Raw genomic sequence first — 144,179 nt, 5'->3', positions numbered from 1 at the left:
AGTCCTTCCCCAAGAACACCATAAACATAACCATGAAACTCTTTCTTTCCAATCACTGAAGATACGATGTACAGTTTGTGTGCTGCAATTACCTGTTTGGGGACCAGCAAAGCCTAAAATTACAAAACAATCACTAAGTGTGACAGGGGAAAATAAAGAGAGGAACAGATATATGAATCAGAGAGCACTGACTCTGCTAGAGCAGTTTCTGGTTGTTCCTAAGGATCAAGCACATTCACATCCTTGGATTCCTTGACAGATTCTGCGATCCTGGCAATACATTTCTCTTTTGCTTAACATTACTTAAACTGTGTTTCTGTCACTTGCAGTCAAGAATATTCTAATTTCATGCGGTTTTCAAACAAACTATTTGGGAGAAAAAAATACTATGGAAAAGTGTAATGTAATGAATAAATAAAAAGCAAAGCCAAGCATTTTGACCAAAAGAAGAAGAAAAAAATAGACAATGAAGTGTGATTCAAAGTCTACCCTATGAATTCAGATATAACTGCTTTAAACCACATCAGCAGTGTAGACTTCCATTTATTAACTGAAACATTTAATTGGGTACCTCTGATGCATCAAGCACCATCCTTGGCATGTTAGGAGTACTCAATCCTACTCACGCGGAGCTCAAAGGCCGATAAATATTTCATATTTATGATTCTCAAAATCCTACATGGAGACTAAGACTGATATTAAGTGCCTTACATAATTACAGTCAGTAATTATGCCATCTTCATAGACATAGTAAGAACATGAAATAAGATATTGCAAACCAAGTCCATGCAAGTCTTAGCAACATTACCTGTCCCATAAGTTAGTATTTATTAAATGGTAACAAGTAAATGACCTCATTTATAATATTAAGTAGTTAGTTGAAGTTATCTCTAAAGTCATTTTCAGCTTAGACAATCATGATTATGTTGGGGACTAGGTGCTGCCAACACTATTTTTCATTGTTCTTTTCCTTCTTGATCAAAGATTTCTAATTTTATTCAGTGTGGCAATATGCCCATTAAAAAGATGACGTTTTTCAAGTTCCCTTTGCAGGTTGGTATGGTATAATGGTAAACTTAATTCTGGTCAAAGACTCTATGCAAAATGTTGAGTGGTTCTGTTGAGAAAGTTCCTTAATAAAACGTGGAACAGGAATTCTGTACCTCTTTTGCCTTTCCTCCCTTCCTCTCCTTTCCTTTCTAGAAATTCTATGTTACAGATGAAGCTGCAGCAGCCATCTTGTAAACTTTCAGGTGGAAATGACTCATTATGGATGATGGAGCGAAAAGACGGAAGAAACCTTGGAGTGAATTGATTGCACACAGCTACCAAGTCAACTATCAACTGCTTACCTTTGCAGTTCTTTCATGTGAAAGAATAAACCATACAGTGTCTAATTTTTGTCCCGTGGTGTCTATTATAGAGCAAAATGTAATTTATAACTGACAAAGTAATTTTTAGGTAATAACAAGTGAAAGCTAGCATAAGTAAAGATGTCAAAAGTCAGACGGGAATAAGGACCAACTTCAGTTACACACGGGCTTCCCTAGTGGTTCAGGCAGTAAAGAATCCACCTGCAATGCGGGAGATCCAGGTTTAATCCCTGGGTTGGGAAAGATCTTCTGGAGAAGGGAATGGAAACCCACTCTAGTATTCTTGCGTGGAGGATTCCATGGACAGAGGAGCCTGGCAGGTGGGCTACAGTCCATGGAGTCACAAAGAGTCAGACAGGACTGAGGGACTAACTTCTGAGATACAAATAGTTATCGGCATGGGCATGGCCATTCTCCTCAGTGATTTCCTCTATGTAAGTCTAGCTCCAACTTGAAAAAGGAATTTGAATTAACAAGGGGACAGGCACTAAGATATTATCATGTAAACTTTAAGGGACAAATATAAAATGCTTACTAAAAAACTGGTAGAAGTCAACAAGACTAAAGAACACACGTCAATCAAGAGATAAAGAGCTACTCGCATCTAAAGGTTAAAGCATTTAAACCCTAAGATCTGGAAATACCCTGCCGGTACTGGTAAACTTCCTTGGCATTTATCTTGTCATTTAAAATCTTCACAGCATGCAATGTATTGGCTTTATTCTTCTTGCTCTACAGGAGATTAGAAGATGGTAAAAGGAGTAGAGAGAGAGAAGGGAAAAGAGAGGCGGCAGGGAGATAAGACCTCTGATGGTGGCATACAACATGAAGACTCATGGGGCACAAGTGTAGACATTTTTTAAAAGGGGTAAGTATTGACTTCCCAGGTGGCTCAGTGGTTAAAGAAACTGCGTGCAGTGCAGGAGACACAGGACACCCGGGATTCAATCCCTGGGTCAGGAAGACCCCCTGGAGGAGGGCATGGCAATCTATTCCAGTATTCTTGCCTGGAGAATCTCATGGAGAGAGGAACCTGCTGGGCTAGAGTCCATAGGGTTGCAGACAGTTGGACACAACTGAGCATGCATGCATGCACATGTATGTATGTATATACATATACATGTCAATATTCTATGTTTTTAAAAATAGAGACAGAACCAGCTTCACTTTAAGCAGATAATGTGTATCCTTTCCTTTGAGAACTATTTCTGATATTGAAATGGGAGAATGAGTCCCCCTCCCCCTCCTGTTACTTCATTTCTTCTTCTCCTCCTTTCTCCTCGCTTCTTTCTTTCCCCACCACCCCACCTCATGCTTCCTCTGGTGGGTTAGCATACATTTGAAAATTCTGCAGCCTCCTGGCATTAAATGCCCTTTTACAAAAATTGACATCTGGAAAAGAAATGAACCCATAAAACGCTATCAGCATAACTTACCTAAGTAAAATTTTACAGCCAGATAAAACCTTCTCTGATTTTGAAAGTCAAAATTAAAAAATTAATTAAAGTTAAGGAATATAAGGCTAATTATATACATGAAAGGACAAGCATCCTGTATTACAAAAACCTAACTGGGCTTTTAAAGGAGTGATTGCCTTTTGATATTCTTTTCCACCTGCTCTGCATTTTTTGATTGTTTTGACTTTGGCACTACTACTATGCTTCTGAGATGGCTTTGTCTCTCCTTTATATCTTGGTTCATCAGCCCATCTCCTCCATGAATTTTCCCCTCAGGACCCAACAATAAGATGTCTTTCCCTTTTCTAAAGGGTAATTGCAGTTAGTGCCTGATACCACAGACTCCGCAGAGACAATTAGTATCTAATGATTAAGAAGACAAGCCAGACTGTCTGGGTTTATTTCTCAGTCTGGGAATCTTAGTCAAATTATATAAACTCTAACATTAAGTTGTTTTTTGTTTTTTTCCCCCTTTTGCCCAATAAACACAATAATATTACTATCCCCCTATATTTGTAGCAAGGATTAAAAGCAGAAATACATAAAATATGCCTAGCACAGTGCCCAGCACATAGCAAATTCAGTAAAAGCCAATTCTTATTTAGATCATGCTAATAGTCATGTGCTTAATCTCTTTAACTTAGACTTCAAACTCCTATAAGACAGGGGCATGTCTTCTCTCAGTATATATCATCTTTACAATTTAGCATATTGCCTGACATACAGAGAATATTCAATTTATAATTGTGGAATCGTCCATGGTGAACATTATCTTTTGAAAAACATAATGATAATGACACTAGTATGTTATTATTTTTTTAAAAAAAATGTTTAGTGAACATCTACGTGGTACCAGTCATTAGTCTAAGAACAGGAAATATATTAGCATATAATACAGGAAGGGAAAAAGCCCCTTCAGTTATACAGATTATCAAAACCAAAATTTCCTTATCTTTGGATTCAGATTTATCATGCTTGCTTCAATAACACTTCTCTACAAAATTATAGCTGGAAATCTGCAGTTCAATTCAATTGCTCAGTCATGTCCGACTCTTTGTGACCCCATGAACCGCAGCACACCAGGCCTTCCTGTCCATCACCAACTCCCAGAGTTTACCCAAACTCATGTCCATTGAGTGGGTGATGCCATCCAACCATCTCATCCTCTGTCCTCTCCTTCTCCTCCTGCCCTCAATCTTTCCCAGCATCAAGGTCTTTTCAAATGAGTCAGCTCTTCGCATCAGGTGGACAAAGTATTGGAGTTTGAGCTTCAAAATCAGTCCTTCCAGTGAACACCCAGGACTGTTCTCCTTTAGGATGGACTGGTCCAAGGGACTCTCAAGAGTCTTCTCCAACACCACAGTTCAAAAGCATCAATTCTTTGGCGCTCAGCTTTCTTTATAGTCCAATTCTCACATCCATACATGACTACTGGAAAAACCATAGCCTTGACTAGATGGACCTTTGTTGACAAAGCGATGTCTCTGCTTTTTAATATGCTGTCTAGGTTGGTCATAACTTTCCTTCCAAAGAGTAAGCGTCTTTTCATTTCATGGCTGCAATCACCATCTGCAGTGATTTTGGAGCCCCAAAAAATAAAGTCTGACACTGTTTCCACTGTTTCCCCATCTATTTCCCATAAAGTGATGGGACCGGATGCCATGATCTTAGTTTTCTGAATGTTGAGCTTTAAGCTAACCTTTTCACTCTCCTCTTTCACTTTCATCAAGAGGCTCTTTAGTTCTTCTTCACTTTCTGCCATAACGGTGGTGTCATCTGCATGTCTGAGGTTATTGATATTTCTCCCAGCAATCTTGATTCCAGCTTGTGCTTCTTCCAGCCCAGCGTTTCTCATGATGTACTCTGCATATAAGTTAAATAATCAGGGTGACAGTATAGAGCCTTGATGTACTCCTTTTCCTATTTGGAATCAGTCTGTTTTTCCATGTCCAGTTCTAACTGTTGCTTCCTGACCTGCATACAGGTTTCTCCAGAGACAGGTCAGATGGTCTGGTATTCCCTTCTCTTTCAGAATTTTCCAGTTTATTGTGATCCACACAGTCAAAGGCTTTGGCATAGTCAATAAAGCAGAAATAGATGTTTTTCTGGAACTCTCTTGATTTTTTGATGATCCAGCAGATGTTGCCAATTTGATCTCTGGTTCCTCTGCCTTTTCTAAAACCAGCCTGAACATCTGGAAGTTCACGGTTCACGTATTGCTGAAGCCTGGCTTGGAGAATTTTAAGCATTACTTTACTAGTGTGTGAGATGAGTGCAATTGTGCAGTAGTTTGAACATTCTTTGACATTGCCTTTCTTTGGGATTGGAATGAAAACTGACCTTTTCCAGTCCTGTGGCCACTGCTGAGTTTTCCAAATTTGCTGACATATTGAGTGAAACATGTTCAGAGCATCATCTTTGAGGATTTGAAATAGCTCAACTGGAATTCCATCACCTCCACTAGCTTTGTTTGTAGTGATGCTTCCTAAGGCCCACTTGAGAAATCTTCTGCAGTATCACAAGATAGATAACCTATCTTGTTAGAATTGCAAAGAGGCTCTGGACTAAACTACACCTATCTTTTCTGAGATTAAAGTCCTCAAATATCAGTGCCTCTTTAATGCCAGTATGTGTCACAGTTGATGCTTTGTCCACATAGCATACAGTGATAGAATGACAGTACACAGGGTTCCTTGGGAGCCATAGGGGAGCTGTTGATCTAGGGCCAAGAGAGTCCACTCAGCCACATGAGCATGGAGGGTTATGTACCCTTCACCACATTATAGCCAGAAGGATACCTTTAAAACACACCATGTTTGACCACTTCCCTTCTCAAAACTGCTAATGACTTTCCATTGCAATCCCAATGAAATCCAAATTTTTACCATGACCCTTTGCTATTTCTTCATTTTCCTTCCCTACCAAGTCTTCTCTTTTTCCACTCAGGATATAAACCCCATCAGGGAAAGGATTACTTGATTGATTGCTTCATCCTCAATTCTCAAAACAATGCCTGGCTGAATATATGTAGAAGTTGTTAATTTGTATCTCTTAAATAATGAATTGACGATGATCAAAAATACCCCTATTTTAGTTCTTTTCTGTAAATGAGGGTGATTCCTCAGGGCAACCTACACACATAGCATTGGTTGACATTAATTAGCTTCATAGTTTCAGGAACACTATGCACAGTGAATTTAATAGCAGTGGACTTCAAAGAGGTACATTCACCAGATGAGATACAAGGAGCCCTTACAGAGTTTTACATAACCTCTAAAGTGCGGACACTTTGTCTTCCATTTAAAATTGCATCCAGGGGAAACAGAGTTTTCTGGAGCTGAGACTCAGCTGCCAATATATCAGGAGGGGGAGTCTGGCAGACAAATTCTATGAATGCATTATGGCTGGCTTTTCGCAGGATTTGGGCTTCGCCTGTGGCTCAATGGTAAAGAATCTGCCTGCAGTGCAGGAGACCTGGGTTCAATCCCTGGGTCAGGAAGATCCCCTGGAGAAAGGAATGGCAACCTACTCTAAAATTCTTGCCTGGAGAATTCCATGGACAGAGAAGCCTAGCAGGCTGCAGTCCACGGGGTTGCAAAGAGTTGGACACAACTTAGCAAATAACACTAACACAGCCTAAATTTGGTAATACTTGAGGCTATAAGGCTACTGGGGCTTCCCTCATAGCTCAGTCGGTAAAGAATCTGCCTGCAATGCAGGAGATCTGGGTTCGATTCCTGGGTTGGGAAGATCCCCTGGAGAAGGAAATGGCAATCCACTCCAGTATTCTTGCCTGGAAAATTCCATGGACAGAGGAGCCTGGCAGGCTACAGTCTATGGGGTCGCAAGAGTCGGACATGACTTGTGACTAAACCACCACCACCATAAGGCTATTGAGTGTATTTTCTTCAATCACAGAAAGATAGATTCTACTGCACTTGCAAAAAAGAAGTGTAACACATAGGAAGATCTGTGTTTTCATGTGTATGTTCACAGTGATAGGTGGTTTAGAGGCTAGATTCTGAAATGGAAATACCTAGGTTTAAATAACAATGGTCCCACTCTGTTGATATGTGATTTTGCAGGACCCAATCATTAAAACGGGAGTGGTATGTAACTCCTTGTTTTGTTGTTGCTGTTGTTTTGTTCATTTTAAGGAAACTAAAAATTACCTAATCATTGTGCTCCACAACAGACCTGGCAGGTAAAAGCCTCTCAATAGATGTTAGCTAGTAATATTTCCCTATATGTTCTTACATATTCTTTGGAAGAGTCTAGGCCATTTGCATTCATGACTTTTACTAGTCTACATAACTTTAGAGTTCTTTTTCCTATTGCCTTTTTCATTTTTAATAGCAATTACCTTCTTTAAAAAGTGCCTGCTAAGTTGCTTCAGTCGTGCCCATGGACACGATCCTATGGACTGCAGCCCACCAGGCTCCTCTGTCCATGAGATTTCTCAGGCAAGAATACTGGAGTGGGTTGCCATTTCCTTCTCCAGGGGATCTTCTCAGCCCAGGGACTAGTCTCTTACATCTCCTGCATTGGCAGGTGGGTTCTTTACCATTAGCGCTACCTGGGAAGTCCCTTAAAAAGAGAGGCAGCTTTTTTTTTTTTTTTAATTTTTGCCTTACCAAGAAAATTGCTAAATTAATTTTCAAATCTAGAATTATGGAAGTATTGGTTGAAAATCATTTTATGGTTAAGTTACTGACTGTCATCAAATTAAGTTAATGTCTAAAATTCAAAAAAGCATTGACACATATTTTCCACCTGCAATACTAGGAAACATATTTACAGAGAAATCATATTTGATATGTCAGGTCTATCTTAAATGAGAGGAAAGCACAGACACATAAATTTGGAAAGCGAGGTTTATGCAATACAATAGGTTCTCAACTATTTTCCCTGAATCATAATCTAACATCCTATATTCCTCTTCACCTAAACTAGCTAAAACACTCACTTGTGACAGAATCTGCTTTATTTCAGCAGCAATGATTAACCTGCCTGTTTGGACAGCTGCTGCAATAAATTCAGGAGACTGACAGGGATGAAGACACTAGCACAGCCACAGATGAAACTTTAGTTAGTTAATCAAGGTTTATTAACTGTCATGTGCAATAAACCAGTTGGGATGTTGTCCAAGAAAAATGCAGACAATAAAAAATTCTTGTTTCCTCTTATTAAATAATTATATTGGGGAAATATATCATAGCAATAAGGGTTTTACATATATAGGAATATATTAAGTTTTTAAAAATCTCAAGAATTCAATTCTCAAAAAATTAAGAACATAAAAATATTAAAAATAATTCAATTAACATATCTATAATTTGTTCTCCCTCAATAAATGAGGAATATATGTTTGATCAGATATTAAATATATTGATTAAATATTATATATTTTGTTGTAATTTGTTTAGTCATAAGTCATGTCTGACTGTTTCACAGCTCCATGTACTGTGGCCCTCCATGTTCCTCTGTCCATTGGATTTCCCAGGCAAGAATGCCAGAATGGGTTGCCATTTCCTTCTCCAGGGAATGTTATATATTAGGAATATTGATATATACATATATATATAGTTACTTATTGTGTTAAATGATATACAACTACTTATATTTTATACATATTATTATATATCCTTATATTATCACAAATAGTAATATATAATAATAATACCATATTTATATATAGAAATATTGAGGAGTAAGTATGCTGAAGGAAATGATGAACTAACATTTGAAGAGGTAATGGATATAAATTATTAGGGATATATTTTCCCAAAGGTCATCACATGAAAAGCATTTTTTTCTATTTTTTTAAATTAATTCTTACTGGAGCAACAGTTATAGTTGCATTACAAATTACAATGTGTTAGTTTCTGCTGTACAGCAAAGTGAATCAGCTATATGCGTGTATATGTATGCATGTATGTATGTGTGTGTGTATGTGTATATATATATATATATATATATATATATATATTTCCTCCTATTTTGGATTTCTTTCCCATTTGTGTCACCAAAGAGCATTTAGTAGAGTTTCCTTTGTTACACAGTAGGTTCTCAGTTATCTATTTCATACATAGTAGTATATATATGCCAATCTCAATCTCCCAATTCATCCCACTTCTCTTGTCCCCTTGGTATCCATAAATTTGTTCTCTATGTCTGTGTCTCTATTTCTGCTTTGCAAATAAGTTCATCTGTATCATTTTTCTAGATTTCACATATAAGTGATATTATATGATTTCTGTTTTTCTGACTTACTTCACTCTATATGACAGTCTGTCGGTCCATCCACATCTCTTCAAATGGCACAATTTTGTTTCTTTTTATGACTGAGAAATATCTGGATATTAATAGCTTATTTTGAAGGTAAAGAGAAAGTAAAGTCCAGTGCTGTAAAGAACAATATTGTATAGGAACCTAGAATGTTAGGTCCATGAATCAAGGTAAATTGGAAGTGGTCAAACAAGAGATGGCAAGAGTGAACATCAACATTTTAGGAGTCAGTGAACTAAAATGGACCAGAATTATCATCTTAATTTAATTAAGATGACCATTATATCTATTAACGTGGGCAAGAATCCATTAGAAGAAATTGAGTAGCCCTCATAGTCAACAAAAGAGTCTGAAATGCAGTACTCAGGTGCAATTTCAAAAACAGAATGATCTCGGTTCATTTCCAAGGCAAAACCATTCAGTACCAGAGTAATTCAAGCCTATCCCCCAACCACTGATGCCCAAGAAGCTTAAGTTGACCATTTCTATGAAGACTTACAAGACCTTCTAGAACTAATACCAAAAAAATATGTCCTTTTCATCATAGGAGATTGGAATGCAAAGTAGGAAGTCAAGAGATACCTGGAATTACAGGCAAGTCTGACCCTGGAGTACAAAGGCAAAGGCTAATAGTTTTGAAGCAAGGCAAAGGCTAACAGTTTTGTCAAGAGAACACATTAGTCATAACAAACATCCTTTTCCAACAACACAACAGATGACTTCACATAGACGTCACCAGATGTTCAATACCAAAATCAGATTAATTATATTCTTTGCACCAAAGATGGAGAAGCTCTATACAGTCAGTGAAAACAAGACTGGAAGCTGACTGTGGCTCAGATCTTGAGCTCCTTATTGCAAAATTCAGACTTAAATTGAAGAGTCAGTAAAACCACTAGGTCATTCAGGTATCAGTTCAGTTCAGTCTCTCAGTTGTGTCCAACTCTTTGTCACCCCATGAATCACATGACTTAAATCAAATCCCTTACAGTTATACAGTGGAAGTGACAAATAGGCTCAAGGGATTAGATCTGATAGACAGAGTGCCTGAAGAACTATGGACAGAGGCTCGTGACATTGTACAGGAGGCAATGATCAAGACCATCCCCCCAAAAAACAAATGCAAAATGGCAAAATGGTTGTCTGAGGATGCCTTACAAATAGCTGTGAAAAGAAGAGAAGCAAAAGGCAAAGAAGAAAAGGAAAGATATACCCATTTGAATGCAGAGTTCCATAGAATAGCAAGGAGAGATAAGAAAGACTTTTTAAGTGAACAGTGCAATGAGGTAGAGGGAAAAAAAAATAGAATAGGAAAGACTAGATATCTCTTCAAGAAAATTAAGAGATACCAAGAGAATATTTCATGCAAATATGGGCACAATAAAGGACCGAAATTATAAGGACCTAGCAGAGGCAGAAGAGGTTAAGAAGAGCTAGCAAGAATACACAGAAGAACTATACAAAAAAGGTGTTAATGACCAAGATAACCACGGTGGTATGTATGCTCACTCCCCTAGAGCCAGACATCCTGGAGCGTAAAGTCAAATGGGCCTTAGGAAGCATTGCAACAAACAAAGCCAGTGGAGGTGATGGAATTCCAGCTAAGCTATTTCAAATCCTAAAAGATGATGCTGCACTCAATATGCCAACAAATTTGGAAAAGTCAGCAGTGGCCACCGGACTGGAAAAAGTCAACTTTCATTCCAATCCCAAAGAAGGGCAATGCCAAAGAATGTACAAACTACCTCACAATTTTGCTTATTTCACATGATGTCAAGGTAATGTTCAAAATTCTTCAACTTAGGCTTCAACTATATGTGTACCAAGAAATTCCAGATGTACAAGCTGGATTTAGAAAAGACAGAGGAACCAAAGACCAAATTGCCAACATTTTTTGGGTCATAGAAAAAGCAAGGGAATTCTGAAAAAAATCTACTTTGGCTTGAAAGACTATGCTAAAGCCTTTGATTGTGTGGATCACAACAAACCGTGGAAAATTCTTGAGATGGGAATACCAGACCACCTTATCTGTCTCCTAAGAAACCTGTATGTGGGCCAAGAAGCAACAGTTAGAACCTTAGATGGAAAAAATGACTGGTTCAAAATTGGAAAAAGACTATGTCAAGGCTATATATTGTCACCCTGTTTAACTTATTGCAAATATATCATGCAAAATGCTGGGCTGGATGAATCACAAGCCAGAATCAAGATTTCTAGGAGAAATATCAACAACCTCATATATGCAGATAATACCACTCTAATGGCATAAAGTAAAGAGAAACTAAAGAGCTTCTTGCTGAGGGTATAAGAGGGGAAGGAAAAAGCTAGCTTAAAACTCAACTCAAAAAACTTAGATGATGGCATCTAGTCCCATCACTTCACGGCAAATAGAAGGGGAAAAAGTGGAAACAGTGACAGATTTTATTTGGGGGGGGCTCCAAAATCACTGCTGATGGTGACTGTAGCTATGAAATTAAAAGAAGCTTACTCCTTGGTAAGAAAGCTATGACAAAACTAGACAACACATTAAAAAGCAAAGACATCATTTTATTGACAAAGGTCTATATAGTCAAAGCTACGGTTTTTCCACTAGTCATGTACAAGTGTGAGAGTTGGACCATAAAGAAGGCTAAATGCCAAAGAATTGATGCTTTCAAGCTGTGGTGTTGGAGAAGCCTCTTGAAGTCCCTTGGGCAGCAAGAAGATCAAACCAGTCAATCTTAAAGGAAATCAACCCTGAATATTCATTGGAAGGATTGAGGCTGAAGCTGAAAATCCAATACTTTGGCTACCTGATGTGAAGTGCTGATTCACTGGTAAAGACCCTGATGATGGGAAAGATTGAAGGCAAAAGAAGGGGTCGGCAGAGGATGAGATGGTTAGATAGCCTCACTGACTCAATGGACATGAATTTGAGCAAACTCCCAGAGATACTGGCGTACTGCAGTCCATGGAGCCGCAAATAGTAGGATGTGACTTAGTGACTGAACAACAATAGAGGTGTAAAGAAGTGAAACCAAATAAGACAAAGTACAAAGTGAACAGTCAATTGGCTCTTTGACCTTTCTTTGATAGGGGAATTTAGGAGCCCAGTCTATGACACCTGATTCCAAACTGTCCCTCCTGAATGGCAAGGAAGTGGGACATTCTACTTCCATCCTCTCCCACAGTCACAGAATTCTCATCGATTCAGAGCTGTTCCTAGGTGTTTTTAAGTTCTTAGCATTCCCAATGTACCATAATGGTGGCAAAGTGGACTCAGAGTGTCAAAAGCAGTCTCAGCAATAAAATGCTCATTATGGGAGTTGGAGGTTAGACCTGCAGATTCTGAAGATGCAAGGTGAGAGGATAAGGACCTGCTACACAGCAAGGATTCACGTGTGCCAGTACATCCTGGCATTGATTCTTCCAGAATGGTAACTTCTCACAGTTCTTCATTTAAAAAAAAAAAAGGAAATAGAGAAAAAGGCAAGGGATGAGAGGATTAATGCAGGTAGCAGTTATATTATGGCTAGCTGAAATCTTGTTGAATCTTCTGGTGGAAGTATCCACCTTGGGAATACGGGACTGTAGCCTAGTAAACCTAATGTTGCTGATGGGAATTACAAATTGACCAGTTGGGTCACTAGGGGGTAGGGTGGTAGGGGGCCACTGCTAGATACATGCTTCATGTCCTGGACGATTGTTATACATACATGGACCTACATGGGGTACAGCACCATGAAATAATGAACTTGAAATTCCTCAGTTCAAAGTTCAGGGTGCCTGGGCATGTGCTCAGTTGCTCAGTCCTGTCCGTTTGTGACACCATGGACTGTAGCCCACCTGGCTCCTCTAACCATGGGATTTCCCAAGCAAGAATACTGGAATCAATTGCTATTTCCTATTCCAGGAGATCTTCCCAATTCAGGGAGTAAAGCTCCGCCTCCTGAGACTCCTGCATTGGCAGGCAGATTCCTTACCACTGAGCCACCTGGAGAGCCCTCAACTGCAAGCTGTCTCCCCTCAGCTGGCACATTCTGTGATGCTAAGAGCTACTAGAATATGACCGTGTTAATTTGCCAACTGTCCGCCTCCCTGTCAGTGAAGGTTCTTTTTCTAATTTTTTTTTCTGTGTGTAAAGGACAATATTATACGAGATCATAATAGGATGATAAATAAGGCAGTCTATAAACTCTTGGATGTTGGCGCTATACTTAGGGACTCTAGTCAAGAAAGGCAAAACCAAACCGAGAAACTGTTAATATAAGTCAAAATGAATTCTCAACTCCAGTAAGGAATGGATTTAATGCCGTTAACTTGTCACCAAGGATTTGAAAGTCAAACGAAGTAAAAGCTAGAGAAGTCTCACTGAGAAAGCTTTTTCCACTGAGGTGTCCAAAATAACCATCCCTGATCACAATGGCTAGAGCATTATTGATCCATTTTTCAGGTACTTGGAGAGCTGAACACAGGCTGGATGACTTCTCCTGGATAGTTTTTAGGGTCTCCTCAGTGAGCAGTCCTCCCTGACATGAGATGATGCATCTCTGTGCTCTATTCCATAGGACCAGCCACATGTTTCCCAGCCAGGCTGTGTAATCTCTGATTTCCAGGAGTCTTCCTGGCCTCTGAACAGTATGCCAAGATGATCAGAACTCTTTAGGAGTTCTCTCAGGCTGCTCTCCCTCCAAAGTCGATGTCTGGGTGCACTGCTCATAGCTCTATCTACTGGGAAGTTTACTCCTCATCACAGATTTGGAGGGCTATCTCTATGTGATACTCAGAGCATTCATGCACCATTTTTTTCTTGTACCTTAGGATTGAACAATGCCATTCATGAACCAGGAAATTTTTTCCCTACTTTTCCATCATCTGGTCATACATAAAACATTTAAGGGCCATAGTATGATCTAAAAAGTAGATGCAACAGAGGCTAGTGATATAGGTACATGAGTCACCTAACCTAACTTGGGTCCACTGGACCTTCTCAGGACCAAATATGTATGCACTATTTCACTTGTGTAATGAGTTGATGCTCTGTCAGTCAAGCCGCATGACTTGACAAGTCTTTCATATTCAGCTAAAGATGGGAGACTTCAAATGCAGAGTTATTTTTTTGCCTCATACTTGTGCTTTTAGTCTCTACTAAGATTCCAGTAGCATTTCAGGATCTACTTTTTACATGAGGAATAGTTTTTGCTGCTGCAGCATGGTCTTCCTTCAAGAACATGGGATAATTCATATTACCTACAGTTCAGTTCTTTTGAAGGGTGTAGGATTTCAAAACCTCCAACAATGCATTCCTGTCTACCATGATCACCAATAACAACTTGAGATCTCCTGGGTCATAAGGTCTAATTGATCTGCGGCAAAACCCTTCTCCTCCTGTACTCATTCAGAGCACACAACTTTTCAAGGCACTAATACATAGTTTAAAGCTATCTTCTCAAGTGTGGTATATGCAGTCCTCAGAATTCAAAGAAATTTGCAAGTGCTAGACCTTTTTGCAACAGATGCAAGCTTGTTCTTTATTTTGGAAATAAATACTTGTTCTTTATTTTGTAAACTGGGATATGATGGAGACCCTTAATACTGAATGGTGTAAATCTACCAAGATGGCATTAATCTTTGCCATCTGCCTGGATGTAATATCACTTCTAATTTGTTACCATGACCTAGGTGGAGTAATATAATACTAGGACCATCACTTGGATCTTCTGTTTTGTTCTTATTTAACACATCTTGGGATAAATGAGAAGATTCTTACAACTCTAAGTCTCTCCATCCCAATTACAGACTAAGGTACCAGAGAACTGAACTTAGGGTTGATGGCCCAATGGTCTCTTTGAGAGATGAACTTGAACCAGACAGGCACATATCTCAGGCTCCATAAACTCCCACAGTACAAAGGAAGATGATATTGTTTTAAAAAGCGTATAAAGGGATTCATTGAAAATTATTAGTGTAGAGATTTATACTTCCAACTTGATTTGTTTCTGACTTGTGGCCATGAGAATATAATATATTATATAAAATATCTATCAATGCTTCAAAGCTAACTGGATGTAAATCAAGACAGGAAAGGGAATTCACAGTAACACACTTGACTAATACCTCTAAATGGGCTATTATACCCAAAATCACTGGGGAATTTTCTGTACACATACACACAAACTACAATCACTATTCTAGATGATTGGCTGGGACTCATTTATAATCATCAATAACAATTACATTGTAAGAACTGGAATAATAGTATATTTACTAGTGGTAATATATAATAGTGGGGATTTCCAGGTGGCTCAGTGGTAAAAAAAAATCGCCCTCCCAATGCAGGAGATACAGGAGAAATGGGTTCAATACCTGGGTCAGGAAGATTCCCTGGAGGAGGAAATGGCAACCCACTCCAGTATTCTTACCAGGAATAAACTCACATTTAGAGGAGCCTGGTGGGCTATACTCCATAGGGCCGCAAAGAGTTGGTCACAACTGAGCACACACACGTGTATGTAATAGTATAATATATTCAGGTTAATACACACATGAAAGTGAAAGTCGCTCAGTTGTGTCCAACTCTTTGCAACCCCATGGACTGTAGCATGCCAGACTCCTCTGTTCATGGAATTTTCCAGGCCAGAATACTCGATTGAGTAGCCATTCACTTCTCCAGGGCATCTTCCCAACCCAGAGATTGAACCCAGGTCTCCCGCATTGTAGGCAGATTCTTTACCATCTGGGCCACCAAGGAAACCCACAGTAGAAGTTATATTTTGAATGGTTACAGAACAAAAAATTACATATTTTAATATAGTCATAAAAATCTGTTTATCTGTAAATGAGAACAGTATCTAAAATATTACAATCCCTCAACTTGGACTCCTCCCTGATTTTACCCAGAGATCAGAATTTATATTCCTTAGAGAATTCTGCTGTGGAGCTACCAACTGTACATAGTACTAGCCCTCACAGAATCAGAATAAAAGGAAAAATGCAATGTGAAAGGAAATGTCTCCTATTAACATTAAAAAATTGGTGCATGCCTGGATAACTAGGCCTTACAGAAAAATAATATAGCCAGAGAATTCACACACACACACACACACACACACATGGAAAGTAACTTCCTTGTCTGAAAATGTGTAACCCACTCCTTCTACACAAGAAAACAAAAAACTGAAAAAATTCACCCAGTTAAGTCATAAGAGTAATAAGAGCAACAACAAAAACAACCTAGCAGCTAAAGAACTAATTTAGAGATTTACCAGTATTACTGAGTTATGAGCTTCTGGCATCTGTAAGCTACCTCACTTTAGAAAATTAATTTCATGCTTGCCTACTCCCGTAAAACTCCTGACTGATGGGTCTCATCGAGGTTTGGAATGGTCAAGGGAATATCAGAACTGTGATTGAAGAAAGCCAAGAAAAAAGCAGTCAACATCCCAGCAGTCAGTGATCTCTATTTTTTAAAAATAAACTGTATATGCTAAATTAGGGACATTACAGTAGGGATGTTAGGTGTAAACCGGTTTATTAAGAGATAAAAACAGAGAACTTGTTTTATCAGGGAAACAGGCCTTCATTTTAGGCAATACACTCTTCAGATATTATTTAGAGAAATGTTTATTAAAATATGAAATGTAACATAAAGAATTGTTTGAAGTTTACTTACTTTAAGTTTAGATTTCAAGTCTAAAACACTTCTTAGGATTTTCTGGGCCAGTATTATCTATCATAATTCTATAGAGTATATTCTGTTATTTTTCAAACATATTTAAAAAATGCCATAGAGAGCATTACCTTTCTTACTTTTACTGCAAAATCTCTACATAATAAAAGGAAATAAATAAGGAACTGTAAAGACAATAAACAGGATGATATTAGAGAAATGAATATGCTGCCATGTCTGTCTAAATTTGGGTGGGAAATATGGGTAGAATATACCTGGTAGATACTAAGAAGCCTACATACTTTAGATTGATGCTATAGGATCTTTGTTGAGCTTACAAAAGAAAATAAATGAGGTTTCCATGGGAGTGGAGAATTGATAACACCCAAGATTTACACAAGGACAGCATTTGGCTGAGTTTTTGTCTATCAGCTCCACAGTAGAACACTCATCTAAGAGAGATGAGCGTGAATCTGCACCACTCAGACTGCCCATCAGCGGAAGACATGTCTGGCTGAAGAAATGTTGCCAATAGATGGTCTCCTATTTTCAGTTGCTTCTGGGTTAGCTCAGCCACAGAAAGCTGCTTTGCCTGAGGCCTTGCCCTTGAGTGCAGGGCAATAGCAGAGAAAGGCAGCTTTCATCCCATGACTGAGCAAAGTGGGCTAAGCAAAGCAAAGGCCTGGACACTGCAGACCAACTTGGCACAACTCCAAAGGACAGGTCTCACTGCCGGATTCCCTAGCGGCTGGCTAAGGCTTAATCAGAGCTCCATCATTATTCAGTTCCCCTCTCTGCTCAAACTCCCTCCCATTTCCTTTCCTTCACAGGTGCTGCTCATTAATAAAAGATTTTATACCCAAATCCATCTCAGTGTCTGCTTCTAGAAATCTAAGCCATCACACAAATATTCCTGCATGTCTAATCCTACAGGCTTCCCTGGAACCACATTGGGCTGTGACTGAACATTTCTCTCTGGCTTCTAGCCCTTCTCTGATGGTCCATGAAAAGAAATGGTTTTGAGAAATTAGGAGAGAAAAGTGCACAGTATTACAAACACTAAAAGCAAAACAAGCCAACTCTGGAAAGATGTACTTGTATATATACAGTAGTCACATTCAAGCTATGCCTCATCCAGTTTCTCTTTCCCAATTTCCACATCTGCTCTCATTCAGCTCTTCTCCCTCAAGAACTTCTGTGGGTATTTTGGGATTAAAATGTTGTTTGCTAGATACATTTCTACATCTTCTCCTGGGTGCTGAAATTTCAGAGCGACTCATGTAACATCACAATTAAATGATTCCACTCGAGGTAAGCCCCCGTACCTTTCTATCACTCCTTCTTGCTGGTATCTTTTCAGTACCTTATTATTTCACACACAGGAAGAGTTATAAAATTCAGTTTGGGTAAATTCACCAGAGTTGAATTTTATAGTTTCTCACAAGGCAGTTTCTGAGATTTTTCTTAAGTGTGCATCCTCACCTGGATTTCACACAGTTTATCATTTTCTGGGAAGTGCTCTGGAGAAAGCATTGAAAAACTCTTATTTTTTGCCTAAAGAAAGCAGAGGACTCTGCCCATGTTTATAACAGCTGACTCTACAAGATGCACCCATGTAGAGAGTGCTAACACCCCCAACCCATGGTTTGTCACTGTTGAATTCTATCTCTCTGCTCTCCAAGCAGTTCTGGCCATTTGGGCCAATGTTCTGAACTTCCATGAATTTGTATCTAAGAGTTACCATTACATGTACATCACCTGCTAGGCACTCTGCTAAGTCCTCTATCTATCTAGTATCATTTTAAAATTAATTATATACTATATATATGCACATAATAAAATCTATCCCTCAGTCCCTCAGTTAGCTGGCCCAGTATCTTTCAATTCATTGTCCATTTTTACCAATGTATGCTAAGTTTTCAAGAGCAATTTAATGTTTTAACCCAAGAAGATTTTATTATCCTTGCCCATTCTTCCACGTGAGGAAACCAAATTTCTGAGGTTAAATATTAATATTTCTCCCAATGTCACATATCCAGGAGGTGAAAAAAAATTCAAGATTTGAGTCAGGTCTTTCTGAAAAGAGCATTCTCATAACCACTTTGTTTGTCTACCAAAAGGTATTTGAGTGAATAGAATCTCCAGGTTCCTTGTAATAGCAGGTAGGCTCAATGCTAAGTCATACAGTCCTTTGTTCACATTTTAAAAAGGTGTCTCTTCCTTAAGGATGTCATATTTCAGAATATTGTCAGAATGTATTAATCCTGTTCCATCAAAACACATTCCTATCATCTCTCAAAAACTGTCCCCAAAAACATCCACATCACTGAGGTTTATGTTATGAATAGCTTCCTCTGGCGTTACATAGTACACAACTGGCCCAACTGTACGTGGCAGCCCTAATACTGCACATGAGCTTTTAATTTCAAGCTGCAGCAAATGGTAAGTTTGATAGTTTCCCCAAGGGTCATGGTGAACACATTTCAGCAAAAGGGTGAGAAATAAGTTCAACACAGTTGCTATTCCTTATAAAAGGAGAAGAGTTTAAGCCCGTTCCTTGCACCAAAAGGCATGTAGAACATGGAGCTAGCAGCAGAGAAAATTCAGAGATGCTCGAGAAGCTTCAGGACTATGTGAAGAAGGAATCTGGTTGTATTAATGAATGGCCAGAGGCAGGGATTTTACAGCACATACTAGAGGGAAGCTTATCCTAAGAGAGTGATTCCTGAATATATAACATTCAAAGTGAATTTTAATTAATTGTAGATGTAGAAATCTAGAATTTTAATAAAAGGATAATAAGAATATTCATATAGGGAAGGGGCATCTCAGATCCCATTATTGTTGTACAATAATACAAGACCAACAAAACTGAAACAAAGCAACAGAAATGTAAATGGACCAAAACAAAAGAAGAAGGAAAAGTAAAAGGCATCCCTTAGCTAAAAGGTTTTTAATTAATGTTGGTAAGATATAATTGAATGTTCATGTCAAATTCCACCAAAACTTATATAAATATATGTTTAGTCCTCAATTCCCTGTTAAGGGTCTGTGCAGGTCTATAAAACTAATATTTATACTTCACAAAATCTGGAGTTAAACAAATCTGAGTTATTATTATAGGAGAGAAGTATAATAAGCTGGATGGACTCCACCTGACTACTATAGCTGCCTTGATCCTGGAACCCAAAGTGGGCAGTTCAGGTAAGGTGAGCATTATCCCACGATGAATTACCCTTTATTACAGAACACACTCAACTTTGAACAGGCTAAACATTGCACATCATTCAAAAATACAAGTCACCATCCTTGTTCTGAAGTAGGAGGACTCGTTTTAGAGCAGGTGGTGGTTAGCAAAGACTCATGAGCATCCAGCAACTTCCAACTAGCCTGCTGTGAAAACACAGGAAAAGGAACATGCATGCAACATCAAAAAAGTATGGCTATGAAACCAGAATGGAAACCACCACCAATGGCTCATCTCTAAAAGGCAAAAGCCCTTGTTCAGTATTGGACCATCATTCCCTGACTGTGTATATATTGTTTTAAATATTTTCTCTGATGACAATGAATTTCATGCTTATTATAGAAGACAGGGATAAATATCAATAAGGAAACTATATTTTCCCCATATTCTACAGCCAGGAACCATAACACAGCCCACTTGGTCTAATAGTTCATAGTATTGTTTTAGTTGAATTTGATTTGATTCCACTGTAATATTAGAAAGAATGTAATGTCCCTATTATCATGAAAACCTCCCATCAACACTTCACTTTTCAATACATTCAGTTAATGCCCGATCCTAGGACTTTACACATTAAAGTTATAAGTACAATATGGAATGCACTATTCATGCCCCTCTCTTATCCTAGGTTCTTATTGCCAGATACTATATATTCTTTGAATTTTTTTAAGAAATATCACTTTGGAGAATATAAATGTCCACGTACATACTCAGATGTGTCATAACTGCTTAGGTATGTTTTTACACATGGTGCAGAGGAGAGAGGTGAAGGGGATCTGATATCTACATTCTAGAAGATTATTCCAGGTAAAGACAAACTTCTCATGGGAATGTAAATTATTGCAAAATTTCTGGAGGACAGTTTTATTATAAGCAGGGAGAAGCCCTTTTGGATAAATTACTTTGAAAAATGATATAGGTACATGTTAAAATTCAAATAATATAAAGTAATTAGAGTAAGAAGTCAGCCTCCCTCTCAGCCCAGACTTCCCAATACAGTGACACCCTCCCCAGAAATATTCAACTTGGATGGTTTTTACATATGGATTTAGAAAATTTCTATGCACTATAATATATTACACGTGGCCTTATACAAATGTGACCATAACATAGCACTCTTCAGCACCTTGATTACTTTTACTCAAAAATGCATCCTGGAAGCTATTTCATGCTAAAGCATTCTGCACCCAATTCCAACATGTGTGTGTTGGGCATGGAGGGTGTTTCCACAGCTACCAAACAATGTATCAATACCAGCTGGGTGTCCTACAATTCAACTCAACTCTTTACACCCTCCACCCAAAGACTCCATCACATCTCACAGATTAAGGACTCAACCCTATAAGACTTCTATTGCTCTAGCCTCATATTTCTCTTATGAAATGCTAGAAGACTGAAAAAATAATACTTTTCTATATTTTCAGTGAGAAATAATTATAACCATGAATTACACATCAATAATTAATTTTTATGTGTAAAATCAGCATAAATATATTCATATATGCTGAAGAAATATCTTAGAAATATCTTCAAAAATATCTTAAAAATCCATGAGACAAAATTATGAACTCAAGAATTGGGAAATTTGTCATAGGTAAGTAATACATAATACATGCAATTTCCTACTATTTAGGTACATAAAACCTCAGTGTTCATAAAAGTATTATTATTTCCTCGATAAACTAAGTAAGAATATCAGTGTTAATAACATATTCAGAGATAAGATCCTGGCAGCATAAGGTACTGGGACATTGTTCTAAAATATGATATTAGACATTGTGGTAGGCAATATAGTCGCCCGCCAACTCCTCCCTTGCCCCCGAGATGTTTATGTCCTAAGCACTAGAACCTGTGCTTAGGTTACATGGAAAAGAGAATGAAGTGTGCAGATGGAAATAAGGTGTCTAATCTGCTGGCCCTAAAATAGGAAGGTTATTCTGGATTACTGATGTTTACACAAGTGTTCTGAAAAGTACAAGAGGGAGGCAGAGACGTATATCAGGGTGATGTAATGTGGGAAGGGCTTAACCCACTGCCGCTAGAGTTGAAAATGAAGCATAGCCATGAGGCAGGGATCACAGACAGCCTCTGCAAGATGGAAAAGGCAGGGAAAAGAAATCTGGAGCATCCAGGAAAAAAATAAAGTGTAGCCCTGCCACTTTTTTTTATTCCCATAACACCAGTGTTGAACTTCTGACTCTCAGAACCAGAAGATAATAGAGTTGTATTATTTTAAGCCACAAAGTATATGGCAATTTGTTACAACAGCAATAGAGAACTCAAATAGGCATCAATTAAAGTACACTTAAGATTTTTAATGATGTGGAAAATATTTGTTTATATTAAGCTAAAATTGCAGAATTCAAGTTCATATAATTATATACAGCCTAAAAAAATGATACTGTTCAAACTGACTTTAATAACTCTTGCTGTCTAAAAATATTAAGATTTCATTGCAGTTAAGAGCATGGTATTTACATTAGACTTTTATTTGAATCCTATCTCTTATTTATTAGCACTGTGTGACCATTGGAAACTATCAACATACTGATCTTTGGCTTAACCATCTGTGAAATGGGGACAATTATTTCTACTCCACTTTGGTGTTTTATTAATTTTCAGGGTACATTTAAGTGAAGTTTTGGTAACTCAAATGCACATCTAATTGATATAATGTCAATGAGATAGATGACCAGAGAAGAATGAAAATTATCAGACAGAGTAAAGTATTTATCAGGTAAATATCACCATCATGCAGGGGATATAGTGCTCTGGCTTCCTAGAATCCATTTACTTAAGTTTAATCAATTTATCACTACTACTTTTTCTTAATTGGAGGATAAGTGCTTTACAATGTTGTACTGGTTTCTGCTGTGCAACACAAATCAGCTATATGTGTATATCTATCCTCTCTCTCTCACTACCTCCCATCCCATCCTTCTAAGGTGTCACAGAGCACAGAGCTGAGCTCCCTGTGTTCTTTATTTTGACAACTTCTACCCTCTGATTCTGTAACTGTATCATTCCATGCTTCTTCCAATGTCTTTAATGGCATAGAAAATAAAAATTAAAGGAAAAGTAACAGAATTATAATTTGGGTAAGTGAGAATAAAGCAGCCCAGAATAATCACCCACAAGCTAATAACTGCCCATATGTAAAAGCATAGGCTAAGGTAATTGGATGGAACACTATATATCACCCAGTCTGTCTTCTTTTATGTGTAAAGATAAGTCCCCATAGTATAAATAACTAGCTGAAGGTTACAGTGCTTCAGACACTAAGAATAAATAAATCCTAGCTATGCCTAGTAACACACTCTGTATGTTTCAATGTTTATTTATCATTTTGTAAAAAAACTCCTTCCTTATGTTTGTCCTCCCACTGTTGAGCTTTTCACTGAAAGCTAAAATCACTCAAAATTCTCCTTAGAGTAGAACTGCTCACTGTTGTTTTGCCTGTAAGGAAGAATCCTAACCCCCAGGGCAGCAGGAGGCATGTTGCTGAGGTCCATGGAAAGGGCATTGGGGCAGCAAGTGAAAAGACTCAGCAATATATAAAAATCCTTCATAGCAAATGTCTCCCAAGTGTTTCTCTCACATTCCAATCCCCTCCAGCCCACATCTCCTTAAGAACAGGTGTGACCTCAAGCACAGAGAATCAGCAGGGATAAGTGAAAGGTTATACAGAGTTGAAAAACAGCAGAAAATTTGAAAAATAAGCAAATTTAATAGACAGCATCTGTTTTCAGTATGAGTTTCTACTATTTAAACTTAACCTATCTTTAGCTCTGAAAGGAAAAATGACTAAGACAGAGAAATCTGTGACATAAATAAGCAGAGATTATGAAAAATAGTAATTCCAAAGGTCATAGATATTATGATAAATGAGCTAGTTTAAAATTTGTATATGTTATTTCTTAAAATGGTAAAGTCATGGGGGTATAATATATCAGTCTGTCACATGGACCAGTTTCATTTATTCTAATCATTTTGTTCTCAATTTTGGGGGGATATTCGCATTAGGAATTATCATGAAAAGTTCATAAACTATTCTTGACAGTGAGTAATGAGCAAATTGTCAGATTTAGCCCATGATGACATTTCTGTTCTGTTTGATGGTTGTTGACCTCATTAGACACACTTATAAAACAGGGCTTAAAATCAAAGAAGGGTTGGAGACTTGACAGCAAACTATTGTATTACCTGCTATTATTCCAGCCTTAAGAAAGTTGATTTTGATGCAGTAGCTTTCCCTAAGATATTAAGAAAAAACATGAATTGGTGAAATGTTAATATAATTACAGACTCTAATTTTAACTACCTGTACCAAAGCATTGGCAAGTTTATTAACTTTAAGCAGATCATGTGCAGTACATACAGGAAAAAATACTATAGTTGCTTATTATATGGTGTTAGAAATAAATGCAAGGGATGAAAGCCTATTTCTTTTAAAGGATAGTATATTGTACATCTTAAAATTTTATTTACTAGCTGGGTTCTAAACGTACTCAAATGCTTTTTTCTTCATTTGAACAAAGTAGGCAAATATTTTATTTGGTATTAAAATCAGATAACTGTAGTTATCTGGAAAAGCAATAATTTTAAAGAGAACTTCTCTGACATACCTATGTCAATGACTTTCACATGTCAAGGTCAGCTTTCTTGGCTGTTTTGAGGACAATTAAGGTAAACTATATCAAGGTACTGTTTATGAGTGTATTTTCTGTAAAAGTAATCTACCCCCTTATATTTTCCTAAGGGAAATCTCTGGTGGTCGGGTTCTGAGATTTCCTTACCTCTTGAATTATGTAGCTTCATAGTATATTTGCTAACTTATCAATATATAACTTTGGGCAAAATAAATGGGGACAAAGTAAAAAACTGGAGAAGTAGAAGTTAAAGCATAAAGCAAAATTAGTAGTGTTAAGGAGACCCTGGTTTGGTTCCTGAGTTAGGAACATCCCCTGGAGAAGGGGTATTGTTGGGCTTCTGGTGGCTCAGATGGCAAAGAATCCACCTGCAATGCAGGAGACCTAGGTTTGATACCTGGGTTGGGAAGGTCCCCTGGAAGAGGGCATGGCAACCCACTTCAGTGTTCTTGCCTAGAGAATCCCCATGAACAGAGGAGCCTGGCCGGCTACAGTCCACGGGGTCCCAAGGAGTCGGACCTGACTGAACGTCTAAGCATAGCACAGTACTGAGCATCTAAGCACAGCACAGTACAAAGGATTGTAGTAAAAATATTAATTATGGAAACATAAAGGATACTCTTCCAATAAAAATAGACCAACAATGTAAATCTTCTGACATTTCTCTTCCTATCTATGGTGTAAGAAAAGTAGGTAGGAAATAAACAGAAGTACATATGATGCAGATGTATGTAAGCACATAAACAAGTGTACAAATTAGAGAGACTGTGTCCACAAAGTAAACAATGTTGAATAATTTCAGGTTTTTTATTTATTTGCAACGAATAAGCCAAATCCTAAGATTAATGATTAACTTTCTTCACTATTCAGTGAACATTCAGTTACAAAATAAAGAAAATCTGCATGCCTTATGTTTAAATATCAAGAAGGAATCATATAGCTGTTATGCATCAAATTGTGTCCCCTAACATTTCTTATGATACAGTTATAGTCTTCAGTACCTCAGAAGGTGACCTTATTTGAAAATAAGATTGTTGCGGATCTAAGTTGAGGTCATATTGGAGCAGCCTTAGTCTGGGACGACTGATAGCCTTACAAAAATAGGAAATGTGAAGAAACAGATATATACAGAAGGAGAATGCCATATGAACATTAAGGCAGGGATTGGGCTGATGTATCCACAAGCCAAGTAATGCCAACTACATCCAGCAAACTACCAGAAGGTAAGAGAGTAGCATGGAACAGATTTTCCTTTACTTCCCTCAGAAGGAATCAACCATGACAACACCTTGATCTTGGACTCATAGCCTCTGGAATTGTGAAACAATAAGTGCATGCTTTTTAAACTACCGAGTTTACGGTACCTTTTAAAGCAGCCTTAGCAAACAATTAATATAGACTTTCCTGGTGGCTCAGATGGTAAAGAATCTGCCTGCAATGCAGGAGACCTGGGTTTGATTCCTAGGTTGGGAACCAGGGGATCCTGTTCCAACCATTTAACCATCTCCAGTATTCTGGCCTGGAGACTTCCATGGACAGAGGAGCCTGGAGGGCTACAGAGCATGGGGCCACAAAGAGTCAGACACAACTGAGCAACTGACACTTTTGCTTCAGCAAACAAATCTAGTATATCTACATCACTGTTCCCTTACATTAGCATGAATGTCTGACAAGGTGGCATGTTTACAAATATACATGAAGATAATTGAGGATAATCCCCATTTGGGGACTACCATGCACTTAGTGATAATAATTAGATGTACACATTTCATCTTGAGCAGAAACAGATAAGAGAAAGAAAGCCACAGATGTATGCTGAAGGATAATATTCTTCCCTGGTGAAAGACTTAGAACACCATGACAACAAATAGAACATACTACTTTTGGGGGGCACAGAAATCATGTCCAGTTATATATGCATTATTTAACCATCATTTACTAAAAGGTATGTAATTAAACACTGAGTTATGATAGTCAACTATTCAATGGAAAGTGGCAGCATCAGTCGAGCTTTTGTGAAAGTAATAAAAGATGTCAAAAGAATTCAGTGTCATAGCAAGCCTATTATCTATATTCTCTATCAAATAAGTGTAATTTTTGTATGTAATTTTCATTCTTCCAGATAAAAATACCTGACCCTATTCTCTACTATATGTAAATCATTTTGAGTTCTAGGTTACTTGGAAGTTGGGAAGTCAATTAGCATAGGTCAGCAGCACTGAAACAGTGCTGGGGGAAAGAAAGAAGGGAGAGAGAAATAGTTCAGGCTTATATGAAAATGCTGAATATAGGTGAAGGTTTTCCGGAGCAAACAACCAAAACCAAACATCGCAATATAATAATAATCATGACTAGCTGACATAATTCATTCATTCAGTACATATTTGTTGAATATGTATCAGGTATTAACCTGACACTATGGGGTATAAAGATACAAAACAAAGCATTAACTACTTAGTGGAAAAGGCAGAAAACAAGTTAGGGGTGAAATGCACATGGTAACTTCATGTAGCTACACACACCTTAAAGAAAGTCAAGGGGTTATAGCTGTTTTAGTTGAGGTCACAAGGAAGATCCTTTTGAAGAGATTTTTAAACTGAGGCATAAAGGAAGGTAAGGGGTGATCCAAAGATAAGGGAGTAGCGCTCCTGACTGAGAAAGAAAGAACAGTAACACCACCTCATGCTACACAAGAGGAGTCTGTTTTGCTGGGATTGCTGTAGTTAAAACTGAACTGCTTTTCCTGAATTAAGAGGATGTATACACAAGTATGAAAAATACAATATTCTCCTATAACATAAAAAATATAATTTGTAAATGTTGGGCAGTAGATCATACACATTTAATTAGCTCCCCTCTTTGTCCTAGAACACCTGGTATATTCTATATCATGTAGGTTCACATGGATACGTGTTTTAATTATAATTAATGAAAATCTACCTTGGATTGAATGAATATAACTCAATAAGGCATATATAACATACCCTTAAGATGTTATGCAGATCATTCTTTCTAGAGTTATAGCTTACTAAATTGTGCTTGAGGTTTACCATACACTAGGGTTTCCCATTTGGCTCAGTGGTAACGATTATACCTGCAATGTAGGAGCCACAGGATCCCTGGGTCAGGAAGATCCCCTGGAGAAGAAAATGGCAACCGACTTCTGTATTCTTGCCTGGAAAATCCCATGGACAGAGAAGTCTGGTGAGCTACAGTCCATGGAGTCACAAAGTGTTGGACATGACTGAAGCAACTTGAGCACAAATTTATACTGTAGATATATTATTTCTATGCTGCATAGCAGGAAACTAAGCAGAAGGAGGTTATGAAAATTATCCAAGGGCATAGAGCTGGTAAGTGGGGAAGGCACAGCTTAAACCCAAGTGTTCTGACTTCAGAGTCCATGTATGTAATACTTCTTTCTGCTGCACTGCCTGAACTTTTTGTTTACTTTATTTCATATTTAACCAAATACATAAAAGCTTATAAAGAAGATTTTCCTTACATATTATATTTTAAGAATATTCCTCAATAGCAAGAACAAAAATAAAATGTGAACAGCCATGTTTTCAACCAGCTCATGTTCCCATCTCCCAATCCAAATGGAGTAGTTCTTTTTATTTGTCCAAATGGAGTAATTCTTTTTATGTCATTTCATAAATATTATTTTTTAATATTTATTTTAATTGAAGGATAATACTTTACAATATTGTGATGGCTTTTGCCATACATCTACATGAATTGGCCATAGGTATATGTGTGTCCCCCTCATCCTGAAACCCCTTCCCCCTTGCCTCCCCAACTCACCCCTCTAGGTTCTCACAGAGCATTGGCCCTGTGGGCCCTGATTCATGCATCAAACTCTCACTGGTCCTGCATTCGACATATGGTAATGAACATGTTTCAATGCTATTCTCTCAAATCAAATCATCCCACCCTTTCCTTCTCCCACTGAGTCCAAAAGTCTGTTCTTTACGTCTGTATCTCCTTTGCTGTATGTAGGATCGCCGGTACCACCCTTCTAGATTCCATATATAGGAGTAATTCTTACATTGCACAAGCTTAAGTGGGGGCAAGTTTTGTCAGACAAGCAGGCTATAAATATGTTTCACATGCAAAGAAGACATGAATTGGCTTCTGATCCTCTGGAGAAGATACTGAAGGAAAACCATTCTAAGCAGGCAATGTAAGGTTTAGAAAGGGGATTTTATTATACACTGCTAGAGATGAGGAACATGGCAATAGCATCTGGGTATGTTTTCAACATTCACTTCACTTCCCTGTATTACACAGCATAAATCTGATTCACTTTTCAAGACAAAATTCCTATATGTATTCTATAATCCTTCCCTTATGACATTAATTACATAGAAAAGAGACTTATGTGGGGATAGTAACGTCATGAATTCCTTAGATACTTATAAAACTTTTAAACTGAGCAAGACTTGAAGAAAGACATTGAGAAGGATACTATGCCTTAAAAAGCTTAGATGATTGTTGAAAAGCCATACAAAGGACTATAATAGAAGATAGAAATGAACTCTGCATTGTAGACTTTGCATTATGTAGACTATGCCAAATAAAGCTTAACATTATTGGAAACATAGATGTCCTTTACAATATTTTTTCACTGAATATTAGAATACCATGTTTCACAGTAATTTTTGTGATCCCCTTATTGAAGGAGGAAGTTGTTACTTTAAATACATCCAAAATAACTTCTGAGTAGAAAGTTTACCCATACTGTACATCTACCTATGTGCACATACATACACACACACAAAAGCACACACTTGCCTCTACACACACTACATAAATATCTTACCTCCATGGTAACATTTCTGTTTTTTCACTATTTTTTCTTTATGAAACTATGAACATATGAAGTCTAAATACCCCAAGGCTGTGGCTTATTCTTTTTTGAAATTTCATTAACTGCTTTGTATTTTCTACACCTAGCTACAATTTTTTATTATTATTCTGCCTACATCTATAAATAAAATTTGAAGACTTATCTACTTTTAGTTTACAGGAAAGAAAATAGAACTTTATTGAATTTTACTGTTGGCAGTAGGAAAAGTCAACAAGGTGAACTGATTACACCTTTGAGAAGCTAAGGATTTATTGGTGTTATTATAAGATTCTCTAAATTTAAATGGCTTTATCATTGGTGATGTTTATATGTGGAAAAGCTGAATGCTACAGGGTCTTAGTTATGTCTACTCAGAACTATATTGCTTAGTTTGTTCAAAATATAACAATAGATAGCCAAATTACTGCAGCATAAGTAGGAGCATAAATTTAAACTCCTAAATAAAATATAAACCATGAATTTTAAGATTCTGATTATAATTTGACCACATTTACCAAGACTGAATCCTGGAGAAGGAAATGACAACCCACTCCAGTATTCTTGCCTGGAAAATCCCATGAACGAAGGAGCCTGGCAGGCTACAGTCCATGGAGTCGCAAAGAGTCAGACACAACTGAAGCGACTTCACTTCATTAGGAGTGAATAGAAATACTTAAAATATTACATTAAAATAAACATTTATGTCCACATACAATAGAAACATCATCAAAAATATTTAATCTTATAAAAGCCTAAAGCTCTTTTATTTGAGCAATTTCTACTTCAAGCTATTCTTTGATGTGTCAATCTAAGCTTCAGAGGGTTTTTCCCTTATGTGAATGACTTTGCGTTGGCACATGCTCTTTGAATAGAGATTTATGCTAGACTCATTCTAACAGCATTCTGCTACTTACAGAGAAAAGCAACCATTATAATACATTTAATTGCATTAATGCTGAGAAGGAAAAAAAGGTCAATGAAAAAAGTCACGTCTGAAATTTACTTTTTATAGCCATTGCCTCATTTTATAAGCTTTCCGTCTGCAGACTTGTAAACATGGATGCAGATGTCTCAGATTCTAGTTTTCTTTCCGCTACTAACTCATACAGCTGTCCTAGGTATGGGATACACTCTGAAATACAAAATATAGTTAATTACACATGGATCTATATCATTGGGTCAGGGGGTAAAGAACCTGCCTGCAATGCAGGAGACACTGGGGGCATGGGTTGGGTCAGGAAGATCCCCTCCCTGGAGGGGAAAATGGCAACCCACTCCAGTATTCTTGCCTGAAAAAATCCCATGGACCAAGGAACCTGGCTAGCTATCATCTGTGGGGGTCTCAAAGAGTCAGACACAACTGAGTGACTAAGAACGCAAGCACTATGAAAAAAAGCAATATTTTATAAACACTTTAACACATGTGTGGATCAGAATTTTGGAATATTACCAAGGTAAAGGTATTATTTTTCCTTTAGCTATGGGTCAGCTGATTAGAAAAACAAAGCTGAGTATAATAAACATTTACAGAAATGTTTCTCTGAAGTCTCTATGTTGGGAACACATGCATAAATACAGCATTCTCTTTTGGAAAATGTAACTTTTGGGTCAATTACCATGATATTCTTCAAGTTCTCTGTGGACCCCAACATGTATCTGTATACAGACTCTCTCCAGACCACACAGCACAACTATGTTACTGCAGTTCATCAGCTGCAGCATAATCAGCATTGCCTTATAGAGCAAAGACAGCCAGGAAAACCTATATGTTGCTCAGGTAATGACAAAAGAAATGATGCAAGAAGACCTCACTTTTTTATTACCACAGGTCAGACACACAACAAAGCATCCCATAAATAACAAAGGGAATTAAACAAGGCTAGGCTAGATTCCTGTATTACAAGGAGAAGGAAAGAATTTAACATTTGATTCATACAGTTATTGTTATTATTATCATCATAATTATTATTTTTTAGACTCTGACTTAAATGTTTCTCCAAGAGTGAGACTTTAGTTGCAAAAGAAGCATAAGGGAATGTTAGCAAAGAGAATATTGAAGATAATCTAACACCGTGATTAATTGATCTAACTGAAAAAAAAAAAAAAGAGGAGGACTGCTTTTCCAATACATTGTAATCACTTAACTCTTTCCTTTTACCATATTTGTTGACTATTTACCTTCCCAAGGTATGCAAAGCCAGAAACACAAAAGAAAAACAACAGACTCATCCTAAATGGAAGCTGTTTCTCTATTTACACAAAGAATCACACACATCCCACTTTGTGCTTTATGGTCACCAGGCAGGAAAAGTGTAGATGGCTGTTACCTCCAATATAGTCATGTTATCAGTCAGACACACTATGGTGAACATAAAATTGAAATGAGGTAACAATAGTGAATCCTCTGCTGGTGTGCAGGTGTATAACTAGTGATCACACAAACCCAAAAGAAAACAGAATTCATTTTCTAGACGTCTAATCTTCTTTTTCCTAAATTTTCTGCTCTCTTTATATTCTCATTGCCAAAAGTCATTGTTAGTTACAAATTCACGTTAAAGACTGAATTATTGCCGGGGGAGTTTGTAATTTCCTCAGTCTGTCTCACTGCAGCAAAAATTTGAAGGAAAGGACAAACCAATGTTACAGCTCAGTTTTATTTGGCAAGCAAATGAAAATACATCTCTGAGGCATGAGGATGGGCCGAATCAAAAGCAGCAAAGAGAAAAGAAGCCCCCGGTTCAATTTTGGCTACTCTTTCTATGTTTTTTCTCTCCCCCCGGGACTGTCTATGTAAATTGGGCTAGCCAGGAGAGCTGTTTCTTTCACCCGAGGTTCTCACTCCGGTCCTCGGACCTTCCTTTGTTCTATTTTCATGGGCTTTTCCCTTCTTTGCCTTTTAGCCACCACCATTTTGGACTCCTTTTTCCTATTCTAACTACCTAACATTATCAACTGAAGATTTTTAAATTAAAAATTATAAAAATAACAAATATTCAAGAAATTGGTAAATTTGCTCCAAGGACACTACTTTTATACTGGTAATACAGGGTGAGGTGCAAAAATGAGCGGAGGGTAATAAGGAAACTATGCCATCTACTCTAGTGAATCTCTGCATTCTAATGCCTAAAAGTTATTTCTTCCTCTTATCAAAGTCCAATGTGGCTATTTCTGGTCAAGAGGAAGTTGAGAAGAGAGACACTGCTACAAAAAATTCAGGGACCCAGCTGAAAGAAGCATTAGGAATCAACATCCAGTTTACGAAGGAGAGAGATACTGGATCATCTGTGTGGGAAGTGTTCAAGCAATACCTGAAGGTTGCATAGAATACTTCTACCAAAATTTCATTGGCTGTAAACCTACAATAGGACCGCCCCTAATTGCAAGGGATTCTGGGAGATGTAATCTAGCTATGTTCTCAAGAAAGAGAGAAGATGGGTTTAGGAGGAATAAGTAGTCACATCTTCCACAGTCTGTCCTCTTGGTCAATAAGGATTCATTTTCAGTCTTATTCAAACTCACATATTATATTCTCTCCCTAGCTCAAAGGAGAAAACCAAATGTTCATTTGAGGGATTGCTTGTCTCAAGGTTCACTACCTCTGTTGGAGCATATTACTCAGGTTTAATAAGATTATATCCTCCTCAGGAGATGGCTGCTTCCTTCTCTTGCAAAGTTATAAAGCCATAGGGTTGTGTCAGAATTAAAAGATAATCAAATAGGGCTTAAAAAAAAAAAAACCTTAGTAATATTCTTCTTAAAAAACTTAGTAGACTTCTAATTCATTTGCTACTAGTCAGTAAACACACAAAAACCCTTTCCCAGTTATCATTTTTAAGTCTGGATGTTTTTTCTTATCATCATGCCTCTGAAATAATTAGATGAGAAGGAGGTTCCCCTACCATAATTTTGGTAGGAAGGCTGAAACTCTTTCTTTAACAAAAAAACCTTAGTTAATCCTTGTCATGCAAATCCTTTTTCTAGTATTATCTCTTACTATTTATAATATAGAAGCCTTTGCCTTTCTCAAATAGATGTGGCACCAAATTTCTCACTGCTATTTCTTTCTACCTCTACTCTGAGATTAGTCAGTTCTTCCCTTTTCTTTTTCTTTAACCCCTTCCTCAGACATCAAATAAAAGTTAGCAAACGTGTAACCTCTCTAATTTTTTCAATCACTTCTTTAAGGCATGGTCTGCCTTCTGAGTTACTGCAGATAGTAATCATTTTCTTGAACATTTGGCCACTGCATAATACAGGTCTTCAATTTTTAAACCAGTAGTTACTAACTATCTAATCACCTGCAGCATGATTGAAATGCCAACGGCAGCAGTCAACTTCTACTACCTATTTATGAATTAACTGTCTTAAAGCTATACGAAATTAAATGTCAACAGTTTAGAGGCATAATAGACTAAAAAACTATCTCATAGATATATAAAATTTCAACGCTTGTCTAACTGGTATAGAGGCACTAAGTTTTCTTCATGCAATGAGTAATTTACTCCAGCACTTTCTATCTTGTAGCTCTAAATCCTCTAGGTTGGAGTCTCTTCGTTCAAATTATACAGATAGCAGAAAAAGGAAGAGAGCACAAAGAAGCCACAGATAATTCTTGAAAACCATGGGCATGAGCAACACTCATCACTTCTGGTTATAATTCCTTTGCAAAAAAGCTTGCTATAAGATCACATATAGGGTCAGCAGGTGATGGGCTAGATAATAAAGTGGTTGACTGGGTCTTTGCTATAGAAATGGATATGACTGTGGGGAACAAATATTGTCTCCATTTGTTATGACCTAAATTCTGTCTCAAAACTCATATATTGGCTCTTAACTCCCAGTACCTCATAAGGTGACTGCAGTTGGAGATAGGGTCTTTTAAAGAGACAGCTGAGGTAAAAGGAGGTCACTAGGGCAGTGCTTAATCCAGTTTGACTGGTGTCCTTTTAAAAAGAGGAGACTTGGATACAGACAAAAACACATGTGGAAGATGAAGTGACGACACAGGGAGAAAACAGCCATCTGCATCAAGCCAAGGAGAGTGGCCTAGAACAGATTCTTCCCTTAGAGTCTCAAAAAGAGCCAACCCCACTGAAACCTTGATCTCAGACATCTAGCCTGTAGAATTGTGAGAAAATAAATTTATTGTTTGCCACCCAGTCTGTAGTAGTCAACACTTTGCTATGACAACTCTAGCCAGCTAATAAGCCATTGAATACAGAATCAAAATAAGTATACACATCAATTACAATGAAAGCAAGTCACATCCCTATTTTAAAGGAAAAAAGGAAATTTTGGAAATATCTCAAATAAGCATATTTCAAAATAGATATTATGCCATAAGTTCTCTTAAGATAAATTATCTATATAATGCTACATATATCCATATATATATTATTCCCATATTCCAATTTTATAAAGATTCAATTTTGAATAGTAAAGCATGATATATTAAAACCATATCCTGGCCAGATATATTACATGAACTCCTCAAATAACCATCACCTGAATGAAAGCTCTAATCATACGCAGTAGCTTGAAGAAGCCTACACCATGAAGACAATGATACCCCAGCCCCTCTGACAGTTTCTCTCTCTCTCTGCATAGGTTAGCCTCTGCTTGTCTGAAAATCCTGTATTGATCCCACATAAGCTGTTGTTTTGCAATGAGATGGCAATTCTCAAGATTTCTACCAGCCATGATCTAGCTAGGAAAAAAGAATTCTCTTTAAAAATGTTGAATACAGGGAACAAATTGCTGCTTTAAATAGTGAAAAATCTGAAAACTGAAAAATCTGAAACTACAAATGGATTCTGAGATCATACAGAATTAAAAAACAGCTAGAGGCTTATGATCTTTGTCTTTTCACAAGAGAAAACAGGGGAAATGGTATTCCTGCATTCATGAGTCTTGGTTAATAGAAAACAGCAAAACCCCTGTCTTCCTGGTGATTGTGGAAATTGAAGACATACTGCCGCCATACTGCTGAAAACTGCTGCCAAGAGAACTTACCTGATGTAGAAAAGGCATATGGAGGTACTTCAGCTTCCACAGTCTTGCTGATACTTCCCAGTAAGAATCTGGTTGATACTGGAGCCTGGAATATAAAATAAAGCAATAGTTACTCCCCTTATTCATCCAAGCTCCTGCCAAGATACAAAGCAGGCTGGGGCGGGGCGGGGGGGGGGGGAGTCTAACAATAGAATACTTCTCTTTTATTCATTGGCATCCATTTTCACATCTTACCCATATTTAACAACATGGTTTCACCTGATGTAAGCTAGCTATCTGTCCTATAAAAGATGCTCTCCTTCTCTCTCTTTCCCTTCCCTCCCTTTTTATCTCTCTTTCAGTGAGACCCACAAAGCTCCGTTAGTCTTTGCAACAAACCCAAGTTTAAGATCTCCATGTAACAGGCAGTCCTCCCTATGAGGTCCAGATGTGGCTCCTTTTCTTTTCATAATCTCTGAATTTATAAATTCACTTATAAGTTAATCACTTCCAACACGCCTCATCCAAATTAGTGGAGTAAAAGGGTGAAAATACCCCCAAATTGGGGTGTGTGTGTGTGTGTACACATACACTCTATAGTCTTTATTTTTTTAACCGCTGATGAAACCATCTTCAATACTAGTTATTCTTGGTAATAGATATCAATCACCCAAACTAGCAAAGAAAGCACCTTCTCTCTATATTTTTTTGACTGACACATAAGTGCCCCAGATAGATTTTCTATCTATTTCAATTTCCAGTTTATTAGGACCATTGTGAGAAAGATTGAGAACCAATAAATCTCGAAGAGCACAGTCCACATTGACTGGATTACTAGATACAAAGAGAGAGAGACAGAGAGGGGGGCGGACCATTGCTTTTTCTACCCCTTGGTCCCTTGACTTACATATTCTGCTTTTCAGATAACAGCATCATATATTGATCACTGGTTCATACACATATTATACCTTGAAATCATGGGGTGTTTTCTGCCTTGCAGCACCATAACTGAGGGTTTTGTTGGCCATTCCACCATTATTTCAGGCCATTAGCTTCTCAAAAGAAGAATGGCTATCTACAGGAAAAGACATGGCTTTCTATAGGCATCTATTCTGTGGTTCTCCTTTGGAGCTGTTCAAAGACCCCATATATCATTCTTATCAGTGACACTTTGAGCAATACTGTATTTGCAATCCTAAGAGGACAAAAATGGTACATTTTCTTATAGTGTAACTACTGTAGAGCATTCTTTAGTGCAAGGCCTCAGGAAAACTTGTTGGTTTGCTAACAATTTACTAAGATTTCTAATACAAGTTATACAATAAATGGGTTACAGCAGCATACTGGAATATAGTAAATGTGGCTTCCAAAATACACACACACACACACACTCGCACAACTCATAAAGAATTGAAACTCTTTCTGAGTGGTATGAGGCACAAGGTAAAGCATCTCAGCTTCAATTCAGAAAGAATATTCAACATTCTCCACCATTAAAATCCTAACAACTTCACTGCAGTAACTTTTGTAGATATTTGTCATGATTTTTCTCTGCACTTCAGGGCTAGCACATGTATCTTTCTTAGGCTTCCATGGCACCTGATATCTCCTGCTCACCAGATTCTATTATGTGAGTGTCAAGATGTCATTAATATAGTAGGCTAGTGTGATTTAATATGGGACATCTAAATAAGGCCCTTGAAGACTATATAAGACACAGCCACAAAACTGAACTAGCATTAGGGAACTAGAATTAAGTTGGACATCTGTTCCCTGCCACAGCTTGTGATATTTTTTGTCTATCATGAAAAGAATGACTTTGCCAGAGCCAATAGTTACAAGGTGCCAGAGACTGTGTTGATTTACTTCAACAAAAATGCGAGATACTGAACTCAACTGTGGTTAGTCACTTGAGTGTGCTTAGTCATGTCTGACTTTTTGTGACCCCACAGACTGTAACCTACCAGGCTCCTCTGTCCATAGAATTTTTCAGGCAAGAATACTGGAGTGGGTTGCTATTTCCTCTTTCAGGGGGTCTTCTCAATCCAGGGATCAAACCCGACCTAGGGATCAAACCCGGGTCTCCTGCATTGGTAGCTGGATTCTTTACCACTGTGCCACCTGGGAAGCCCTGATTACAGTCCCTACCTGACCGCAAGATTCATTTGGTTTTATATCAAACAGATGATAGAAAAGGATGTATTATAAGAATCAGTTCTTAACCTCTCAAGTCTTGGAGGGCATTTGAAAATGAGGGGTTTCAACTTGATTCTTTCTGCAGACATCTCCAAAATATGTGTGTATCCACTTCCTAGTACCCAGTCACCTGATAAATGTGCAGTTCTCTTTGGGGCAGGTTAGGTAAATCATGCAAGAATTGTACTCCCCCCCCCTCCCCCGCTAAGAACAGCGGTTCTCAAACTACAGAATGAATCAGGATCACCTGAGAGCTTTTTTAAAAGAACCGATTTCTACTTGAGTTTCTGTGATATGCCTTCAAAGAATTTGCATTCTTAACAAGTCCCTAGGTGATGCTGATGTTGCTGAACAAGGGATTGCTGTTTTATAACTACCTATCAACAAATCATACCTTGGGTTTTTGTCAGTGGAGTACTGGGTATATGAATGACTTTAAATCTGAAAACTGAGGGAAAGTTCCTGGCTTTCAGTATGAAGTTTCCAAGAAGAGAATACATTAAATGTGTTCTTCATTATCAGGACTTGAGCTTTTTCAATTACAGATAAAATATATTTCAATAGAGTTCAGTTGCTCAGTTGTGTCCTACTCTTTGCGACCCCATGAATCGCAGCATGCCAGGTCTCCCTGTCCATCACCAACTCCCAGAGTCCACCCAAACTCATGTCCATCAAGTCAGTGATGCCATCCAACCATCTCATCCTCTGTTGTCCCCTTCTCCTCCTGCCCTCAATCTTTCCCAGCATCAGGGTATTTTCCAATGAGTCAGCTCTTCACATCAGGTGGCCAAAGTATTGGAGTTTCATCTTCAACATCAGTCCTTCCAATGAACATAGGCCTGATCTCCTTTAGGATGGACTGGCTGAATCTCCCTGAAGTCCAAGGGACTCTCAAGAGTCTTCTCCAACACCACAATTCAAAAGCATCAATTCTTCGGCGCTCAGCTTTCTTTATAGTCCAACTCTCACATCCATACATGACTACTGGAAAAACCATAGCCTTGACGTGATGGACCTTTGTTGGCAAAGTAATGTCTCTGCTTTTTAATATGCTGTCTAGGTTGGTCATAACTTTCCTTCCAAGGAGTAAGCGTCTTTTTACTTCAGTACACTGTCCATCTATTTTATTCCTGAGGACCCATTGTTCAGCTGGCCACATCCACAATTCCTATAATTCAAAGTATAATGCTGATGACTTCATGGATGGTGTACCGAATTGATATACTTATGAAAGAGAGGCTTTGATTCTAAGCCAATTGTTTCTGTATGTCCATAACTATTGGTCGCTCAGTCATGTCTGACTCTTTCCGACCCCATGGACTGTAGCCCACCAGGCTCCTCTGTCCATGGAATTCTACAGGCAAGGTGGGTTGCCATTTCCTTCTCCAGAGGATCTTCCCAACCCAGGGATCAAACCCAGGTCTCCTGTATTGTAGGCAGATTCTTAACTGTCTGAGCCACCAGTGATTCTGTATGTCCATAAAAACAGCACTAAATAAAATATGCTTCTACAGCAAACATACATTCCTTCACAATGTTAACAAAGCAAAGAAAGTTCACACTCTCTTCATTTGTTCTTACTACAGAGGTATCAATTTAGCACTTAAATTCATCAAAATGCTCTAGGATTTAAATTTGAATTAAGCATTGAGATTAAAACATATGCTGTCTTTTAAAAAGACCCCCAGATATATTAAGGTTCTCCATAGTGCAATTATATTATTAAATTTGTGTTGATTATAGAACATGCTAAGTTTTTCAAGTTGATATTGTTTTAATTTTTTTAAAAAATTATGAATTATGAATTATTAATTTTACAACATAAAAGTTAAATAATGTAAAAACTATTTCATGGATTTATGAGGGTTAATTGAAAGTTATAAGTCAAAATTTAAATAAAGTATTATAAATAAAAAAGAAATATATTTCTTAAAATGAACAGAATGAATATATATTAATTGGTGATAAACTGTGCTGAAATATGATATTTGCTTTTACAGGATAATCCTATGTAAATACATTTGAAATTTCTAAAGCGTTTTTTAATATCTGGAGTAGTAAGCATTTTCAGAATTTTTCAAAAGAAACTGCAGTTTATCATGTTTTTATGATGCTGTTAAGAAACTAATTATTCTATAGAAAGTTTTATGTAAATATTCACTGTCAGTACAGGGAACTTTTGTAATTCTCTTTGTGGTTCAAGGTAATGTAAGTTTAGAATGAACTGCTAAATAAACTTAAAAAGAAACCTTAAAAATCTACTAAGAAAGATTGTCTTCTGTACCTATCTTCAAGATAAACCTTCAAACACTGAAAAGGCATAACACCCTAGAGGCTACTTGACAGATAAAGTAGAACAGCTGCCAAGTGGGGGGATTATCACTTCAAAATAAGATCTTGGAAAAACAAAGCTTTCGAATGCACAAGTCTATTCTTCTTAGAAGACCCCAATCATGAACAGTTCGCACAATAAAAAATAAAGATAAAACTGAAGGTTACAAATACAAATCTAGTGAAATTCATTTTGGTAAATAAATGGAATGAAGCACATTAGCTCTCTAAATTTCATTTGCTGTTCTGCAATCATTCCTGTATCAGATGGCACTAAACCTAGGTAACCTAATGTTTCCAAAAAGCCAGCTACTCATTACAGGCAGCACTTTAAAACACAAAACCATAATAGCCTACAGCTCAAAATGTTAAAACTTGACTTTCCAATTACCTCCATTTCCTCCAACACTTAAATCAATTTTTGAAGACAATTGGAGTGTCTGAAACTAGTGTGTGTGTGTATATATATATATATATATATATATGATTTTTTTTTCTTATTTCTAGTGGTTTATATAATCACTTGTTTCTTTCTACTGTTGCTACAATTTGGATAGCAGTATTGATCTGGTTTTCATTTGGTATATAGAAGATTCATGAAACTCTGTTGGAAATTCTAACTTTACTGCCTGCACTATTTCTTGTGTTATAACATTTCCCGTTGTTATAATAAACATTTAGGAACTAACCCACTGGATCCTTATTCTTCTACTGAAGGCCTTAAAAATGATTGCTCACATTACCATACTAGTGAATTGAACAAGGAGCATATGGGCTATTTGGGTTTTTATCTGGATTTTCTTATCTCCAGTTGGGGATTCTGTCTGGAGTTGAAGCTATTTATGCCTGGTATCTGCCTGTAGCCACATTTATAGGTATGGAGAAGGTGGCTTCCTGAGATAGGACAACAGATGGCAGTAAGCATTCAGATGAACAAAGAAACTCAATGGTGGTGTTTGAATCCATGATTCCAGTCATCCCTTAGGCCCGAGAAAACATCTTTCTGAGGTTTCACCTGTGGTAGTTTTTTATTTTACCTGCCACTAAAATGACAACCAGAAAGATACAACAGTGGTTTTTATTTTGTATTAGATTCCTATTTCTGCCATTACAAGGTAACACAAAAGAAGCGGCTTAACACAAATCAATTCTCTTACAGTTCTAAGTCAAAAGTTAACAATTTGGTCTCAAGGAGCTAAAAAAAAAAAAAAAAAGTATGGGCAACCCTGCATTCCTTTCTGAAGGCTTTAGTGGAGATTTATTTTCTTGCTTTTTCAGCCTCTAGAGGCTGCTCACATTCCTCTATCAGATGGTGCCCTATTTCATCCTCAAGCCACTGTTGGTTGGTTGAGTCTCACACTGCAGCACTCTCTTGCCTTCCTTTTCCATATCTAAGGACCCTTGTGATTATGTGGTGTGGCCCAGATAACCCAGGATAATCTCTTCATCTCAGGCTTACCTGATTATCAACCTTAACTTCATCTGTTGCCTTAATTCCCCTTTGAATGTACTACAGGTTCCAAAGATTAGGACACTAAACTCTTTTGCAGATCATTATCCCGCTTACCACAAGCAGGTAACCTCAAAACAGTGAGAAAGTAATATTAAAAAAGTGATAAGCTTAGTTTTCCTTACTATTAATACTCTATGAAAATCATAAAAATTATAATTCTTATAAATAATTATGTAAATTCACATTAACTACTAATTTTATAAAATAAAAAGCTTAGGTACTATTTTTCCCCCTGTATCCCTATGCATTTTTTGCAAGTGATATTTGCTTTCCTTATGTAATATTGAAAGTAGCATAAACTGTTGATTTAAAATGTCAGGCATGGAAGAAATGCTAGAGATTTTCTTGTCATTCATGCAATGCTTGATTCCCTTCTAAGACATCCCTCCATACTATATGTATAGGAATACTTCCAGGTACAGAGAACTCAGTGGGTTTAGTGGATAGCCAAACCTACAGGCATCTAAGAATGCCCTCATGGCTCAGCTTCTGTGGCTTTTCATGGTTTGTGATCTTGGCTGATAAAGAGAGAAAGAAACTTCTGTACCTTCTATGGTGGTATTCAATTTCCCTCAGACCCATGGCACCAGTGAAAAACATGGGCTCTCTGAGAGGCTGTGGGATCACCAGCTCTAGTCCTGTAAATCTTTGCTGTGGTTCCAGAGGAGACTGCAGAGAAGTTTAGGGGTGGAAGTCCTCTTCCTGGAGTAAAAGCAGCTTGAATTATTAAGACTACGTCTCACAGTTAAGTGCAGGCTCTCTCTTACCCTATTGTACTACGTGAAACATACTTTACAAATGTGGATTTAAAGAAGAAAAAAAAAAAGGTCGTTTGTATTTCTTCTAGTGATTAATTTTGCTTCAGAGTTAGAAGTGACAGTTAATAAAGAAAATACCTGCTTTCCTTCAGAGTGATAATTGTAGTCAATATGTAAGATCTAAAGAGTTATCACAGAATCTTTCACTATATTATTTCATTACATAATCTTTCATGATATTATTTCCTGGTGGTTTAGCTGGTAAAGAACATGCCTGAAATGCAAATTCCTGGTTCAATCCTGGGTTGGAAAGATCCCATGGAGAAGAGAATGGCAACCCACTCCAGTATTCTTGCCTTGAGAATTTCAGGGACAGAGGAGCCTGGTGGGCAACAGTTCATGGGGTCACAGAGTAGAACACGACTGAGCAACTTTCACTTTTCTTTTTATCATGTCAGTAGGAAGGACATAAAGAGGTTTTGTTATGTTTAAAATGATATATTCCATCATTTATCTTATAAATCCAAAAGTGGCTAGATCCTGGAATATTCATTAATGTATTTCTATCTCATCAGGAATCCTGAAGTCTATAAAAACATATGCAATGAAATAGGAACAACTGCTTTTAATATGCTACAACATAAAAAATATAACCACCATTTTAGACAAGATTTTTATTGGGGGTTTACCATAGCCCCAATGAAACAAAAATAGCCAATTCTGATACCAATATTTGAAAGATGATCCCAAGGAATATCTATTTATTTCATGTCTTTATTTTTGCACATGAACATACACACCACAGTAACACTTATCCCATTTTCTTGGATTAGAAGAATATTGTTAAAATGTATATACTACCCAAAGCAGTCCATAGGTTTAATGCAATCCCTATACCCATGACATTTTTTAATAGAATAATCCTAAAACGTATATGGAGCTACAAAGGATCCCAAATTGCCAAAGCAATTCTGAGAAAAAGGAACAAAGCTGCAAGTATCCTGACTTCTACAAAGCTACAGTAATCAAAACAATACGGTTTTGGCACAAAAACTGACACATAGATCAATGAAACAGAGTCCAGAAATAAACCTATGCACTTATGGTCAATTAGTCTATGAAAAAGGAGGTAAGAATATACATGGAGAAAAGACAATCTCTTCAATAAGTGATGCTGAGAGAACTGGACAACTGCATGTAAAAGAATGCGATTAGAACATTTTCTCACACATTACACAAAAATAAACATAAAGGCATTAAAGACTTAAGTGTAAGACCTGAAATTATAAAACTCCTAAAGGAAGATATAGATCACTCTAACATAAATCGTAGCAATATTTGTTTTGAGTTGTCTCTTAAGGCAAAAGCAATATTAACAAGTGTAATCTAATCAAACTTAAAGCTTTAGCATAGCAAAGGAGATCATAGACAACATGAAAAGAAAATTTAATGAATGGGAGAAAATATATGCAAATGATATGACCAATAAGGGTCATTTTTAAATGAATTCATCTCTATTACAGATTTCTTTTTAAAAACTAAATAAATAACAGTTTTTCTTAGTTACTGTAACAGTCTTGCACCTAAAGACTAAATGTTTCCAACCACTAAGCTAATAAGATGCAAAACATAAGTAAGTCTAAAATTATAAATGACCTTACTCTGGGGTATTAGCTTAAAAAAAAAAAAAACCAGAAAACTTTAAAAATACCTAGCAAAGAGAGAAAAGTGGCTACTTACACTGCACCAGTCTAAAAAGTAGTTTTTGTTTTTTTTTTCTACAATAATAGTACATGAACTAGTACATGGAACCTGTACACAGCTTTCAGGAAATGAAACCAAAAATGGAAAGGTCAAAGGTCATCCCACCAGGATGACCATATCAAAATGGGGATGATAAAACAGGCCAAGAGGGATGTGTTGTACAAACTTACTCCTTTATGTGTACCATCCAAGATCTATCAACAGCTCATACGAACTCAGTATCAAAACCCCCAAAATACACAATTAAATATGGACAGAAGAACTGAACATTTTCCCAAAGATATACAGATGGCCAATAGGCACATAAAAAAATGCTCAACATCACTAATCAAAGAAATGCATAACAAAACAGAGGTACACCTCACACATCAAAATGGCCATCTTCAAAAAGTCTACAAATAATAAAAGTTGGGAAGGATGTTGAGAAAGTGAATGTGTTAGTCGATCAATCATGTCCGACCCTTTGTGACCCCGAGGACTGTAGCCCTCCAGGCTCCTCTGCTCAGGGAATTCTCCAGGAGAGAATACTGGAGTAGGTCACCATTCTCTTCTCCTGAGGATCATCCTGACCCAGGGATCAAACCTGGGTCTCCAGCATTTGCAGGTGGATTCTTTACTATCTGAGCCACCAGGAAAAGGGAACCTTGGAATACTGTTGGTGGGATAAATTGGTGCAGCCACTATGGAAAACAGTGTGGAGGTTTCTCAAAAAATAGAACTAGCATATAATCCATCAATTCCACTCCTGGGTATATATCTGAACAAAATGAAAACACAAACTTGAAAAGATATGCACACAGTACAGCACTATTTACGATATCCAATTATGGAAGCAACCCAAATGAATGGATAAGATGTGATGTGTGTGTGTGTGTGTGTGTGTATATATATGCACATTTATATATGAAATGGGAAATAATTCAGTCATAAAAAAGGTGAAATTTTGCCACTGGCAACAACATGGATAGACCTAGAGGATGCTATGCTTAGTGAAATAAATCAAACAGAGAAAACCAAATATTGTCTGTTATCACTTGTATGTGAAATCACTAAAATAAAACAATGGAATGTATATAACAAAACTAACTCACAGAGAACATTTTAGTTGTTACCAGTTGGGAGAGAGGAAGGGGGAACAAGATAGAGGCGGAGGATCAAGCAACAATAACCGCTATGTATAAAATAGATAGGCAACAAGAATATATTGTACAGCACAGGGAAATATAATTATTTTGTAATAACTTCACAAGGATTATAATCTATAAAAATGTGCTCATTTGCTCCCTTGTGTCAGACTTCTTGCAACCCTGTGAATTGTAGCCTGCCAGGCTCCTCTGTCCATGGGATTTTCCAAGCAAGAATACTGGAGTGGATTGCCATTTCCTCTTCCAGGGGATCTTCCTGACCCAGGGATCAAACCCATATCTTACTGCATTGGCAGGAGCATTCTTTACCACTGAGCCACCTAGGAAGCCTCAATCTATAAAAATATTGAATCATTATATTGTGCACCTGAAACTAATACTGTAAATCAACAATATTTCAATATTTTAAAAACTAAATAGAAACAAACTGAACCACTTTAAGATGAGAATCTCAAACTTGGCACTATTGATATTTGAAGCCAGATGATTCTCTGCTGAAGAAGACAAAGAAGAGGGCAGCAGAGGAGACTGTTAGATGGCATCACTAACTCAACTGACAGGAGTTTGAGCATCCTCTGGGAGATGGTGAAGGAAAAGAGAAGCCTGGCATGCTGTAGCTCATGGAGTCATGAAGAGTCAGACAGGACTTAGCAACTGAACAACAACAAATTCTCTGCTGGGGCTGTGGGGAGGCTGTCCTGGTCACAGAAGGATGTTTAGCAGTTATCTCTGGCTTCTACCCACAAATACAAGTGGCAATCCCTCACTGTATGCGATAACCAAAAATTCTCTAGATATTGCCAATTGTCACCTGGGGAGCAAGATTGATGCCTGATTTAAGACTAGTGTCTGTAAACTAGTTTGCTCTAAGAAGAAAAATTAGTCATATTCTGATGCAGGTAAAAATATTTTATAAGCATTATAACACCCTGTATTGTAAGTACACTAAATTTTAAAAGTATTCTCTGAAAAACCTTATTGTACTTTTTATTTCTGGCTATGTATTTTTTCTTTAACTGAACTAAGCAATATGACCAAATCATAGATTGTTTCATTACTTTTAAAAATACCAAAGTATTAATTATTCTCTCACTTCTGATACCCAAATAGCTATCCTTCTTCAGACATACGTGTGTGGACTCAGTCACTCAATTGTGTCCAATTCTTTGCAACCCCATGGACTGTAGCCTGCTAGGCTCCTCTGCCCATGGGATTCTCCAGGCAAGAGTGGGTTGCCATTTCCTCCTCCAGGGTATCTTCGTGACCTAGGAATCAAACCTGCGTCTCTTACCTCTCCTGCCTTAGCAGGTGGATTCTTTACCACTGAGCCACCTGGGAAGCCCCCTTCTTAATATATAATTCTAGAGAAATATGCATATTTTTATGATTTTTTTCACTTAAAATACATAACATTTACTGCATATTTATTATGGGTTAGGAAGTATGCTAAGCAGTTTACATGTTGTTACATTTAAGCTTCTCCATATTCCTGTTTGTTAGATCATATTTTCTCTAGTAGGGAATGCAGCTAAACCCCTGAAATGAATTATCTCTGACACGGTCTCCCAGCTTCTTGATGCCAGAACCACTTAAGAGTTGGCTACACATCTGCTTTGGGTTTTAGTGATTGTACGCATGTGTTCCTCCCCAAGCCCGAGCTCTGAGAGCACAGTATGATGGATCTTCTTAATCAGCTCTCTCTTCTCTTGCCACATCCAGCGTCTTGCACACAGGCCCCACTGAACTCAGCTAATTTCCTCTAGCTAGGAACTGCTTTGCCTCTTGGTCTCCAGACCCCGAAATAATATTTTTCACCTCAGCCTCCTCACGTTTCCACAGCGGAGTTAAGAGACAGAGCTCAGTGGATTCTGACAGCACAGCTTGGTTAAGCTGTAATTTTAATTTTGAGGTGCTCCCTACTGGTGGCCTTTCGAATCTTCCTTGCTCCAGTGCTAGCTGTTTTTAATAAACTCACCTTGGTCTGCTGCTCATTTTAATCAGCACATATGGAAAACTCCAGGATTCTTATTTTTTTTTAAAAATCTAGTCATGTTGAAGATAATACAAGTAACCTGTGCTAAAACCATCACTTGGAGATGTTGGAAACCCTTGGGGGAAATGTCTGTGAGGTGATGCGGCAGCTAAAATAAAAACACAAGCAGTATTCTGTAGCTTCAAATTTCTGAAGAAGATTAAGTAAAAATTATCTTGCTAGAAGGGAAAATGTAAATCAATGTATCAGAGACAATAAAACTGCCTGGGCAAAGGTGACTTGAGCAGTGAAAATACTAGTGACCCCTCATGATACCTTCAGAGACGGGCAGAAGCAGGACGGATTCTCAGCCTGGTAACACCCTCCAGGACCACAGCTCTCTGCGTATTTCTTCTTTGTGCCTTCACTGTCCTGGCCATGTCTTCTTCTAAAATTTTAAGATGGTGACAGCACTTCCAAATATCACCAGCTCCAAGCATCAGAAAACTCCTAAGACAGCAACCAGGAGAGGGGAAAGAGAAACCCTTACAGATCCCAGCTTTCTGTCCTGGAGGAAAACTTCAGAAATCTAGATTATGCCCCTCCCTCCCTTATATCCTATTGGTCAGAAATTAGTAAGGTGCACAGTGTAAACCAATCACTGGTAAAAGGGAATGGGATTACCATAATTGATTATATAATTGTAATCAGGAGTCACTGACTGATCCTAATTTCCCAGGGGACACGATCCCTACAAAACAAATCAGAGTTCCTGTTAGCAAAGCAGAAAAGGGGGAAAAGGCTGTTGTTAATATTGTTTTAGCAAATGTAATTAATTTAAACCTAACGTGTTTAGATATTAAATATGCAAGTATTAAGACATGATTTTGACTTACAAACAGTGCCTCAAATCTGCCCTACCTCATAATAAAGACTGGACAGAATTCTATGATGACAGATGATGAAAGAGAGTACCTTGGGATAATAAAATAATTGCGTTCTCAATCCTGCAAATAGTAAACGCACAGATGAAACTTCAGAGGCCATCAGAAAACAAATCAAGACACACACACACTTACATATATTTACATACATATACATACATGTACAAACATACATACATACTCTGTGGAACTGGCTACTAATTACAGTCAGTAAGGGGATCCTCTCCCTGTCCCAGATTGGACTGAATCATAACATAGAGGAATGGAACATAGGCATTAGCAATTTTATTAATTATATTTATTTTTTAACTGGTGGAAAGTTGCTTTTACAATGTTGTTTGCTTCTGCCATACAACAACACGAACCAGTCATAATTATATATATATATCCCTTCCCTCCATCTTCCCTCCCCTCCCTCATCCCACCCTCCTAGATCCTGATAGAATGCCAGGCTGGGTTCCCTGTGTTATATTTTTAGCATTTACCTCCCAGATAACACTGTGGGCATCCAGGTCTAGAACTCTACTCCACAGTAAAGGCGCTTTGAGTTACTTCGGATTTGAAAATCCCAGTGAGTGTGATAGAAACAGGCATTTTTATGTGGCCTTCAGATATAACTTCTTCTAGCTTTAAGACACCAGAGACTTACAATTTTCTTCTCCTTCATTCTTCCCTCTTTTCTTCATGCCCCATCAGCATCCTAGTGCACCACTAACCTCCACGATAATTCCCTCTGCTCCCCTGATCCTTCCACTATTCTCACTATCTGACTGTCACTTTGAACTCTGCAGACTAGTTTCTTGACAATTTCCCTTACATCTTGATAGGAAGCAAAGTCATTATCCAAACCAGCACCCTTACTGCCCTATGCACAGTGTAAAAAAAATCCATCACAGATTGCCGATAGGAATGGATTGGCTTCTCCTTTGAGCTAGTATATAATAATTAATATTGGGACAACAAATGAAATGGATTTGAAATGACCTTTTTATGAGAATTTTTGAAATGTCTACATTGTTTATACAAGCATTTTATTTAAAGTAAGGCTTGAAATTTATTATTTATTTGATTCTAAAATGTGCATGTCCTACAGTTTTAAAAAATACTCCAAAGACATTAAAAACAAATATTTCTCATCCTTTGAATAATAACTATCTAAGCCAGAGGGGCAGCCTCCTATCCTTACCATGATCAGATCTATTGGGAGCTGGGTTTAAATCTCAGCTGTTTACCATCTGCTTAACCAAGGGCAAGTTAATTAACCTCTCAAACAATTTTTTGGCAGGTGTGAAATGGGTACATCACTTCTTTCTCATCATTGTTATGAATATTAAATAAGAATTTATATAGGATCACTATAAATATTATTACTTAATTATTTTCATATTTAGAGACAAAGAGGTGGTAGTTTATATAAAACTATAAATATGCTATTCTTTGATACAGAAACATCTGTTTTAAGAAAAATAACAATATAAGCATGTCTCTTCAAATATGTTAAGTATAACACCATTAATTTTAATTTAGCAAAGAGTAAAATGACTTTAAAATTTTATATCATCTTGTGTGATATTTGCTATCAAAAACTTGAATTTATAAAGAGACAATTATCAAGATTATTTCCTTCCAGGAATCAAGTTCTTGAAGTATTTGAATCATGTGTACATTGGTGTCTAGTTTTCATTTATTAATCTAAATAATGAAACCAACACAGGAAATAACTAAAGTATGGATAACCAATATAATCCCATGTAATTATATTTACTAAACAAAAACATGGTTTACAATTTAATCCCACTTTCATCGTTATTAAAGTAGGGTATATCTATATTTATGAAAATTAATTTGAACTTATTCAGGTTACTAATTAATTGTGGTTAGTTAATTAATATGAGATAGCAGGTCTTTAACAAATGAATTCAAGATAAAATGTAGACATAAACAAACACAGAGTAAGAAAGTGGATAAACTTTGGAATAGATTCCGTCACCACTCACTAGTTATCCTAATTTCAGTTTATCCAATTTTGTCCTAAAAATAATTTTTTTCTCTTCTCTTCAGTAGAACTGGACAATGTAGTTTTCCATATTTTAACATACAGATTCTTAAATATTACTATTGTAATAATTTTTCTCCTTACTCAGATGTTACCTTTAGACAAAAATATAACTTTAATGGTTTTATTTCTGTAACCTTTTGCAACCTCATACATTTTTATTACAATATAAGCATACATAGAAGCTTTAATTTGGAATTGAAGAGAGTGCCAGTCTAGCTCTGTGTGAAGGAGGGAGGCAGATGAGGCTTGGATTAGAAAGACTGATGGATGTGGTTCTGGGGAGATGGGATTTTCAGCCCCAAACACTCTGCCCTCTGTTTCCTCACAGCATCATAGGAATCTGTCAGCTTTGGGCTCACAGCAAACGTGTGATATATTTTCCATTTTTCCTTTGAAAAGAGGAGGAGAAGGTGCAAGTTGTCCTCCTCTGACTCTAAGAAAATCTATTTCTAGAGTCTCCCAGCAGCAGGAGCACTTGGGCATCCTCTCTGTGTCTGTGATGATTAAAGCCACTCTCCTTAGTTTCTCTGACTCGGGGATGGAGTAAAGTGCCCTAGTCTTCTGGTTATGGTTCTGAGAAGACGTCAGAATCCCTTGACTGACAAATTAGTCAAGTATCTACATGCACAGCCTTTCCAAATTGATGGAGAGAAGTCTTTCCAAACTTTGAGACAGAAGCATGGCTTACCATCTGCCAATATTTTCTATCAGAGCTAATCCTTCCATCTTAATTGCTGTAACACAGAAGTTTGAAAACACCATGTATTGCCATATCTAAAACTCATTGACACACATTGTCATTTATTTATGCCCAATTTTCTGGGTTACTACAGGTCATTATAAATATATCCCTTGAATCAAGGAGTTGATAAATGGAATCTGGCTTCCAAAAAGTACCACGGTTGCTTATAACATGATATACTGCAGCTTATTTTCTGAAAAGCTCTGGCTATACTTCAAAGTTAAGTCAATGGTGTCTCATAAGTTTTGGGCAAAGAGGTTATATTTTACCCAGGATTTAATCTAATGACAATTCCAGTGGTTTTCAGTAAAATAGTATAAACCTGACTGGCCATCATGGCCCATTTAAACCATTAAAACCATGGAGAATTTTGGTTCCTTCTTATCAGATGTGAGAATCTCTAATGAGCCACTTCCTATAAAACTGCTCTCAAACCAAAGAGCAGCCTTGAAGAACTAAGAGACTCTTTCTACTCACTCTCCTAACAAAGGCATATTTCAACCCTTCATAGGTCCCCTCTGTCTACCTACCACCCCTGTCCTGTTTGTTCTGGATATTGTCCACCCCATGAACTTCAGTGGATACCTAATACCATGTAGATAATTTATAATATGTCTTAGAAGAGGGGTTTTGGTAGAGGTGGTATGGATCAAAATTACATAAGCAAGATATTAGTGTTACTTCAAAATCATGGAAATCACTATTGTTGCAGCCTCTTGATTTTTCCCCTAAACTGTTAAACCAAATCTTCTATTTTATGCCCAGTCCTATGACACTATTTGAAAGAAAGTGTTAGTTGCTCAATTGTGTCCGACTCTTTGAGACCCCATGAATTGTAGCCCGCCAGGCTCCTCTGTCCATGGAATTCTCCAGGCAAGAATACTGGACTGGGTTGCCGTGCCCTCCTCCAGGGGATCTTCCCAACCCAGGGATTGAACCCAGGACTCTTGCATTGCAGGTGAATTCTTTACCATCTGAGCCACCAGGGAAGCCCTAGTTTCACTCTAGATTGTTGTATTTACTACAGTATATTTATGTAAGGTTTTCACTTAAGAGCCTGGCAAGTCTTCTTAGACCTAAATGACTAGAGGAGACTCGTTTCTGCTTTTCAGAGATGTTAGAATTAATCATCTAGCATTTTGTCTCATTTACATTCAAAACTTATACATGCTGTGAGGGAGAAGCTGGCCCCACAGGTCAAGGCTCCTCCTTCCAGTCCTGTGTAAATGCTAAAACCTCTGTTGGATTCCTGTGTCCTATAGCAAGTTCAAGTCCAAGGCCTAAGCCTCAGGCTGTAAGGGATCTTGGGTGGACATGTAGTGAGTGGCTATAGATCCTCACTGTCAATTTGACCTTCCCTCTCTGATTTTCAATTCATGTCTTTTATTTTCAGATCCTTGTCTTTGGCAATTCTTGTCGTTGTCCTTGGTCAATGGTTTCTTAAATCCCTTGAGATGTGGAATATTACATGATATTTCAGAGAAGATTTTCAACTCAGCTTTTAACCTCCTTTGCAGCCACTTAAGAAAATATCTTGTAGGGGAAACCACCATGTGTTTGAAGATTGTCAAATCTTCACTCCTGTCCTGAACAACCAATACACAATTTTCTGGAAACTCTTTCTGCCAGGAGGGAGTTCTGCCTCTGCCAAACTTCAGTTCCAGCCTACAAACATAATAAGAAATCTGGGGGAAAGTGTGTGCAATCCTCAGTTCACTTGTGAGAAGCATTCTCTCTCTGGAATTTTAGTCAAGCTAATCCTCTCTTCCATGCACAGTTACCTGATGACTTTCATCATGTGATTTAGTGTTTTATCTAGCTTTTTCACCTGTCTTTAGCAGAAATGTCATAACCTACTACTTCTACTCAGGAGCAAAATTCTTACCAATGAGTTAAACAGAACAACCCAGTGGAATTTCATGGTCTGTATGGTACTTGACATCATCTAGGAATCTGCTTTGTTCCAATGATGCCTCTATTTCTTCAAATTCACCCCCTTCTTTTTCATCCTTATGACTAATTTTCTACTTCCATTTCTTGAAGTCTAGCAGTCTATGTCACTCCAGAATATGGCTTCAGGAGTTCAGAACATTCTTCCCCAAAATGTGTCACTTTTGGTATATTGATTATTTTGAACTGTAGACACATGTGGATGGCGCTTTCCAGATGGCACTAGTGGTAAAGAACCCAACTGCCAATGCAAGAGATACAAGAGACACAGATTTGATCCCTAGGTTGGGAATATCCCCTGGAGGAGGGCTAGGCAACCCACTCCAATATTCCTGCCTGAAGAATCCCATGAACAGAAGAACCTGGCGGGCTACAGTTCATAGTGTCACAAAGAGTCAGATACGACTAAAGCGATTTACCACGCTTGCGGACACGTGGACACCTGGATACAGCATATGCAGGGAGAGGCTTTCTCTGAACTGCCCTTATCTGTCTGCCTAGAGACAGATTTTCCAAAAAGAACTCAACTGCCATAAATCCTCTTCTGGGGAATTTCATTAACCAGGGAAACCTGACTCATCTCATGAGAAAGGAGACCAAAAGTGGATATCACACCCAATTAGATTTTGTCATAAATTATACTAACTCCCATCTATTCTTCTAAGGGCCCATTCATCTTTCTTAAGAAAAAATGTTCTCCTCTAAGAGGCCTACACCCTTCCTCTCTACCCTCTTAAGATGGTATTTAAATCTAAATTCTAAGTCACCTTATTTTCCCATTTGTAACTCCCATGTACACACGATGTATACATGCTAATAAACCTCTCTTGGCTTTTCCCTTATTAATTTGTCTTTTATTACAGGGTCTTGGCTAAGAATTCAGAAGGGTAGAAGGGAACTTATTTTTCCTCATCTACAGTATTCAGTAGAAGTATTTATTCCTCACCCCCATCTATTTCTTTTTTTACATTCTTTATCATCAGAGATCTAGTTTCTTGCCATGACTTCAATGTCCTTTTTGATGTTTACGACACTAAATCTATATTTTCTTGAATAACTCAATTCTAAACCTTAAATTTAATCCATTCCCTGAATCCTCTGCTTCAGTGAAAACAATCCCCAGAATAGTACCTTGTCATACCCCTACTTATTTCTAGCCTCCAGTTTTTCAAGGTCCTACTCAAAGCTATTAACTTTTTGATTCACTTTATGAATAGTTATTAATGAAAAATCTAAATGTGTTAAATAGTACCTTTTTTTCCAAGTGATCAAAAAAAGAACTGGAAAGGAGTATATTCCCTTCATAACAGGTATAGATTATAGCGCCTATTTCTTTTTCATTTTAGAGTTTATATCTCTATATGACCCAGGCCACAGGGTCCCTAGGAAATTTCTTCTTTTTCAAATGGGATATAGTTCTTGCTCCTCTCACACATGATTTATCAAGAAATTCAAACCACCTACACTTTTCTAAATATATATTACTGTATACATGCTGGAGAACACAAATGTTCAGCAGAAAGGGGAAGGTGTTAATAATGTTGCAACAAATCTAGTGAATTACAGAGTAGTGAAGCTTACATAATAATAAAACACTATGAAACTGTAGTGATTGGTCTTGTCATGCAAAAACTACTAGAGGTCCCTATTCTCCAAAAGTACAGACATTTTTTAACAACACCAAAGACTCAAGCCTAAGGGCAGCCGTTGATTTGATTTCGGGCAGCAAATGAAACATGAGTCATTAATACTATACTCATTAACCAACTATATTCTACAAGATTCCTCCATCTTTATCACTGACAAACTGAAAAATTACATGAATATGTGACCAGAATAACCTCATATTCATCTTTGAAATCTTTACAGAAGTACCATTTCTCAAAAAATCTCCAGGGATGTAACATTTAAATTTGATTTATTACTTGTGTAGGAAGTTGGAGCTCTAGAACTTTCCATTTGGAACATTCAATTAGCATAGTCCTCATGCCATAGGGTGGAAGCTCACATGGCATTTGGTCACTTGAAATTCCAAAGGAATACCAAGAGCTGAGAAGTAATCACAGTGTTTTTTTAAAATTCTATTGCTCCCAACAGTGAGGTGAACTCTGTTAGAATAACTTTTATTTTCTGGTGCCCATAAACTCTCACTCAAATTGGCAGTTCAAAGTGGTAATTTAGGGTTCATAGGAGCTATTGTTAGCTCAGAGTCAGTACTGAATAGTCTTTGAAAACTTTGGTTACTTTTTTTCTCCATTGTTCAGCTATGCACTGAACAATGTACAACTGAAATATTAAATGGCAAATTAAATATTGCCATTATGATTCCTTAGGTAAAAGAAGGTTCAAAAATGTGTCATGATAAAAAGTCAGTCACTTGAGTTATTCAGTCTGGATCTGAATTCAGAATTCATCACTCTTTTGCAATATCATACACCAAAGTAAACAGCCCTCTTTAAGCTTCAGTTACTTTGTTGATATAATGAATATGTGAATACCACCTGACCTACACATTTTTTTCAATTAATTGGGAGGATCTATTTAAATACTTAACACATGGGACTGAGTAAATAATCCATGTTAGCAACAATAGTAATTGTCACTAAAAATAATGTGAAAGTGTGATAGTGACACTCAGTATTAGTTAAAAGTCTCTCCTTCTGGATTCCATTAACATTAGCCACTTCCACCAAAGGGCTAATCCTTATCATTTGCTAAACCTTTTGTCTTCGCATCTTGTTATAAATAATCAAGCAGTTTCATTTTCTACTTTTGGAAATAGTTTTTATTGAGGAGGACAATTGAGCTGCAATTCTTTTAACCACATGTTTCTGTATTGTGAATGAAAGAATATATTTAGTGTTCAGTTCTGGGTCAACGATCTAGCTACTTCATCCTCATCTAAATTTAGCTTTTTCAATCCAAGTGTCTCAGCCCCCTACACCCAAAGTGTAATTTTGTCTTTCATTATGGGCATTGTTAATGATTTCATTTGTTACCAACCAACACTGTATTTATCTTGGGTTTTGCTCTACCTCTAAAATGTAGTGGGCTAATTTTAGGACTGTACTGAAGGGTTGAAATGTGTTATTTCTAAATTTACTCTTCCAGAGAATTTTCATGAATAATAAAACTTAGTATTCCTTCTCCATTATCTGGTTATAGCCTCTATGACAATGCAGTATTCTTAGGAAAGTCTTTATATTTTAAAATCTGTGACATGAAGTTTTCAAAAAGTGATACAAATACTCACCATTCCAAGTTACTAACTGAAATCTACCTGAAATGACCTGGATAGTCTAATTTTGTCAAATTCTTAGTTTTTTAAAGACAGTAATATCTATACAATTTTATCTTTTCTGAGACTACTCATATTTAATTCATATAGAGACATTTCTACTCTAAATATAATTTCAGATAATTTTATGAATGCCACAGAGATACAGGGACAGTCAAAGTCATGTATCTTTCTGTCCACAAGGAACAACTCTCCTCATTTCATTTTCTCTTCTCCCATTCCCTTGGTCAAGATCTCATACTTTTGAACCTATGATCACAGAATTATCAGCTGTTAATATATCTGACAGAACAGCTGAAATGTGGAAGAATCAGCAAATTCCAAAGCAAGTCACAGAGACCACTCAGAATATAAACATGAATCAGTACAAAAATCCTAAGAGCCTTAATTTAGGCAATTATTCATTATTTTTGTTGTTGTTTAGTTGCTAAGTCATGTCCAACTCTTTTGCAACTGCATGTACTATAGCCCATCAACCTCCTCTCTCCAAGAGATTTCTCAGGCAAAAATACCGGAGTGGGTTGCCATTTCCTATTCCAGGGAATCTTCCTGACACAGGGATCGAACTGGCATTCCTGCATTGGCAGGATGATTTTTTACCACTGAGCCACCAGGGAAGCCCATTATTCATTATTGAGTATCTAAGTAAAGAAAAGAAAGAAGGTGAAGTCGCTCAGTTGTGTCCGACTCTTTGTGACCCCATGGACTGTAGCCTACCAGGCTCCTCTATCCATGGAATTTTCCAGGCAAGAATACTGGAGTGGGTTGCCATTTCCTTCTCCAGTATCTAGGAAGATAATACTTAAAATAATATTCCCAATAATTGTTCAAAAATACTGCTGTGCCAAACATGCACAGTTGTTTCCTATGTGGCAGCACTGACACGGCGGACTGATGGAAGAAAGAACAGACCACCTTACATCACCCACAGACACACAAGTGACACAAATACAGACACAAACACATACACCCCACACCACCAATGATTTACAATTAAAAAGCAAAACTTTAAAACTTTTGACACATGATATTGAATAATGTACTTATATTAAAGTAGCTTAGAATTTTTTAAAAGAGACAAAAAATAGACAAACATAAGGAATATTATGTATGCAACCACATTAAACCTGATCTTCCCTGGTGGCTCAGACGGTAAAGCATCTGCCTATAATGAGGGGAGACCCAGGTTCAATCCCAGGGTCAGGAAGATCCCCTGGAGAAGGAAATGGCACCCCACTCCAGTATTCTTGCCTGGAAAATCCCATGAACGGAGGAGCCTGGCAGGCTACAGTCCATGGGGTAGCAAAGAGTTGGACATGACTGAGTGACTTCTCTTCCACTTTACATTAAAGTTGAATATTTCTATACATCAAAAATCAGCCTACAATATCAATAGAAGATACTTTTGGTATGAAGAACTTCTAAAGATAAGCTAAAATATGTAAACTTCCCTACATATTTAAAAGTGAACACCCAGGATGCAATTGACAATGAATACAAGAAAGAAATGAACTACTAAAAAAATATATATTGTCAAAACTTACTAGAAATGCAAATTAAAACCACAACATACTTTTCTTTTTTTTTTTGGCTGTGCCACACAGCTTGTGGGATGTTAGTTCCTGAATCAGGGATTGAACCCAGGCCCTGGGCAGTGACAGCTGGGAGTCCTAACCACTGGATCCTTGGGGCATTTCCACAACATAATTTTAACTTCATCTTCTGCAAATAGTCATGAAGCCTAAGTTTTAAATTCTAGCTCCTTTGTTCTGAAATCCAATATATGTTCACCTTACCATCTACCAAAACCATTATGGATGAAGTATTAGTTTTTTATTTGGTGTAAACACACTGGTCACCTTCACTCTTGAAGAATAAGTCTAAATTAATTTGATTGTCATCAGAAAAAATATTTGGTAGGATTGCAGGTTTATGAAATTTTTCAAGATTGCTATCTAATCCATAATGGACTCTTTGCATGCAAGGAGTCTTTGTGAATGATCAACATACACTTGAAAATACTGTGTATTCTGTAGTGGTTGTGCCTATCGTACTATACAAATTATTTAGATCAGATTAGTAGAAGTTTCTCTGGTGGCTCAGATGGTGAAGAATCTGCCTGCAATGCAGACGACCTGGTTTCGAACGCTGAGTCAGGAAGATCCCCTGGAGAAGGGAATGGCAATCCACTCCAGTATTTTTGTCTAGAGAGTTCCATGGACAGTGGAGCCTGGCAGGCTACAGTCCATGGGGTTGCAAAGAGTTGGACACAGCTGAGCGACTAACACACAGAACAACATTCAAATATATGCTCTTGTTTTGTTTATTTGGCATGCAAAATTTAAATATATACTATTATGCTTATATTTTTAAAAGGGGATCCAGCCATGTTTTGCGGTTTATTACGAATGTTTTAATTTATATGGTTGTTCCATTTAAGTAGCTCAGATAGCCTATACATGAGAAAGAACAAATATGTGGAAGCACTTTTGGTCTCTGGCCTCACTCACATTCTATTAGTTTACATGCTGGGGGCAGGGCTCAGCTGTGTTATTTATTCTTGCTTGATTTGTTCCATAACTTACTAAGTTAATGATGTTAAAGTTTCCAGCTATGATTGTGAATTTTATCTATTTTTCAATTTTAAGTGATTTTTTAAAAAAGGTTTTTATTTATTTATATAATTTGTCTGCACAAGGTCTAGGTTGCATCATGAGGGACCTTTTTTAGTTGCAGCATTCAATCTCTCAGCTGTGACATGTGGGATCTAGTTCCTTGACCAGGGATCGAACTGGCGCCTGCTGTACTGAGAGCGTGGAGTCTTAGACATTTGACTACTAGGGAAGTCACTATTTCTCAATTTATATTTGTCAGTTTTTGTCTTACAATTTTTACAGCTCTGGTGTTATGTACATACATTTTAGAATTGTTAGATTTTCTGGGTGCACTGAGTTGTTTTCATTAGAAGGTATGTCCTCTTTTGTCTCTGATGCTACTATTTAAAGCCACACCTTTTTCTTCTGTTGACTCTGCATGATATATATTCTCCCGGTATTTTTACCTTTCTCCTATCTTTTTGCTTGCTCTTTTATCCAGTTTGACAACTTTTACCTTTTTGTGGAGGGCTTAGTACATTTATATTTAATGTGCTCCGTTGGTCATTCATGTCCGACTCTGCGGCTCTGTGAACTGCAGCCCACCAGGCTCCTCTGCCCACAGAATTTTCCAGGCTAGAGTACTGGAGTGGGTTGCCATTTCCTGCTCCAAGGGACCTTCCGGACCCAGGGATCTAACCCACATTTGTTTTGTGTCCTGCATTGGCAGGAGGATTCTTCACCACTGTGCCACCTGGAAAGCTCTTATATTTAATATAATTTCCATAAAATGGCTTTTTCTTCTTTTGCTCTATTTCTTTTAAAATCCATTTTTCTTCTTTCCAATTCTTTTCTTTGAATTACTGAACTATCTTTAGCATTTTATTTAGATTTTTCTATTTTTCTCTTTCAGCCTTTGTCCAGAGACATTCTAACCTTGAACCAAAAATCTATGCAAATCTCCATTCAGACTGTGCACAGCTGCCACTGGTCATCTACCTGATCAGCAAATTTCAGCTGCTTCGGCAGCCCACAATACCAGTCTTTTCAGATTACACTTCACCTTCCTTATGCAAAAGGCTAGGATGTTTCTGTGGCTTACACTTTTTTTCTTTTCTCAAGAACAAAAGATTTTTGCTGTTCTTTACACAATGCTTGAAAACAACTGAACCATATATTTTGTCCAATTTCACAGAGGTGAAAGGCAACAGGGTGAGTCAAATACCACCAGTTGTTATGTTCTGGCTAGAAGGAAAAAGATCCAGGAACTTTTAAAACAGATACTAATTAACAGCAGAAGAGGTTCTGACCTTAACATAACACCCAAAACTTCATTATACTCATTCCTAGGGCCTGCTATTCTTTATAGTATCTTTTTTTTTTTTTTTAAACAAAGTCACTCCTATTCAATGGAGTATGCTACATTGCAACAAAGAAATGGCCAAATATCTTGTGTCACAATCGGAATTTTCTGCAGACTTCGTTTTCATTTCCAGGTCACAGTCAAGGGTGACAGTCATTAAGTAATCTAATAAAGGGGTCAGACCAGGATGCCCAGATATAGTAAATGTTGTTACTAAAATCAAAGGAGGTTTACAAAGCACTTGTTCTACAGGATAGGAGGTGCAAATGTAGAATTTTTTATCTCATTTTAATTTAATGTTGAGTATATTTCAGTATAACATATTATCAATATTGTTAATATTAGGATTAATTGTTCCATTCCACTATTTTTTATTTGTTTCATCTGTCTTTTGTTCCTTTAATCCTTCTGTCCAGCTTGCTATTAGATCAATTATATTTCATATTATATTTTATCTCTTCTATTTGTATTTTAGATACAGGTTTTTGTTTTATTAATATTTTAGTGCTTTGTCAGGGGATTAAAACATGCATGCTGTACTCCTCCAATCAACAATGAATATCCTCCCACTTCAAATATAAGGGAGGCTATAAACCCCTCATACTTCATTACAATTTGGCCTCTACTTCTTCTGTGACCCTAATTTTCCCATTGATATCAAGGGATCTATTTTCATTTCAGCATCCTTAACATTATCCCTGAGCTACAAAGAATTAGCAGTATATGTTGCATTCTCCTCACCAATTAATTAGTTGAAAAATTGGTAAGAAGTTCTTTTAATAATAATTTTAGGAGATGGCTAATTAGGTCCTATATAATATATGCATTCTAACATTCTCATCTCTCTCAGCTATCATGTGTTGTACGTCAGGGAGAAGCTGACATTTCAAGCTTATTAACTATAGGCAATCATTGACTCTAAATTCAATTTGTCTTTATCAGATTTTTAAAACTGTTCCCCCGGACTTCAGACAAAGTACTAAAATTCTAATCCCTAGTAACCACTTCCATATTAATACAGTAATCCTATCGAGCCTTGTATAGCTCCTCTTTATATAATATATATATATACCTTTAGTATCGAATCCCATGTGTACTCTGCTGACATAGCCTGTGAGAGATTGCCATTCTTTCCATGTATACTTATCACCTTCATGAGCTTTCTTTATAATTCCCAGTGGACTGTGTTGCATGTCATAGGTTCAGTATTCGTGTCCCCTCAAAATTTATATGTTAAAATACTAACTACTAATGCAGTAGTATTAGGAAGTGGAATCTTTGTGTGATGGTTAAGGCATGAGGGCAGAGCCCTCATAAATCTCATGAACAGGATTTGAAGGAAAGCTACATGGCAAAAATAGCCTGGAGTTAAAACTCCCCTCCAGGTCCTCCCCACCATTCTATGCAAAACAAAGAAGTCTCTCACCAGAAGAAAAAAAATGGACATTAGGTTGATTACGCCCAGCTCCCAGCCGGTCCAGCCTCTGGCCGATCTCCAAAATTCCTTGCCCCAGCCATTTAAGAGAAAACTACTCTGAGCAAACTTGGAGAATAACAGGCTCCCTTAAGACAGTAGCTTTCCACATGCATGCCTATATATACTCACTCTTTTCTTGGATAAGCGCAGCGGCTCACTAATCCGACTGCTGCCCCTTCTCGCCTCATTAAAGGTGATCTGTTCCTATAAAGTGCTGGTCTCATTCTTACTCTGAACCTGGCCTTCTCTAACTCCCTTACCTTATAGGATTAATGCCCTTATATAAGGGCAGAGAGTCCTCTTGCTTGCTTCTTCTACCATGTGGAGACACAGTGAAACAAAGGAAGTCTGCCAGCAAGAAAGGCCCCTCAGCAGAACCCAACCATGCTGGCACTCTGATCTCAGGCTTCCAGCCTCTAGAACTCTGAGAAATAAATTTCTGTGGTTTATAAGACACACAGCCTATGGTTCTTTGTTACAGTCCCCTAATGGACTAAGATGGGCTTCCCAGGTGGCACCATGGTAAAGAATCTGCCTGCCAATGCGGAAGATGCTGGTTCGATCCCTGGGTCAGGAAGATCCCCTGGAGTAGGAAATGGCAACCCGTGCCAGTATTTTTGCCTGGAAAACTCCATGGACAAAGGAGCCTGATGGGCTACAATCCATGGGGTAGCAAAGAGTCAGATATGACTGAATGCATACACACATACAATGGACTAAGATATTGGGGATCCAACTTATTTAATGGACACAGAGGAAGTGTGTTGGTTCAATGTGTCCTGAAGAGAACAAGCATCACCAATGCCCTGGGTTTAATACCTACAAGACTTCAGGCAGGCAAATATAGTTTCCCTCAGATCAATTTGAAGGAGCTTCCTCCTTTAGTTGGGGCTTCCCAAGCGGCGCTAGTGGTAAAGAACTCTCCTGCCAATGCAGGAGACATAAGAGATTGCCTTCGATCCCAGGATCAGGAAGATCCCCGGAGTAGGAAAGGCAACCAAGAAAATCCCCATGGACAGAGAAGCCTGGTGGTCTACAGTCCATAGGGTCGCAAAGAGTCGGACACCACTGAAGCGACTTAGCATGCACGTACCTCTTTTAGTTGTAGAATTTCAGGTAGATCTGTGCTCATAACTTCTTTATCAGTGTGTACTCCAATCTCTCGATCCCATACATCAGTGTCCCACTTCTTCTTTAACACACACCTCCTTACCAGGGAAAAACAGGGAAGGGTAAGAATTTAGTTTGTGCTGAATCTGTGGAACCCTCAGAATAATCCCACACATTCATTTTCTAACTGCAAGAGGAGAAAACAGACCATGAAGAATCATCTGCCTAATATCTTCATGTTCAGACACAGAAATGGAGCCCACTACATATGCTGTTTGTGAGAACTCAGTCATATACAACACTTAGAGGAAAAGGAATCTAGTTGGACAACTATACGTGAAATTACCGCTCTTACTCTGAAAGAAGGGGATAAGTATCACTCTGCAACATATGGGTATGGTAAATTTATAGAAACTATGGACACATTTCAAAATTAGGAAGAGGCAAGGATGCCCTCCACGTGTTTCAAAGAAGCATGGCTTGGCAAAAACTTTAATTTGGGATGACCCAGAGGGATGGGATGGGGAGGGAGGTGGGTGGGGGGTCCAGGAAGGGGAACACATGTAAACCCATGGCTGATTCATGTCAATGTATGGCAAAAACTATTACAATATTGTAAAGTAATTAGCCCCCAACTAAAATAAATAAATTTATTAAAAAAAAAAAACTTTAATTTGGAGCTTCCAGCCTCCAGAACTGCAAAAAAGTTTTCTTCCTGTTGTTTTGAGTCACCCAGTTTATGGCACTGTTATAATAGCCCTAGAAAACTAATACAGAAGGTATATGGAAAAAATAAAAAGAAACATGTATCTGAATTAAGAATAAAAGGCTACTTTCTCCAATATACAAAGAGCTTTTCCACATTGAAAAGAAAGTAGATGTTCAAAAGTGGTACATAAATAATGATCCAAAGAGGAAATACAAATATCTTTCAATTATATAAATTAATATGATCTGTTTCACTCACAGTAGGAAAAGCACAAAACAGAATTGACTATCATTCTGTTTCTTACTTTCTAAATTATTACTCAACATATTATAATCCAAATTGAGTACTTGCCAATTTATCATTACAATTTTGTTTATAAAAGCAAAATACTAGAAATTGTCTTAATGTCTATCAATAAAAAACTTCAGTGAGTCACTATAAATCCATAAAGTGGCATAGTATAGGGGTGTAAAACAAAATAAGAAATCTCCATAAATGTTCAATGGAAAACGATCTCTTAGAGGCATATTTAAGTGAAAAAAGCAAGACAAGAATACTAGGTATGGCTTGCTACCATTTGTATTAAAATGAGAGAAGAGTAATTTGCATGTTTCTGAATATGCATATATTTTATTATATAAACATAAAACTTCTCCAGAAGATAAGATCATTAATAACATTGTTCGCTTAAAATGAGGAAACCTGGATAGTTGAGAGACCAGAATTGAAAAAGAATTGCTTTGTCAATTAGTACATTTTGAATATTAATAGAAAATTATCCACTCAAACTTCAGAGAAAATTAAGATTTGATACAATTCAACATAGATTTTTTTTAAGCATGACATCATGTAGAGTTCTTTAATCAATTTTATTAATATAACAAATACTTACAATTAATATAACAAAAGTTAACATATCCTTTTGCTCTGTGCCAGTTACTGTTCTACACATTTTTGCTTCTTGTGGGTCTGGTGGTTGGCAGTCTACCAGGGTCACTCAGTGTAAAGGTGGGCATTTATCCAAAGTAACTGATGCTGAGAAATTGAAAATAAGAAACATTTACTACCAGATGTTAATAAGTACCAGGTTTACTGTTTTACCCTTAAAGAATTACAGCAGTGTTTAAAGTTAATTTTTTATATAAAGAGCTCACAATCTAATTTGTTATTGAAGAGAACATTTATAACCTTAATTAGTCAAGATTGCTCTATTCTGACTCCTTTACTTGGACTAGCTTGTGAAATTGTGGCTTTTGGTTCGTCTACTGAGAGTAATTTATTAACATTCAAATTTTGAAGGTTTTGTGAGTTTTGTGGATTATATGCAATGATATGTATAAGATAACTGAAGATAATTCTTTTTTAAATTAATTAAATTTTGGCTGTGTCCCCGGTTTAGTTGTGGTGTGCAGGCTTAGCTGCCCCACAGCATGTGGGATCGTTAGCTCCCCAACCAGGGATCAAACTCAAATCCCCTGCTTTGGAAGGCAGATTCTTAACCACTGGACCACCAAGCAGCTTCCAAGCTGAGAATTCTTGATGAGATTCTTCTGCATGTGTATGTTTTGTGAAGCACTGATAGCTATATTCTCAACTGCTGTTTGAGGATAGTCATATATATAAGGCCTTAGAAGTTAGAGACAGTGTTTCTCCTGGGATGTTTCCAAACCAGGATTATTAAGATAACATATCCCTTCAGACCAAAGATTGGAGAGAGTTACAGTTGCCCCCTTTTAAGATGGGGGTTTCCTATGCACAGGGTTCCTCACTTGTGACACAAACCCACTGTGCATGCAACCACTACCTGGGTCCCCCTCAGCATCTCCCATCATGGGAATTGGGGGACAAGAAAAAACAGATGAAAACATGAAATTCATACTGTCTTTCACGTCGTTGCCTTTGAGCCAGGAGTCACCAGTATTCTACTAACATCTGTGAAACTGTGGCAAGATAAATTGTGAGTTTGCATTAAGGTAAAAATCTCATACCCTCTACAATTCTTGCTAGTTGCTTTCAAAGAACTGCTTTTTTTTTTTTTGACAAGAGTACATCTAGATACAAAACATGGACTCCTATTATGATGAATGATTAAACTTTTTATTTCTTTTGCTAACAAAAAATCTAGGCAAATATTAAAACTTTGTGTAAAGTCATAAAAATGCTGGAGATGCACACACATAAATGCAAATACTAACATTAAAAAATTCATGTAAATAACATCTTTAAAAGAAATGATTGATGACCAGTGTGTATGCGAAGCCATATACATGTATACATACACACCACACATACACACACACACACACATACGTGGAAAATAAGCAATTTGAGAGAATACATATATTTTAAATCTTTGCAGGTTTTAAGAAAAAGTATTCCTTCAAAATGGAATTTAGTTTTATGTTAAGGAAATGACAAATGTTTCATTGCCAGGATTTCAATTTAAAGAACTAGCCTAAGAATGCAATCAAAAGAAAAAGAAAACACTGTAAGTGAAGTGTTAGCACAAGTATATCTGCAATAATACAAAACTATATGACATCTCTTTATATCTCATAATTAAAATATCACACATATTTTAATATGATTCTGTCAACTGTCAACTAATGTTAGTATCGGATTATGGGTGATTTTCCCTCAATTTTAAAATATTTTCATTATTCTCTTATATTGTTTATTTTAACAGAAGCAAAAAACATAAAAATTAACTACTACCTCCTGAAAGCCTAGAACACCATAAATACGTATTTTTACAACTTATAAAGCAATTAAAAATAATCATTTTGCTAATTAATTTTCTTGTTATATAAGTAGGCAAAGAGAGAACTGATTGCTCCTTGTATCTTCCTAAAAGTATTCAAGAGCAATAGATTTAAGTAGGATGAAACAACTATGAACTTCTGTGAAAAAAAAGTAGGTTTACTAATGGATACTATATGTTTCTGTCTCTAACTGGCTCAGATATAATCTGAGTAAGTTTGTGCTATCAAAAATAGTGATACCCTACGGTGCAAATTATTTTTCACCTCCTCAGACCGGATGAGAGAAAGTCATATATGTCTGCCTACATATAGAACGTATAATCAAAAGAGACAGAAGAATAGACTGAAGTCACTTACTTTAATCAACAAACACAGCATGTGTATATTTTTATTTCATATTAGAAATTAAAATTTATTTTATTGAGGCTAGACAATTTAGACTAAAAAAAATAAGAATAGAAGTAGAAAAAGACTGCCATTAATTTTTCCCAACTTTATTAAGGTATAATTGACAAATAAAAATTGCATACTTTTAAGGTATACAATGCAATGATTTGATATACCTATGTATTTTGAAATGATTACCATGGTCAAGGTAATTAATACATCTATAACCTCATAGAGCTCCCAATTTTTTACTATTTTTCATGTGTACATGGTGAGAACACTTGAGATATACACCTTTAACAAATTTCAAGCATACAAATAGTGTTATTATTACTATTTTTATTTTATATTGGAATATATATAGATTTTTAATATACATTTTTACTTCTAAAAAGTATATTGGAATATAATCAATTATTCATGTTGTGATAGTTTCAGGCAGACAGCAAAGAGACTCAGACATATATATATATACATGTATCCATTCTTCTCCAAACTCCCTCCCATCCAGGCCACCACATAACATTAAGCAGAATTCCCTATGCTATACAGCAGCTCATTGTTGGTTATTATTTTAATTATATCAGTGTGTAAATATCCACCCCAAACTCCCTAACTATCGCTTCCCCCATTTTCCCCCACTCCCTACCCTCGCCTCCCCCACAACAATAAGCTCATTTTCTAAGTCTGTGAGTCTGTTTCTGTTTGTAAATAGGTTCATTTGTATCATTTCTGAAAACAGTATTATTAATGATAGTAATCATCCTGTACTTTAGATCCCAAGAAGTTATTCATCTTACAATTGACATTTGAATTTGAAAGCAAGTTTTCTCTCTATGCTATAAGTAGCAAACTCCAATTTATCATAGACAGTTCCTTTGTTTTAGAAATTTATCAGAACGGGCTCTTCAGTTAACCAAATATAAGTGAATATACTCCCATCAGCTATGAATTTATCATTCATATAAACTTAAAAGTTCATTTTGAGGAATGAAAATTATAAATTAGACAAGTTACAAAGACATTCAATGAGAAATACTGCTGTGCTGCTAAATTGCTTGAGTGGTGTCTGACCCTGTGCGATCCCATAGACGGCAGCCCACCAGGCTCCTCTGTCCCTGGGATTCTCCAGGCAAATCCTGGAATACTGCAATTTTCTAAATGCAAAAATTATATTCTTAGAATATATATTTGAAAATGTGTCTTTCATAATGTAATAAGCATGAATTTATTTTCTCAAAATATCTTTCTTTTGTTTATAACAACAGCAAACCTAGCATTGTACAAATCTTCACCAATAACTCAAAATTATTGTATTCAAAACTGATGAAAGTGAAAGTGTAACTTGCTCAGTCGTGTCTGATTCTTTGCTACCCCATGGACTGTAGCCTGCCAGGTTCCTCTCTCCATAGAATTCTCCATGCAAGAATACTGCAGTGGAATCTCCACACTGTTCTCCATAGTGGCAGTACTAGTTTGCACTCTAACAGTGTAAGAGGGTTCCCTTTTCTCCACACCCTTTCCAGAATTTATTGTTTGTAGACTTTTGGATAGCAGCCATTCTGACTGGAGTGAAATGGTACTTCATTATGGTTTTGATTTGCATTTCTCTGATAATGAGTGATGTTGAGCATCTTTTCATGTGTTTGTTAGCCACCTGTATGTCTTCTTTAGAGAAATGTCTGTTTAGTTCTTTGGCCCACTTTTTGATTGGGTCACTTATTTTTCTGGAATTGAGCTGTAGGAGTTGCCTGTATATTTTTGAGATTAATTGTTTGTCTGTTGCTTCATTTGCTATTATTTTCTCCCATTCTGAAGGCTGTCTTTTCACCTTGCTTATAGTTTCTTTGTTGTACAGAAGCTTTTAATTTTAATTATGTTCCATTTGTTTATTTTTGCTTTTATTTCCAATATTCTGAGAGGTGGGTCATAGAGGATCCTGCTGTGGTTTATGTCGGAGAGTTTTCTGCCTATGTTTTCCTCTAGGAGTTTTATATTTTCTGGTCTTACGTTTAGAACTTTAATCCATTTTGAGTTTATTTTTGTGTATGGTATTAGAAAGTGTTCTAGTTTCATTCTTTTACAAGTGGTTGACCAGTTTTCCCAGCACCACTTGTTAAAGAGATTGTCTTTCTTCCATTGTATACTCTCGCCTCCTTTGTCAAAGATAAGGTATCTATAGGTGCGTGGGTTTGTCTCTGGGCTTTCTATTTTGTTCCATTGATCTATATTTCTGTCTTTGTGCCAGTAACATACTGTCCTGATAACTGTGGCTTTGTAGTAGAGCCTGAAGTCAGGCAGGTTGATTCCTCCAGTCCCTTTCTTCTTTGGGAGGGTGTTCTGGATGGGGAACACATGTACAACCATGTCGGATTCATATCAATGTATGGCAAAACCAATACAATATTTTAAAGTAAAAAAAATAAATAAAAAGAATACAGGAGTGGGTAGTCATTATTTTCTCCAGGAAATCTTCCTGACTGAGGGATCAAACCTGAGTCTCCTGCATTGCAGGTGAATTCTTTACTGTCTGAGCCACCAAGGAAGCCCTCAAAACTGATAACTAACCACAAAAAGATCACACCCTGCATGTAGGAGAAAGAAAATTACTTTCTCTTTGGTTAAATGGTTAACATGTGAACTGTGGAGAACACTTTTTGCTAGCATGAAACCCTTTATCCGTTTTCTGAATAAGGGCATTTCAAGTCATGGGATAATTATAGCAAGCTGGTCCTTATAGACAGATTCATTATAAGCTGGTGTGAGACTTCCAAACTAAAATTTAAAAGTGTGTGTGTTCATGTGTGTGTGTGTACATTTTGAATTAGCTTGCTTGGTTCTGTCAAGTCTCTATTTCTTCATCCTGCTTTAGAGCTTTGGATCTGTTCTTTTTTTCCAGATAATTATTTTTATAATTTGTAAATACCAAGAAGTTTGTGAATGTATTTGGTTAGCAAATTACATTCAGTTGCCTAGAATATAGTGAATAGTTAGCTTACTTAAAAAATAATCCAGTTCAAGAATAAAGAAATCAGTGATGACGTATGTTGTCTGAGCACAGGGGTATATACCTTTAAAACAAATCTCTTTTGAGATATTCAGTTTAATAAAACCTCAGCCGACTGCTTACACTGTAGGTGAGGACAGCACTTTCTGTATGACATCTCCTCATTTTAGACTCATCTGCAGTGGGAATGCCACCTGCTAAGCCGCCCTCTAGAATCCTTGACCCTTTACTGAACTCCAATGAGTTACTACTGTCAAATGCGTACTGCTATTTAGAACAAAGCATTCAAAGAGCACTAGTATGGATCAAGAGAACTCAAAATAAAATTATATCGGAAGTAAGCTGAAACAATGCAAAACAGCAATTTGATTTTAATAGAGAATGTTGTTAGAGAAATTATATTAATTCTGTAATTACAGAGTAATGTCATTGATATATTGTTTTGTGTTTTAAAAGTAAAATCTCAGTTATAACATTCACAAAAGCAAAGTGAGCCATTCTAATAGCATTAGGAAGATAAAAACAGTCATTTTAGTTTGACCTTCTGTTAACTAAACATTCCCAGACCTGAGAGTCCTGCTCAGCAAATGTCCTTGCTCAGTGATTTAGCACTCTTAAGAGCTGTGTGACTAGACTATTGCTCATTGTAAGACTTCCTAATTTGTTCCAAATTATCACAATTAAGGAAGGAGCTTTAAAGCATCCATCATTACAAAAAAGCTGCATTTGGTTTCACAGTATTCTGCTCTGGCACTTTAAAATTAGATAGTTTTAGGGTATTTCATTTCCTCTGAAAAATTAAACAGTAGTAATGGGTGAACAATTACAAAACTATATTTAAGATATTATTCTACTGTTGGTTTATCAGGGCATCATAATTTTGTCACAAAATTCAATCAGGATTAAAATTAATATTTTCAGTTTTTCACATAACATTAAAGCAATTTAAAGTAACATACTTTATTGCATTTCTAAGTGGAAATAGCCGGTTACATAATAGAAAGTATGCTGTTTTAAACTGAACATAAAATAGTAAATTATATTTGTAAGCAAAATTAATATTTAAAACATATAGGTTTAGAGATAAGTAAAAAAAGGAATTTCATAAATAACTTTTAAACATTAATTATTTTTTCTCAGACAATATTTGATCTGTATCTTCAGTTATGGTAATTTATACTAAGAAAATAAAGCAGTGCACAAAGGATCTTCAATATTATATACAAAACTGTTCAAAAAGCATTACATATAACATGTAAAAATGTAGAAATCTAAATATCTAAAGCCAGAAATCTAAGTATCTAAATATTTAAATGAAGTTAAATAAACAGTTACAGAAGGCTACTGATATAATAGAAAAACAATAACAATCCTAATTTTGAAGAATATTTTATAAAATGAGAATGCACTTATGTTTTAAAAGTTAGTGACCAATATTCCCTTAATTTAAAATATTGGATATTAAATTTCAAATACTTTTTAAAAATGAAATAAATGTTAAAGATCAAAACTACAGTGAGGTATCACGTTACACCAGTCAAAATGTCCATCATTAGAATGTCTAAAACTAACAAATGGTAGAGAGGGTGTGAAGAGACCCCTCCAACACTGTTGGTGGGAATGTAAGTTGGTGCAGAGAAGTGGAGAACAGTATGGAGGCTCCTCAGAAAACTAAAAATAGAATTACCAAATGATCCAGTAATCCCATTCCTGGGCATATGTTCAGACGAAACTCCAATTCAGAAAGATAAATGCACCCATATACTGATAGCAACACTATTCACTATAGCCAAGACCTGGAAACAACCTACATGTTCATGAACAGATGGACAGATAAAGAATATGTGGTGCATGTATACAGTGAGCTATTACTTAACCACAAGAAAAGACAAAAACAAAACAAGCAGCAACATGAATGCAACTAGAGACTATCAGACTCAGTGAAGTTAGTCAGAAAGAAAGACAAGTATCATATCACTCATATATGGAAACTAGTATATGACACAAATGAAACTATCTATGAAGCAGAGACAGACTCACAGACATAGAGAACAGACTTGTGGTTGCCAAGGTAGGGGTTGGGGAGGGATGGATTGGGAATCTGGAGTTAGCAGAGGCAAATTATTACATACAGAAGGGATAAACAACAAGGTTCTACTATATAGCAAAGACATATTCAATAGTCTGAGATAAACCATAATGGAAAATAATACAAAAAAGAATACATATGTATGTGTGTGTATATATATATATATATATATATATAACTGAGTCATTTTGCTGTGTAGCAGAAATTAATACACCATTGTAAATCAATAATCCTTAAATTTAAAAAAATGATAAACAATAGCTCCTTAGCATTGTGTGATTAATGGATTTATTTTGTTTTTAATGTACTTATGTTTTCTTCTATCTCCAAACCATTATTAACATTCATTAATTTAATAATTTAAACATTTTAAAATATTCAAAATAGTTTACATTTTACTTTTTCTAGCTATATTGTTGGCAAATATAAAAATAAAAATGCTGTGTTTAGGTATGAAAAGTATCAATCTATGATTGTTTATACTCATAAAAAGTTAGGTATTTTACATTTTAGTGCCTTAATTTTATATGTTTATGCCACATTTACATTCATATATTTTCCACTTCATGGATCACAGTCTTATCATGGTGAAGGGGCTTGCATAACTCAATGAAGCTATGAGCTATACCATGTGGGGGCATCCAAGACAGATGAGCCATAATGGAGAGTTCTGGCAAAACATCGTACACTGGAGGAGGGAATGCCATACCACTCCAGTATTCTTGCCAGGAGAACCTTATGACAAGATGAAAAGGCAAAAAGATATGACACTAGAAAATGAGCCCCTCTCCCCCAGGTTGGAAGGCGTCCAATATGCTACTGGGGAAGAGTGAAGGGCAATTAATAAGCTCCAGAGTGAAGTAGCTGGGCCAAAGCTGAAATGACACTCAGTTGTGGATGTGTCTGGTGGTGAAAGTAAAGTACAATGCTGTAAAGAAAATATTGCATAGGAACCTAGAATGTTAGGTCCATGAGTTAATGTAAATTTGATGTGGTCAAGCAGGAGACGGCAAGAGTGAACTTCCAAATCTTAGGAATCAGTGAACTAAAATGGATGTGAATGGGCAAATTTAATTCAGATGACCATTATATCTACTACTGTGGGAAAGAATCCCTTAGTAGAAATGGAGTAAACCTCATAGTCAACAAGAGTCCAAAATGCAGTACTTGGATGCAATCTCAAAACCACAGAATGATCTTGGTTCATTTCCAGGGCAAACAATTCAACATCACAGTAATTCAAGTCTATGCCCCAACCACTAATGCCAAAGATGATGAAGTTGAATGGTTCTATGAAGGCCTACAAGATTTTCTAGAACTAACACCAAAAAGAGATGTCCTTTTCATCACAGGGGACTGGAATGCAAAGGTAGGAAATCAAGATTTTCACGACCCAGGATCAAACCCGCATCTCCTGCATTGCACTCAGATTCTTTATGGATTAAGACACCAGGGAAGGCCACTTAATGTATGATACCGGGCAAATTAAGTAAACTTCAGTTTTCTTATCTGTAAAATGGGAACAATTAAAGAATCTACTATACAATTTTGTGTGTGTGTTTCTGTTTCAGAGAGAGAGAGAACTGATTGGTTTATTAGTAGGGGTTATCTAGAGAAACAAAATCAATAAAAGGTATGCATACATACACAGGAAGAGATTTATTTTAGGTAATTAACTATTTAATTATGGAAGCTTGGTAAGTATAAAGGCTGATGGGGGGAGACCAGTAGATGGGAGACTCAGGAAAGAGCCCAAAGGTAATTTACCTGGAGACTCAGACAGAGTCAGTATTGGAGCTGAAGTTGTTTTTTCATTGCTTTAATTTTTTTTAAATTGGAGGATAATTGCTTTACTATGTTGTGTTGATTTCTGCCATAAGTATACGTATATCCCCTCCTTTTTGAGCCTCCCTGCTCCCTCCCATTCCAACCCTATAGGTCACCACAGAGTGCCAGGCTGGGCTCCCTGTGTTATATAGCAGCTTCTTACTAGCAATATATTTTATATATGATAGTGTATATATGTCAGTACTACTTTCTCAATTCATCTTACACTCACTTTCCACCTCTGTGTCCACAAGTCAATCCTCTACGTCTGCATCTCCATTCCTTCCCTGCAAATAGGTTCATCAGTACTGTTTTTCTAGATTATATATATATGTGTAAATATACAAAGTCCATCAGCAGATGAATGGATAAAGAAGGTGTGGTACATATATACAATGGATATTACTCAGCCAGAAAAATGAACAAATTTGAGTCAGTTGCAGACAACACAGAATGAATTCATAAAGAGAAAAATAAATACTGTATCACATCACTTCATGGCAAATAGATGGGGAAACAGTGGAAACAGGGAACAACTTTATTTTAATGGGCTCCAAAATCATGGTAGAAGGTGACTGCAGCCATGAAATTAAAACACACTTGCTCCTTGGAAGAAAAGTCATGATCAAACTAGACAGCATATTAAAAAGCAAAGACATTACTTTGCCAACAAAAGCATGTCAAGTCAAAACTATGGTTTTTTCTGTAGTTATGTATGGAAGTGAGAGCTGGACTATAAAGAAAGCTGAGCACTGAAGAATTGATGCTTTTGAACTGTGGTGCTGGAGAAGACTCTTGAGAGTCCCTTGGACAGCAAGGAGATCCAATCAGTCCATCCTAATCCTAAAGGAAATCAGTCCCGAATATTCATTGGAAGGACTGATGCTGAAGCTGAAACTCCGATACTTTGGCCACCTGATGTGACGAGCTGACTCATTTGAAAAGACCCTGATGCTGGGAAAGATTGAGGGAGGGGGAGAAGGGGACAACAGAGGATGAGATAGTTGGATGGCATCATCGACTCAATGGACATGGGTTTGGGTGGGCTCCGGGAGTTAGTGATGGACAGGGAGGCCTGGTGTGCTGCAGTTCATGGGGTCGCAAAGAGTAGGATACGACTGAGCGACTGAACTGAACTGAACTGAAATAATTATTCCTGCATTTAACTTACCCTAGATTTCACTGGAAATTCACATTGTTAAACACATCCAAATCCTTTTACTCTTAATGATATGGCAATACAAACACATTTTTCAGAAAAAAATGGAGAAATTGTTAAAAATGTATTTTCTCTCCATCACTGGATGACTAGAAAATTCTCTTTATTATATAAAATGTTACAGAAATGTTTAAAATGAAAATGCATTTATTCTAAAGCTAATAGATATTAGCAAAAAGTATCCTGAACTCATGTATTAAAGTTTTGTTCATTCTTTACTTTTTATTTAGGTTTTGAGACTATATATGTAATATTTTTTCAGTAATAAATACATTCTCAAATCCTCTTTCATTCAATTCCAAATTGAAACATTTAAAAGAAATAAAGTGCTCCAGTAACTTTAATTCACTCCCTATAACACATGGAAATTTGAAAGTACTGAAGCATTTTGTAAGGGTTTGTCTTTCAAAGTGCTCAATGTTTAGGGATTATAAGTGTTATTTAACTTTATTGCAATACTTTAGATTTATTAGTATCATTTTAAAACAAGGAGGGTTATAATATCTTATAAATCTATCAACTAAAACAGTATAAAATATACTTAACTGCTATAAAAGCCATAAGGAGGCATATACTAAATGACAGAGGAACAAGAAATGAAGAATAAGAACCATAAACAATTTTGAGGTTGCGCTTTCTTGAACTATAAATTAGGAGCCTTAGGAAAAATAAACAAATGAGAGTTGTTTAAAAATCCTATGTAACTAATTTAAAATATAAAATATTAACAAATAGCATTTGATATTAAAAATAATCCTTAGGTCAATTATAAGCTGTATCGAGTTGAATGCCAGTTGAAGAATAGATGTCAAAATGAACAAAACAGTATGGCAGGCACTTCAGTAAAGACCCTAAATGATTCCCACCTCCTGGTGTTCATGACATCGGATAATACTGTTTTTGAGTGTGAACTAGGCCTACAGAGTCTCTTCTTAATACTAAACTATGACAAACTTGATATTATTTCTGAGATGAAGATTAAAAAATTCAGTGGCTTCCTTCTAACCTGCCCTTTCTTGCGTTATTCCATTGAAGATGCATGTTGTAAGCTGCCTTATGGCTATGCCAACGGAGCAAGGGTCTGATTCACTGCCCAACATAAGAACTGAATCCAGCCAACAACAGTTAGGGACTTAAAAGCAGATCATTCTCACTAATGCCTCTATCAGAGACAATGGCCCCTGCTACTACCTTGACTTCAGTTTCACTTGAGACTTTGAGCCACCTAAACTAAGCAGGATTTGTGATCAATACATGCTCTGAGATAATATTTGTTATTTTAAGCCATTAAGTGGGCAATAGAGAACTAATATACACAAGTATAACAATAACACAAAGGAAATAAACAGCACTGTATATATTTACATGAAAATTTTTAAAAAATTGAATCACAGAACCAAAATGTTAAAGACTATTAGATATGAGTGAAATAAATAGCAACAAAAACAAGATTAATGTTATTGAAATTGAAAGCTGGTACTTTGAAATATATTAGCAATCAAAACAATCTCTAACAAAAATTGTCAGAAAAAAAAAAGTGGTGTTTCAAATAAAAATGCAGAATAAAGGAGGGGAAATAATCAATATAAACTAAAACATGATAAAAGAATATTATAAATATCAATACCTACATAAATTTGAAGAGACAGATGCATTAATTCTAAAAAAACACAAAATGCTAAATTGGTATAAAAAATGAAAAACTTGAGTAGTTTCATAAACTCTAGAGTGATTGAAATAAAGTTCAAAAATATTCATGTCTAGGCAACATTATGTATGCATTTTACCAGATTTGATATTTTGAAAGTTGGTATTTTCTGTAATTACACAAGAAGTTCTGAAACAGAAAAAGGGTGAAATCTGATTAATTTTATGAGGATAAAATAAATATATCCCACAATTTGATAAGCAAACTATAATATTATGTATGTTATTTCACAAATCAGTAATCATTGATTAATAATATCACCTTATTAAATATCATAAAACTCATAAATCACTACATTCAATACTTCATATTCATTATAGTAATACATTATAGACTGTATTAATCATTGCTATATTGATAATATTCTTTCCAAAGAATTATTGAAAAGCAATGTGAAAATTAGAAGGATTTTTTAAAATGGGTTTTATAGGAAGAATATTTTCATGTTAGTTAAATTATCATTTTAAAGGTGCATATTAGGAACAGGCATATTGAAATAGACATTAGAAAAGTTTTCAAATGGAAAAAAAATTATAAATTAAAACAATGTGAATATGCTTGCCTTTGGGAATACCTGCCTAGAGAAATGAGATTTTTTTTGTTATATTAAATCAGGTATAGATATATTTTTAAGTGTATATTTTAATCTTATAAGGGTATAATATCACAAATTGGAAATAAATTCTAAATTTTCTTTAAGTTTCCTAATTAACTACATTGTATGTCAAGCATTAAAATAAACCTGGATTGAATCTCAAGTTCTGCATTAGTCCCACTTATACAACCTTTCAGACATATTTTCCATGAATAATGAAAGTGAAATTCTTCTTACATCCTGAGAAAACCAGGGTTTATGGTTATTTTTGCATGGATGTTAGTGTCATAACACATGTATATTTTCTTTCTGATTATATCAATAAATTCATCAACTGCATATGTTTCTCTGATTGATACTTAATTTTTCCACTGTTGCCATTCTGATATAATAATGATTATTTATGTAAGTATAATCTTATCAAATGTATGAAAATCACATCATGTAAATAAATGGAATATTTATTGGTTACCTCGATTCATTCATTGTGAAGGTTTTAAATAACTTTCTACCTTTTGAAAATTGAGATTCATCTTTAAAATAAGGGTACACAGTGATAAAATAACTTTTGGGGGGTACGTAAATAAACAATATTTTAAACTTAACTAATATCCAGTCAAAATTTAAGGAGTTCTATGTGCAAGGCATGACTTTACATATTGAAAAGTCAGTAATTGAACAAACAATCACACAAAGAAAAAACACTCCTACCTTCATTCTAATGAGAGGAGATATGTGTAAAAAATAAATCTATAAATAAGATATACATTTAAACAAAGTAAATAAATATAACACACAATGTATTAGATGAGGAAAATAAATCACAACAAGGAACTGAGTACTGTTAGGATAGGATCTTCAATTTTAAGTAGTCAAAGAAGACTTCATTGAGAAGGTGGTATTTAAAATGAAGACCTGAGTTTTGCGAGGTACTGAGTAACCTGGAAATTTGGGGGAAGAGTATGAAAAGAGAATGAAAACACCAGCGTTTTGAAGGAAAAGAATGCATGATGTGTTAGAGATACTACAACAGAAAAATCAAGGTCTATGCAAAGATACAAAACAAGATATGGCTAGTGAGGAGTTGCTGTGAAGTGAGATTAGATGTCTGCAGAAGGAGCAGGCTGTGGCAAAATGATCAGGGATTCAGTTTGAAGTATATTATGTTTGTGATGCTAAGTAGATACCCACATAGAGGGGCAGAGTAGGAGGTTGAGTAGAGAAGTCTGTTTTCTTGGAGAGGTCAGGCTAGCAGTGAAACTTTAGGTGTTTGAAATACCAACTGTGTTACTTTGTTGGCACCAATCCAGCTCTGAGATGAAATATTAAATTTCAGAAGGTATGGGTATAAAATAGAGAAGTAAAAGTATTGAGACTATGATAGAAAGAAAACCATGAGAGTGTTGTGTCCTGAAGCAAATGATGAAAGTGTATCTAGGAGAAAGCAGTGATCAATACAACAAACGCTGTTTTGAGGACTCTTTGTGACCCCCATGGACTGTAGCCCACCAGGCTCCTCTGTACATGGAATTTTCAAGGCAAGAATACTGGAGTGGGTAGATATTCCCTTTTCCAGAGGACCTTCCTGACCCAGCGATTGAACCCGGGTCTCCTGCATTGCAGGCAGATTCTTTACCATTTGAATCACCAGGGAAGCTCTGGAAGCAGCACATACCACAAATATTATAAAATCCAGAGAAAAATAATACAGTGTTTTTATTAAATTAACTACCTGACATAAACCTATATTTTTTCCCCATACATTTTTGGTTGCATATCCTTTGTTATCATCTTTGTATGACAAGGATTTTGCAGAATTGTTTCTGAAGAGAAGTAAAAACATTAGTCTTTTCTCTAATTGGTTGCTATTTATTTTCATTATCAATTAGAAAAGTTCTTTCATGAATTTTGACAATAAAATTCATAGGTTTCTATGAAGATATAATGAATTTGGGTGTTAAAGTTTCTACCAGTCTTCTTTCTGTTATTTTATATTTTTTCCTTGTTATTAGTCACATGCTAATTTGTACAGGACCAATTATTCTGAATATTGTCTTGAAAGTAAAGAAAAAATTATAATTCAAATAAAAAGAATGATCACTATAATGTATTGAGTAACTTAATGTTCAAACAACTTATTTTTATGTCCTACACATTGAGTTATTGATACATATTTGAAGTTTTATCCACAGAATTTTTATTTCTTTAGGCACTATAAGAGTAGAACCACCATAATCCTCAAGATTTGATGTGTCAGATATGCTCAGATTCAATCGAATATGTGAAGATTCATTAAAATTTTACCTCACACACCATTGTATTTATTGCTTATAAATATGGCCCTGCAAACATATGATTTCTGATAAATTCTATTTTTCACAATTCACAAAGGAAAGAGTACAATTATATATATATACACTTAGGTTTCTGACAGATGAGAACATTCATTTTGACTATGAAGTTATGAGAACTAAAACATGGCTTATGATTCTACATCTGTTGAATGGATACACTTTTTGGTGTAGCATCTGGCACTGTATATTTCAAGATTTGTATCTCCTTTACTGCCTACAAACTTCCAGATTCCATATGCATAAATTATACTCACCTGCACCTCTATGTCACAATTGCAGATAAATCTGTGTACCAAGTGAGAAAGTGTTCCTAGAAGGTATTCCTAATGCATTTCAGCCAGAAATAACCAAATACATACAGAAATGATTATAAGCAATATGATTATGTCCTAATAAGCCAGAATTCAATGTCTCCAAAGTAACTTACCATTGACTAGAGTCCCAAAATGCCCAGGATCCACTGTTCTCTAGCTCAAAGAGAAAAGTGAAGAAGAATAAGGAAGGGGAAGAGGGACTGGTCTTAACTATTTGAGGTAAAATATTTTTACTTTTCTAAACTTTATTGAAACATATTTAAATTAGGACCCTCCAAATTAGAGAGATAGAAGTGGCTCATAAAACTGAGAGGCCTCAGACCTTAAGCATAGTAAGGTTCACAGGAAATCCACCTTGGCTTGGAGTTAGATTACAATGTCGATAAAACAATTGGGCAGAATGGTGAGAGGCAAAGCCAACTAGTAATGCGATTAAGAAACAGTGAGAGAAAAATTTTAATAGCTTTATCCTTCAGTTCTAAGCTGTCTCCACTCACGGTCTGCCAAATGAACTTTAGCGTGACCTCTCTTAAGTCGTTCATGAAACCAGCACCCACCACCCCAGAAGCAAAGATGATTATGGCTTCATTTGTGACAAGAAGTTTTTTGCTGGGGGTCGAGGGGGTAGGTTTGCCACTGACTTCACAGTGTTACAGGGTTTACATACATATATTTTCTATAAAATTTGAGGTTATTTCATATTTTTGCCATTTACCTAGAAACTGCTCAAAAAGTACCTCCTGAATACATAAATGGATGTGGAAAATGTTATCATCCGCAAAGCAAAACAGAGGATGAATGCCTGCCACATAACTCAGGTGAAAAATAATAATTAAAAATAAAACGGTTAATTGAGGCAACTTTTCTTTTTTATAGTAGTATTTTCCCCCATTAACTTACCATGTCCTGGTCATATGACTATCTGCTAAATAAAATATTCCAATGTTTAAATTATTCCAATTATTCTCCATATGGGAACAGTCATTTGTTATTCATTTGTACTGGAAGGAGAACCATGTTATGTATGAAGAATAGTATGAATTTTCTTTAGTTAATACAATTCACATTTTCTCACATTTGATCAAAATATACCCTGTGATGTTGAATTAATGTAACATTTGTTAATCTGTATTATATATACACACACAACACATACAGTTACCTTGTATTGTGCAACATTAAAACATCAATATTCTGAAACTGCAATAGAAGGCCTTATCTCTAAGAGACAATTCTGGACCTATAATCAAAAGTTTATATATATTAATGTTCTTCCACTGTCAATAACAAATGTTATCAACACAAAAATAAAATTTTAAATCAGAGATTAATGGATTCAGACACTGTATAAAAACAGCAAATTACATTAAGTCTGACATATTTTTTAGAAGTTCTACTGAAATATCTAGAAAATGTATTAGCAATGCAATATGTTTAGCTTTGTGCCAATAGCTGTTTTTTCTAATACGTTTATCTCGCTTTTCATCTGCAAGGTTATTTAAAGAATAGATACTCTGTGACTGTGTGTAACTTACTTGAAGAGATAACTTACAAACAGTAATCAAAATAAACGTATTAGGTAACCAGAAAAGATGGTCATTACAAATAATAAAAATGCCAAATTATCAATTTCCTCTTCCTCTTGCTTCTTCACCATTTCTCCTGATCTTTATTTTCATCTCAAAAAGATAAAATTCCTTGAATAAAAGGAGTCTTATATTTCCTTTTATGTCTAGTAATTCCTTGGTACATAAGAAAGTGTAGATGCTCTAATGATGTTTATCTCATCTTCTGTTGATTAATCTTGGACCAGCTGATAAATATAAACTTGACAAATTAAAAAAATTAAAAGTTAGAATGCCTTGGGCTTCAGGTAAATGTCTCAGGTTATTAACCTTCAAAAAATTATGTCCTATCCTTCGCCTAAGCCATCAAATATATGGTTGTATGTCACAATCTTTTCCTAATAATTACTTCAACATCAAATCCTAATATCAAGTATTATATGCCATTATATTCATTTCTGTAAGTATTCTTATTGGTAAAATTATCCACCCCACCAAGTTCTCCAAACCTGTGAGGCTGACACCTTTTTTAATCTCTGTAATCCACAACCCTGCCTTTCTCATCACTTCCTAGCACAACTGAGTCCATGATTCAGCAGTAGAATTAATTGATTGTATGTATCATTAACTCTCTTGACTACTTTCTCCCCAGATTACCACCAAAATCCTATGTAAACTGTAAATTCAACTATGCCTACTTTATTTCTATACCAGAGAGGTTTATCAAAGCTGAAGGAATTCACACAGCAATGCTGACTGGATTCCGTTCAGTTCAGTTGCTCAGTTGTGTCCGACTCTTTGCTGCCCCATGGACTGCAGCACACCAGGCCTCCCTGTCCATCACCAACTCCCAGAGCTTGCTCAAATTTATGTTCATTGAGTCGGTGATGCCATCCAACTGACTGGATTAGCTCTAAATTTCTAATCACAAATCTTAAATGGGAAGCATCTCTGCTGCCCGATTTACTATACTTCTCTTGAGAATTCATTATCCCATCTGCAAATATGTCTTTAACACCCACTTTTCCTCTGTGAGTCTTTCTCTACCTTGATCCTTTCCTGATTACCTTTTAGTTCACTAAGAGAATATAATCAATCAGAAGAGGCTTTTAATTTCCTTCTAAAACTCTCTCCACCTACCACCACATACTCTGCCTTTCTTCTTGGTTCAACAGTTTCTATATAAGGCAATTCCTTCTCTGGCACAATTGATTTCGACTCAAATACACTGTCCTGGAAATTATTCCCATCCTCTACTGTAGCATTAACATTTATCTCTATTGGAGCATATTGACCAAAATAAAAGGCTGTGGCAAAAGCTCTTCCTTATTAAAAAATGATCTACTGTCAATTTCTTCAATTATTGCATAGGACAACACTCAGAAATGTCAAATTATAGTATAGGGCTAAAACTATAGTACAGGGCTATACTACCGGCCCTACTTAATCTATTATTTCTTCAGTCTCCTTCAGAAAGTCTTGTGTACCCATGTCTGCACTGAAAATACTTCCATCAATTTTACTGATATCTATATTGTCATGCCAAATGGTCTTTACCTTTTTCTTTATTGATTTTTGAGCAATTTTTGATTCGATTGATCTCACCATTCCCCCTGAAGCACTTTATTCATCTAGATTCTGGAAAAAACGCATTTCCCAATACTTATTTTTTCTATTAAGCTGACTGTTTTCAGGCTTTTTTGATGGATGCATTTTCTTTTTCCTGCTCCAAGTTGCTGAGTCCTGTAGAGCTCAGACCTGCATACTCTTCTCTTCCTTTCACTATGTCTACATCATTAACTAGGTAAGCCAGACCATGACAGTGGACTGAAATTCCACTTATAATCTGAACAATCTCTTCTTTAAAATATTCAACCCAAACTTTTTTCAGAAATGCAAAAAGTCTGAGAATGAATATCCAAATGTTTTCCTGATATTTTTACATGTTAGGTTAGCAGACATCTCAGGCATAACACATTCAAAACTGAACTCTTGAATTTTTGCCCTTAAAACCTTTCCACTCTCAGTGTTATCATCCCAGCGCTCATCATTCAGTGATTCCCGTTCCCACACATACCTGTGCCTTCCATGTTACTTACAAGGGGAAAAACCTTGGCGTTAACCTAAACTACTTATTTTTTGGCTTGCCCTCCATATCCATGCTGTAAAGAAATGATATACCCAGATTTTGAAATATTTCTTACAACTTTTGTGACTACTGTTCTGATCCAAGCCAGCCCTCAAACTTATGTGGAAGAATCCTATAAGTCCTACAAAATTGATTTGTTCTCGTGCCCTTTCTCCTTTTCAGCAATTTCTGCTCAAAGCATTATCAGTTTATATCAACATTCAAACAAAGCACCTCAGGAGGCTTTCTCAAAGAAACTGTAAAACCTTTGTTGTGACCTACATCACCTGTTATTATATCTCTGATTTTCATTTTCATTTCATAATGTTAAGGTTATATTATAGCATTACGAATCTTTGTACTTTCTGAGGATGTTCTTGACTCAGATATTTACAGTTTTATTTTCCCTGGAAAGATCCTTCCCTTTTATTTAAATAATTGTATCCTCTCTTCGGGCCTCCGAGGTGACAGAGTGGTCAAGAATATGCCTGCCAGTGAAGGAGATGCAGGAGGCACGGGTTTGATCCCTGCGTCAGGAAGATCCCCAGGAGTAGGAAATGAAAACCCACTCGAGTATTCTTGCCTGGGAGATTTCATGGACAGCGGAGTTTGGAGGACTATGAGTCCATGGGGTTACAAAGAGTCAGACACAGCTGACGACTAAACAACCACAAAAATCCTGTCTTCAAATGATACCACAAAGAAACCTTCCAAGTTGTTCTGTCTAAAATATCTCCCCTTAACATTGAAATTCTCTTAAATTACCTTACCTGGTCTTTTTCATAGCTCTTATAACTGTTTGGGCTTATATTTCATATGCATTTATTTGTTCACTGTTTATTTCCAGTATCCTGAAATAGACTGTAAAGTCCACCAAGGCATACACTTTATCTCCAGTACAGTTAAAATAGGCACATGGTCCAAGCTCAATAAATACCCCTGTTAAAATAATAGGAAACTGCCTTAACCTATAAAGAAAAATTAATTTATTATGAATTTTTGACATGTATGAGAAGTTGGATTATGGTTTCTATTAGGGTTTAGTCAAAGAAGTAGAATTACTATGCTGCTGCTGCTGTGAAGTCACTTCAGTCGTGTCCAACTCTGTGCGACCCCATAGACGGCAGCCCACCAGGCTCCACCGTCCCTGGGATTCTCCAGGCAAGAATACTGGAGTGGGTTGCCATTTCCTTCTCCAGTGCATGAAAGGGAAAAGTGAAAGTGAAGTCGCTCAGTTGTGTCCGCCTCTTAGCGACCCCATAGACGGCAGCCACCAGGCTCCGCCGTCCCTGGGATTCTCCAGGCAAGAATACTGGAGTGGGTTGCCATTTCCTTCTCCAGTGCACGAAAGGGAAAAGTGAAAGTGAAGTCACTCAGTGGTGTTCGACTCTTAGCGACCCCATGGACTGTAGCCCACCAGGCTCCTCCATCCATGGGATTTTCCAGGCAAGAGTACTGGAGTGGGGTGTGAGAAATATTGAATTAAGGAATTTATTTTTGAGATTAGAACTCTGCAGTAATGAGTTGTTCTTCTTTTTTATACATCCTCAGGACCTCTGCATAGTCTTTCTGTGTGGGCTAATTTAGACTTTCTCCCAGCATAGTGGCTTTAATGATGTATGACCTCATATTTTTCCACCTTAGGTTTCCAAAGCAAGCAAACCAGGCAGAAGGTGAATTATGTTTTGTGACAGAGCCTCAAAAACATTTACCCTCACTTCTGTTCTGTTGGTTACAAGTGAGTCATAGGCCAGTCTAGATACACATGGAAGGGACTTAGGGTCCCTATTATATGGTGGTAAAGCCACACTGTAGGTCACGTAGGTCTATGTATATTTGTTACATTCATTTATTGAAAATATGACCTTCTATCTTTCACCCTCTAACTACAACAATTCACATCCTCCCCATATGCAATACACACTCATTTCTCCCCCTCAAGTCTCTTCAAGTCTCATCCTATTAAGGAATCAGCTTGAATTCCAGAGTCATCTTCTAAATCAGGTCCAAGTGATCATGAGCTCATCTGGTACAATTCTTTCTATATTGGTCTTATTTAGAAGATCTAAAGAGACAAGTTACCCCTCCTGCCCCACCACTCTCTCTCTCTCTCTCAGTGATATGATAGGATGACAGGACAAGGTGACCACCATAGATACACTCATTTAAATAAGTAGAAAGGAAAAAGCACCCAGCAATATCCATAGCACTTATGAAATTCAGCAGATCACAAGTTGCCAGTTTCTTAATTAGGACTTAGCCCTATTTGGTAATTTCTATATACATTGGCTCTGTCATCTATACTTTTGATTGCAACTTGTATGTGATCCTTTCTTTTTTCATAAGAAAACTGACTTTGCCACTGAGTAGACTTCTCCCCATGCTCCCTGCCAATAAAAGTTTGTGGACCTGAAGGCCCCTTTTCATCTTGTACATCTTCTGTCACTATAATTCTAGCTGTAGGTAACTTCCACTAGGAAAAAAAATCTTAAAAATGTGTGGGCTTTTTTATGCATTGTAGTGGAGTACATTCAATTTGAAAAAAAGGAACAACCAGCAATCTCTCTGAGACAAATCTTTCCCTATTTTAGGCTCTGGGAGAGGCTGGTATGGAACAGTGCTTTTAAGTTTCTCCTAATCTCCATTATTTAAGTGAAAGGACCTTGAAGGCATGCCTTTAAGATCCAAAGAAGGACTTTGGTCTATTTGAAAATGTGAGTCATTGGTATAAATCTTTCTGAAATCTTAACAAAAGATTTTATAATCCTACTCTGATTTTTATTTTAATACTAAAGTTCTTACTCACTTTCGAACTCTAGCTAGCTGAAAACATTATTCTGAGCCCTTTACTTTTCCCAAAATGCCATTCCAACACAGAATAACTCGTTCTTTAATACAGGTCTTGGGCTTCCCTGGTGGCTCATATGGTAAAGAATCCACCTGCAATGCAGGATACCTGGGTTTGATCCCTGCGTTGAGAAGATCCCCTGGAGAAGGGAAGGACTACACACTCCAGTATCCTTGCCTCCAGGAACAGAGGAGCCTGTAGGGCTACAGTCCAAAAGTTCACAAGGAGTCAGACATGATTGAACTACTAAGCACATCAAGCAGGCATGTAGTACATCTCTTTCCTTATTCACTTTGTTGTAAACTTCCTCTAGGAGGTACCCTCAACATTTTGCTGAGAAGTGTCCTGCGCAAGATCATCTAGTTATTAGGTGTATTTTCTATTTTCCATCCTAGCACAAGTGATAGTTTAGTTGTATTTTCTGACACCATAATATGGGTCTTTTCTCTCAGCCTTCAAAAACAAGTTCCTCACTCTTCTTTAATACTTTACTGGCAATATTTCTAGGTCATTTAAACTTCAGTATTTATTGTGATCAAGGCCATACCTGTTTCAATTAACCATCCCCTCAAAGTTCTTTCAGCTCTGTCCTCTCAGTTCAAAAGCCAATGTCATGTTCTTTTATAAAAATACCCTTTCTTGTGATTAATTTTAGTTTTAAGTATGAGAACCAATTCCTACCAATGACCTGGAGATCTGCCAGTTGGATACACTGAAAAAGGTTTCTTTTTTTCTTTTTTTAGTTTATTAAGGGAAAATAGGAGTCATCAAATTTATTTTCCTGCTGAATCTTTTAATGAAAAAATGAAATAACTGTAACTGATACAGCCTTACTACATTTTGAAGGAAATTTGGCTTGGGTAAGCTGATGGACTTTACAGGGGACCTAAATTTCCTCTACACCCATCACAGATCTCTGATTTCATGTATAAAAGGTAGGAATGTCTAAGTGAGCACTAGAAAACCATAAATCTCCAGATTCCCTCAAAACCTTAAGACTGAAAGAACTGTTTCTTTCATCTTCTTAACCACTCTTTACCTCAAACACTGTTCAAGCCTTCAGCTTCCAACAACTGACAAACAGGCATCTCATCTCAGAGGGACCAGTTATTTGTCTTGGAGTTTCTCTGACACCAAAGAGCTGGTCACCTACAGAAAACCCTTGGGACTTGAGCTTGCACAAACTAAGACCTGTAGAGATTTAACAGCCCATGAAGAGACTTCCCTGGAGGTTCAGAGACTAAGATTCCACACTACCAATGCCACAACTAAGACTCGGCATAGTCATATAAATTAAAAAATTTAAAAAAGCTTAAGTATCCAGAGACAGAAAACCTGACATTAAAAAAAAAAAAAAGACCCATTAGGCAATTTCTGATCCATGTCAGAGGGAGTCCGGAGATAAAGGTTTCATTCAAAAATACTCTGCTCTTCTGAACTTTAGGTGGACTATCCCGATTTCATCCTACATGGCTTCTTGAAAATTCCCAGATGCACTGAGACCCAGCTGCCCATATTGATGGATCAGCTTGATAACACACTTTTGTGTTGACTATTTTCTGTCTGATATTTCCTAGTTCTCCATTCCTGGCCTCTGGACTTTCCAAAATAAACAATTTGTATGAGGACTTCAGCTCAGGCTTTGAGTTCCTAGGCAATGCCAGCAATAGATCCAGACCAAACATTAGAGACATGTTTATAGTTTAATAAATCTACTAATTAGAGGAATTTATTCCCTATTCAAAGAAAATAATAACTCCGATTTATAAATACAGAAAAGCCTGTGTCTCTTTTTAACCGTGGCTCATCCACTTGGTGCTTGATGTGTCAAATAAAAATAAGTTGCTTCTCTGGGGCCCTAGTTAACTACTACAGCACCTAGATAAACTCTCTATTTGCTCAGAAAGGCAAGTTTTGAGAGTTGCTCCTAAGAAAGACGTTCTTTGCCTCATCAATTTGCATTGTACACTGTTGCTGCAGATTAAATTGATCAAAATGCTAGTCTTTTCTTTAATATGAAGGCTGGTTTTATATTTTAAGGGAAAACTAAATAAATAGAAAATGTTTCAAAGAAGAGACACAGCAATACTTGAAGGAATGGAAAATGGAACATGAAGGCCCTATTTTTGTATCTCCAAGACAACAAGCATTGGTTAAATTTTCACAACAATGAGGATATCATTTACATGTAAAATTAGTGTAATTCACTTTTATAAAAGTTTGATTACAAGTTGGGAGATTTTAGTAGCTTTTACTGGCAAATAGACTACAATCTTCTTTTATGGTTAATAATGAAAACCCTTTGCTATCCAATTTTGATTTTTAAATATTAAACTAACAATTAAATCAAAACAGTTTTGATAAAATGATTATCCTGAAAAAAGTGCATTTCTGCAGAAAAATTAATCTAAAGAACACTTAAATTGGTGATGTCAAGATAATATGTGCTGTTAAAGTCAAATCTTCAATGTTTGCAATTTCAGAAGTGTTGTCAATATTTTTATGCTTTCTTATTAGATATAAAAAGCCACACAATATTATGAATTTTTAATAACATGTAATGAAAGATAAAACATAAATCTAATAATAGAATATTAATTTAATTTCATGATAACTTCAACTTTCTTATGGAATATTCTATTTGATTCTTTCACAAGTGAAAATGAATTATTTTCAAAATTTAAAAAATCTATTGAAATAGAAACACTTGCCAGGTAAAAGATTTCACATGATCATCAAAATATGAGAAATATTAAAAAGTGAAAATCTTCAAGGCTCAAACTATGAAGCCCAAGAATAAAGATATTTTTGTCATCTGTAGAAAGGTATTTTTTGTCACATATGTCAAATTAATGTGAGTTCCAAAAAAGCTAGAGTAAATTGAAGAATACTCCGAGCTACCAAATACGACAAAAGCTTTACAATTCTCCAGGCCCAAGATGACATTATCATTTACATAATGAAGGGCTGAGTCAATAATAAGGACCACTGTGATTTCTCAGAGAATGTGAAGAAAAACAAGGAAACTAAAGGTAGATAGGAAAGTAGAAAAGAACAGCATCCATAAAATAGATTGTGCATTGATCATGGGAATTTCAATTACTGGAAAAATGTCTTGCACAATAGCCCTGGAGTCAATAAAGTAAAATGCATAGTCTTAGGAGGAATGCTGGATGATTCTCACACACGATTTGTTATGGAACCTCAACAGAACAGTAAAAACAACTCCTGGACAGAATCTTGCTGAACAAACTCACCACCATGGAATTTCGAGAGTTTGGTGATCACTAGACTTCAAAATATTTTCAATTTCCATTGAAGTAGATGATGTTTGTTGTTTTTAATAAACTATGTAAACTACCACAGTTTTGATGCTTGTGTTCTCTTACCCAGAAGTCTTTAATTTTCTTGTTTCTTTAAAACAAAAGTCATTCTCATGCATCAGTAATCTTAAAATCATGACCGACACCTTTGAACAATTATTTGTCTAACTTAATCCCCCCCCAATTATCCTAAGCTTATATATGGTTATCTCAATTGATATATCATTTTGAAACCTCCACCCATGTCTAATTTCTGCATTTTCTGCTTTAGTGTGTATTCATAAGACAAGTTTAAAAATGTTTTTAAAGAGAAATTATTAGTTAGTATAATTTGAAACAAGACAGCATCCATTTTATTTATTGGAAATCCAAAACTAAGTACCTAATGTGCATTGTGCATGTGTGCTAAGTTGCTCAGTCATGTCTGATTCTTTATGACCCTGTGGACCGTAGTCACCAGGCTCCTCTGTCCATGGGATTCTCCAGGCAAGAATACTGGAGGGTGTTGCCATGCCACCCTCCAGGGCATCTTCCCAACCCAGGGATCAAACCCACATCTCTTATGTTTCCTGCATTGGCAGGCAGGTTCTCTGCCAATAGCGCCACCTGTTCTAATGTGCATTAGTGATATTTTAAAATGATTAGAGCTTTTGCTTAGCCACCATTTACCAACTTTTTCAGGCAAGAACTATTTAAACAACCTTCATATACCTATACAAGTATGCATTTCATTTCATTCTTAGTGAAGAAATCATTAACATTCTATTTTCCATAAATTTGCCTTACAACATCTAATGCCACATCTGGGAAATCTCAACATCACAAGCAAATATCAACAAAGCAACTACTACTACTAATGATAATAATACAAGAAGAAGAAGAAAGAGGAGGAGAAAAGTTTAAGTGTAAATTTTAAGTATTAGGCTCCTCTGGTGTAATTATATATATGTAAGAACATTTTATGATTTTTGTACAATAAACTGAAATCAAATTAACTGCACAACTGATGAATTCAATGAAAATTGCATTTCCTCTTTAACTGAATTACCTAGTCATGTTAATATAAATGACTGATCAGCAAACAGAAGAGAATAAATGGATTATGCCTTTTGCTGTTGTTCAGTTGCTAAGTCATGTCCAACTTTTTGCAACCCATGGACTGCAGCATGCCTAACACTGGTATTAAAATCTACAGATGAAATTATGCTTGAACACTGATTAATATATAACTTATATAAGAATTATATTTTGAATACTGAGATATATACATGAACATGCTCTTTTTTGAAAACTAATTTTTAATAGAAATTAATATTGTAGAATATTCATTTTGACTTATGGTGATATTTTTGCATATCCTAAACACTAGTAAAAATAATTGTAGTGAAGATTCAATACAAAAATAATTTAATACAAACAAAAATTTAGAAAGAAAACTTAAGGTGAGATTTGAGAGAGGTCAAACATTTAGTGAATTTTTTTAAAGGCAAATAGACAAGTCTACACTGGGCATTTTTGACTAAAGATCAAAGAACATTTTTATAAATGGTATTTTTCTATAAAGAAACACATCGTACATTTACCAATAAGAAGGCACTTGACTAGCATGCTGCTGCTGCTGCTAAGTCGCTTCAGTTGTGTCCGACTCTGTGCGACCCCATAGACGGCAGCCCACCAGGCGTCCCCGTCCCTGGCATTCTCCAGGCAAGAACACTGGAGTGAGTTGCCATTTCCTTCTCCAGTGCATGAAAGTGAAAAGTGGAAGTGAAGTCACTCAGTCGTGTCCGACTCTTAGCGACCCCATGGACTGCAGCCCACCAGGCTCCTCCATCCATGGGATTTTCCAGGCAAGAGTACTGGAGTGGGTTGCCATTGCCTCTTGACTAGCATATGTTCCCAATAATTAAGCTCTTAAATCTGACAGGGCATCTGTTTAGGTTCATTCAAAGAGATAACAGCTGAGGAACTGCTTGGACTAAAATCTGTTATTTTGCTAATGAAGAACCTCTCTAACTGAGGGAGCAAGAGGCAAATGAACTCACTTTCTTTTTTCACTCTATTATCTCTTTATCCTTTACTTTTCTTGTTTTCTCTTGCTCTTTTTACTTTTCCTCACTTTCAGTAATTATTATTCTATAATATCTTTTCTTTGTTTGACTAACATATTATGTAAATAAAATTTATTTAACATTGAGTATGATGGCTTCTCATTCCCTTGGAAATCAGTCTGAGAATTGACCTTTCATATCTTTCATGGAAGAAGAATTGAGAGACATACAGGAGCATGTAGAATTGCAAATCAAACAGACAGATATAAAGAAGGATCAAGAGTACATCATGCATCGTGAATGAAGATGGCAGAGGCAGATAGCTAAGAATTATGGATATGTATTAGACCTATGTAAAATATAATCTTGTTTCCACCACCTGATAGGTAACTATAGGGAAGTTACATAACCTTTTAAAGCTTTGATTATTTTATTTAAAGATGCATATAATATTAGATTATGGGACTATGTAGAGTTTTATGAGACTTCAATGATTTAGTATATGCAACAATTGTAATAATTTTTAATTGAGTACATATACATGTTAGACGGAGAAGGCAATGGCACCCCACTCCAATACTCTTGCCTGGAAAATCCCATGGATGGAGGAGCCTGGTAGGCTGCAGTCCATGGGGTCGCTAAGAGTCGGACACGACTGAGCGACTTCACTTCCACTTTTCTTTTTCCTGCATTGGAGAAGGAAATGGCAACCCACTCCAGTGTTCTTGCGTGGAGAATCCCAGGGACGGGGGAGCCTGGTGGGCTGCCGTTTATGGGGTCGCACAGAGTCGGACACGACTGAAGCGACTTAGCAGCAGCAGCAGCAGCAGCATACATGTCAGATGCTATGTTGATAAATGTTTAATAAAATTTGCTTCAAATGTTGTCCCATTAGGCATCTGAATGACAGTAAATCAAAGGACACAAATTTTAAAATGGTTGGAGTCAGAATATATATCTGCCAATAAAGGCTAGAGAGACAGCACTTAACTCATCAAAAGGTGGAAGAAATAGACAAACCAATAGAATAATCAAAGAACTGTGAGTATTTTGACACAAGATTTTGTGTATCCAATGATACACTTAGACTTCTTAATATGCTATTGATAACAGTGAGGATGATGGTTATGAATATAAGAATGCTAAAGATGATGATAATGATAATAGTGATAATAAAATGAAACCTTATTATTGCCTTGAATTGTAATATAGGTCTCAAAATTCTAAGTAAAACATAAATGAATTGATTACATAGTATATTAACATAAAATACCAGGATTTAAGAGATTTTCTTTGTATCTTAAGAAATATTATGAATAGAACTACTTGAAAATTAAGAGTTTGGCTTTGAACTTCTTACCACTAGTACCACTGGGCTTCCCAGGTGGCGCTAGTGGTGAAGAACCCACCTACCAATGCAGGAGACATAGAGAGGTGAATTTGATCCCTCAGTTGGGAAGTTCCCCTGGAGGAGGGCATGACAACCCACTTCAGAATTCTCTCCTATGGACAGAGGGGCCTGGCAGGGTACACTCTATAGGGTCTCACAGAGCTGGACATGACTGAGCAACTTAGCTTTGAACTTCTGATGTTTAAAAGGAGAAAATAATCGGTGATGGTTATGAGTGGAAGCTACAGGAAGATGGTGTGTGTACGTGTGTGTGTGTGTGTGCACGTGCGCATATGTGCCATGAGAATAAACAGAATTCTTTATTAGATACTTGTCATTCAGAAAAATGATGAAAATTTTAAGTAACAGGAATTTACTTCACTTGCCTTGATTACCAATCACCCATAATTATAGCTGATCACCACTGAATGAAGTTCAGGTTGTATATTCTCTGAAAATATGGTGCAAAGAAGAAAGTATTATTTTTCAGATGAGTCATGTCATCAGCCTAGAGTTATTAGCTCAATTTTTCAGGGTATTACTCTACCATAAAAATTGCCTAAATTTATGTTCACATTACATTGTTGTCTCATAGCTGAAATAAATGTTAACCATTTTCCATGGAGTTAATCAAACTCCATTAGAGTCACTTTCAATTTTTCAACTGTGATTTTTTTCCCTTCACTATGCCCTTCACTATGTACTTAAGGAAATGAACTTTACATTTTATATGCTCCTAAAGAAATTTGAACATATATATTTTAATAACACACCATAATTTTATCATTATTTATTAGCACACATACTCAGCTAAATTGTTATCATTTTTGGTCAGTGCCATGTAGCCAGCTTATGCTGTGCTGTGCTTGGTCGCTCAGTCATGTCCTATTCTTTGCAACCCCATGGACTGTAGCCTGCCAGGCTCCTCTGTCCATGGGGATTCTCCGGGCAAAAATACTAGACTGGGTTGCCATGCCCTCCTCCAGGGGATCTTCCCAAATCAAGGATTGAACCCAGGTCTCCCACATTACAGGCAGATTCCTTACTGTCTGAGGTACCAGGAAAGCTCAAGAATACTGGAGTGGGTAGCCTTTCCCTTCTCCAGGATATCTTCCTGACCCAGGAATCCAACTGGGGTCTCCTGTACTGCAGGCACATTCTTTACCAGCAGAGCTAGCAGGGAAGCCCAGTCAGCTTAAAGTTCATGTTTGCTGAACAACTGAATGTACATTTAAGGATTGACTCCAAGTATCTCATAATTTGGTCATACAAATTCTTGAATTAAAATATGTCAATTTTGGAGAAAAATATTGAATTAAGGTGTGAGAAGTTTCAGTTGTATGAACAATATTGCAGTCATTTATAAAGATTATTTTAACATACATTCTACAAGAACACTAGGACTCATAAATATTGTTAAAATACAGACATTCATATGTAATGATTTTAATAAAACTGGATAACTACCTTATTTAATATGAATTTGATAAGGAATTGTGATTTTTGTTTGTATCTATTCAAATTTAGATATAATTTTGGTCATGAAAAAACTGTATTTTGAGGTATTATATTATACTTTATATTAAACTTATGCCAAAAATTAATGCTGCCAGGTATAATACTATAGTTCACTATCTACCTGTAAACATTGTATAAAAGATAACCAATTATACAGAATGTAACATTTAACTTTTGAATTTAATGGCAACAGAGCTGGTTTACTCTTTATTAATTTGATTTTTATTATTAAAATCAGACCCCTAAATGTTATATTAAAGCTGTTTTTTGGTTCAAGTATTTTCATTATCCATGATTACCTCTAATTAAAGTTTCTTTGAGCTCAATATGCTTTTGAAAGATTTTGTAATAACAGCGTACATTAAATCCAAATAATCTGGCAAAGTTTTAAAAATGCTTGTTTTTGGATGACATTATTATGGCGAGAAAAATTTCTTTTCTATCTTTTACAAGTTGCTAACTCTAGAATTACTCTTGCTCAGACTGGTCACAATATAATATACCATATGTATCATTTTCCAGCCACAGCTGATCAAATTCACCTTTTCCCAGACATTCAAAAAGGTGTCAAAACTTCATGATTGATGGTAAGTCCTAATTACCCAAGATGTGAGTTTTTGCACTATTGGCTGGTAGAGTGAACTGATGGACAGATGCAGTGATGCCATGTGAGGCAGAGAGGAGCAGGCATTGTAACAGAAATAATGTGAACAGGAGCAAAACCCCTGCGCTGACAGCTTGGGGTTCACAGTTTCCATCTCTCCACACATTATAATTAATTGGAACTTACGTGGACAGGATTTCTAGATAATACTTTTGAAAGAGAAAGTTTCCAAATTTCAAAAGGTTAACTTTTGCTTGGATGGAAGAGTCTTCTCTGTTGATCAATACTTAATAAGAAACCTGGCCAAAAAAAAAAGAAACCTGGCCAAGTCAGTTACTTTTTCTTAACATTATTAAAAAGCACTCATATCACTGGGTTCAGTACAACATATGTGTCTTGTCTGTTTGAACAGATATAAAATTACTGAGAGCAACTGCTTATAAATAATAATAAATATGGACTAACTAATATTTGATACAGTCATCTGTGATTCACATGCATTTTAATACTAGGCTGTAAAAAGCAATTAAAATCTTGCTGTATGGCTTACATTAAAAAAAAGGGGGGGTAAATAAAAAGAGGCTAATGAAGGGTTTGGTGGCTTAGATGGTTAAAGAATCTTCCTGCAATGCAGGAGACCCGGGTTCGATCCCTGGGTTGGGAAGGTCCACTGGAGGAGGGAATGGATATCCACTCCAGTATTCTTGCTTGGAAAATTCCATGGACAAAGGAGTCTGGAGGACTACTGTTCATGGGGTCAAAAAGAGTTGGAAACTACTGAGCAACTAGCAGACACAGGCTAAGGAAATAGAAAAGTTTACCAGTTATTGTATTAATACATTAATGGTATTTTAACTCATTTGTTTAAAAAATGCAAGACTGATCGTTAAAAAGACTAGTATGAAGTAGTAAAAAATCTGGTTATTTAACTCAATCCACTACTCAACTGCTTAAACAAATATTAGATGATGTATTTTCCAGAAATACAGATAGACATTTTTAGACAAATATAAACTGTTTTCCACCAACAGATCCTAACTGGAATAAATGCTTAAAGACGTGACTGAATTGAGTACAAAGTGGTGATCGGGGTAAGGCTCTGATTTGATTCAATAAAGATGATTAAAAGAAAACATTGTTTCTGGATTAATATATATCTATATGAAAACAGTGACCATATGTATTAATTTTCTAGGGCTGCCATCACAAACTCTACAAACTGGGAGACTTAAAATAACAGGAATGTATTCTTTCATTAATTTTAGTGTCCAGAAGCCCAGAACAAAAGGTCTGCAGAGTTATGGGTACTCCAAAGGCTCCAGGGAAACATCTTTCTTTGCCTCTTCCTAGCTTCTGGTGGTTGCCAGCATCCTCAGCTTACAGCTGCATCACCAACTTCACCCTCAATCTTCATGAAGATGTCTCCGTGTGTGACTGTGTATCTGTCTTATAATAAAGACAACTTTCATATTGAATTCAGTACTGTTGTTCAGCCTCAGCCATGTCCAACTCTTTGTGACCCCATGGACTGCAGCATGCCAGGCTCCCCTGTCTTTCATTATCTCCTGGAGTTTGCTCAACCTCAAGTCCATTGAGTCAGTGATGCCATTCAACCATCTCATCCCCTATCACCTCTTCTCCTTTTGCCTTCGATCTTTCCCAGCATCAAGGTCTTTTCCGATGGGTTGGCTCTTCACATCAGGTGTCCAAAGTATTGGAGCCTCAACACCAGTCCTTCCAGTGAATATTCAGGGTTGATTTCCTTTAGGATTGACTGGTTTGATCTCCTTGTTGTACAAGGGACTCTTAAGAGTCTTCTCCAGCATGAATTCAGTAGGACCTCGTCTTAATTAACTGCATCTCCAAAGATCCTGTTTCCAAAGAGGCTGCACTCACAGGTAACTATTATTTTTTATTTTATTTTAAATTTAATTATTTTAGACAATATTTTCCAGATAAAGTCTCAATGCCATAAAACATGACATTATTTTGGTAAATTTACTATCTTACAATCTCTAAAAACTGATTTGTCAACAAGGAGGACTATTCCTTTACATTAACTAATCTTAACCCAAGGGTCCTGGTGTAATTGATGTGATAATTATAGGTACTGTTGGGACTTTATGCTCTGGGTGCTACCTTATGTACATAGAAGGCAAATGGTAATTACAAAAGGCTGTTTTATCAGCATAAAATAATAGCAGGGACTACTTAGACAACAAAACTCTTCCTTTCTGTCTCTCTCTCTATCTCTTTTTTTCTCTCAGAAAATCAGAGATTCTTGAAGGATGTTAGTAGTCTTCTCTAAACACTGATTTCTGGCAACACTGAATTTTCACATAGAATTTTGATATTTAATAAATAATGTTCATGTACATTGAAGACCTATATATCCTTGTCAAAGTCATTTAAAAGTAGATGATGGACAAAAAAAGAAAAAAAAAGATGGTGAACTATACAGTACAAAGCCTATAAGTGTCATAAGCAAAAACAGGATTTCAATAAAGCCTAGTATACCTCTTGAAATAAAATTCAAAAATTTAGATATGCAATCTTCTATCATCATGCTCTCTTACAAGTTTCTAGGGGAATTCATTGGAACTATTTGAAATGCCTACCATTTCCTATGAGATGCAGCAGTTTATGTTTTTCATCTTCTACATACATATATGGATACATATACACCATTTGTACATGTATATATTTAGCCACACATATCATATGAAAATTTACTTGCCCACATACACATATTTCATTAAGGTTTTTTTCATAGAGGAACACTGTGTTTTTAGCAAACTCAGAAATGGAAACATTAATACTATTAACTTGGTGCAAAAGTAACTGCGGTTTTTGCATTATTGCACTTAGCCGTTCGATAGAGGAATACTTTCTTAAATAAATGTGGTTAGGCTATACAAAGGCTAATAGAGTTTTGCCAAGAGAATGCATTGATCATAGCAAACACTCTCTTCCAACAACACAATAGAAAATATGGACATCACCAGATGGCCAACACCGACATCAGATTATATTCTTTGCAGCCAAAGATAGAGAAGCTCTATACTGTCAGCAAAAACAAGACCGGGAGCTGACTGTGGTTCAGATCATGAACTCCTTATTCACAAATTCAGACTTAAACTGAAGAAAGTAGAGAAAACCACTATACCATTCGGGTATGACCAAAATCAAATCCCTTACGATTATACAGTGGAAGTGACAAACAGATTCAAGGGATTAGATCCGATAGACACAGTGCCTGAAGAACTATGGACAGAGGTTCCTGACATTGTACAGGAGGCAGTGATCAAGACCATTCCCCAAAAAAGAAATGCAAAATGGCAAAATGGTTGTCTGAGGAGACCTTACAAATAGCTGTGAAAAGAAGAGAAGCAAAAGGCAAAGGAGAAAAGGAAAGATATACCCATTAGAATGCAGAGTTCCAAAGAATAGCAAGGAAAGATAAGAAAGCCTTCCTCAGTGATCAATGCAAAGCAATAGAGGAAAGTAATAGAATGGGAAAGACTAGAGATCTCTTCAAGAAAATTAGAAATACCAAGGGAACATATCATGCAAAGATGGGCATAATAAAGGACAGAAATGGTTTGGAGCTAACAGAAGCAGAAGATATTAAGAAGAAGTGGCAAGAATACACAGAAGAACTATACAAAAAAGATCTTCATGATCCAGATAATCATGATGGTGTGATTCCTCACCTAGAGCCAGACATCCTGGAATGAGAAGTTAAGTGGGCCTTAGGAAACATCACTACAAACAAACTTAGAGGAGGTGATAGAATTTCAGTTAAGCTATTTCAAATCCTAACAGATGATGCTTTGAAACTGCTGCACTCAATATGCCGCAAATTTGGAAAACTCAGCAGTGGCCACAGGACTGGAAAATGTCAGTTTTCACTCCAAACCCAAAGAAAGGCAATGCCAAAGAATGCTCAAAATACCATACAGTTGCACTCATCTCACACGCTAGCAGAGTAACACTCAAAATTCTCCAAGCCAGGCTTCAACAGTACATGAACCATGAATATCCAGATGTTCAAGCTGGATTTAGAAAAGGCAGAAGAACCAGATATTTAATTGCCAAAATCCACTGGATCATCAAAAAAGCAGGAGAGTTCCAGAAAAACATCTACATCAGCTTTATTAACTATGCCAAAGCCTTTGACTGTGTGAAGCACATTAAGCTGTGAAAATTCTTAGAGATGGGAATACCAGACCACCTGACCTGCCTCCTGAGAAATCTGTGTGCAGGTCAAAAAGCAATAGTTAGAACCAGACATGGAACAACAGACTGGTTCCAAATCGGGAAAGGAGTACATCAAGGTTGCATATTATCACCCTGCTTGTTTAACTTATATGCAGAGTACATCATGAGAAATGCTAGGCTGGATGAAGCACAAGCTGGAATCAAGATTGATCGGAGAAATATCAATAACCTCAGATACGCAGATGACACCACCCTTATGTCAGAAAGCGAGGAAGAACTAAAGAGCCTCTTGATGAAAGTGAAAGAGGGGAGTGAAAAAAATTGGCTTAAAACCTAACATTCAGAAAATTAAGATCATGGCATCTGGTCCCATCACTTCATGGCTAATAGATGGGGAAACAATGGAAACAGTGGCAGACTTTTATCTGGGGGGGGGGGGGTCCAAAATCACTGTAGTTGGTGACTGCAGCCATGAAATTAAAAGATGCTTGCTCCTTGGAAGAAAAGTTATGACCAACCCTAGACAGCATATTCAAAAGCAGAGACATTACTTTGCCAACAAAGGTCTGTCTAGTCAAAGCTATGTTTTTTCCCAGTGGTCATGTATGGATGTGAGAGTTGGACTATAAAGAAAGCTGAGCACTGAAGAATTGATGCTTTTCTACTGTGGTGTTGGAGAAGACTCTTGAGAGTCCCTTGGACTGCAAGGAGATCCAACCAGTCCATCTTAAAGGAAATCAGTCCTGAATATTCATCAGAAGGACTGATGCTGAATCTGAAACTCCAATACTTTGGCCACCTGATTCGAAGAACTGACTCATTTGAAAAGGCCCTGATGCTGGGAAAGATTGAACACGGGAGGAGAAGGGGACGACAGAGGATGAGATGGTTGGATGGCATCACTGACTCAATGGACATGAATTTGAGTCAACTCTGGGAGTTGATGATGGACAGGGAGGCCTGGTGTGCTGCAATCCATGGGGTCACAAAGAATCGGACACAACTGAGCAACTGAACTGAACTGATGCTATCCCTCATTTTTATGTACGTTGTTCACTCATGTTAATACATTGGGGCATATAATGTCCCTCCATGTCTCTCTTTCAGCCCTGTGTAAAACATGAGAATTGCAATATGGGGTCTGCAATCATGGCCAGCCACATGCAAGTCCCATCTGCTCAAGGGAAGGAAAATGCTTTTATTGAGGGGGAAAGGAAGTTGGGAAGGTTGTAGCAAAGTCTCCAAGGCTTTTTATTGGCTGAGTCCTTGCCAGTAAAAAACAGGAGTCTTTCTTCTTCCTGTTATATTTGACTGTCTTTACAGGGCATGAGAGTTCCCCCTTCTGGTCTCCATTCTCTCTTTAGCTGATTGGATCCCAACTCAGTGACTCAGTCATGTCTGACTCCTTGTGACCCTCTGGACCTTAGCCCACTGTCCATAATATTTTTCAGGCAAGAATGCTGGAGTAGTAGGTTGCCACTTCCTCCTTCAGGGGATCTTCCTGATTCAGGGATCGAACCCACATATCCTGTGTCTCCTGCATTGCAGGCAGATGTTTTTACTGATGAGCCATTTAACTGAGCCCCACTTTATTTAATCTGTTCATTAATTTTTTTACAAAGTATTATCCTTCTTTATTAACAAATAGATCCAATTTTCTAATATTATGTTAAGTATTTCTGTATGTATGTTTTTCCAGTATATTGGTCTGTCATTTCTTTCTTACAAGTTCTTTATCATTTTACTAATAGAGTTGATACTAGACTGAAATGAGACTGCAAAGGGCAGCCATAAAGTACCTGTTTCCATTATGAACAGTTTGAATGATGGAGAAGTTCAATACATTGAGGTAAAAATCTGTCTCAAATGAGGTAAATAGTGTTTGGACTCCTGGTTTTGCTAAAAATATATTTAGTGTTTTTTTATAATAAAATCTTAATGGAGTATGTATGTATATGTTTGTGTGTGTGTGTGTCTGTGTGAGTATTGTTTCCCAAGAAGGCTGATGTTATTCTTTTCTAGTATAATAATAATATTATGGAGCAAAATTAAATTTCAGATCTGTGCATTTGTCTGGTTCTTATGCTGGTTGTGTAATTGACATCAGTGACAACTATAAAATATAGGCTGATATTAGCCAGCTTTTCTAAACAAACTGGCATCTCAGAGACACATTTACAATCACTTACTTGATATCCATATTAAACTTATCAAAAGCAAAATTTTAAATTGAGATAAGATTTGACATTGAAGAGAAGATCATTCTTGTATATTATAGCCTTGGAATGATTACCATGTTTCAATGCTAGATATGTTTTGATTAACTTATTCTGAAAATGTTTGCTTTAAAAATCATACAATTATTTACCAGATTTAATAGATGGAGATTATTTTCCAGTTTCCATATCTGTCCTCTTTGTGTGGTAGCAAATGTTCTTTTTTTTAAACTTCAAGTAAGGTATTATGTGAATGTCTTATGCGAGGTATTACGTGAATGTAATTTTGTAATTTTACAAGTTAAAATATATGAATCCATTCTTCACAACTGATGCTAGTCATTGAAAGAAAATCAAACAGTCTCTAGCAACTGCTAAAATCAAAGGCAATGATAGATATATATCATTTTAATTATTTCAAATACATATTTTATTATGTATAGATCCAGAATGAACAAGTATTGAGTACAAATTTCATGAGTTTTATGAGTAAGAAGGTTTTAAACAATGAGTTTTTACAACTATGCTTATAATTAGAATAGAGTAACATGAAAACTCGGCAAGTCTTGGGATATGATTAAAATGTAGTAGCTGAACATTCTTCAGATATAAGGCCTTTAATTCTGATAAATAATTAGCTATTATGTGGAAGTCTTGTTGTAGAGTGGCATATGAAAGACCAACATACATATAAACGCACACATCTCCTACCTATCTTTATGGATATATATAAATTATATATATATATACACAGAGATATATATGTATGCATATAAATATAGAGAGTATACATATATATATATATAGAGAGAGAGAGAGAGATATGTGTGTGTGTGTCATTGCATTTCCAGCACAATCTAAGACTTGTTGAATTTTGTTTTTTACACAGATAGGCAGATACAAAAATTATGTGGGTTTGCAAACTTCCCTTGGAGAAGGCAATGGCACCCCACTCCAGTACTCTTGCCTGGAAAATCCCATGGATGGAGGAGCCTGGTAGGCTGCAGTCCATGGGGTCGCTAAGAGTCGGACACGACTGAGCGACTTCATTTTCACTTTTCACTTTCATGCATTGGAGAAGGAAATGGCAACCCACTCCAGTGTTCTTGCCTGGAGAATCCCAGGGACGGCGGAGCCTGCTGGGCTGCCATCTATGGGGTTGCACAGAGTCGGACACGACTGAGGTGACTTAGCATCAGACTTCCCTGGTGGCTCATGGCAACCCACTTCAGTGCTCTTGCCTGGAAAATCCCATGGACAGAGGAGCCTGGTAGGCAGCAGTCCATGGGGTTGCTAAGAGTCGGACACGACTGAGCAACTTCACTTTCACTTTTTCTTTCATGCATTGGAGAAGCAAATGGCAACCCACTCCAGGGTTCTTGCCTGGAGAACCCAGGGACGGGGGAGCCTGATGGGTTGCAGTCCATGGGGTCGCTAAGAGTCGGACACGACTGAAGCGGCTTAGCAGCAGCAGCAGCAGCAGCTGGTGGCTCAGGGGTAAAGAAGTTGCCTGCCAGTGCAGGAGACATGGGCTCGATCCCTGGTTCTTGAAGATCCCACATGCCAAGGAGAAACTAAGCCTGTGCACCGCAACTATTGAGCCTGTGACCTAGAGCCTGGGAACCAGAGCTACTGAGCCAATGAGCCATACTACTGAAGCCCACACACCGTAGAGCCCCTGCTCCACAACAGGAGAAGCTCCACAGTGGGAAGCCCACATACTGCAGCCAGAGAGTAGCCTCTGCTCCCCACAACTAGAGAGAAAGCAACGAAGACCCAACACAACCAAAATAAATAAATAAATAAATTTATAATTTAAGAAATATGTGTGTTCTCATGTGTTTATGTTTATGTATTTATGTATGTATTTCCTAGTTCATCTACTAAGCTGTGCTTAGAAGCAGTGAAACTGCAGTAGCAACAGTCACAACACATGCCATTTTCCAATGAAAAGAAATAGAGCTCTTTGAACAGTTGGTTGATTCCAGTGCTAGAGGAAGCAAAGAAGGAACAACCTGAACAGCAAAAGAAATATTTAGCATATCCTGAGGTTATGACCCATTGAAGAAAATATTCATGGACCCATACTTATATAAAGAAATAACGAATAAATAGAGCTCTGGGGAAGTGCATGGCAATCTACTAGAGTATTCTTGGTTGGAGAATCACAATGGACAGAGAATCTGGCGGGCTACCATCCATGAGGTCACATAGAGTGGGATGTGGCTGAAGCGACTTAGCATGCAGGCATGCAGAGATCAGAGACAACTTTTTCTTACAGAAAGACTTCAATTAATAAATGTAGAATGAGTGAGGAAAATCAAAAGCTACTGTTTGAAATGTCACATCAGTAATAATTGCTTTGGGTAAAATCCACTTTCTGCAAAATAACTGACCAATAATTTCCAAATATGCAATGGTGTGAAAAATAAACAATAGACTAAGGAACTGTCACAGACTGGAGGAGTCTAAGGAAATAGGGCAACTCATTGGGGAATCTTGGTGAAGGATTTATGGTACTCTCTAGCATTTTTGCAATATGCTTCCTTAAATTTTTAATTGGAGAATAATTGCTTTACAATGTTGTCTTGTTTTCTGCTGTACAACAGCACGAATCAGTCATTAATACGTGTGTGTGTGTGTGTGTGTGTGTATCCCCTTCCTCTTGAGTGTCCCATATATTATCTCAACATGAAAAGTGAAATGTGAAATGGAAATAAATACAAGAATTGTGTGCAAATGGCCTTGAAACGAATGTTTTAGTTTTTAAACAAACATTTTAAAAACTATTTTCACTAATAGAGAGGAAAATATTGTAATAGTTAATTTTTATTTTTCATAATTAAGACAACTCTTTCTCAATAGTATGTTAGGAAGAGAAAAATGATAAATTATTCTTCAATCAGAAGAAATTGTTTACCTAAAGAGTCAGATCATTTTTAAAGAAATAAAAGCCTTTAGTAGCTGTGTTTTGTCTGCTCCTCTTATCATGTACTTTTCTATAAGGTACTCTGCACCCTTGTCACAGGAATGGGCACTTGGTCAAGGCAGGGTCAAAATAGCTACCTATATCCTAGCAACAATTAGACCAAAAAGAATCTTTCAGTGAAATAACTGTTCCCTCTCAACTTGGCACTCTAAGCATGTGAATCCAAATGACCTTGTAGAGATGGTGAGTTTCCTGGCATGAGCACTTGTATAGTGAGGCAAACAGAAACAGAGTCTGCAACTCAGGATGCAAATTAATGCTAGATACCAACACTACCTCTATTCATTACTCTTTATGGAGAGAGGAAGGGGTGGAGAGAGTCCCTGGTATTATAAGCCTATTGTAATTCTTCCTTTCTTTTTTTTTTTTAACTAGCTACTCTAAATATTGAGTAAGATTTCTGTCCTTTGCTCCTATGTCCTAATATCATGCTTATATTTTAAGTTCAATTTAGCATAATTAAAAAAGTTATTTAGAACAATCTCAATTTTTGTCTGCTTTCCCAGAATAACAATGCCCCTTTCACTTTCAAAAATACTCTAGCCTGATGCACAAATTCAACAATGATGATTCTCATCGACTGTATGAAATACAAAATTATCTAGAATTTTAGAATCTTAAAATGGCAAGGGCATTTGTAAAAGTTATCATAGAATATATTTTGAAACTTGTGATTCTGGAGCTTAATAGAGCTTTGGACAGTGATGGCATCCCAGATACTTAAAGTTGTTCCAAATCACTCCACCACGTTAACTTTCCCAGATCATTTTGGGTATGCCAAGTTGTTATGCTCTGATTTAATTTCTAAATGTACAGGAGGAATCCATATTTCCTAGCTATGATATGGTTTCCAGTAACCTATGAGTAGCCAGATTTTCAGGCTGTGATACCATTTCCAAATGCTTTTAGGCATGCTAGAATTTTATATTCTGATCTAATTTCCAAATAGTTACAAATATGCCAGATTGTTGGACTCTGAAGTCATTGTTTGAACAGTTCATTTCTTGGGAGAGAAAAATCTCATATGAACAGACTACTATAAAGCTTATAGTCTGGTATAATTTATACAGTTGTCCTTCTCTCCCTAAGGAACTCTTCATTATGTCTATGTGTTTATAATTATACTGACAACCTTTTTTATCAACTCCAAAGCTAACAGGTTTAGTAATATGAAGGCATATTTGCCTCTGTTAATGATTAAGAAAAATTTAAATTTCCGAATTCTAAAATTGATTTGTCATTTTCTTACCTCCTGCCAAATTAGCTCTACCTTATTTTAAATTAAAATCCATAACAATACAATGTTGTCAAATCCCCAGTTCAGATTTTTACTTACTTCACATCTCTCCATTTCTAACACGTTCAATAATTTGGGAAACTTAGATTATGTTGTCAGATTAACCACAGAGCCAATTGCTGGGTTATGTCCCCACTATGATTGTTATAGAACCAATTTCCGTCTATTCTTTAGTCTTTCACAATAGACTCTTAAAAACATATGAATATAGGATGATCCATCTGGAAAATCTGTGATTATAACCATTTTAACAGACAGCTTCTCCTTTCATATGGAATTCCTTGGTTCCAAATTTGCTCACTAATAAGGAATACTGATGATGATGTTTGCTAACATTGAATGCCTACTTCATACTTTATGTACAGTAGTATTATGTCCATGTATTAATCAGAAAAACAAGAAATATCTGAAAAATAGAGCTATTAAGTTTTAAAAAAATCCATTAAGACCATTAACACAAATATAAATAATATAATTTTTATAACTTTTTTCTACCTTTTTAACTCGAGTTTATTTTCTAGAGCTATTTTAAGTTCACATCCACATTGAGCCGAAAGTATAGGGGTTTCCTATATCCCCCATGTCCCCACGTGTGTGTAACCTCCTCCGTTATCAACACCTCTACTGAATTAGTATATTTGTTATAACTGATGAACCTACATCAACACATTACTGTCACTCAAAGTACAGTTTATCTTAAGGTTCACTCTTGGTAGTGTACGTTCTATGGGTTTCGACAAATATACAATGATTGGTTTTGTCCACTATGGTACACAGTACTTTCACTGTCTTAAAACTGCTCTGTGCTCTGCCTCTGCATCACTGTCTCTCTCCTAACCCCTGGCAACCACTGATCTTTCTAAAATTCTCCATAGTTTTTCCTTTTCCAGAATGTTATACAGCTGGAATCATACGTTACATAGCCTTTTCAGATTGGCTTCTTTCACTTCGCAATATGCATTTAAGTTTCCTCCATGTCTTTTCATGGCTTAACGTTACATTTCTATAAGTTATAGGACTCCTTAACCATAACAATTAGGGGCAAACAAGAAAAAAATAACCAATTGTAAAAAACACTGAAGATTATATAAGAAATATTAGGTTGGTGCAAAAGTAATTGCGGTTTTAGACCATGGATTTTAAATCATTATAACTAGGCTCGAACATACCCTTATTAATCAAAATAGAAACCATTACAAACAACACATCTTTTGCCAATGAGAAATAAATTTGCTTGTTCCTGTGGCATAAAAATCTGTGCTACAGATTTCGAGGAACTCGCGGAAAGCGTTTTCTGCCTCCTGTTGGTTGTGGAAGTGTTTTCCCTGCAAAACATTGTCAAGATGCTTGAAGAAGTGGTAGTGGGTTGGCAAGAGGTCAGGTGAATATGTTGGATAAGGCAAAACTCTGTAGCCTAATTCATTCAACTTTTGAAGCACTGGTTGTGCGACATGTGCTCAGACATTGTTGTGGAGAATTAGGCTCTTTCTGTTAACAAATGCCAACTGCAGGCATTGCAGTTTTCAGTGCATCTCATTGATTTGCTGAGCATACTTCTCAGATGTAATGGTTTCACTGGGATTCAGAAAGCTGTAGTGAATCAGACTGGCTCAGACCACCAAAAGCGACAATGACCTTTTTTGGGGGGGGGGTGCAAGTTTGGCTTTTACTTCAGTTCAGTCGCTCAGTCGTGTCCAACTCTTTGCGACCCCATGGACTGCAGCATGCCAGGCTTACCTGCCCATCATCAACTCCCGGAGTTTACTCAAACTCATGTCCATCGAGTCGATGATGCCTTCCAACCATCTCATCCTCTGTCGTCCCCTTCTCCTCTTGCCTTCAATCTTTTCTAGCATCAGAGTCTTTTCAAATGAGTAATTTTTTTGCATCAGGTAGCAAAAGTATTGGAGTTTCAGCTTCAGCATCAGCCCTTCTGATGAATATCCAGGACTGATTTCCTTTAGGATGGACTGGTTGGATTTCCTTGCAGTCCAAGGGACTCTCAAGAGTCTTCTCCAACACCACAGTTCAAAAGCATCAATTCTTATGTGCTCAGCTTTCTTTATAGTCCAACTCTCACATCCATACATGACTACTGAAAAAAACATAGCTTTGACGAGACGGACATTTGTTGGCAAAGTAATGTCTCTGCTTTTTAATATGCTGTCTAGGTTGGTCATAACTTTTCTTCCAAGGAGCAAGCATCTTTTAATTTCATGGCAGCAGTCAACATCTGCAGTGATGTTGGAGCCCCCCCAAAATAAAGTCTATCACTGTTTCCATTGTTTCGCCATCTATTAGCCATGAAGTGATGGGACTGGATGCCATGAGCTTAGTTTTCTGAATGTTGAGTTTTAAGCAACTTTTTCACTCTCCTCTTTCACTTTCATCAAGAGGCTTTTCAGTTCTTCTTCACTTTCTGCCATAAGGGTGGTATCATCTGCATATCTGAGGTTACTGACTGTTTCTCTTGGCAATCTTGATTCCAGCTTGTGCTTCATCCAGGCTAGCATTTTGCATGATGTACTCTGCATAAAAGTTAAATAAGCAGGGTGATAATATACAGCCTTGATGTACTCCTTTCCCGAGTTGGAGCCAGTCTATTGTTCCATGTACAGTTCCAACTGTTGCTTCTTGACCTGCATATAGATTTCTCAAGAGGCAGGTGAGGTGGCCTGGTATTCTCATCTCTTGAAGAATTTCCCATGGTTTGTTGTGATCCACACAGTCAAAGGCTTTGGTGTAGTCAATAAAGCACTAAAGTTTCCCTTTGGAAAGTGCTTTGGGGCTTTATCTTGGTCCAACCACTGAGCTAGTAGTCACTGGTTGTCATATAAAACCTACTTTTTAGAAGAAGAGAAGATGACACTTTAAACCGATGATTTTTTTTATTTTTCAGGCAACTCACGAGGCATGCACTTACCAAACTTTTCTACCTTTCCAATTTGCTTCAAATGCCAAATGACATAAAATGATTGATGTTAAGTTCTTTTCAAGCTTCTCCTTCTTTAGCTTATATTTTTGGTTTCTATTATAATCTGGTTATTGCATATATAAAATATTTTTTGGCTCTCTCATATGAAAAAATACATATCTGTAAGTAAATTTATATATTTGGTCTCCAATATCTTTATTTTAAATAATTTGAAGAATGATCCCTTTTTGTCTTTTGTTGTACATCTTGGGGGACTTGATACTCCTCCATAAAATATTGTTTTCATTATTTTTATAGTTTATTATATAATATTAAACTTTCCCCAGTGAAATGTTAGCACCTTTACCACCTTTCCTTGTCTTAATACTTTACTTATCTAAGCTTGTTTTAGACTATTCATCTGTCAACTGGATCTGCTATTTTATCACCTAATATTTGGTTTTTCAGTTCTTTATTTTTTTAATTATGTCAAGTCCAAAATAGATCTTATTTTAAAAACCATTTTAAATGTTTTCCTCTACTTCTAATTATAAATATTTTTCAAATAAAAGTCACAAAGTCGCCACAAGTTTAATGTTTGTTATCACACTGAAGAATGTTTTCAAAGTTTCATCTTAAAAAAACAATTTTTATCACCATTTGAAAAGAAGAAATCTTTTTAGGCCCTGGTGCCCTTCCCTATCTGTAGGTCTTTTATCAGAATTTATAGCTGACCACTGGCAAGGGTAAATATGTTACAATTTTCATCATCTATCAGTTAGAGGGTGATTATAGAAGAAGGTGGGCCTCCCTGGTAGCTCAGCTGGTAAAGAATCTGCCTGCAATGTGGAGACCTGCTTTCAATTCCTGGGTTGGGAAGATCCCCTGGAGGAGGCAATGGCAACACACTCCAGTATTTGTTTCTGGAGAATCCCAGGGACAGAGGAGCCTGGAGGGCTACAGTCCATAGGATTGCAAAGAGTCGGACATGACTGAGCGACTAAGCACAGCACAGGTAACCTTGACCAGAAATAATTATACAATCATTTTTTCTTATGGTGGTGTTAAGGTGCTCTATTGGCTTTTAGCTCCCTGTCTAGTTAACATTTGAATCTGGCTTCTGTTCAAGGTACATGTTGTGGCTATAAGCTACTGCCAGCTGCACAGAAGAATTGCACTGTATTCTAGTTCTTTTTCATTGGGTTATATTTCCTAAATGAATAAGGCATAAGCTCCCTGTCTCTACTTTTAATGCTACTAACCTGTGGGGTGTAATAAGTAGATACACAGTCAGTCCCACATCATCACTCAGTTATTGGGTGTTGAGCTCATTACTTGGTCTTCACAACACAACTTAGTTATTAGTCTTTTTAACCAACCAAAGTGATCTTCTCTTAATCTACAGCAATACTACTCCCTCCACCCTTCCCCCCAGAAATGAAGCTTAAATCCATCTTCCAAGCCTATCTTCAATTTACTTTAATCCAAACAACATCTTTAAGATTATCCTTGAGTTTTCTGGCCTCTGGATGATTCTCTTCTTTAATTTATACTCTTATAATTTCTCCCCTTATATTATATTGGGTATTTAAGTGTTTAAGATTGGTTTTTGATCCCTTTGTTATCTTCATGCCTTTTGAGAGATTGTTAGCACTTCATTTTTAGAGAATACACTCTCTCACTTTCTACTGAACATTAAAATCTTCTTATCCCTTGGCTACAGCCAAAGGGACTTAGTGGATGCCTGACTTAAGAGGAGTCAATTAGATTTATTTTTTCTAAACATTTGAAAAATTGGTTTATATACTTCAAATAGTTTGCTGAGGGCATTAAATTTTTAAGGTGATATAATCTAGGTGGGTGAAGGCTGTGTTTGAATAAATCAAGCTTGGCTTGTGAGGCTCAACAATCAGTGCTCCTTGGTCAGCACGAGGGTAAAAGAAGGAAGTTGGCATTGGAAAAGGACAAGTAGCAAGAGGCCTTGATTTTAAACTTCCTATTTCCTGGCTATTGGTGGGGTGGGGGGTGGGGGGAGTGCTGAAATTCCTTCCTGTCACTGAAATCTGTGAAATAATCTTTATCCTCAGAATATGTAGATTCTATAGATAAAATTAACTAATCCTAGTAAAAAACAAGTAAGTACAACCTGAATTAGACAATTTAGATAACTGAACAGAAATAATTAGATATAGTAAGTATATTATCAAGTGCATAATTTGCACTAGAAGTTGTATCAAGGGGAATAGAATAAATGGGAAGATATTGGGGTATGTTTTGGAAGAAATCTCAATTATCTCTGATGTGTTAATTTTGGGAGTTGAGTACATAAGAGGGATTAAGAAGTTTTACTAGTTTTTAATTTGAGAAACTGGATGATTGGTGGTGCCATTTCCAGCAGTATATTAGATGAGAAAAAAAAAAGATTACAGTGATGAATGACTATTTTAAAAATGTATCTAGTTTTACATGCTTGTTAGATCACCCACATCTCTGGCAGGAAGACTGCAAATGCATAAGCCCAGAAAAGTTAGTACTAGAAATATTAATGTAGGAGAAATCACACAGAATTGTAGAACTTCAGGAATGGAAGAAATGTTTTAAAGAAAGTACATATGGAATAGAGAAGCAGAAGCCCATGATTGAGCCATGTAGTGAGCAATGATGGACACTGACAGACGGTGGTCATTTAGATAGAGAAAAAAGAATTCAGAAAATTGAGGTGTCATCACAGCCAAACCACTGAAGTATTTTAAGAAGGAAATCATGCTTACCTGAGACAAATTCCTAAGATAAAAACATCTAAAAAATGAGGATATAGAAGTGATTTATTTGGCAACAGGAAGATGGTTGGTGACCTCTACCCTGACATTTGAGTGGAATTGATAGGATTACATTCCAGATTGAGATGAGTTATAGAGAAAACTTTTTCTCTGAAGGAAATCAAACAAATGGCTAGATAACTGGAATAAGGTAAACCACTGAAGTCTTTTTTTTTTTAACGTGGAAGATAGACCATGGCTACCAATGGCTGATGTTAATGATCAATAGGGACAGAAAAATTCTATTTGATGCTGCCAGGTATAATGGATAACTACATAAGCAAGGTCCATGAGAATGAGAAGAATTTGATATTCAGAGCATAATTAATGGCAAGAGAGATACCAATTCCATTGTAATTGAGAAATATAGAGAATACGAGTACAGACATACAAGGTTGATAGACTATTGATAACTAAATATTTTCAATAATAGGTAAGTCAAGAGAAAGCATAAAAATCCAAAGCTCCTGAGTCCAAACCCCATTTGTTTTACTTCTTTCATTCAGTCACTCAGCCAATATTCACTGAGTATCTACTATTTGGTGAGCACTGCTTTAGCTACTGAGGAAATAGCCAAACAGACAGAGAAAGTTTTAACCTGCATGTAATTTATATGATATTATCATGCAACAAAGAGATAACAAAAAATAACAATGGGCATGTAGTTATGGATGGGGTAACAGAAAAAGCTAAGCACCTCATATGTGAGCCAAGATTTGAATAAAGTGAGGGAGCCAATGATGAGATTATCTGGAAGAAAAGCATTCTTGGCAGAAGAAACAATAAATAAAATGGGCCTTGACTTGACAAAATGCCATGCTTGAGAAACAACAAGCAAATGTTTAATAATAATGAAAAAGACTGTTATTATAATATTGAGGGCTGGTAAAGATTAAATTCCATAACATATGCAAAGTCCTTCACAAATATCCAAGATATAGTAAAAATTCAGTAAATGACAAATGCTACATTATTATTTTATGAACCCATATAGATGTTCTACTATGATGAAAAAACGACAGCATATATAGTAGTATATAGGTTTTCTTTATAAAATGAATATTTAGAGTCTTTATTACAAAAAGGTTATTATTACTCAAAATACTCTTGAAATCTGCTTTTGGAATTTCATTCAAAGTTAAGGAACACATGTTGTATATGTTATACAAATCTTTCCTCTCTATTTAAGATTCTCTTGAAGAATATTTTATTTATCTCCTTCCCAAAATGAGAAACCCTATCATCTTTTCTTCTGTTCTTCAAACATACTTCTATTTTAGAGTGCACTACATTTCATATTTATTTATTTTTCCATAAGTCTGGGAGGCATTTTGTGGCATTCATTCCTTCAACAAATAGTTAGTAAGCACCTAATATATGCTAGGCCTTGTTTTAGGTAAAAGGGACAGTAATGAATAAGGGAGAGAAATTCCCTGATCATATCAGTTATTTTAGTTTTCAAGGAGATTCATAAATACTAAATAAACTAATCAAAATGATCAGGTAGTGATGTGCTCTACTTCTTTAGTGTTTATGCTGTGCAAATGCTGCCCTAATTGTCAAAAATAAGTATTAATAAAATAATTTTCATGGAGGAAATAAAACAGAATAATATGCTTAATAATGACCTAGATGGACTAATTATAGGCAACATTACCTAATTACACTTGAACTGTTAGCCAAAGATCACATGTAGTTCCATGGAAGCATTAAATCAAATTTGGAGAAGGACTGGAGGAAAGAAGGAAGGGAAGGAGCAAGGGTAGAAAGAATAATGAGAAACAGGAAGAAAGAGTAGGAAGGAAGAAATAGATGGTGGATAAAATGTTAAAGAAATTTACATACCCTCCATTGTAATTGAACTGAAGTCTAAGAAACCTGTTTTGATCATGTGCTGTCGGAGAAGAGTGATTAGTTGATCGTTAAGGCAGAGTAAGTAAGTGAAAGTCGCTCAGTCGTGTCCGACCCTTTGCGACCCCATGGATTATACAGTCCATGGAATTTTCCAGGCCAGAATACTGGAATGGGTAGCCTTTCTCTTCTCCAGGGGATCTTCCCAACCCAGGGATTGAACCCAGGTCTTCCGCATTGCGGGCTGATTCTTTACCAGCTGAGCCACAAAGGAAGCCTGAGATTTATAAAATCATTTCCTTTTATTTCTAAGGAAGGCAAGTTATAATACGTATATTAAGGATAGGAGATTCTTATTGTCAATTGCAGATCTATGTATGTGGGTTTGAAGGCCATTAAACCTTATTTAAAATGTTTGCTTGAATATCATATGGTATAATTGTATTTGGTTGTTAAGTGTCTAGTTCTGCCCTATTTGAAAAACTGCAGATTAAAGCTATCAGACCATAAGAATTCAGAAACAATCCAAGAGTGTAAATGAATAATAGTCCCTCAAAATTCTTCCCTGTTTTATGTGGGTAATTTGATGGCTACTGTCAGGGAAGAACTGATAGGAGCTCGATTTTTGGTTTATGAAGTCATTTGAAAAGTTTCTTTCTCTGAAACAAATTTGGACTCAACGTTTGATTGAATTCAATTGCTTGAGGGTTTGATATTTGCTGAAATAAAATCTCCAGATTCTGCCAGCTATTAATATATACTATGTGTCTTCTATTAAGTCTGTCTGGGATTTTCAAAGATTAATGATTTCTAGGGAATGCCCTGTGTTAAACAACAAATCCCCCAACAGTTTTAGATTCTCCAAATTCAGTAGGACATTAAGCATTTTCAAAACTCCCCATCACCTTTCCCTCTTCACAAAGTATATTTCAAACTATTATCACTTTCATCTAGCTTACTATCCCACCACCTGATTATCAGAAGACCCAACCTCCCACTTCATGTAGATACTAGAATTTATCAGACAGGATCTAGTTGAAGTCACTTTTCTTCTACCGTCAAACATACACACATCCTGTGTTTTTCTTCCAGGTACTGTTTCTCCTATTCTGTCTTGCTCAGTACCTCTGTGCTGAGGAGGCTGCATCTTTATTTGTGAACTATACCAGGTTACCTAGTCCTGTGTAATCAACTACCCCAACATTTAAGGCTTAGAACAACCATTTATTTCACTCATGATTTTGCAGGTCACCAACATGGACTGGTCTCAGTTGGGAAGTTGTTCACAGCCAGGCTCCATTCCTCAGACATCTGCTGTCAGCTGGAGGATGGTAGCTGGGGTTGGCTGGTTCACGGTGCCTTGTCTGGGATGGTAGCTGGGGTTGGCTGGTTCACAGTGCCTTGTCTGGGAAGGCTGGTATAGATGAGCTCTCTCACACATGTGTTCTTCAGTGGGCTTGTCTGGGCTTGTTCACGTGGCATCACAAGCAGCCAGACCACAAGCTTAATGAACAAGTAATTGTCAAGTCTGCTTTGCCTCGTGTTTGCTACTGTCACTTTGGCCAAGCAAGCTTTATTGCTCCCTCTATTCAAGGAGTAAGAAAGAGGCCATCTATTAATAGGGGGTTGCAAAGTCACATTTTCTTTCATAACAGTGAAAGCCTTAGACACTCAGACGTGTCCAACTCTTTGTGACCGCATGGACTGTAGTCCACCAGGCTTCTTTGTCAATGGGATTTCTCAGGCAAGAACACTGGAGTGGGTAGCCATTTTCTTCTCCAGGGGATCTTCCCCAATCCAGGGATTGAATCCAGATCTCCTGCATTGTGGGCAAATTCTTTACTGCCAGGGAACATCCTAATTTACTGTTTATTGAGCATTACATGCAGTCTTGCTCATTTATACTTTCACCATATTAAATAGTATTTTCAGCTCAGTCTTCCACCCTACTTATATATTTCTTTCTGTGCAATCTTTTGTTGTTGTTGTTGTTTAATCAATTCAACATAATTAAGATTTGTCAGGTGAGTGTATTCTCCTCGGTTCTGTCTCGTCTCAACAAAAATTTGAAGTGATGGACATTAGAGCCCTATGGCATGTCATAGCTCTCGGACAGAACGTGTTATAGCTCTCAGATCTTGGACAGACCGTGTTATAGCTCTCAGGTCTTGAACAGACCATGTTATAGCTCTTAGACAGATCAGTGTTACAGCTCCATGTTACAGCTCAATTTTACTTAGAAAACAGCAGGAAAATACATCCTCTAGGTGTGAGGGCATGCTGACCCAAAGACGCAAAGAGAAGAGAGAGGGGAGCCCTGGCCCTTTGGCTCCTCTTTTTATATGTTTTTTCATCCCCCTGGGCCTGCCCTATGTAAAATGTAAATTGGGCTAGCCAGGAGGGCTGTTTGTTCTACCTGAGGTCCTCACTCCAGTCCTGGGACCTTCCTTTGTTCTATTTTTGCACGCTTTTCCCTTCCTTGTCTTTTAGCCACCACCATTCTGAACTCCGGTTTCCAGTTCTAACTACCTAACAGATTTGTACAATTTTCACACAATCTTTTACTATTTCTAAAATTAAGTTTGGGGAATTTCCTTAGGGGCCATTTCCTAAGAGAGACGAACAATACAGGTACCTCAGGATCAGACAGTAAAGAAATTGCCTGCAATGCAGGAGACCTGAGTTTGATCCCTGGGTCAGGAAGATCTCCTGGAGAAGGAAATAGATACCCCTTCCAGTATTCTTGCCTGGAGAATTCCATGAATGGAAGCGCTTGGCAGGTTACAGTCCGTGGGGTCACAAAGAGTCAGACGTGACTAAGTGACTAACACTTCATAAGGTGATACTACCTTGAATACCTCTCTCTGTGTCTTCAGCTCTTTCTACCCAGTCTACTAGGGCATGGCCATTTCTGCCAGGAACAACTGATGGTGGAGCCTCACTGACAGATATCTCAGAATAATCATTAGTCATATGATACATGAAATATTAAATTTAGCATAGGAAATATGCTTTGGGGTGCTGATAAATAATGTGATAGTGTGGGTTGCATTACATTTGAAGACATTAAAATCAATATTATTCCTAAAGTAGGAAGAAAATCATTTACAAGTTCTTAAGTATGCTATTGAGATGCAAGTTGCATCAGTCTGAAACTACATTATAGAAGGGCTGAAAGACTGTGTATTTACCTGGAAGCCCCTACAAGTTCAATCTCACTTTGCCTCAGAACTGTGTTCTAAAAGAAGAACAGAGGAGAGGTCTATTGAACTACATGATATATTTGGAGATCTTAGACACTGCAGTGGGACATCCAAGCCACTAAGTTATATCATTCTGCATGTGTGGGAAACCCTGAAAAAAAACAGTGTAAGTGAAAAGTGCCAAATCAACGTATTTTACCATACATTATAATCAGGCATCAAAACAATAATGACACTTTCCTTTAAAAAAAAGAGTTAATTTGTCATAAACTACTTGATTTTACAAATATATTCACAGAAATTATGGTTACTTTTTGCTTTTGTAGGCTTTAAGATAATGAAGAAAGATGAAATTATGAAAGTTACCATTAAGGTTACCTCAGAGACACATTTTCAACCCAGGTCTATGAAGTTTTAATGACAACAATTTATTTAGTATTAGTAGTTTTCGTTCCAATCCCAAAGAAAGGCAATGCCAAAGAATGCTCAAACTACCGCACAATTGCTCTCATCTCACATGCTAGTAAAGTAATGCTCAAAATTCTCCAAGCCAGGCTTCAGCAATACGTGAACCGTGAACTTCCAGATGTTCAAGCTGGTTTTAGAAAAGGCAGAGGAACCAGAGATCAAATTGCCAATATCCGCTGGATCATCGAAAAAGCAAGAGAGTTCCAGGAAAACATCTATTTCTGCTTTATTGACTATGCCAAAGCCTTTGACTATGTGGATCACAATAAACTGTGGAAAATTCTGAAAGAGATGGGAATACCAGACCATCTGACCTGTCTCTTGAGAAACCTGTATGCAGGTCAGGAAGCAACAGTTAGAACTGGACATGGAACAACAGACTGGTTCCAAATAGGAAAAGGAGTCCGTCAAGGCTGTATATTGTCACCCTGCTTATTTAACTTATATGCAGAGTACATCATGAGAAATGCTGGGCTGGAAGAAACACAAGCTGGAATCAAGACTGCCGGGAGAAATATGAATAACCTCAGATATGCGGATGACACCACCCTTATGGCAGAGAGTGAAGAAGAACTAAAGAGCCTCTTGATGAAGGTGAAGGAGGAGAGTGAAAAAGTTGGCTTAAAGCTCAACGTTCAGAAAACTAAGATCATGGCATCTGGTCCCATCACTTCATGGGAAATAGATGGGGAAACAGTGGAAACAGTGTCAGATTTTACTTTTTTGGGCTCCAGAATCACTGCTGATGGTGATTGCAGCCATGAAATTAAAAGACGTTTACTCCTTGGAAGGAAGGTTATGGCCAACCTAGATAGCATGTTTAAAAGCAGAGACATTACTTTGCCAACAAAAGTCCGTCTAGTCAAGGCTATGGTTTTTCCAGTGGTCATGTATGGATGTGAGAATTGGACGGTGAAGAAAGCTGAGCGCCGCAGAATTGATGCTTTTGAACTGTGGTGTTGGAGAAGACTCTTGAGAGTCCCTTGGACTGCAAGGAGATCCAATCAATCCATCCTAAAAGAGATCAATCCTGGGTGTTCATTGGAAGGTCTGATGTTGAAGCTGAAACTCCAATACTTTGGGCACCTCATGCGAAGGGTTGACTCATTGAAAAAGACCCTAATGCCTAGGATTGGGGGCAGGAGGAGAAGGAGACGACAGAGGATGAGATGGTTGGATGGCATCACTGACTCAGTGAACATGGGTTTGGGTAGACTCCGGGAGTTGGTGATGGACAGAGAGGCCTGGCGTGCTGCAATTCATGGGGTCGCAGAGAGTCGGACACGACTGAGCGACTGAACTGAACTGAACTGAACTGAACCCCCTAGGAAAATTGGTTTGTAAGAACCAAGACGGAAAAAAAGCCCAATGCATTACCTTTACAGAGAACTACTTTAAACTTAAACTTGTCTCAAGTAACTTGTCTCAAGTTAATTCCTGTAGAATGTATTTTTAGTAGTCATCTATAATTCTGTCCTTTTATTTCCATGATCTGCACTAGCTCATAACAGCTTTGGCATCATATTATTACTTGATTGAAAGGTAATAATCAAGGCAAACGTATAATGTTTTCATGTTCTTCCATCTTTTGATTTTAAAAGTACAGAGAAAGGCATAAAAAATTCTCTTAAATTATTTTGAAGTATCATTCTTATATAATCAGTACCATAAAATTCTAAGAAAAAGAGTTACCTTTTAAAATAATCTAGGCCTATAGTAAATGTATGGCTTTCCCAGTTAAGTTTGCATTTTCACAAAATAACATTGCTCTTTCATAATTATTAGACTTTTTGTTGTTTAGTATATTTCAGAGTTTGACTCTTTAAACATCTAACACATGCACCGGTACATTATTACATGTAGCAGCAAGCATCATATAACCAGCACTTTGTATTTTATTCAGCTTAAAGAAGGTAACATTAAGAGAAGTAATGACACTAGAGTGATGGATAGAAATGACTTAGTAAAAAACTTCAGTTACACTTTGCAATGTGTATCTAAAATAATGGACATTTATTGGGGGAAATAAACATCTGTAGCAAAAACATGACTCTTTAATGCAGTAAACTTTATTTGTGTGATTGAAAAATCATTTCTGAAAGCAGCAAAATAGATTTAAAATATCTTCTTGTCTGAGCCGTATTTTTACAGAGGCCAGGGGAAATACTGGTATTCCCTTACATATCCCTTTATATGGGAGCATTGTGGTGGGCAGAATCCAAAGATGCTCCCCAAGATTCCCCTGATTTGCATGCATTGAGCGATCTCCTTCCCTTGACTGCAAATGGGCCTCAACCAATTAGGTGCCTGCTCCTCTGATAAAATTATGTTATATGATCAAAGTGATGGGAGAGTCAAATTAGAGAAAGTACTATATTATATAGAACCCTTGCTGATCTTGAAGAAGCAAGCTTCTGTCTTGTAGAAAAGGCCAAATCAATGACAGAGAAGGGGCTAGTGTACTCTACAGGCTGATAACAGCTCCCAGCTGACACTCAGCAAGAAGGCAGGGGCCTTTTAAAAATATTTATTTTTATTTTATTTATTTGGCCGTGCCGAGGCTTAGCTGCAGCATGTGGGATCTAGTTCCCTGACCAGGGATCAAATCTGGGCCCCTTGCATTGGGAGGACAGAGTCTTAGCTACTGGATCACCATGGAAGTCCTGAAAGCAGAGGCCTTAATCGCACAACAAGGAACTGAAATCTTCCAACAAGTAAACTGGGAAGAGAACTCTGACCCTCAGAGGAGATTGCAGCCTAGGTGGAATGGATTGCAGCCTGATTGCACCCTGATCCCTTGAGAACCCATATAGCATGCACACAGAGATGATCTAAGGACACTGTAAGATACGGAATTTATATTTTTAAGATGCTGGATGTGTGATAAAATGTTATGTGGCAATAGAAAACAAAAATTAACACATTCCTTTTCACACATCCTATGGAAATAAAGTGCATACAACACAATATTACCATAACATAGATATCTATTTCCTTAACAAATAAGTGTTGAAGCTTGTATTTTCATCTGAATTCATTTTCATAATATTTTCATTCATATTACTGTATTAAACCACTTATTCATTCTGTCTTTTGTTCAAAAATAATTACTGAGCACCTCACTGTATTTAAAATTTGGGACAAATCTTTATAAAGGATGCTTTATATTACACATTCCCCTGTATTCAAAAAGCTTGCCCTGCAATTAAGCAGACATTTGGCAAAGCAATCTGGGCTTAAATGCAAATCTCAATAAAAGTTGCCATTAGTAAAGGAAAAAATGGATATTTATGGATTTATGGATATTTACCAATATTGGCAAAAATTAAATAGAACTATTTCCACTACCTCATGGTTTGTTTCTCCTTTGAAGCTGCTTTCTAGCTACAAGTTATAGGTGGGCTCCATCTGTGCTTCTCAAACTTTAAAGTGGCCAAGAATCACCTGGGGATCTTGTTAAACTGTGGGTTCTGCTTCAGTAGGTCAGGTATGGGGCCCAGGATTCTATGTTTCTAACAAGCTTCTAGGTGATACTGATGCCACTGGTCTGAAGATCACATTCTAAGCAGCAAGAGTGTACATGAGCTCTGCAGGTTTCTGCTAAGATCAAGGAAGTCACCTTGTTGTAACTTAGAGTGAGCACACTTTGATGTGGCTTTAAATCAGTGGCCCCATCTTCACAAAGTCTAGAGCCAAATAAATCTTTTCTTCTAGAGTAAATGTATGTAGCTATAAATAAACCTTTGAGATATTCATTTGCTTTATTGTCCTTCCTTAAAATCAGATTAAGTAATTCTATACATTTTCAGTATGAGACATAGAGCCTTTAAAGAGACCATCATGTTCTTGGGTAGGAAACAAAATATTACCAAGTTATTCGTGTACTTCCCATTTTTATATATTCATTGCATCTCCAATCAAAATTAAAATTGATATCATTTTTGAATCATAGATCATGTATTTTGAAAATATTCAGAAGAAATGAAAGGGAAGAGTAACCCATTCTCAAAAAAACAAAAGAAGAAAATTCAGTATGATAGTCCATTGGGGCTGACTATGAATGGAAAAGTTTAATATATTTTTTATTTTCTTGGTTTATACATCTATCTTTAATAAAATATGATAAAGCTTAAAGCTTCTAGTAATATTTATAGTATGATAAGCAAAATAGATTCTTTATTAGTACCATCTATCATTGAGTAATAGGTAGGTTAAATAACTAAATGTAATAAAATCATACCAAAACCACATAAAATTTGGAAGCATATTTACTTGATTTTAGAATTTAAAAAGTTAATGTAAAAGAAACAAAAAATTTTCAAAAACAAGTGAATTAATTTTGGAATCTCCTTTCGGGAAATTTTACTACTAAAATATAGTAATACAACTGACCTTTGTATATTTATCTTGTAATCTATGAACTTGTTAAACAGATTAGTTATAGTATATTTTTAATAGGTTGCTTACAAAATCATATGACAGGAAAAAAACAAACAAAAAAACCCACTTTTTAATTCTTTCCTCCCTATCTGGCTGGACTTTATTTTTTCTATTACTACTCTGATAATACTGTCTAGAACTTCAAGGATGATGCTGAATAGAAATGGTGAGAACCAACAGGCTTGTTTTTTTCTAATCTTAACAGCAAAGGTCTTTCAGAATTAACGATTGCAGTATCACTAAACTTTTGTAAATACCCTTTATTAGATTGAAGAGGTTACCTTTCATTTTTAGTTTGCTCAGTAATTTTATCATCAATATATGCTTACTTAAAGGTTTTTTTTTAATGTCTCTGTTGTGATGATCAGGTGTTCTTTTGTCTCTAATTTTATTAATAAAATATTAGAAGAAAAATGGCACTAGATGAAAACTAGATCTAGACTGGAATGATTCCCACTTAAAAATGATACCATGTAGGTAAATATATTTCCTTTTAGCCATCTATTTAAATATTTAAAACAATAATATACACACACTTGAAATGAAATGAAAGTCACTGAGTTGCATCCTACTCTTGTGGCCCCATGGACTGTAGCCTGCCAGGCTCCTCTGTTCATGGAATTCTCCTGGCAAGAATACTGGAGCGGGTAGCTGCTCCCTTCTCAGGGGGATCTTCCCAACCCAGAGATCAACCCCAGGTGTCCTTCATTGTAGGCAGATTCTTTAAAGTCTGAGTCATCAGGGAATCCCATACATATAGTTACATATTATATATTACAGTGTCAATAAATTATGTAGTCAACTAAGTATGATAACTAAGGGACAAAAGAAAGAATTGTGTCTATAACAATATACAATATGGCTATGCAGATGCTATAGTGTCACTTGGAGGTAGATTTTGATAATTAATGATGGATATATAATGCCTAGATCAGTCACTAAGATATAAAAAAGGCAAAAACTACAATACATGAAAGTAAATGAAATGGAATTCTAAAACAGGTACTAAAACAAAGAACAAGTATTGGTGAGGTTGTGGAAAAAAGAGAACCCTGGTGCACTGTTGGTAGAATCATAAACTGATGCAGTCACTGTGAAAAACAGAGGGGAGTTTCCTCAAAAAACTAAAAACTGAATGACCATTTGATCCATAAATTTCACTGCTGACTATTATAACCAAAGAAAACAAAACGCTAATTCCAAAAGGCACACACCAAGGTTCACTGCAGCATTATTTACAAGAGTCAAGATATCGAAACAAACTAAGTGCCCATCAATAATGAATAGAGAAAGAAGATGTGATCACTATATGCAATGGAATATTACTCAGCCATTAAAATGATGAAATCTTGCTATTTGTAAAAACATAGAAGGATCTAGAGGGTATGTAGATAAAGACAATATTGTATGATCTCAACTATATGTGGAAAAACAAAACAAAATGAAAACAAATTCATAGATACAGAGAACAAATTGGTCGTTACTGGAGGAGTGGATAGTGAGAGGTGGGAAGCAAAATAAGTGAAGGGGATTAAGATCTCCAGTTATTAAAAAAAAAGCCACAGTGTTGTAATATACAGCATAAAGAATATGGTAAATAATATTGTAATAAATTTGTATGAGGACGCATAGTTACTAGACTTACACTGGTGATCACTTCACAATGTATGCAATGTCAAATCACCTGTATGCAATGCACTTGAAATTAACATAATACAGTATGTCAACTATATTTCAATACAAATTTGTAAATAAAGTCCTTGAGGCAATCAAAATGAGTCAGGAGGAGACTGGAGAAGGAAATGGCAACCCACTCCAGTATTCTTGCCTGGAAAAGTCCATGGACAGAGGAGCCTCGTGGGCTGCAGTCCATGGGGTTACATGACTGAGCAGGCGTGCATGAGGGTGGAGGGAGATGGGTTGGTAGCAATAAACTGGTAGAACTAAAAAAAAAAAAAAAAAAATGAGTCAGGAGGAGAATAAAGTAACAAAGATTGGAGGAGACAGTAAACAACTAAGAGTAAGATCGTAGACTTCAGCACTATCACATCAATAGTCTTCTCACATAAAAACAGACTGGACTAAACATTCCAAAAAAAGACAGAAGATTTCAGTCTAAATAAAAAGTTATGTATTATTTACAAGAGACAGTATTTATAAAGTAACAAACAGATTGAAAGTAGATGAATGGACACAGCTATACCAAGCAAACAGTATGCATAAAACAGCAGATAAGACAATATTATTAACCAGTAAAGATTCTAACACAAGTAGCATTACCAGAAATAAAAACAAATATTACATAATGATAAGAAAATCAATTCATGAAGAACAGATAACTATCTCAAGTGCTGACGTGCTTAATAATAGAGCTTCAACATAAATAAGACATACAGAAAAACAACCCTACGTCTATTAAAGTATTTTAATCCTTATATCTCCATCCCTTTATCTACCTAAAAATTGAATAAAACATTCTCACAAAGAGTACTCCAGGTCATGATGGATTCACTGGTAAATTCTGTCAACTATTTAAAGGCCATCTGAAGGAGGGAATTTTTACCAACTCATTTTCAGAGGCCAGTATTACCTGAAGTCAGACGGATGCAATACAAATACATTTCTGTTTACTTATTTATCTGTCCCCTGGTGGCTCAGACAGTAAAGAATCTGCTTGCCATATGGGAGACCTAGGTTTGATCCCTGGGTTGGGAAGATCCCCTGGAGGAGGGCATGGCAACCCACTCCTGTATTCTTGCCTGGAGAATCCCCATGGACAAGAGGAGCCTACAGGCTACAGTCCATGGGGTCGCCAAGAGTCGGACATGATTTTGCGACTAAGCACACATTTATGTATCAATTAACAATCAGTGTATAACCTGTGAACAAAGATACAAACATCCAAATCACAAAATATTTGATGATCTAATCCAGTATCACATAAAAAGACTAGTGCATCTCAAAGATTATTTCAGGAGTGCAAAGTTATTTTAGTATTCGACTGTCATTCAATTTACTAGATTATAAGAATAAACATCAAATTCATGTGATTATCTCAACAGATGCAAAAAAGGATCTGACTTCCTAAAAATGCCCAACTCAACACACATTAAGAGTACCAATTAGTCATTTTTATTCAGTGAAGAATACCAAAAAGAAAGAAAACAGATAGTTTTTCAATTACTAAAACAGACCAGTAATTTTTACTACCTAGAATGGACAACGAGTTCCTAACAGTCAATAGAACAGGGATGAAAAATCAAGTGGAAGATGAGCAGAGGCACACATAAGCAATGTCACTGAAGAGAAGTCTCAAGTACTCCTGACAGAAGTACAACCAGGAGCAGCCCAGCCTTCACAGGAAACATTTTGGCGGTACATAATTATGCATGTGCCCCACGATCTAGCAGCCCCACTTCTGGCATTGGGGCATTGCTTTCTAGAAACTGCTAAGCAAAAAGGAGGTGCAATGAAGACAACAATCTGAGACATTTAATTTTTATTTCCTCATGATTTATTTATGTAATTAATGAATTTATGATTGATTGCCATAGATTTGAACAAAACTAAGATGGCAATCAAACAAGGAATTGATATGTAAAATATAGTAGATGCGAATTTTGGAATAATTTTTGCATACTTAGTAGCAACAAAAAGTTATGTTTGGTAATATTGCTAGTAATTAAAAGTATTGTGTTGAATAAATGAAAAAGCTACACCAGGTTGAATGGAACATATACACACAAAAAAATCCCAAGAAATACAAGCCATTATGCACATTTAAGGATTTACATTGAATAGGCTGTTGCAGGGGTTACAAAGAGGAGAGGAGTAAGAATGAGGTCAGGGTAAAGAGCAATAAAAACAAAACAAACACAACACCCTTCCAGAAAGGAGCCTTGGGTATCAGAATAACTCTGTTAGGAACTGACTGGCTGACAGAACTATGCACCAGATTTGCTTGGTAATAAAATTTCTAACCTTACATTTCTAAGAACATGTAAACTGCAGCATACTGGAATAAACTGAAATCAAATCCCTTCTCCACGGAATCTCCATGTATGTATTAGCGCTTAATTTTATAGCTTAAATATCTCATGTGGCTTGTGACACACAGCAGTCTGACATAAAAGCTGAATTAGAGAGCCAGTGACAAATTCTATATGCAATTTAAGTACTTATAAAATTAGGCACTAAATATAAACAATAAGTGATCTATAATCACTTAAAAGTATTTTATCTATAGTAATATGTTGCTATTATCGATAAAAATAAATATAAGTAGTTATGTCTAATATTTTCTTTTTAATTATTCTGAAAGATTGTCTAGTATATGCCCGGGATGTACTGCTTCCTTTTTGAATACTATCACTAAAGGATGCTTATGAAATGGTAGAATAAAAACATTGAGTCCTACAGGGATTAAAAATTGTTTTACATTTTTACAGTGCTAATTGACAGAAGGACTCACATTTTTTTTTCTTATTAAGAGCCAGATTGTGTTTAATGTTTACAGAAAAGAAATAAATTTAAAAACTATATATTTGATTTTTAAATTATTTTCCATTCATCATTCACTAGATTAACTATATATATATATGTACATGCATATGAATTAATAAATGTAGGTAGATAAATAAACTATTTTCAATGAAAAACAGCATAAAAAAGAATACAAAGATTGGGAAAAATAAAGTGTATGTCTAAACTCTCCAAATTGCTAGCTTGTGACATTTCCTATATTGATGAACTGCAGTTTTGTCATGAATAAATTTGACCATGAATAATAATGATGCCATTTCTCTCCCTCAGATAAAGAGAGGGAAAGAACAGATTTCTGTGGCCATTATTTGAGCAGCTGGATTCAGACATGTGTGAGGCAAGGATGATTCCATGAACTTTTCAATTATACAAGGCAATAAAATTATTTTCCTCTTCCATCATCTGGTTGTGATTTACAACTGAGATTCTATAGTAGAACATAAAAATCTTTCTTCATGCTCAAAAATATAAGTGACAAATAAAATACTTTCACAAAATACGCTGATGAACTATACTGACTGAACTCTTGGCCTACTTTCCACAGGATGATTTCCTAATATTGTGGAAAAAAATTTTACTCCTCGACACCCTACTTCATGCACTTCCAAGTTATAGAAGAAAAAAACAACACTCATCAAGAGACAAATATTGTTTGAGGTACAAAAATGTCAGTAATTTATAAAGGTAAATATTTATCCTTTATTAACTCCAGCTATTTACACAGAAATAATAAAGCTGCCATTGGAAATTCAGCAGGGGTTGCATATGCCTTGAATGGGCTATAACTCACAAAGATGTACATAAAATCATATTCACTTTTTCAAACTAACTATCTGTTGAAAATACTGAATCTCTTACATTGCAAATTGGAATTTGCTTCTCCCTGTCTCTCCTCTCCTTCCTGCTCTCTCTCACTCTCTCTCTGCTATTGCTTTCAGATGAATTCCCTCAGATGCTCTTTTTACAAAACTGGAGAGCATTTCAGGTAGTGACCTACACTTTTGACATTTTCATATATTTAAATTTCCAGACTAATTAAAACTTCATATTCAAACATAGCCTAAAATTACTTCCTTAGTCCCAGGTCTGGCTGAATGACAGCCTGCTATCCCGACCACCTATGAAGTGAAAGGGGATAATATTTTTTTTGTTCCTTAATTCCCACACATTTGCCATCTTTCCTTTTGGCTTCCCAGGATCCCTGAGGTTGATAATGGTGAATAAGACAGAATGAGAGAAAAGGGGGCAATGGTCTTTTCATTTGATGCTCTCTGTAGTTGTCCTTTGGTTGCTGAGTAACCTTTGCCATTTCTAGCCTCCAAATGCCATTTCTTTCATGGACTGCATTTCTAGGTTTTTTGGGTATTCTCCATCCCATTCAAGCTTTCGTCATAGCATCATACCCTGATGCTACTGCTGCTGCTAAGTCGTTTCAGTCATGTACGACTCTGTACGACCCCACAGACGGCATCCCACCAGGCTCCCCAGTCCCTGGGATTCTCCAGGCAAGAACACTGGAGTGGGTTGCCACTTCCTTCTCCAATGCATAAAAGTGAAAATGAAGTCGCTCAGTCGTGTCCGACTCTTAGCGACCCCATGAACTGCAGCCTATCAGGCTACTCCATCCATGGGATTTTCCAGGCAAGAGTACTGGAGTGGGGTGCCATTGCCTTCTTGTTGTATCCTAATAAGTGCTGGCAGATTCAAGCTGAACTCTTGTGATAACCGCTTCACTCCTTCCTCTGATGGTACACTACCAGTCATTTTCTGCTCCAAGTCTCTTGGTGAGGTTCTTTCAAGACATTGCAGTCAAAAATGAGGCAATAGACACTCTTGCCCTGTACACAGAGAAAGGCAGTTTGAAACTGCTTCCTGCTCTTGTCCAGCTAAGTCACTGCCAGCTGTTCCAGCCTGCCTAGACCCTTTGCACATCTCTTAAATGAAAAGCAGAGTCTCCTCTCTGTTCCCCAAACGGCAGGAGGACACAGAATATGCTTCCTTATAATGTTCTGCTGCTTCATTTACACCGAGGTAGAGGGGAGCTTTGAGTGTTTGCACTGGAAAAAGTATCACGCAAATCTACATTTTTGCAACAATTCTGTCTTTCTAAATGGGCTCACTTGTGCCTTCTTCATTTGATTCTGGGGAAATGGGAATGCATCACCTCCATCACAAAAAGGGACAGAGAAATGCTCCTGAACTCTTATGAATTATCATCAAAGAATATCTTTGATTAATGTCTAGCTCTCTCTTGTAAAGTCTAGACAGAAAGATGGACTTGTCATTTGTCTCTACTAGAAGTATATTCTTCTACAAGAAATCAATTTCCTGACCAAGTGAAACTTCAAAGAAAGATGTTTGCGTTTATTTTCTCATCTTGCAGGAAGTCTGCGAAGTGTAGGAAAGGTACTAACGAGCTCTCTATAAAACTCTTCCAAAGGGCTTTAGTTACTGTGGAGCTAAAGTACCCCATTCAACAATGGGAAAATGTCATGGCCTGGAGTCTCGCAAAGAAACCATTTCCAAGTTACTTTTTTCAGTATATGTTTGTTTAAGAATATGATAAGAAATTAAAGGTCATATAATGATACAATCTATGGAACATCTAGGTATATTAGAGAGAAATTTTTCAGGTGATTTCTTTACAATATGAATGTATAACTATACACATTGTAAAAATTAAAAGAACATGTGAAAAATTTTTAAAAATTATCTAATTATGTATACTTTTGATTCATCCTCTTTTTCCCCTTCACTGTGAGAAGCAATAAAAGAAATTGTTCATGTCATAAAAATTGAAAAATAGGACACCTTTTCAAAGAGAGGGAACAAAAATAAAAATGTCAGAGGACATCAAGTTGATCATCAATGCAACTGAATCATTTCTTATATTTGGGTCACTTTGCAATGCATGTAGTTAGTTGATAGATGCATTTCTGGGTTTCCATATGTACATAGGTTTGTAAACATAAAACTGCATCACCATGTGGCACCCATAACACTTCCCTATGAAATCTGCAATTGCCTTTTCTTTGCAAAATCTTTTACTTGCTTTTTCCAGTGGCAAAATTAAAGGTAACATGTTATAATAAAAATGGTATGAAAAGTACACAAACCAGAGGCTACTTTATATTTTATGTGATTGTTTTGCTTGAATTATTACTACTACTTGTCCTAAAGTTTCACTAGTTACCCAATAAAATGTATTGAAATTCAATTTTTGATCCCCTTCATTAAAAATACCATGTATAGGGAAGAAAAAGTAGAGTGGAGAGTGAAATTCTAATAGGCATACTCTAACAGAGCTTGGCATCCAGGGTGTTTATTGGGAGGACCAAAGTGATCAGCAGACTTCCCTGGTGGCTCAGTTAGTAAAGAATCCACCTGCAATGCAGGAGACCTGTCTGAGTTCAGATATGAGTTCAATCCCTGGGTCAGGAAGATGCTCTAGAGAAGGAAATGGCAACCCACTCCAGTATTCTTGCCTGGGAAATCCCATGGTCAGAGGAGCCTGGTGGGCTACAGTCCATGCGGTCCAAGGAGTCAAACATGACTTAATGACTAAACCAGCGCCACGTGTGATCAGCAACATGGAAGGAACAGAAAGAAGTAGAAATGGGCAGAGGGAGACACTGAGACGCAAAACGGGTACAGTAACAGCCTCTTGTAACCTTATAGGGAAACTCTAGAACAGGAACGGCCTTTCAGATTTATCCTGCATACGGCTGACATTGCCCCAGGATCTTTACCCACAAACAGGAAGAGGCATGTTCTCAGGCAAAGAAGGAACACTGCAAATGAGCCCATTCCAGGAACCAAAGAGGTCAAGGCTGTCTGCTGACCGCATTCCCAGCAATTGTGCCAAGAAAGCTTTCTCTGACGGAGCATTTGAGCAGAGCATCTCAGTCTAAGTAACACATTTATTACCTGATTAAGCTGGGCAGCACATTCTTTCCTCCTGCTTCCCTTATTTTTTTTTTTTTTTATTACACTCAAATTTGTTTAGTAAAATGATTTAAGTTGCAGGGCTCAGTTAAGGGAAACCAACAAAGAGCGGTGAAACACTTGGGCAACATCAACAGTTAGTTGGAAGACTTACTAACCTGAAGCGAAGGGACCCAGGGACTGAATCAGAGGATGGCAGGTGGTCTTGGGTGAAGACAGGAGCACTACCTCATGGCAGGCAGCTTGTCACAGGGAGAACTGTGGTAGAAGATACACTGAACTCTCTTTGCTCCAGCGCAGATCTTCCAGAGCATCCAACTGACTGAACACAACAGAGAACAGGAAGACAAAGGAGTCCATCCATGTTGTCTTAAAATTGGCTTCCTGAAGTTCAGAGCTGCATGGGAAATGGTGGAGTATGAACCTGGAGAGGAAGATGGAGAACATTCAATGCCTATTTCTCTTCTGTGAAATCCAAGATTTTTGGCAACCCACTCCAGTACTCCTGCTTGGAAAATCCCATGGACCGAGGAGCCTGGTAGGCTGTAGTCCATGGGGTCGCTAAGAGTCAGACACGACTGAGCGACTTCACTTTCACTTTTCACTTTCATGCATTGGAGAGGAAATGGCAACCCACTCCAGTGTTCTTGCCTGGAGAATCCCAGGGACGGGTGAGCCTGGTGGGCTGCCGTCTATGCGGTCGCACAGAGTCAGACACGACTGAAGAGACTTAGCAGCAGCAGCAGCAGCAATCTACATCACAATAGTCCCTGTGTCCATAACAAGCTTGGAACATTGACTAATGGACTAGGTAGTCAGTAACTACATAGTTGTGCGTGCGTGCGTGCTAAGTCGCTTCAGTCGTGTCAGACTCTTTGTTATCCCATAGACTGTATCCCACCAGGCTCCTCTGTCCATGGGGATTCTCCAGGCAAGAATACTGGACTGGGTTTCTATGCCCTCCTCCAGGGGATCTTCCTAATCCAGAGACCAAACCCACCTCTCTTAATGTCTCCTGCATTGGCAGACAAGTTCTTTACAACTAGAGCCACCTGGGAAGCCCAAAGGCATGGTTAATTAAATTTAATCACTGCTGGATAGCGTTTTTTTTGTTTTGTTTTGTTTTTTTAAGATACTTTATGGAATTTAGTGACATCAACATATTTTCTCAAGTATCCTGAAACTGCTCAGAGCACTGTGGGTAAAAATACTTTCAAAGGTCCTTCTGGCACAGCAGAGAAAAACCTGCTTTTGAATATCCTCACATTGTCTAACCCCACCCATCTGTTTTTCAACTCAATCCTTCAAAATGAAGAATATAAAAGCAGAGAGTTTCTCATATCTGTGGAAATAAACTTCATCAAGTAATAAAAGGAAATAGATAAGAATAAATGCAATGATGCCAAATTTGTTCAAATGAAACAGTCAGACTAAAATTAAAGATAGAACTACAGACTGCATTGCCATTGACAATGGATTCAAATCCAAACACTTATTTTAAATACATAAGAAAAACCCCAGGAATATAATAGGTGGGTGATTAATCCCTTACCACTACTACTTTTGCTTACCATTTCTTGACCACCTCCTATGTGCCACACTCTGTAATAAAATTCAGTTTAGTTCTCAGAACTATGTTTTACTCAAAATACCATTATTATGTCCTTTATGGCAGGTAGGAAATTAAAGCACTGAAGGGTTAAATAAATTGCTGATATTTTTATATTTACATAGAATTGGGATTTAAAACTAGGTCTTGCTGGACAAATAAAATTCACATAAACAAGATATAATAGATATAGAGAGTTAACCAACAAGGAGAAACAAGGAAACAAGTTCCTTCTCACTAATTGCTGCATAAACTCAAAATATATTACTGTCTGAATGCATTAAACGCCTATTAAATTGCCAACACTTTCTTTTTTGAAAGAACCGCCAATGTAGATAAGGTGGCACTGAAAAGTATAATCACATAATCTGTGCTATAACACTTTCAGAGGAAGTCAAGCCAGAAGGATACACCAGAAACTTTGTTCATACCTCTGCTTCTGTGAAAACTCTCCTGGCGTATTTGGCTGAGGAAATGACAAAGGGGCAAGAGAAGAACTCATCGTCTGAGTAATTCTCTTGACCTCCTGGATTCCCAGGTAGCTCAAATGGTAAAGAATCTGCTCTCAATGCAAGAGACCCAGGTTCTATCCTTGGGTCTGGAAGATCCCCTGGAGAAGGACATGGCGATCCATTCCAGTATTCTTGCCTGGAGAATTCCATGGACAGAGGAGCCTGGTGGCCTACAGTTTATGGGGTTGCAAAGAGTTGGACACGACTGAGCGACTAACACACACACACACATTTGAGTCCAAGTACCAAGATTTCTTAATGTGCTGGAATTTACTGAGTTATCCTGTAGTTTTAAGAGATTGACTTTAAATTTTATTCTTTAATATTTAACCAGTGTAAATGATTTAAAACAGAAAAAATATATATCTTTTAGTTATTTGAGTACTGGACTTTCTAAAACAATGCTATACCACCAAGAAAGAGAACATGGGAAGCACATACCTAACTGACCAGTTGGAAAGGCCTAAGGCATTCCTGAAGTTTACCAGTGGTCATAGACTTTGCCAAACCCATCTTTCCTATGAAAAATTTTTCATGCATTTCTCTTCAGTGTTTTATCTTAATTTGATAATTTGATCATAATGTCTAGTCCATACACTTAGTATGTGTTTTTTTATAAAATATTTCTGAGAGGAATTATTTTTTTCATATATGACTCTTGGCAAGCTTGGACATATATTACTGTCATCCACTCTACTTTCATTATTAAATTTCTATGGTGTAAAAGAGAGAGCAAAGTTAGACATCTGCCTTCATAAAGCTTGCATTCTTACCATAGAGACAGTTATTAATCAAGTCACACAAATGAAAGTAAAATCTTAACTGCAATAATGGCTACATAGGTGGAATCCTCTGAGATCACATGTGTACGTGTGTTAGTTGCTCAATTGTGTCCAACTCTTTGCAACTCCATGGACTGTATCCCACCAGACTGCTCTGTCCAAGGGATTCTCTAGGCAAGAATACTGGAGTGGGAAACCATTTCCTTCTCTAGGGGATCTTCTGGATCCAGGGATTGAACCCGGGTCTCCTGAGTTGCAGGCAGATTCTTTACCATTTGAGATACCAGGAATTAATTAACCTAATCAATGAGGTTAATGAAACCTTTTTTTTTTTTAACTGGTGTCTTGGTTGAAATAATTGTTTATTCCCTGAGCCAAATTTCACACTGCTCCAATCAAATGGTCAGAGTGGGAAGTTCAGTTTGCTAGGGCTGAGAACTCTGGTTCCCTGGATTTAATCTTCAGCAAATGGGAACCCTAGATCCATTCCTTTCTGGGATTTTGTTACATTTTAGAGGCTCCTACTGGGAGACAGACAAGGATCTACACTTCTAGTCATATTATAAATCCTGTGTTCTCCCCTGTCTTCATCAAAATGTCCCTGTATTGGGGGAAGCTAATAAAAATTCTCATGATTCTTTAGCTGCAAGACCTAGAACCTCTACCTTATTATGAAAAATGTACTGTTTTCCCTTTAAAACTTCAGGTTTTATTCAACAAAACTATTTAATTGTTTACTATGCTTAAACTACTCTTTTCCTTTGGGATAGAAGCAGGAGTTGATTGAGAGACTGAAATAAATTTCACTTTTAATTTCCCTTCTACTTTTCTTCTATGTATCTGAAGTAGAATAAAGCATACATGGATATTCCAATAAATTATTTTGCCACAAGTTCATCAATATTAATTCTAAAAATATATCTCAGTGCCTTCAGTTCAGTTCAGTCACTCATTCACGTCTGACCTTTGTGACCCCGTGGACTGCAGCACGCCAGGCTTCCTTCCCCACCACCACCTACTCCTGGAGCTAGCTCAGTCTTGTGTTCATTGAATCGGTGATGACATCCAACCATCTCATCCTATGTCATCCCCTTCTTCTCCTGCCCTCAATCTTTCCCAGCATCAGGGTCTTTTCCAATGAGTCAGTTCTTTGTATCAAGTGGCCAAAGTATCGGAGCTCCAGCTTTAGCATCAGTCCTTCCCATGAATATTCAGGACTGATTTCATTTAGGATGGGCTGATTGGATCTCCTTGCAGCCCAAGGGATTCTCAAGAGTCTTCTCCAACACCACAGTTCAAAAGCTTCAATTCTTCACTGTTCAGCTTTCTTTATGGTCCAACTCTCATGTCCATACATGACTACTGGAAAAACCATAGCTTTGACTAGATGAACCTCTGTTGGCGAAGTAATGTCTCTGCTTTTTAATATGCTGTCTAGGTTGGTCATAGCTTTTCTTCCAAGGAGAAAGCATCTTTTAATTTCAAGGATGCAGTCACCAGCTGCAGTGATTTTGGACCCCAAGAAAATAAAGTCTGTCACTATTTCCATTGTTTCCCCATCTATTTGCCATGAAGTGATGGGACCGGATGCCATGAGCTTAGTTTTTTGAAAGTTGAGTTTTAAGCCAATTTTTTCACTCTTCTCTTTCACATTCATCAAGAGGCCCTTTGTTCTTCTTTGCTTTCTGCCATAAGTGTGCTGTCATCTGCATATCTGAGGTTATTGATATTTCTCCAGGCAATCTTGATTCCAGCTTGTGCTTCACCGACCACAGCATTTTGCATGATGTACTCTGCATATAAGTTAAATAAGCAGGGTGACGAGGAACAGCCTCATCTTACTCCTTTTCCAATTTGGAACCAGTCCATTGTTTTATGTCTGATTCTAACTGTCGCTGCTTGACCTGCATACAGATTTCTTAGGAGATGGGTAAGGTGGTCTGGTATTCTCATCTCTTGAAGAATTTTCCACAGTACCTCAGTCAGTTCAGTTCAGTCGCTCAGTCGTGTCTGACTCTTTGCGACACCATGAATCACAGCACGCCAGGCCTCCCTGTCCATCACCAACTCCTGGAGTCTACCCAAACCTATGTCTATTGAGTCAGTGATGCCATCCAGCCATCTCACCCTCTGTCGTCCCCTTCTCCTCCTGCCCCCAATCCTTCCCAGCATCATGGTCTTTTCCAATGAGTCAACTCTTCGCATGAGGTGGCCAAAGTATCGGAGTTTCAGCTTCAACATCAGTCCTTCCAATGAACATCCAGGACTGATCTCCTTTAGGATGGACTGGTTGGATCTTCTTGCAATCCAAGGGACTCCCAAGAGTCTTCTCCAACACCACAGTTCAAAAGCATCAGTTCTTCAGTGCTTAGTTTTCTTCACCGTCCAACTCTCACATCCATACATGGCTACTGGAAAAACCATAGCCTTGACTAGACGGATCTTTGTTGGCAAAGTAATGTCTCTGCTTTTAAATATGCTATCTAGGTTGGTCATAACCTAGAATATGTTAAAAACTACTGAAAAATCATGGCTACAGCAATGAGTGAAGCAGAAGAATCTTTGTGTTCTTAGAGCTTATATTTCAGTGAGAAAGATAACTTTACCCTTTTAGAAGCCAACTAAAAGCAGAAACGACTTCCCCACACTAGTTTTCAGAAATAATAAGTAGCATGATTGCTAAATATTTTTCAAGGACATCTTGTAAAAGCCAATGACTTGGGTGCAACAGAATTAGAACTTGGCTTTTGTTTATGAAGTTATTTAAAGTTTAACTTATTTGACTTCCCCCTCTGTTAGTCTTCCTTTTGTTATCAAAACTATTAATTGCTTGACTCTTCTATTTAGTTGTGTCCAAATTGCTTTCTCTTTTAAATGTTTGATTTTGTTTTTTAATTGGCTTCTTGATTCTCATCAGCTTTCAGAAGGGTTGGTTTTAGTTACTTTTATGTTCTTGGAGGAATAGAGGAAGCTTGCTGTAAAAAAACACTTTTGAATTCAATTTCTCAAATTTAAATTACTTCTCTTCCAGTTTAAACTTTAATTTTCTTTCTCCTTCATATGTCTTTGTTTGCATATTAATTAAAATTCTTCATCATTTTTCTTCTCTACTTTTTGCTGTTATTGATAAGTTCTATTATTTACCATTTTCCCTAGAAAGATGCACATTAATGAAAATCTTCTCATTCATTGCCTATGCCGTCTTTGTCCTTATGTAAGCAAAACAATGGATCCTTTGAAAAGTATAGTCAAAGACAATGTGGCAAAGGTCCTTCAGTCAGTCTAAATCCTATTTGGATGGGCATGGGTAACAAGTATCAATTTGACTTTTTTGTTGAAATAGAACTGTGGTTTGAATTGACTGAACATAACCTAGAGATAATGATATATGAAACTACTGGTAAGAAACTGAATGAATCCATTCAAATCAAGCACCAATATAAGTAAAGGCCAGGTGGTGCTACTGGTTAAAAAAAAAAAAAAAAATCTACCTGCCAAACAGGAGACGCAAGAGAGGTGGGTTCAATCCCTGGGCTGAGAAGATAGGTCCCTTTGAGTAGGAAATGGCAATCTGCTCCAGTATTCTTGCCTGGAAAATTCCATGGGCAGAGGTGACTAGAAGGCTACAGTCCTTAAGGCTGCAGAGTCAGACACGACTCAGCAACTAAGCACATGTGCACACACACACACACACACACACAAAAGTTTTATGATAAATTAGTAAACATTTTTGTGTATTAAGATCAGTGCTTTTTAAGCCACAAAATTTTTTTTCTGTTTCCATCATGGTGACATTTATCTTATGGACTTATGATAGTTAATGTGCTTTTCTGTATCTCCTATTAGACATGAGCTCTCTAAATGCAAAGACTATATTTTAATTATTTTTTTCCTTTTAAACCCCAGCGTGTTGCATTTTACCAAGTACATTGTAGGCTTACAGGAATTATATCAAATATTAAATCAAAGTCTCTTCAGAGAACATCATTTGGGGCAGTTGCTGGGTTATACAAGTTTTACATAGTGGTAGCATTGTCACCCTCCTCTAAATCTCTACCAAAGTGTGGGAAACCTGAGCACTTCTGGTCACTGGTGATGTTTCTGCCCTAGAGAGCAGAGCTGGGGAAGCTCCCCACAGAATCTGCACAGAAGTCTGCATTTCTCTTGCAAACTCCTGAGAGAGAACTCTCTCAAAGGCAGAAGAAAATAGGAAAACCAATAAACCATTTGCAATAAAACAGCACTACATTAAAAAAAAACACAGTTAGCCTAATTTAAAATATATGTAAATTGGCATGTTATGAGATGGAAAAAGCAAAATCCATACTCTAAAAGGACACAGAAGGACACACAGGTATTTATTTTAGAAACACTTTTTTCACAATTCTAAAGAGGCTGTCTTACTATAATTGAACACCTCAGGTGCCAAGGCGAGGCTTTATAGTTTGTTCTCGCCTTCACCTGGAGAGGCATGTACTGCAGGAGAGGAGAAAGATTTGTTCAAAACAGTATTTGAATAACAAAATGAATGTAGATGGAAAGCGATTCCTTTCTAATCTCAACATGAAGAATTCACAATGGCTTTGAGCCTTGCTTTTGGTATAGAAACACCTATCTCAGTAGTATCAATTTCAAGAGCCCTAAGTCAGAATACTGCTCTTGTTCTGCTAGTGGAAGGAGAGATTCACAGAAAGTAACAGGAATCAGATGGCCCGCTTCTGTGAATCTGGTCTGCTTCAAGCAAAGATAACAGAGAGAACGCTGATGTCTGTGATGAAAGTTTGCTGAACAAAGCTCTCCTGAGTGTGGTTTATGGAAGCCGAGACCGTTCTGGAGCCTGTCCTCATCCAGTCACACAGCTGGGATCGGAAGGCCTTATTGTTTCTTAAAATTTTTGGAGAGAAGAAAAAATGGGACATCAAATATAAAGGAATCAACTCTTCAAGTTTCTCTGGTTAAGAGAGGAATGGGGACTTCATACAAAATACTCAGAATCACATCAAATGTGAGAGGATATACATTTTCTTGTGGCTCAGCTACTTTTGCACTCAATTCTTTAGGCAGCCAGTCTACCTGTAGGAATCCTGCTTCATCCTCTTCCATGCAATGAGGAATATTTGCTCTAATAGACCCAGGCTTGTGATGATGGTTTGGTTTTATCTGTGGTGGGGATGAAAACTGGGGGAATGGTGGAAGGGAGGAGGTAAACTTGTGCAATTGTTAGCGTGCTGATAGAAAGCCCGTTGTTGACACGGTCTCAAACGGTATCCTACTGATATCTGTTTATCAGAAATGCCTGCTTTTTTGTGTCCGTCATATTTAAGGACTCTGCAGGAAAGCTATTCACAAGTTCTCTAAATCCCTAATAATAAGGACAAGGAAAATGTGATTTTCAGCGTGTCATATTAACCTGTAGTTATTCTCAAACTTCTTGACACCATACAAACTGCCAAATAAGTATGGTGACTCTTACACCTATGTTTCTAATACAACAGTAATTGTGGGCATCCGGAGAAAAGCTTGAAGCCTCAGACAAAAGACGAAATGTGATCATGAATAATGATTTGAGAAAGACATTAAAACATCAAAAACACAGTCATTCTAAAGACATTAAATTCAGTTTTTCTCTGTCATACTTCTATTTATGAAGTGATATTAAATATATTTTATGACTTTAACCAACATTTAGATAGTTAGAACCATTCATGAACAAAAACACAATCCTACTTTAAAATATTAGGATAAAAACAAAGTGAGAGTAAATTTAGACACATACAGTAGAAGTGAGAAATAGATTTAAAGGACTAGATCTGATAGACAGAATACCTGAAGAACTATGGATGGAGGTTCCTGACATTGTCCAGGAAACAGGAATCAAGACCATCTCCAAGAAAAAGAAATGCAAAAAAGCAAAATCGCTGTCTGAGGAGGCCTTACAAATAGCTGTGAAAAGACAGGAAGCGAAGAGCAAGGAGAAAAGGAAAGATATCCCCATCTGAATGCAGAGTTCCAAAGAATAACAAAGAGAGATAAGAAAGCCTTCCTCAGCGATCAGTGTAAAGAAATAGAGGAAAACAATAGAATGGGAAAGACTAGAGATCTTTTCAAGCAAATTAGAGATACCAGGGAACATTTCATGCAAAGATGGGGTCAATAAAGGACAGAAATGGTAGGGACCTAACAGAAGCAGAAGATATTAAGAAGAGGTGGCAAGAATACACAGAAGAACTATACAAAAAAGTTCTTCATGACCCAGACAATCACGATGGTGTGATCATTCACCTAGAGCCAGACATCCTGGAATGTGAAGTCAAGTGGGCCTTAGGAAGCATCACTACGAACAAAGCTAGTGGAGGTGGTGGAATTCCAGTTGAGCTACTTCAAATCCTGAAAGATGACGCTGTGAAAATACTGCACTCAATATGCCAGCAAATCTGGAAAACTCAGCAGTGGCCACAGGACTGGAAAAGGTCAGTTTTCATTCCAATCCCAAAGAAAGGCAATGCAAAGGAAATCTCAAACTACCACACAATTGCACTCATCTCACACACTAGTAAAGTAATGCTTAAAATTCTCCAAACCAGGCTTCAGCAATACGTGAACCGTGAACTTCCAGATGTTCAAGCTGGTTTTAGAAAAGGCAGAGGAACCAGAGATCAAATTGGCAACATCTGCTGGATCATCAAAAAAGCAAGAGAGTACCAGAAAAACATCTATTTTCTGCTTTATTGACTATGCCAAAGCCTTTCACTGTGTGGATCACAATAAACTGTGGAAAATTCTGAAAGAGATAGGAATACCAGACCATCTGACCTGCCTCTTGAGAAACCTGTATGCAGGTCAGGAAGCAACAGTTAGAACTGGACATGGAACAACAGACTGATTCCTAATAGGAAAAGGAGTCCGTCAAGGCTGTATATTGTCACCCTGCTTATTTAACTTATATGCAGAGTACATCATGAGAAACGCTGGGCTGGAGGAATCACAAGCTGGAATCAAGACTGCTGGGAGAAATATCAGTAATCTCAGATATGCAGATAACACTACCTTTATGGCAGAAAGTGAAGAACTAAAGAGCCTCTTGATGAAAGTGAAAATGGAGAATGAAAAAGTTGGCTTAAAGCTCAACATTCAGAAAACTAAGATCATGGCATCCAGTCCCATCAATTCATGGCAGATAGATGGGGAGACAGTGGAAACAGTGGCTGACTTTATTTTTCTGGGCTCCAAAATCACTGCAGATGGTGATTGCAGCCATGAAATTAAAAGACACTTATTCCTTAGAAGGAAAGTTATGACCAACCTAGATAGCATATTAAAAAGCAGAGACATTACTTTGCCAACAAAGATCTGTCTAGTCAAGGCTATGGTTTTTCCAGTGGTCATGTATGGATGTGAGAGTTGGACTATAAAGAAAGCTGAGCGCCAAAGAATTGATGCTTTTGAACTGTGGTGTTGGGGAAGACTCTTGAGAGTCCCTTGGACTGCAAGGAGATCCAACCAGTCCATCCTAAAGGAGATCAGTCCTGGGTGTTCATTGGAAGGACTGATGTTGAAGCTGAAACTCCAATACTTTGGCCACCTCATGCAAAGAGCTGACTCATTGGAAAAGACCCTGATGCTGGGAAAGATTGAGGGCAGGAGGAGAAGGGGATGACAGAGGATGAGATGGCTGGTTGGCACCACCGACTCGATGGACATGTGTTTGGGTGGACTCAGGGAGTTGGTAATGGACCGGGAGGCCTGGCATGCTGTGGTTCATGGGGTCGCAAAGAGTCCGACACGACTGAGCGACTGAACTGACTGAACACTGAAGTACTTGTTACTATATTTATTATGGTTTACAACATATAAAAACAGACTAGTTTGTTGGCTAAAGTAGATTAATGGACCTCTCTGCATCAATGTATCATATCTTGCATTTCCCTTAACAGTTAATGTCAAGTCATAAATGAACTTCTTTTAAAACAACTTTGCCTGAGACTTCCCTGGTGGCTCAGTGATAAAGAATCTGCCTGCCTAACACAGGAAACATGCATTTGATCCCTGATACAGGAAGATCCCACATGCCAGGAAGCAACTAAGGCCTTACACCACAACCACTGAGTCCACAATCTAGAGCCCTGGCATTGAAACTACTGAGCCTATGAGCCGCAACTACTGAAGCCTGCATGCACTTGAGCCAGTGCTTCACAACAGAGAAGCCACTGCAAGGAGAAGCCTGCACACCACAGCTAGAGAGCAGCCCCCACTGCTGGACCTAGAGAAAGCTCATGCAGCCACAAACACCCAGCACAGCCAGAAAAAAATAAATAAAATTTAAAAACAAAAACAACTTTGCCAACTTGTGTAGCAAAATAACTTTTAAAACATTTTTGTTGTATCTACTACATAAACAACAATATATATAAATGGCAAACAGTTATTAAAATATAGAAAAACAATAGACATGAACATATACATATGTTTATGACATACAACACTATCTTCTAGTTGGTAAAAATAGTGGTGTATTCAAAAATTGCTTTTAATTTATATCAGTCTAAGATATCTCACTTTTTACAATTTAAAATTTTCTTAAACTCCCTTTTTTTTTCCAATAGAAATGGGAAAATATTATCCTAGTTAATGGGCAATTCTTTAAGAAACTAAGGGACTTCTCTGGTGATCCAGTGGTTGAGAATCCACCTGCCACTGCAGGGGACATGGTTCGATCCCTGATCTGGGAACTATGATCCCACGTGCTGCAGGGCAACTAAACCCTTGTGCCAAACTACTGAAGCACATTTGCTCTAGAGCCGATGCTCCATAACAAGAGAAGCCACTGCAATGAGAAGGCCAAGCACCGCAACCAGAGAGTAGCCGCAGGCTCTCTGCAACTAGAGAAAGCACAGGCAAAAATAAATGAATAAAAATAAATTGAAGTGATCTCTATATGTTAATTATGAAAGCATATTTAGTATTTCCCCTTTGACTAGCTTTCCCAGAATACTGACAAAGCATCATCAGAATCAAGTTTCTTGTGCTGCATTTTGTCCTCTGATATTGACCCAAGAGATTGAATTTCTGACCTCCTCATTCTAAGTCTTTTCTCCACATCTAGAGAATACATTTTCTCAATGTAAATAGATTTGACATGAAAACAGAATCAGCATTAGTCTGTTTGATGAAGTCCGGATCCATTTACTTACATATTCATATAGAAATGTTATGAGAATTCTCTAATGCAGAACTAATAAAAAGAGTAATCATAATATCAATTATCCTAGAGCGTTAACTTGGCTATCAGAAAACTATATTTCAACAAGAGTCCTTCTCTTCAGTTTGTCATTTGTAAAAGAAGAGATTCCAGATCTCTCTGTCTCCTAGCTTCTCTCCCTCTCACTTTTCCCTACTCTCCTTCCCTCCTTCTCTCTCTCTGCTGTCAATATGTTTAGAGAATGCCCTTCTCACATTAACAGGTGAGCATGCCCAAGGAAGATGCCATAAACTCACTCCAGACTCTTTGACTGCTAAGAAAAGGGATGTCTTATTGGCTCTTTCAAGCACACATATGCATGAGAGACTTTAGTGTGAAAAGAAAAATATGGAGACGAATCAATACACAATTTAGAAATTCATTTTGTAGCAAAATATTTGGGGCAATCAACTCATGTTTATGTATTTATGACTAGTCTTATTATATTTCCCAAACACTCAAATTTTGGTACCTTCTAGGAGACAACCTGAAGGGGTTGGAGTAAAAGATTTGCATGAATAAAAAGTCTATAGTGACATTTTTCAAGAGTGAAAAGAGGACATTTTTCAAGAGGAAGGCGGAGCCATATAAATAGTACCTCTCTCTATTACAACTTTTTATGTAAAAAATAAACCATGTTAAGTAGAAGGATGCTGACATCTTACTAATTCTTTATTCATTCAGTTTAATAGTGCTTAATGTTACAAAACTCTGTGGAAATCTATTTGTCTTTCCTTGGCAGTACATTGGTTATGTCACAGGCATCGAACAGATCATCCTTGTTTTTGCCTGTGCCCAAACATGCTGACACAGGAATTTAACTAAGAGTTCAGTGCCAGTTTTTTGACCAGTCAGCTTGCTAAGCTGCATATGTCTGAACTGTACTGCTTGGATAGTTCTGAATGTTCAAGCTGTAAACCCTTAAGGCAAGGATTATATCCATGGGAAACTGCATGATACATTATGCTTTATAGGCACAGAGCATCAGAATGCTGTAAAATGGAAACCAACTTGGACTGTGCACTTGACACACAAAGAAACAAATATATATCAATGCATTCTGTATATTCCTTTTTGGCCCTCTTTTTTCCTTTATCTTTTCATAGAAAAAAAACAGGTATTTAAATTAACATTTCAATGTCTGATATAAATTCTGAAGATGTTTTAAGTTAACACAAATTAGCCTTTATTTTTAGGTTGCCTAAGAATATATTGGGGCATTGTGTCCAAAACAAAAAAACAGGTAAGCAAAAAAAGCTGGGTAATTATTGGCTAATTGTTTTATCTTATCGCACTATGTTTGAGTCCAGAGTTCCTTGGAGATAAACAATTATGACACATTTCCAAGTCTAGAAAATATTACAAAATGACTTTACATGCAAATCTGAAGGAAATACAGTTCAGTCTTAATGCAGTATGTGCTATGTCATGGGCATTATGTTTCAGTATAGCTTTACAATGAGTACACTGCAAAAGTAAATCATATGTATTTATTACATATGATTATTACATTCTTGAGAATGACTTTTAAAAATACTCTCATTGTAGAACCTACCACTATTTTTTTTCAATGAACCAAACTCCCAGGATATAGATGGAGAGGGATAGGAGGATCTTATTATTTATAAGAGAGAAGGAAACCTAAAAGCCCTCTTACCATTGTGTTGGTTGTTTCATTTCACCTATGTGTTTTGGAGGTTCTTTCCCTCATTGAAGCTGACCCTATGTTACCAAAAAGGTGCAACGCTACAGCTACCACAGACAGAAGTTTGCTTTTTCTCTGAGGTTTGTTCATTTGGTTATGATTTTTTCATACTTTTTAAATAGTTAGCATCTAGTAATGCCTAATCTTTCACTGCTCATGTTCTGGATGGTTAGGTGAATCAGAGAGTAAAATGAGGCAAGACACTATCTCACTTTCTCTCTAAATCATCCCATTTTAGTTCTCAACTGGAATTTTCAAATTTGGGGGATTCTAAAAAGATACTAAATTAATAGATGGTATTAAATACTAAGT

At 36.8% G+C, this 144,179-nt stretch overlaps 1 long non-coding RNA gene across 3 annotated transcripts; it reads right to left on the bottom strand.

Annotated features, from left to right (window-relative positions):
• Positions 1-30,500: 30,500 nt before the first annotated feature.
• LOC145529434 (uncharacterized) lies at positions 30,501-130,749 on the bottom strand. 3 transcript variants are annotated; one of them, XR_014071221.1, is made up of 8 exons: positions 130,673-130,748; positions 130,180-130,445; positions 93,381-93,445; positions 76,509-76,558; positions 64,323-64,465; positions 62,705-62,819; positions 35,527-35,611; positions 30,501-30,646 (listed from the first exon to the last, which is right to left on the bottom strand). It is a non-coding gene; the product is annotated as an uncharacterized LOC145529434 (long non-coding RNA). The 3 variants fall into 3 exon arrangements; XR_014071222.1 differs by lacking the exons at positions 76,509-76,558; positions 93,381-93,445 and adding an exon at positions 47,521-47,694 and having other exon boundaries at positions 130,673-130,749; XR_014071220.1 differs by lacking the exons at positions 76,509-76,558; positions 93,381-93,445.
• Positions 130,750-144,179: the final 13,430 nt, after the last annotated feature.

This window comes from Giraffa tippelskirchi, chromosome 12 (genome assembly GCF_054371585.1).
Source record: "Giraffa tippelskirchi isolate mGirTip1 chromosome 12, T2T-mGirTip1v1.2.pri, whole genome shotgun sequence".
Classification (NCBI taxonomy): Eukaryota; Metazoa; Chordata; class Mammalia; order Artiodactyla; family Giraffidae; genus Giraffa; species Giraffa tippelskirchi.
The sequence above is the reverse complement of the archived record's forward strand: the minus strand, read 5'-3'. Positions and strand labels throughout refer to the sequence as shown.